Source organism: Oryzias latipes, chromosome 3 (genome assembly GCF_053564925.1).
Source record: "Oryzias latipes strain Hd-rR chromosome 3, Olatipes_Hd-rR_3.1".
Taxonomy (NCBI): domain Eukaryota; kingdom Metazoa; phylum Chordata; class Actinopteri; order Beloniformes; family Adrianichthyidae; genus Oryzias; species Oryzias latipes.
In genome coordinates, this window is record NC_136239.1 from 32,772,744 (window position 1) to 32,916,922 (window position 144,179).

The 144,179-nt window shown below is 39.2% G+C and overlaps 1 protein-coding gene and 1 long non-coding RNA gene across 5 annotated transcripts; one reads left to right on the forward strand and one right to left on the reverse strand.

Annotated features, from left to right (window-relative positions):
• Positions 1-13,647: 13,647 nt before the first annotated feature.
• irx6a (iroquois homeobox 6a) lies at positions 13,648-18,369 on the reverse strand. Of its 2 annotated transcripts, none has more exons than XM_011493322.4 (7): positions 17,968-18,369; positions 16,740-16,962; positions 16,128-16,237; positions 15,641-15,933; positions 14,865-15,545; positions 14,502-14,613; positions 13,648-14,187 (listed from the first exon to the last, which is right to left on the reverse strand). In XM_011493322.4, exons 1-6 carry the CDS (start codon positions 17,979-17,981, stop codon positions 14,507-14,509), a joined length of 1,428 nt encoding a protein of 475 aa, XP_011491624.1. In that variant the 5' UTR covers positions 17,982-18,369; the 3' UTR covers positions 13,648-14,187; positions 14,502-14,506. The 2 variants fall into 2 exon arrangements, with proteins under 2 accessions (XP_011491624.1, XP_011491618.1); XM_011493316.4 differs by having other exon boundaries at positions 16,740-17,012.
• A 3,616-nt stretch (positions 18,370-21,985) lies between these two features.
• Positions 21,986-116,832, forward strand: LOC110013778 (uncharacterized). Of its 3 annotated transcripts, XR_013655187.1 has the most exons (5): positions 22,573-23,368; positions 32,738-32,873; positions 33,896-33,978; positions 112,254-112,400; positions 116,133-116,832. It is a non-coding gene; the product is annotated as an uncharacterized LOC110013778 (long non-coding RNA). The 3 variants fall into 3 exon arrangements; XR_013655186.1 differs by having other exon boundaries at positions 21,986-23,368; positions 32,738-33,978; XR_013655188.1 differs by having other exon boundaries at positions 21,986-23,357; positions 32,738-33,978.
• The last annotated feature ends 27,347 nt before the right edge of the window (positions 116,833-144,179 follow it).

Genomic DNA, 144,179 nt, shown 5'->3' on the forward strand with positions numbered 1-144,179 from the left:
AGCAAATCTGAATTATTGCAGGGAGATTATTGTGACAGATTTGTTAAATAAATATAGAGATTGAGGCATCTGGAGAATCTGAGAGTGTCAGGCGAAGAAGTTGCACATAAACGGAGGCTGTAATAAAAACACAAATGAGAACAGTGAGGAGGGAGGAGTGAGCGCTGTGATTGGTTGTCTGTAGCAGTTTGACTGCTCTTTGACAACATGCTCCTGCTTTGACCATACGGCCTGTCTCTTTAGCTAACAGCCCAGCTGCACTGGGAATGTCCCCGGGCCTGACATTTTGACACGGGCGCCACGTTGACAAATAGCTGGAGTTTTCACCTCCTGCTACACTGTCTGCTCACTTGCTGTATAAAGTGAGGGGGCAGAGGGGGGGAAACCAACAGATCTGTTGTCAAATAAAATAAGAGGGGGGGGGGGGGGGGGGGTGTTTAGTTTATTGAGGTCTCTCTGGGTGGCAGACTCCTACCAACAGGGAGGGGCAGCTATAGTGACGGAGCGGGCCAGTTTTTGGAGCTTGTTGTACCCGAACCACCTCAGTTAACTCAGCCCTTCACCTCAGATTTATTTGTGTCTTCAAGTTGGGTGAGCTCATCAGTTTACAGTAGGACAGAGTCTGATCTTGTATTTGAGTATCATACTTAGATTTTACATAAAACACAAAACGGTCTTTGTATGACAGAAATTTAAAAAATAAAATAAAAAAACATTCCAATGGAAATTGTTTTATGTTTCTTTTTTAACCTTTTCCTTTAGCATTTTTTTCATGATGGAGGACACATATAAAGAAAATTAGGATTAAAAGTGTTTTTCTGAGTATTTCTTTATTCAGATTATTGTGAATCACAAGCAAATGCAAAAAAAATGCAGTTTAAAAAAGCTTAGTTGTTATGTAAAATCTACAATTGGCAAGCAACAAGCTCCATGCTCCGCTCTATTTTGATGCATCCACTTACAGTCAAGTACGTCTTTGTTTTCCTCGTCCGAGCTGCCATCTGGCTCAACACTGTACGACTGGATAGCTCCGATAATGCTCATGATTTTTTGTGGGAGTGTTAATGTTAGGCTGGGGTTGGGATGGGCTGTAAACTAGCGGGAGTGTAAACAAGGGGATGATGGGAAATGAGAGCAGGCTCACTCCGTGTCAACAGTCCCGCCCACAACTCAAATTTGTAAAGAACACCTGCAGCTCTGAAGAAACTGTCCTTGAAAACGACACAGGTTTTTTTGTTATTTTGGACCATTGGGGACACTTTTAAAATAGATCAAAAAATGTTTGGAGTGGGACTTTAAAATACTACATTTTACTAACATAACTTATGTTGTTTTCTTTTTTGTTTTTTTTGCAAGCAAGGACCCCACACTGACTTACTTCTCTCTGCCCATTTGGCTCTCTCAGAGCAGTTCAGTTTGCAAAAGCGAATTAAAAACAACAGTTTTGGTTCAGTAAACATCTTAAACTCATCTAAGTGCAAGTTGATCTAAGTCCAATCTGCCCCAAATGGTTCCCCACTGAATTTATGCAGGTGCAAAAGCTCAGTCAAAATTGTTGCAGAACAAATAATGAAACAAGGTAGAAGAAATTAAATAAGCATTCATTGCCCAATCAAACAGATGAATCAAATGGAAAATCCCTAAAATTCTAAATAAAATAAGCAAACCTTTTGTAGTCTTATAACGGCTAAAAGTGAAATTTCATTGCCTGAAAAGCTGTTTTTCTCTGTCCCTGCTTTTTGCATTTAGCGTTTGTATGTTCTTATCTTAGATTGTGAATGTAAAAGTGTTAAAGCTCCTGCAAATATCAGAAAGTGAAAGTCCTCAAAAGTGGGCTGCTGACTGTTGTTATACCTTTTTACCGCTGGGGCTTTAAGTGCTGGCGGATGGCTGTTATTATGGCTCTGTATTGATTAATCTCCTTGCTTCTATAACCTCCAGCTCACTTTGAGGCGTCCCCAGTGTACCCGTGTTCTCAGCCGAGCACACGCTGTGATTAATGCCCATCTCTTGAGTTTACCCGCTACAGAGCACCGTGTCAGGCCAGATTTGTCAGCTCACAACTATAGATTAGTCTACGTCTCTTCCTGAAATTTGGAGCCACCAGTGCCCTGTAGTGTAAATCTGTCCCTGCTCTCCCCTCTCACTTGAGACTCATCCCGGGTGATAGGATGGCACTTGCATTAAACAATTCACTTAACAGATAAGCTACAATATGCTTGACTGTCTTTTCTCACACCTCCCCTCTTTCCCCTACGTCTTTCCTCCTTCTCATCCCTCGTGTCTCCCGCAGCTGAAATGGAATTGGATCAAAGAAGGAAAGTAGGGGGTTAGAGAAGAAGGAGGGGTCCTCATTGGGTTTTGTTGAAATATTTATAGGTCAGGGTTGACTGGTTAAATTGAATATCTATGCTGATCTCACTTGGCTGTTTAACTTGTGCCTAAGCAAATATGTTTCCTTGGTGATAACCTTTTATGTACGAGCCAGACTTCATTGAAATGCATAGAGATAAAAATGTGTCACACTTCACAGTCTAGCTAGGCAGTCACTGATGCTCGATTATTCAAATGATAATTGACCCCCACCTGTAGCATGCTTATATTCAGTAGTCAATCACTCCATCCGCAGTTGAGATATGGAGAAAATACCTTCTGTCATTTACATTACAAACCAGCATTGAATGTCAAGTACCCCAGGCGAGCCATTTGTGTGGAGAAAAATAGGAAAAATATATGGCCAATTATGATTTCCAATCTTTTTAATAATTTAAATGCTGTTGATATGTGAATTACTGGCAGCACAGCTCTCAGTTCTCTGCTCTGTTTATTTCCAGCAGTATTACTTTCTGCCTAACAAATGACTCCATGTTAATCTTCATATATAATTTTCGTTTGTCTGATATAATGGCTTCTAGTGGCAGGCTGTCAAAGGCTGATAAATTGACAAGCAGTATCATAGCGCAAAAAATCAACAACACAGAAATGCTTGCTGGCCAAGACTGAGGCTTTCTATCTCAAGGCACTCATAGTAATGAATGAATGCATATTCATGTATGCCCAAACGCACATGCACACATGAATGGGAAGCGTTTTACCATCTGATACTTGCGCAGTGAATGCTTTGATCCTTATTGTGCCAAACATCCTACCTATGCCGGGTATTGCTTTCAAACTACCAGCAGCATGTCAGCTTCTTCCTAGCACAAATCTACATGCAACTGTCTGATCTTGGTGAGCAGGAACCATGTGTCCCAATGTTGCCAGTTTTATCTAAGAAAATGCACAATATCAGTTCAATTTGCATACATTTTCAAACGGAGTGCATGGAGTGCATGCAGGCATGCTCGGCAACTGTGCCTGTTTGTTTAAAGTCAGCCAAAGCTCTATAATTAGCAATGTTTAATTATGGAAATGGCTGCCGAGGAGAATTTCAATCGCACTTCTTCCCTAGATCATTAGTCACAGGGGCAAAAAAATGAAATGCTTTCAGCAATGAAGGGTTCATATTTCAAGCTTATAGCTGCTAAAAGGGTGTACTCAGAAAATCAATTTTATGAAAGTCCGTTCAGCACTAAAGGGAGTTCCATGCAACTAAGCAATTTTGAAATAATGTCAGCAGGGAACTGATTCATGGATGGTAACAGGACTTTGCTCTCCTTGCCTGGGACATTATCCTCTAAGCTAAGGTCAGAGTTCAACCCCTGGTTTAAATCAACCTTTGTTTAGCATAACTCGATTCTTAAAGGGCTGCCGCTAACTACACACTGAATAGATAAGTAGTTGTCTGCGTGCAGAAACCATGCAGTGCAGCAGATCAAAGCCTCTGAGAGTTGTCTGAAGACATCAGCCAAAGTTCAGGTAAACTCTGGCTCACAACCTTGACCCTCTGAAGAGCTGGCTGGCTTAAACCACTGCAATGACATCTCAATCTTTGCCACAACCCCACTTTCTGACAGTAAACACACTATTTACCTCACATCGCACAGACGATGTGCAATAAATCCATTCCCTGTTGCTACTTTGACAACCCCCCCACATCAAGCTGGGTGTCATTCTCTGGTAGGAAGGATATGGCCGACACATGTGCACAAGACAAATAGGAATGGTTGGTCTCTGAGCCTCTGCTTCACACAAACCACATCACCAGCCCTCAGCACCCACGTACTCTGTTGGAGCCAGCCACAGCAGCACTTGGGACGGTTTGGTGCCTCGTTTAAGCTGGGAGGTCACATATAAAAACTGCTACAGCTGCACTGGGATGGCTGGCCCACGCTCCTCATAGGGGATTCCCATTAGGCAGATTGATTGTTTCCTCTCCTCTCCTCCTTTGATTCATGTCTTCCATCTGAGCTCTAATGAGCCATCGGCCGTATGGCACCACTCAGGGCATCTGTGCATCAGCCCTATGCCGTAACTGTACATAGCTAATGGGATGCACAAGTTGAACTGTACTACAGAGATACCCACAATCACACCTGATATTTGTGCGATCTGCAGACATTATTTTTGTTTGGTTTAGATAAACCAATTTGCTCCGCTTAAAAAGGAACATGGCAACAAAGTGATGCTCTCTCAAAAAATATGTGAAGAAAATAAAAAATGTGAATGCAGAAGTAAAATTCTATGAAATAAGATTTTACACAGAAATGTAAAATTATGTAACAACTATTATTTTTTTAAGACTTCACTTATTACTGCACACATTGTGTCATTATAATATTACTAATCCTTTAGGTAAAAAACATTTCCATATGCTCTATTAGATTATCTGAGAGTTAAAACAAAAAAACAGAATTTTCCTCTGATATTGATTCATGGGTGCATTTCAGAACATTCTATTCTGAAATATGTCACCTGTTTTTCCTCCCATAGAAATTCTGTTTTATAAAGACACCTTAATATGTGAAAATAAGCTGTAAAATTATTACAAGTCCTCGCTGTTAAGGGCCAAATTAGTGTTACATGCTCGCGTATTAAACTGGAAAGCAGTTTGTATTTCTGTCTGTGCCAACCCCAAGAACAGAGTTTGCTTAGATGTAGCGTAAAAAATGCTTTTTGGCTTATTTTCTGCTGCAGGGGGAACAATCTGAGAAGATTTTACCTCACAGCTTCAGACAGGCATATTTGCTCTTAAAATGTGATTTAAAATAACAAATCCACCCCCAACTCACAGGAGAAAGATAAGTGATAAACCTGACACAGACTGAAGTGGGCTAGAGGCTAGAAGAGTTTCAGTGAGTGAACTGCAGATGAACTGGGTGAGTTAAGGCAGAGCCATAAACACATGCTGCTCTGTGTTATTAATTGGGGAGAATAAATGACTATTTACTAAACATATTAGATCATAGAGGACATGGCTCCCACACTGACCAGAGTGATCTGCAGGGTGGCCCGGGTCTCGTCTTTTTGTGTTTGTTTAACTGTGCGAGTGCACATAAGTGTCAGAATGCACCTTTTTTCATGATGCGAGCTAATGTTAGTGTTTGGGTGTGTAACTATTTGAAGTGCTGCTCTGAGAATCTCCATCTGTGCACAGGTTTCAAAAAGTGCTTGTCCCTCAAGTCATCTTCAGCTTCAACCATTAAGCAATTGATCTCTTTTCTACAAACAAGGTCACAAACACACACAAAGTTCACCTTTAATTTGTGCCAGAACACCTCAGATTGGCTGCACACTGTATGTGGAGAAAACTGTCTCTAGAGGTCACTGCAGTTCCATGGGTGGCAGGCCCAAGTAGGGCCACAGAGGCAGCAGAGACACATCATGAAGTGCAAAAAGAAACAGCTGGAGGAAACGCGCAGGTAACTATCGCAGATAGTTACCTGCGCTGCCAGAAAACTTAGGCTAAAATAGAAGCTTCAAACTGAAACGAGAAGCTGTATTTATTGCAATATAAATATAAATGCAACAATTCTGGTACAGCTGTTACTTAGTTGTCCCAAACCACACCACCATACACAGTTTAATTTTAACACACTTGGACTACGAGATTTTGCTTTCAAAATAAACTGACTCGAATGAGATCCTGTAGATTTTGCTTGCCAGGAGCGACTCAAAAAAAAAGTTTGAAAACACAAATACAGCTCCATTCTTTACATAGATCATGTTGTGTCCATAAAATGGTTATTCTAATCTGGTACATGAGTCTGTGAAAGGAAAAACATGCTGTCAGGCGCCTCTAACCCACTAATTCCATTACCCTGGGTTATTTTTGAAAGTTCCTTTTCTAAACATTTACTGTCAGAAGTACACTTAGAGCTACTGTTCCATGTGCTTTGTTTGTACCATGGTTGTGGTTTAACCCACATGCTTCCGGGGGGTAGTGGCAGCTTTGAACTCGACCCAAACAACAAAATAGTGTCCCTGTTAATAATATAATAATGGGGGAAATGATACATGGATTCTGTATTTTAGGATATTTTCCACATAACCCCTTAATTTGAAAAATATCAGTTTTGACTCTGAAGGACCTGCAGGAGCACATGTCAAAATACTGCAGAGAACATTCTAGCATCATTAATGAAAGTTTCAAACCACACAGCATAAAACCTACTGCAGCCTTTTAGACATCTTTGAACAGGATTTCACTTTTGACTGACTCGGATATGAACTCCAGGAGCATAAAGTGATTTTTTATTGATGTAGTTCATCATCAGATCTCTTTGTGATTTCTTTTGTCATCCATCACATCGTCAATCCAGCCCACACATTCTGTCTGCCTATACATATGATTTATAACACATTGTTAATTTAAGCTTATGACAAGTTGTCCTTAAAACATCATCTACTTTCTTCTTTATGCACATTATTTGTTTTTGTAGTTTCTGCACATTTAGGTAAATAATTTCGCTTCATAATGTATACATTTTCAAGGTTTTTCAACATTCCTCCAAAAGCAAAGTGTCAGGGCTGATCACTTCACCTACTGTAGTTTGGCCTTTGACCAGTAGAGGGAGGTCACTGGTGTATTTCTGCAACAGAAATCTGCATTTTCCTCCTCTGGAGTTCCTATGATGAGGGATTCTAAAGAAATGTGTCAGTTATTATTTTTAGACAACCACATAATGCAAGCACAGAGGGCCCTTTGAAGGCTCATTTATTACAGAGGAGATAAGCATGTTACAGCAGCAAGATTCCTCTGGAACAGGTCACCAGCTCTGATTAAAAGTGACTTCACGTCAGGGTCATAAATATTTGTCAAGCCTACCTTTGAGAAGCAGGCGAGCTGTGGCTTCTCTGCTCGTTCCCCACATGAAAGTGCAAATGGAAACACTTTAGGGTTGGGAGCTACATCAGTCATTGCTGAAATAAGATGGCCAATAAAATGGGTGTAATTATGATGCTTCATCATTTGACACAGCTCGAGGGGTTTGGGCTGTTTGCCTGTGTGCTGCAAGAAGGAGAAGGAGAAATCCCACCCGTGAATAATGGGACCTGTGCTTTTATGAGAGTGCTGTGTTTAAGGGTGAACTTTGAGAATGTGTGGTCTCTGGATCACCCTCCACCGATCTCTTGCTCGCTCCTTTACTCCCCTCCTTCATCCTTCTCTTGGTTTTGTTCTTTTACTTCAGTTGCCTTTGCTACCACATGTCTTTGTGCCGAAGCACTACAACAACATTTATACCAATTATGCTGTAAATCCTCATCTTTGAAGTGGCTTTTATTTTTAAAGGAGCTCACTTTGTGACACTCAAATAATTTTTCAACTTTTCAAGACTACCAACATGTTTGTATAGGAGAAGCCCAAGTGCCAATTTGCTACTGGAGTTGTCTGTTTGATGCAGCTCTCTGTAACATTTTTCTGCACTGGATGTATCCGTTTATAAGGTGGGAGTTGTCAGAGTAATGACACAATCTGCAATAACTGAGTTCCTGGAAATGTCTCTGCATTTCTTGCTGTGTTTGTTGGGTATGTTTGGATCCTGAGTATGAGCAGAGATGATGCAGACCATCAGCCAGGTGTGGGGTCTCCATTAGATAGAAAGCGTTTGACTCACAAAATCAGAGGCTAATCCTACACAGGAGCTTCACACAGAGAGGCAGACCCCCGAGTAGAGCTTGGAAGTAAAATGTGGTGTTGACACCATACTGTTACACAGTCCTGCTGGGAGTTTTCTTCCTGCCTGCGTGATGCCAATGAAACTAATGTGGTGGAAATACTCTGTGTTCGAAGCAGTTCATTATATGTGCTGTAGGTACTCAGTGTGCTGCATGTCTGAATAGTAAAGCAGGAAGGCTGGAGCAGACTCTCCCCGACAGACGAGCTACTGGTCTCACATTCTGAATTTTAGCTGTCAAACTCTCAGTGGTGATGTCACAGGCTGGATTCAGGAAACAGGAGACATAAATTGAAGAAAATTGACAGGACTGCTGCTGTTTTGCCCAAAAACTCTTGCTCAACACTGTTTCTGTCTGCAGTCCAAATGAACCGCCTTGCAGCTTGTCACCTGTGCATTTTGATGACAATGAATCTATGATGACTTGGTTTATTCACAGATGCTTCATACAAACGATCCAAATCCAAACGCTGTATGTTGTGAGTGATTTGTGTTCATGTCATGTGGTGCTGCAAATTTGTATTTTTTGCAGGTTATTGAAATAGCTTGTGACATTTTCAAAACCAAAAATACAATATTAACTGAATCTGTTCTATGTGTATCAAAAGTAACACAACTAATAGGATGCACCTTAAGGGAAATATTCTCATAAACAAATTTTCCAATCTTGGAATTCGAAGCACAAATGTTAAAAATGTTTATGCATCTCGAAAAATTGGGACTTTAAGACAAACCCAATCCCTTCCACTTTATTATCTGAAGAAAAACAGTGAATATAGAAATGACATCATCTTTTGTTTTCTGGCAATTGGAAATCAACTTAACAAGAGGAAGCTTAAAGCTCGGTTGGAGCTTCACTGCTTAGTCTTTAACCACGCGAATGTGGAAAAACAGGCAAACAAACTATCACAAACACAGCCACACCCCTAAATTCATACTGGTGAATTGTTACAGCATCATGCATCAAGATGGTTAGAGAAAAACTTTGCTATTGTGTCCAAAAATGTTTTTCATTTCACATAAATGTGCAAGAGGATATTGTTATTTTATTATTGATATTATAAAATCAACTGGCTCAGTTAAAACTAAAGGCCACTTCCACCCAAACATATTGTCAGAGCAAACTCTCCTTCAGGCTCCTGTTCTATTCCCATGTATCAATGTGTTACAGGCTTTACTATTATTTTTTCCTTAAAGCTTAATCAGAAATCAACATGTGCCTTTCATAAACAACAGTACTCTGTGTGCTCAAACTATACTCTGGGAGTCAGATGGAGACTCAGCAGCAGGCAGTAAAGGCCAACAGATGCCCAGCATAAAGAGCAAGAAAAACAGAAGGAAAGCACGAGATTAAAAGGAGATGCTGGGGATTATTAAATGGCATTAGAATGGCACAGAAGATTACTCTGATGTCGGCGACGCCAGCTCAAGGTCAGTAAGCAAAAACTGCTACGGCAGTAAACAAACGTTAAAAAACAACGACGAAAAATTGAACAAAAACAGAGAAAGATTAACACTGAAGAGATCCAACATTTCTTTTTGTTTTTATCTCACAAAAAGTTCACACCTGTTTGTGTCTCGTTGCCTTGTGAGTTCAACAGAGGCCTCATCCGAGCATTTGCTTAAACAGTCACAGGGTTTGTCTTGTTAGCAAAGGAACCCCAGTGGAGAATGACTTAATGCATTGTAAAGGTCAAGCAAACAAAGTGTACCATACTTTCCACACTATAAGGCGCACTTAAAGGCATTATTTTTGTATTCATTTTATCTGTAGCGCTTTATTTATGTTTCTGATGTTGCAGTGATTTTGAGAGCTAATCTATGTTGGATGTTATTTTGAATATGCTAATGCAGCTAACCTGTAGTGCTGTTGGACTGTATCCCCCCCCCCCCCCCCCCCAAGTGTTTCTGTCAGTCAAACACAACGGGAGGTAAAAAACAAAAATATTTGTCATTTATCAGTCAAAGGTCTTTATTCTCATATTCAAATGGGCTAAACCACAAAAGGAGCAGAGGCCTGGGAAACGGCAGCACCAATGCTACTCTGTGCAGCACTCTGATCTAGTTTGGTAAATTATGACTCCATCCGTAGGCACAGTTGAGGAGCAGATTACTCGGCCTCCAGCACTAATGGAACAGAAGCCTGGATTTTTGGACCTAATTCACAGGTCAGCCAGAGGTTAAAGTGAAAAGCTGGGGTCGCAGTGCAACATCTACCCAAACCACACAAAGCCAGGTTTTCATCCCCTCTCTGTTCATTCCACCAAGTCTGTAATTGTCTTTGACAAAACTCATTAGCAGAGACCTTGTAGCAACATCGGCAATCAGAAATTCCATGGAGGGAGACATGCACAGTAACAATGTCCCACACACATTTCATTGCGCCTTTTGACAAAATGTAATGAACTGTGTACATTGTCCCCCTCATTTCAACCCTCAGCAATCGGTACAAAGTCTTTGTTTTATGAGCTTTTGCTGCCCAGCGTGGGACACATCCAATGGCACCTCAATGCTGGCTCTTTTGTCAGGCTAGAGGGCAAATTATTGTTTGCAATGTTGTTGTTTTTGTTATGGCTCCTATTTACACAAAGACGCCATTGATCTAGTGTCAGAATAACTTCTCTTCTTTTACATAGCGGGCACATGCTCATTAAGTGGGGGCTTGAATGAACAGTGCACATGTGATGGACGTTGTCAGAAGTTAACCCCTCTGTGACCTTTAGCTCTATGATGCACAACATGCAAGCTTTGTTGGGGCTGATGTCAGCTTTTGTGTAACTATTGTTGGCAGAAAGCAACGTTTGCTGAGCAACACTAAAAAAAACAATATTTTAAAAGTTCAGTTTTTGTTTGGTTTTCTCTAAAATGAATATTTTTTTCTTGGTCAAATTGAATGAAGGGATAAAAAGTACAGTAAACAATTAAGGAGACACAGCTTGTGAAATTGTGTTTTCCTTTACTCTGAAATCTACTACAATTTGTTTTACACTCTTAAAAATGTAAATATTGGAGAGCTTTTTTTGTCTCCTAAATTTTCTCTAAATATTGTCTATAGCTCTCAACAGAACTGCATGACTAATTGGTGATTACAACCCTGACCTCTGATTGAGAGGCTGAAAAATAGCAAAGGATTACAACACAAAAAGAGATCAGTGGCATTAATCAAAATCTCTGTTTTGTCGTACTGCTGTTATGGATTAAATTTGCTTCAGATTACAAAATTGTGCCTTTGTTTTGAAAGTGAAGATCCAGATTTATGGGGTGGGTGTGGTGAGAGAGACAAGACTCACTGTTAGATGAACATAATCACAATTAATCACCAGTCTTCCCCTCTTCGAATGAGCTGCAAGCGCTGAATTAACAGACCACCTGTCATTTCTGACAGTCAGTTGGCCAAACGACTTGAAAAGAGCATCGAGTGCAAGCAACAACTTGGCCCAAAAAGACCAATGATGGACCCAATGATGCATGACACGGCAAGAGCGACAGGGGTGGGGGGGGGTTCATATATGCAATTGTGTGGGCATAGAGACGACCTCTGATTTCACACAAATGATGGTCACAGATTAAAGTTGTCAAACCAATTTAAGTATTCATGTTCATGGCTTGTTTTTCTCTTTTTTTTACATTCAGATTTGTCCCCCATTCACAGATTATCTAAAATCTGTTTTGGATTATGCAAACATGCTCTCATAAAAGTACCCCTTCCCCCCACACTGATGAAAAATGTAATTTACCAGAAGGAAGGCCAGTATTAGGGAGATTTTCTTGAGCACAAGCTACCTAAAGAACTTAGAGTTGTGTAAGATTTTGTCACAGATTTCATGTCTCGCCTCAGATTAAACAGTGCCTGAGAAATACAAAATCTTCTCCCTGCACCAAAGGAGAACAGTATGGCGAGATGCCATTTTTTAAAATATTTACATTTTATTTAGCGCCGATTCTACCAGAGTTGAGATTTGAAAGAATAATATCTATGGTGAAGAAATTCAAGATTTGGCATGTAATAACTGTTCTTTTCATAGAATGAGGATAGTTGTTTTTCTAATTGACCAGACTTCAGGCTTAAGGCACATCGTGCTCTATGTGCCCATCACAGCCATTATCCAGCCTGTGCTTTCCCTCAGGTACATCTCAGTGGTGGTAATCCCATCATGCATGCATCATTACCTTCAACAGCACAAAGCAGCTCTTCTTGCTGTTTAATTAAATTTGGTGTTAAATATTTGATTCACTAAAGATTTTACTGTAGAGAGAAAAAAGCCATCAGGCATCATGGGACACATTTTTTTGTGATTAAAAATTGCCCTGAAGTCCTTTGGTTTATGTGATTTGTCTATTGACATGTTTCTTCTCAGTTATGCAGTCTTGATTATAAGACAAAGTTACTGCTTGTTAAGACATGCATAAGCACTCAGGATGTCCTGTTATCTCCAGCAGACGGCTTTCATTTCTGGCTGTTCAGCTTTAAGTGTGTCATTTTGAATATCACCTCCGTAGCTGCTGGCAAGTAAATGTCAATCAGTGTGACATTCAGGTATTTGAATAGACTTGTCTGTATTTTAGGTAGCCAGTCTTTTTTTACCAAGAAATTTAGTGAGCTTTTGGTTTTGTCAGCTTTCACCTCATGCAGATCCTTTATTGGCTTCCAGATAAGCACAGAAGGGGGAAATTGAACTGGAAAAAAAAAATCTAAATAAGCCCAAGTTATTATTCCTGACCTTCCTCATCCTCGACATGTAGATTTTCGTGGATTTACTGGCGGCTCCGCCATTGGCCAAGGGCTCGCAAGATGACCAGAGCCTGAAAATAGAGCCTGAATTGCCCTAATACGACAAACACTTTTATTACATGCATAATCCCACAAATGCGAACTGAAATGACGTTTTTGGGGGGCTGTGGTGTATTTGCTGGTATTGTTTCTTGTTTAGGTCAGACTCTAAATCTTTTACTGCTCATGTAAAAATGATTCTGTGGTTGAAGTGATTAGTACAGAACATCCGAAGCCACATCTCTTTTTGTCAGAAATATGATTAAATCTTAATAACAAGATGCATATATTTTTGTTGTAAATTATGACAAATCAATATGTTTCATTTTCTGTTTAGGACTCAGGGAAAGTATTATAAAACTAGTACACATCTCAGTGCATGTCTATAGGAGGAGTTCATGCCAACAGAGTCTCCAGGAAAAACAGTTAAATCAAAAGTTATGTGGCAGACCATGTGAATCTCTGCAGGTTTTGATCCTACAAATGACCTTTTAATCAACACAATGTTAAGTTAGAGCAGCGGCTCACTGCACAGGGGACAAAGCAGCATTCATCCCACCTCTCTGCCTCATGTCTTTGCCTGAACAGTAACAAAGTGTTTGATGCTACTTTTGATTAGACGCTGACAACACAGAGATGGTGTCCCCTTTCTTCCGCAACTTGAGGATTTTCCTCATGTTCTTCCTCTGAGTTATGACCTTCCACCGGGGGCTGCAGCTTTTAGGGAACTAGGCCCTCTCAAACTTTGATCAAGCACACATCAGCAAATATGTCCTAATTGGCTGGTGAATTAAAAAATGACAAGACTCAAAAAAGAAATCTCCTATAGAAAAAAATGTATTAGAAAAATGTAGTCAGTGGCAAACACAGGAAGACTTCACAGTTTAACAAAATGACAAAAAAATATGAAGAAACAGAAATCCAACAGTGGATCCGGGTGTCTTTTTTTGTGAGTCAGACTAAACTTTTCTCCTTAAACATCTGGATAAAACAACACACAGTCACAAATAAACAAATTACTCAATTCAACAAATCAACACTTAAATAATAAAAAAAGAGACAGCAAAATAAATACACAAAGAAATAAATAGGTTTCAACACACGATTGCCATACACAAAAACAGCCGTCTCCTTTGGGCCATTGTTGTAAGTTTGCATTTTGAATATTTTTTTTTGCATAAAGTCTGTAACACCATAAAATCAATGTTGTGCAAAATGATAGTCAAGTCCACAGTTTGACAGTTTGCAGCAGCGCCAGGTTCTTCCAAGCGTCAGACTGAGGCCGCCTTTCGGTCAGCTGTTCCTTTAGTGCATAATAGATGTCCTGTTATTTTTCATAGCTGATCTCTCTCCAGTGATCTGTGGTACAAAGGAAACTTGAGGTTAAAATGAATTCACCAAATATGAAAAAAAAACAATTTTTATAATGGGAAATGTTCGCATCTCTTCATTTTCTTTTAAATTGATCTTTCAGAGAGATTTCTATCTCAAAGCTGAATGTTTTGACAATTTTTGTGACCTATTAATTCGTTTTTTATGTAAAAGTAGATTTGCACAGATGTCATTGATTACAATCAATGTGTGTAAATGCTTAGATTTTTTTTTTCCTTGACTCATGCAGCCTTTTATGTTTGCCACTCCTGTGCTCCTTCCAGGTCAGTGCAGCCTCTCACCTGCTTCACCTCTTCATGACTGGCCTGAATGCAGTGACCTTGTCAACCTGCGCAGTCCCGCAGGCTTCACTGAGGTCAGATGGCTGGATCTCTGCTTTGCCACCAGAGAATCCTGCACACCAATAAAAGCACATTTCAAAAAAGCTGTCTCGAGGGAAAGTCTGCAAAAAAAAACTATACGTCACTCACTTATTGACCTTGTATTGCCAGAGTTAAGAAAGCAAAAGCAAAAATATGGAGAAATACATCTATATTCGCTGCTGCTCTTTGCTCTGTTTTTAGTTGCAATTTTTCTAGATGTTTGCATTATTTTATACTTAGTAAAGTAAATGTCTCCTCTGCGGAATAAAAGGACAGACGCACCTTCAATGCTGGAGTACTGACATGTTTCTTGGAGTGCAGCATAGGATGAACAATTAAGCTGGAGGCCTTTATGACTGTAGCTGCCAGTTCCACAGACTTTTGAGTGCAAGGATGAGCCCTCAGAGAAGGGGCTCTCAGCATTATTGACACTGATAGACTCATGGAGGATCCTCATGGCCCCACACTGTATGGCAGGAGCCACAGAAATTCGGGAGCTTTGGAGCTGACAGTCCCCCGCTGAATTTCCGTTTCTCAGTTCGGAGCCGGGCTGCTGAGCACTAAGTATAACCCCTGAAGCCGCTGTCCGAGCCAAAGACCAAATCCGGGGTTTTTCGGATGCGTCAAAATGAGACAAGGACACCGCGCCTGCTGTCGAGCCAGTCGAAGAGGCTGCTTTGGACACCACGGGTTCCAGGAAATCAGAGGGGGGAGGAGGGAGGGTGGGCGCACTTTTGATGGTGCAGGGGAATGAGTGGAAGCTGTTGGTTAAACTCAGGTGCAGGTCAGAGCTGCAGTCTCTTTTGTGAAGAGTTCCAGAAACCGCCATGACCCTTTGGAGGTCTGGCTCGTCTGGCGTCGTCTTTTCACAGTCACTGTCCAGTTTGTCACAGTCTTCTTCCTCATCCATGTCCTCCAGATCACTCAGATGTAAATCCTTCTCCTCCTTGCAATCGCTAGAGTCTAAACAATCAAAAAAGTGTGAGAAATTTAATCTATCTTTAAGGTCATCAATATTATTATCATTTTTTTTTACTTTAAAGCAAATAAATGCTTACTTTTGGTTATGTCTTGATCACTTTTGCTGAGGTCGTCCTTCCTGTCATCACTGGTCTTGTTCTTTGGTGACCAGGTCATCTTATTCTCCTTTTTAAGCCTCCTCCTGGCATTGGCAAACCAGGTGGAGACCTGGGTGAGAGTCATTTTAGTGATGATGGCCAGCATGATCTTCTCTCCTTTGGTGGGGTAAGGGTTCTTCCGGTGCTCATACAACCATGTTTTCAGGGTGCTGGTGGTTTCACGAGTGGCATTCTTTCTCCGTGCTGTTCCGTTAAAATCTACCGTCCCATATCTGAAACAGGCAGGAAGTCACACATGCACTTCAGTTAGTGCGTTTTATTGTTTGACACGTATGGGGCTTGACCTCAAAAAAGATCAAGATCTCATTAACTTTGCTCTCCAGTTTAGCAAATCCTATGCAGGAAAAGTCTGCTGTGAAACACTCAAATGCATGCTGATGGAAATAAAAACAATTGAAAGGTTTACCTGTCATATTGATACTGTCCCAGTGAGTGATCGTATGGGTAGTATGCAGCCGTTTGAGTGATGCCAGAGTGTAAAGTGCTTGTGCCGTCCTTAATGTCATATTGAGGGTTCTGTACAAAAAAACAGAGAATTTGTTACCAGCTGGAGGCATTTCACTTCAAAGCTGCTCATCATGCAGGACTTCTAAACGTGTTTTCAAATACTGTCATAAAACGTGTAAAATTGTTAAATAAAAATCTTTGGAGCAAAGACAAAAGCATATGATTGTGTCACTGTTTTAACTGTTCCACAGTTTTTGTAGGGGGAATTCATCTGCATTTTGACAAAATATCAGTTTAACAAAAAAACAATCTTGTTTTCATCAAAACTTTACTTTTAATTTAACTTTAACTTTTTCTTTTTGTCCTACATATGCCACTTTATTTTTTTATGAGATAAACAGTGGTTGGAGTGAGCGTTTGGACCCACTAAATAATTTTACTGGGGGGAAATATGAATTGCCACTCATTTAAAATATTGGTTGCCCCTGCTATCTTTAACATAATTGATCAATCAAGCTGATCGATCATCTCCAACCCCCCATCCCCCTCATTGCGCATCAGGGAAGCCCACCAGAGAGGAGTAGAGCGCGGACGGGTCGGCGCCGTATTGGAAGTAGTTGGCGTAGTTCTGGCTGGCTGCAGCTGCCGCTGCGTAAGGAGAGCTGTACATCCCCAGCGCCGCGTTCAGCTCCGTCCGGCTGCTCGCCAAGAGCCGGTTCTCGTAGGGGGGGCAACAGAAGGAGGCGGCGGCGGCGGCGGCGGTCTGGGAGCTCCCTGTCCCGTCAGAGACCGACCTGGAAATCGAATCGCAGCAAGTCGTACTGGGGTTTGCCGACACGAAAAACTGCATAAAGAGAACCGTGGATAGATATGGTCATTGTTTTTTTCAGCGTTTATGTGGATGCATGTGCAACACTCCTATGTGGCTCACGCTGTAAATATTTATTAAAAGAGAGAAAAAATATTTTTCTTCAATACATTTTGGTTAATTTTAAAATATATAATTTATTCTGCGTAAGCTTTTGTTTCATTTCCTTGTAACCTTTCATGATTCAAGGTAAGTTTTTTCCAGGACAGCAGCACCATTAACATTATCTGTTTTTCTTTTTTTTTAATAACATAAAATAAATGACCGCATGGTCACAGATAAACTTTAAGAGATTGTGGAGTTTTGCAGAATGCATGCGCTAAATCCAACTGCTCCAGCATTTTTAAAAAATATTATTGAGATCAAAGTTTTGCAAAAAAAACCAAACATCTTTTAAAAAAGTAAAATGTGATGCAATCTGTTTAAAGCTGAAAAATCTCACTGCTAAAAAGTTGTCACCTAAGTTTTCCATGAGAACTTCTGTCTCGAGTTGAACTTACCCAAATAAGTTCTATAAAACAGCTAAAAACAATACATTTTGCCTGCTGATAAAGCTTTAGGAAAGTTCGTCACTGCTGCGTCTTCTTCAATTTCAATTAATAAAAAATAGTAATAATAATGATACAACTTTTTTAAGTGAAAGCCCAATTCCAGTTTGTACAGTGCGCAGTCGGTGACATTCATCTCTATTGTCATCGTAAAAACACGTGAGTTCATTCATAATTCAGTGTAATTGGACACGGATGCGCGCAGGTATGTGGATATTTACTCTAATTACAAAAGCTCCACGGAACGCACAAGTTCTACAAGAAGCAGCATATGGCTTATTACTGTTTGTTCAAAAACACATTCTTAAAGTGAATAAAATATATTCTATCGTTTCTATAGCCTCAAGCATAACATTGAAAACAATTTTTAGAAATGGTCTTACCTGTGAAGTTGCATTGTAAGGATATCCAAACTGCGAGAAAGACATAGCTGCTTCTTTTGTTACCATCAAGAATATTCTTCACCCTTGATCGATTGCAACCAATTCTACTTCAAATCCACAGTCTTCCACACATTTCCACGCACGGCCTTTCGCTCAATAATAGATGACTTGACTCAAAGGAGGAAGACTTTAGGCAGGCACCAGCTGCAGATTGTTTTATATGAATGAATAATCCCCCCCCTAGGACCCGATGATAAATTAAATTAAGCGTCATTAAGTGCAAAAATAAAACAATGAAAAAAATATATAGAAAAAGTGTTGTTGTGTTAGCTGTAGGAGGCTTAAAGGATAACGTAAGTCCTCTAAGATATGGACTCTGCTTGTGCTATTATTTGTGGCTCTATAGTTCTTTAGCATTCATCCATGCAAGGGTATCAGCGTGACGTCATTGTAATCCCGGAACGGCAGGGTACCAAGGAGAGAATAATGTCTTTGCCAATCACAACCAGCGCAGGCTTTTCTTGAGGTGCACTGTACACTTTCTTGTTCCCCCTCACCCTTTTTTCCACCAAAAGGAGAAGTATTTCCTTTTATAGCCTTTATATTTTTTGAAATATCGAACTACTGTTATTTATCACTTAAGAGTAAAAGCATCTGTGAGCCAGTAAAAAAATTATTATGAACAAACATAATAAAACAGGTTTTCAGAGTCATAAAGATTTTTTTTTTCTAAAAACAAGAAAAGTTTATTTTGAAGAAAAAAAAACGGATTATTTTCTTTTTCTTTATTATTATTTTTTATTCTTTAGACCTCAGTTCGCCTCTGCCTCCCGAGCACAGGTCCACCCTGGAGTTAATTACGGTGATGTTTCTATCTTTCTCTATTAGAAAGAGGGGCAGTCCCAACAGAAACGGTTAGAGCGCTTTTTGGCAGGTCAATAGACCCGTGATTGATGCGTGCCTGGAGACCTACGTGACCATCACGGGTAATGCGTAATTGTATCAATTAACAAATGGATACATGCCCTTGTTTAACCAACGAGTAACAGGGTGAGAATTTGCCTTTGAGCTGAAATCAGAAGAGCTGTGCGGGGGAAAAAATAGATATTAGCAGCCATGCTCCCAAGTCTAATTAAATATCCGTGCAAGGGGGCGACGAGAATTGCATTTTAATTGAATGATGCGCACATGAAAGATGGGGAAGGAATGATGCTGCCTCTCACTGAATGAAAGGAGAAATGATTTTAAGCCTTATTAGATCAGCAGCTCAGTCATCACTGCTGCCCTCACTCTTCCCCATAAACACAAACCAGCTGTGCTTTTCTACTGTGCTGAGCTGGGACAGCCTGTGAGGAGAGGGTCCATTCATTTCCCCCTGCAGCCTACACGTATTTATACTGTCACTGACAGCAATGATGATCTCTGCTGAGGAGGAGTCACGTGGTCCGCTCCTGCTGAGGCCGTGCGCCAAATTGCCCCTGACACTCCCCCAGGAGACCGTCTGCGATTACGGCCTTTCTCTCCAAGGGGCGCCAAAGGGCCACGAGCACGAGACGTGAATCGCCTGTGAAAGATTTTCCACAGAGATGAAGTGGACGGAGTGGTCAGTTTCTTTTCCCCAAGCTTTCACTGCAGCTCTCATCCACTCCAGGCCTTTGCTCAGGAAGAAATAACTTTGGTCCTGCAAGAAACTTTCTGGATCATACCAAACCAAACTTAATTCAACATTCTATATATGCCTTCCTATTTATATTTACTTTTTTTGTTAAACATACAACTTGAAGGTGAAATATTGAATGCGTTTTATGCTGATTATTGTATTCAATTTAAAGGTGAGTTCTACAAAAAAGTTACAAATTATCCTCAGCTAAAAATAATTGCAATTTCAAATGGTTACATTTTTTTGTGAGAGCATTTAAAAATGAAGCATGTGGAAGAGTGAGCAACATGTTAGTTGCAGAAAAAAACTACAAAAAAAACATATAGGCCACAGCGTTCACACCATTTGATCGAAAAGTTATAGTTTTTTTTAATTGGCTGACCAGAAAACATCCATAGCCCGTGTTAGAATACCATTTCTGTTAAAGGTTTTTCTTTACATAATGTAAAGTTTCTCAACAACCCCTTCATAAAAATATTTTATCGGAACAGTGGACTGCACTTATTTATCTTAAACCATTACTAAAGGCAAATGTGCTAATAAAAAGCCTGAAACAGATTTAATGTAATTGCTTGCCAAAGTTCGACACATTTCTACAAGGGCATGTATGATGGGCCAAGTGCATATAGACACACTCATGCATAATGTATGTAAATGGTCACTGCATATCTCACTGAAAAAGGCCAAAATAATGATAATTGTTATGGCAAAATGACCACAATGTCTTCTATTTTAGGTTTTTGACAAGCTTACATCAAACTTTGGAGTCTGTTTGAAAAAAGTTCATTTTAAAGGTTAAGTAAATGGCAGCTGACTCAATCACTGCAGAGTCAATTACATTTTCAAAACATTTTTATTTTACAATTTATCCTCTGTTATTTTAATAAATTAAGGTTAGCTAATGATAGATGCTGAACAAACTGTAACAAAAAAACCTGAAAAAACTCTTTGCAAATATGAACATACCTCTGCAGCTGAGACCCTGAGTAATCCAACATGCAAAACAGTCACGCTTAAAGTACCGTAACGTAAAAATGGCCTGATTGATCCAATTGGGTACTAATGAGACCAAGTGATGCACTCATTCTCCATTAGAAGCTTCAGTGGGAAGAGGGAAAAAAACTGGAAAGGTTAAGTCAACACTCAATAGCTCCTAGCCCTATTCTCCTATTTAATACATTTCCTATGCTGACTTAATGAACCACATAAAGCCTCTCTAGTTTTCATCAGATGGGGGTAGCAGTAGTGCTGAGGTAGAGAGAGGGGGTGTATAAAATGGTAATAAGGGCAGTCAGATGAAGAGATGGAGGGAGAACCCTGAGTGCGGCATGAGGATGAAGCAGTACCTACCTGGAGGTGTGTGATCTCATTAAAGCCAGATTGGTATATGCCAATAAATCCAAGGCACTTGTGATCTGGAAATATTACACACACACATACACACTGCATGCACACATATGTCCCTTCACAAGGAATATTATTAGTCCTACTAAATTATCCAAAATGGAAGGGAAGTAATAAATATCAGATTGAGAAGGAATGGAGGAGTAGACGGTCACATCAGGGACTGGTTACTGCAAAAAAAACAACATCTCCGGGGCTGAAGAGTAATTACGGGACATAGCAAGTCATTAAACTGTCATCAGACACACACACAATGAAGAGAATGGTAAAACTACATGACAAAGTCAATCAAATGTAAAGAAGAAAGCAATAATTGTACATAATGGTGCGACATAGAAGACTATAAAAGTTATGCCTGTGTGGCATTCTCTGATTGCTCAAGTTTAAAAGACAGTGTTTATTTTTCAAAGCACATAATTACACATTTTTCCATCTGATTTTGTTTTCCATGATTCAAACATGGATTTGTACATGAGAGGGCAGGCAGAATCAGTGTTTCGTTTGTTTCATTGTCACTCTGATTACTTGAAGTCAGATATTTAACTCAAACAAACCCTAGGCAGTTTTTGTCGGGAGCCTCCTCTCCCACAGGCCCCTGGGGCTCCTTGGAGAAGGTGAAACTGAAATAGCAGAGAGAGGCAAAGAACACAGCAAGCCATGCTTGTGTGCTTGTGTATGCTGGCTGGCAGAGTCCCCTTGAGGCTCAACTGTAAAGCTATCATCAGTACCGGTGTCAGGGATTTGTAGCTTGTCACTGACAGAGAAGGAGTTCTGCCAGTAACTCCTGGAAATAACTGCTTATGTTGAGAGAGAGAGAGTCTGGATTCCACAGCTTGTGAGAGTGAGAAAGGGAGAAAATGAGTGGTATGATGGTGTTTGTGTATCTATTCTCTTGGTGTATTTGTATGTGTGTACAGGTAGTAGATGTGTTGTCTTTGACAAAAGGTCTTCAGCTGTTCGTGTCTATGTGCATTTGTCAGTGAGAAATTTTAAAATATGCATGCTCTGGATGTGTCAGAAAGGCACTGCGTAGAACTATAAATCCAAATTCACCATAAAATTTCAAATTTGAAGAAAAAAAGTAAAGACTAAATGTTTTTTGTTTCAACACCACTAAGAAATTTCTGTCACCACCCATTCCGCTCACATGGACTTGCATTGGTTGGAATGGAATGGAATGGAAACAAGTTTATTTCGAATATATGTTAAAAAAACAAAACAAAACAAAAAGAAAGAACAGACATAAATAAAAAAAGAGAATATAAAGAAAACATTCACGCTCAAGAACCGTTATAAACACAAACAGAATTTTTTTCTTTTTCTTTTTTCTTCCATATATGAACACAAATACTACAAACAATTAAACAATTATACATATTCGAAAAGGAGTGAGAAGAAGTATAAACTTATATAAACTCACCCCCTATTCCTCATCAATATTAATTACATTAGTAAGCAGCTTCTTTATTTATACACAATGTTTCATAAGGTATAATAATTTTCACAGAGTACTGTCCTGAATACTTAGCATGAATTACTATTGAAGAATACTATGCGCATATTAAAGTGTGGATGCCATGCTTTGAACAACTTTGTCAAATAAAAAAGCCCTTTAAACGCTGATTCTATTGATACCAATAGTTCGCGTCGAAAAAAATCCGAAGCATATGAATAATAGACATCTTTCGAAGGAATCAGAGATTTGGATCTGCCGCTAGAGCGCAGGCTGGAAGTGAACCCGATATGACCTGTGACGTCATGAAAGGCGTTGACTTTCGCAGTTCCGCTTCGGACAGCATGTAAACAAAACAGGTAGTCTTCGTTTCTCTAGTGTTTAAATCTGTTAATCATCAACATGCCAAGTCGTTGTGTGGCAGCTGGATGTAGCAATACATCTAGTGAAAGTGTATCTGTGTATAAAATTCCCAAAACAAGAAACGCTGCTGAAAAGGGGAAAGTTCAAGAAGGTGGACGGCGAAGGATTTTTCCCTCCAGATCTGCAGGAGAGAAGTCTGCGTTTTCGAAGGGACAAAAACCGGGACACAAACGAAGAATTTTGAACGGAGAGTTGGGAGGAGGATCTTGGCTTCTGAGTCGAGGAAAGGCGGGTGAGCTGGAAGCGAGCGAGCCGTTTTCTGGGTCGGAGAGGACGGCGCTGGAGTCGGGAGCGGAGGCTGCTAAGCTAGTGTGCATCACGATGGATCACATTGAGGCGAAGTAGTCGTGTTTTCTGTTGTCCTTGGATCCAACTGGAGCATTTCAACGCACTCAATGTTTTGCAAGAGAAGCAACAGGCCTGCAACGTTTTTTTTCTTTTGCTTTTGAGGTGCCGGTACCGTGAGTAAACTGAACTGTGTGTGTGTGTGAGCGCGCGCGCACGAGAAAAGGTTTCAAACGGGTTCAAACGGGTAAAACTGTTAATGTTCCACAGTTGTTAATGGTATACAGTGACTTTGTTAACTAAAGAGTAGTACCATCTGGGAAACTTATGACATTTATTTTGTAAATTGGGTTGAAAACCAGTGTTTACCTTTGTTTAGATTAGGCCAAAAGGGGACATTTTGAGTATATTTTAGGGTAAGTGGAGTAATTTAATTTTATACATTTTTTAGACTTACTGGAGTCTAGCCGAATCTTCATGCTGGCTATGGTCATCGGCATGATCACTAGACCTACTACTTTCTGCTATATCCTCCTCACTTTCGCAAAAGGGTTCGAATCGATACGGTTGCAAAAGTGACTCATCATCATGATAATCTCCGCAACTTTCCTCTTCATCTTTCTGTTCATCTGATGATAAATCGCTAATAGAGACGGTAGCATCACTCTGTGCTTCGCTATCGGTGCTAGCCATGTTGTCTTCCTTGTCTTCCTTTCGTTACGTCACAAACAGGGCGGAGCGAATTCGGCGGAATGCGTGAAGCCGGCGGCCGTCCTCGTTGTTTATATTGCGTTTTTCGCTATTTATTCTTTTTCGAAAAATATTAAAAACAATCGCAACATGAAATAGAAACTATTTACTATATTTTGGCTTATTAAAATAGGCCATGTCACCCACACTTTAAGATAAGAATAATATACACATACATATTTTTACATATGTATACTTACATACATATATACATCTAATATCCATCCGATATATTTGAATATCGTTTTAAAATCATATATTTATATCTTATTTTAAAGAGTTTTATGTTGGGACATTGCTTTATTTCATCTTCTATACTGTTCCACAGTTTTGCTCCACAAATAGAAACACTGAAACATCTTCTATTTGTGCGTGCTTTGTGTATGTAAAAATTTTGTTTTCTTCTCAAACTGTACTCTCCCTCTCTTTTCATGAATAATTTTTGTATATTTGCTGGTAGTAAGCTGTATGTGGCTTTGAACATGATTAATGCTGTGCGCAGCTCCACCAGATCTGTAAGTTTCAATAATTTTGATTGTAAGAATAATGCATGTGTATGATCCAGATAACCCACGTTATGTATGATTTGTATCGCCCTCTTTTGAAGAATTAACAGTGAATGAAATGATGTTTTATAATTGTTTCCCCATACCTCCACACAGTAGTTTAGATACGGTAGCACCAGGGAACAGTATAGAATTTAAAGTGATTTATAATTTAGGACAAATTTTGCTTTATTTAGCACTGATATGCTTTTAGACAATTTTGATTGTATGTATTTGATATGTGGCTTCCAACTTAATTTATCATCAATTACAACACCAAGGAATTTACATTCATATATTCTTTGAAGTTGTACCCCATCAATTGTTACATTAATGTGCATGCATTTTTTACAGTTACCAAACAACATAATTTTTGCTTTGCTCAAATTCAATGATAACTTATTAATATTAAACCATATTTTCAACTTTTTCATCTCTTTAGTTACATCTTCCAACAGTTTAAGTCATCACCATCACAGAAAATATTTGTATCGTCTGCAAATAGAACTAATTTAAATATTTCAGATACTTTGCATATATCATTAATATACAGAATGAATAACTTGGGGCCCAACACTGACCCCTGTGGGACACCACAAGCAATGTCCAAACATGCTGAACAAACATCTCCCAACATCTCCCAAACATCTTGCACTTCTTCTCTGACACAGGCTTCCATCCATCCATCCATTCATCGTTATACTCACTTGATCCTGTTCCAGGTCACAGGGTTACTGGTGTCTATGCAGCTACTGTTCGGCAAAGGCGAGGTACACCTTTAGCCAGTCCATTGCAGGTGACGCAGGCTTAAAACCAAAAGTATCAGTCAGTTCACCAGGTCACTAATAGGTGATATAAGAAGTGCTTCTTCTCAAGCGAGTGCCATTTTATCTTTCTTTCACCGTGAGCAATTCAGCCTTTATTTCTCCAGAGTTCCTAGTGCTTTTGTTCCTGTTCTTATTCCTCTTTTTGGATGGCCTCCTGGACTTATATTAAAGACTCTGATTCTGTCACTCCCTGACTCTACCATTGTGTCCGCCTGAGCTGCACCTGATAGTACAATCTGGCCATAACATGGATACATTGGAGTCAGAAGATCTCCTTGCAGCGCTTGGAGCACAGGGTCAGAGAATAACCCAGCAAGACCAACAGCTCGCACAGCTCCGCTATGATTTTGCCACTGCCATGTCATCCCTCTCAACGCAGCTCTCTGACGTACCTACGGCGCTTCAGAATTGGAACATTTCGGAGTGTTCTTCCTCTGTGACTCCCTCTGCTCCCCCTGAGACAGCCACTACGCTCCCTGGACCTTCAGAGCCCCGCCCTGTCAGACTTTCCAGTCCAGAACGCTTTTCCGGGGATCAGGAGACTGTTGCTCCTTTCTCACGCAGTGTGAGCTCCATTTTGAGTTTCAATCACTGGGCCACATCGAAATGGAGCCGGCGCAGCGCAGTGTGCAACTCGCTGCCTTTATTCCTAGAGACTTTCAGACAGATTTACCATTCAGCAGTCCCTGGAAGAGAGACTGCCAAAGCCATTGTGAACATAAAACAAGGTAGAAGGTCAGTGATGGATTTGTTCAGAACTCCATCTGCTGATATTGGATGGAACCAGCTGGGGCTACTGGATGCCTTCTATACCGGTTTGTCAGAGTATTTGAAGGACCATCTCGCTCCTCTCGACCTCCCCCCAGAGTTGGATACTCTGGTCTTGCTGGCATCCAAAATAGATCAACGCTTACAAGAGCAACAACATGGGAGATTATCCGCTCCTCTCTCCAGACCTCCAAGTTTGCCCTACGCTCCTTCACTCCAACCATCATGCTCAGAGGCAGTTCCGTCTCCTGATGCTGTTGAACCCATGCAAGTGGGTCACACCCGCCTAACTCCAGCAGAATGCCAACGGCATTTCAGCGAGGGTCGCTGCCTCTACTGTGCTCAGCTGGGACACCTGATCACCAACTGCCCTATCAAGGGAGCTGCTTCCACCAACATTTCCTCCGTCAGGGCGATTGCAACCCAGTCCAGGATCTCTGTACCCAGACAATTAACGCAGATCACGCTCACCACAGACACCTCCACATCCGCTCAGGGTGCGCTGTTAGATTCTGGAGCAGACACCAACTTGATGAGCCATGCGTTGGCTTCCAAACTACAAATAAAGGAAGTTGAGATGTCAGAACCCCTCACAGCCACTGCGCTGGATGGCAGATTGCTTTGCTACATCACGTACAAGACCCCTCCCGTGACTCTGTCATTTCCTGACGGACATTCAGATCTTGTTTTTTCTCCCAGCCTGGACGAACACATCTCCACAGTGAAAGAAGTCCTCACGGGACTACTTAACAACAAACTCTATGTGAAGGCAGAGAAGTTTGAGTTCCATAAGGACCAGATCAGTTTCTTGGGTTGTGTTATTTCGCAGGGGTCTCTGGCCATGGACCCATCCAAGACAGTGTGCTGAAGTGGCCCACCCCCACCACCAGGAAAGATCTCCAATGGTTCTTGAGTTTTGCAAACTTATATAGGAAGTTCATCAAGGGTTTCAGCTCTGTGGCTGCTCCCGTTCATGCTCTAACCTCTTCTAAAACTACCTTACAGTGGTCTGCATTGGCTGATAACGCTTTCCAACGTCTAAAGTCGTCCTTCACCACAGCTCCCGACATCACCTTGCCAGACCCAGCTAAACAGTTCATTATTGGAAGTTGATGCATCCAATATTGGTGTTGGAGCTGTCCTCTCCAAGAGGTTGGGTGAGGACGGGAAAATTCACCCTTGTGCTTTCCTTTCTCGCAAGCTGTCTTCTGCAGAGAGAGAATATGCTGTGGGGGACAGCGAACTCTTGGCGGTCAAAGTCGCACTGGAAGAATGGAGGCACTGGCTGGAGGGCGCAGTCTATCTGGTTCTGATCTGGACCGATCATAAGAATTTGTAATTCATAAAGACAGCTAAACGACTGAATCCCCGGCAAGCAAGGTGGGCCTTCTTTTTCTCCAGATTTAATTATATAATTTCATACAGACCTGGATCCAAAAACGGAAAACCAGATTATCTGTCGTTGATGTATTCCTCCGCTGAGCTGCCTGTGGAGGAGTCTGTTATTGTGGCTCCTGAAAAAGTTCTGGGAGCATTCACATGGAGCATTGAGTCCAAAGTAAGGTCAGCCAACAGATCCGTTGCCAGTCCTGCAGCATTGCCCCCTAATCGGCTGTTTGTTCCTCCAGGGTTGAGAAGTGAAGAACTGCAGTTGGGGCACTCCTCCCTGCTATTGTGTCACCCGGGAGTGTAACGGACCTTGTTTCGTGTAACAGAGAGGTTCTGGTGGCCAAATATGAAAAACGATGTTTCCGGGTTTGTGTCTGCATGTTCTGTCTGTGCCCAACAGAAATCCTCAAATGCCCCTCCAGCTGGACTCTTTCATTCATTCATCATTCATTTTCTATTCCGTTTCTCCCTTTCGGGGTCTAAGGGCTGCCGGAGCCTATCCACTTCGCCACTTGTGGGCGAAGGCAGGGGATGCACTGGACAGGTCGCCAGTCTGTCCCAGGGTAGAATGTCCACAATCACACACCTATTCACTCTCACAATAACACCTATGGACAATTTAGAGTTGCCAATTAACCTATGAAGCATGTTTTTGGATGGTGGGAGGAAGCTGGAGATCCCGGAGAGAACCTTGACCTCAGGTTACCACCCCCAAAGCAATGGTCAGACAGAGCGAGTGAATCGGGATCTGCGATGCCTGTCTGGGCAAAATCCCTCATCCTGGTCCAGATCTCTTCCCTGGGTGGAATACACCCACAACACATTACCCTCTACCTCCACTGGCCTGATGCCCTTTCAGGTTGTTTTTGTTAGTAGCCCCCTCTGTTCCTTCAGCAGCAGCTATGGTGCGTCATTGTAAAGGCACGTGGATCAGATCGAGGGCGACCCTCGTGAAATCATCACTATCATACAGGAAGTCTGCAGACCGCCCCCGTTATCCTGCTCCTGTTCACTCGCCTCGGCAGAAGGTGTGGCTTTCATCCCGGGACCTCCCGCTGAAAGTGCAGTGTCGTAAGCTGGCCCCGAGATTTATTGGACCATTTTCAGTGTTAAAAATTACCAATTGCTCTGCTGTCAGACTGCGCTTACCCAGTTCTTCTCAGATTTATTTCATGTCAGCCACATCAAGCCTGTGCGGGAAACCCCCCTGGGTCTGTCCTCTGTACCACCTCCGACCCCCCGGATCCTTGATGGAGGCCCTGTTTATACTGTCCGTCGCCTGCTGGCGGAAAGGCGTCGGGGCCGGGGAGGGCTACGGGCCTGAGGAACAGTCCTGGGTTCCCCCTGCCATATCGTTGACCCCCAGCTCATCCAGGATTTCCACGCCACTCACGGGCCTAGGCTGCACGGGGTCAGCCGTGGGAAGGGGGTTCCTGTCAGAACTAGTTAGCTTTCTGGTTGTCTTCTTCTTCCTCTTTCGGCTTTTCCCATCAAGGGTCGCCACAGCGAAACAACCTCTCTTTCGAGGAGGAGTCGCATGGTTAACTTGGCAATGTTTTTACGCCAGATGCCCTTCCTGACGCAACCCTCTCAATTTAGCCAGGCTTGGGACCGGCACAGAAGCAGAGAAGGGAATAGGGAGCAGCCCGGATTCGAACCCTGGTTACACGGACGGAAGGCGCCGCAAACCAGCACGAGCTAAACTGGTTAGCTTTCTGGTTGTCACTTCCTGTTTTATTGTATAGTCCTGTCTTTCACCTGTCTTCATTTCCAGTTCCTGCTGTGTGATCTGCTTCCTCCCTAATGTGCTCGACCTGTGTCTCATTGTCTTCCCTATATAAGCAGTGCTTCTTCTCAAGCGAGTGTCTCATTGTCTTTCTTTCACTGTGAGCAATCCAGTCTTAATTTCTCAAGAGTTCCTGGTGCTTTTGTTCCTGTTCTTATTCCTCTTTTTGGATGGCCTCATGGACTTATGTCAAAGACTCTGATTCAGCCACTCCCTGACTCCACTATTGTGTCTGCCTGAGCTGCACCTGCCAAAGTTCCACTCCAATCATCTTTTGATTATAAAAATAATTTCCAGTGCTATTTTAATTATGATTATACCTTTTTAAGTTTAAAAAAGGGTCATTTTCTAGGACATTGTTTCTGCAGAGCAGCAGTAATTCACCTCCGAATTGTGGCAGAGTGAGCCTGACCCTGACTTCCCATCATCCCCTTTTTTACACTCTCGGCCGATAACTTCCAGCCCCTCACACCCCAAACCTAACATTACTCAGTGAAATAAAAATGCCGAGCAGTTTTGAGCAATTCAGCCATACAGTTTTGAACCAGATGGCAGCTCAGACAAGGAAAATAGACTTACATGGATCTATTTGTCTGCAAGTGGATTCATCGGAATGGAGCGGAAGGGAGCCTATGGCCTGCTGTTGAAGGTACATCACACAATCACGTGTCACATTTTTCCCTCTGCTCAGGATTCACAATGATTTGAATAAAGTAATACACAATTTTATGCTTAGTTTTCTTTATTTGTGTTCTCCACTATAAGTAAATGACAAGAACCAAAAGCACAATTTTCATCGGAGTCTGTCTTTTCTGAGCAGTTTTGAAAAACTACAGAGCTTTTGTTTTATGTTCAGCCAAGATGACAACTACCACGGAACAGCAAAAACTGGGCCTTAAATGAGACAATGGATCACTTGACCACATAGTCCACCCATCGTCAATTATGATCAAGTTTCCCAACTGGGAATTTTTGCAACCAAAGTTTCAACTTTTCATCAGGCTTCAAACAATAATTGACCCTCTAAATGTTGAAAGTGTGAAGGAAAAAGCAAGAAGAGGAAAATTACAGTTAAGTGGTTTGCCTTTGACTGAAGCAGCTGAACTCCCAACAGCATCGTGGCCCATCTCTAAGCTCACTGCACAAAGACAGTTCCAGTAACTGTCAGTCTAATTACAGTACAGCCACTGCTTTTAGTCATGGAACGTATCTGTATTATTTTTCTCAAGTACCACCAGAGGTTATAGGCTGGTGGTTTGTATGCAAAGTACAGCTATGAACCGAAGGCAAAATATTACCATTTCCCTGTGCTGTTAAAACCTATTATTTAAGGTCCGGTAGGTAACAAACAAGTAAACTTCACACAGTCATGACGGACAGCCAAAGGACAATGTTTCCAGAAAATGGTTTACTTTTAGGAAGATGTGCTCAAAACAAGGGAAAACACAAAAAAAATAAAAAGGTATCATGAGATATTAAAACAGTATTAAAATAGTTTTTATTGTTTCCTGGATTTTTTTGTTTATTGCTTATAACAATAATTTACATAAGGAAACATGCAAACTTAAAGTGATGTAAATGGTTGTAATACTAAACTCCTTTGGAGTGTTCCGTGTTTAGCATGTCAATGTCACACCGTATGGAGACAAAAACAGTCCAGCTCCATCTGATTGAGGTTCAGTTTGGTTTTACTGCTAAATGGTGCCAATACAAATAGGTGTGCTTGATGTTTGTCTGCGTAAATTGTTTTGAAAGGCCTCACCAAGACTTTTTTGGGTGGATTATGGGAGGGAAGCTATAGAGCCAAGTGTGTTGAAATAATCCTCCCTGAGCTGACAGTCAGATTTGTTCCTCTTAAGGACACAAAAGAAAGAAAAAAAGATTTTCTATTTTCTCCATCCCAGGCATTGAGTTCAGACCATGAACTCTTAAAGGAAGTGAGTGAGTTGAACTTCAACAAAATTTCTACTAAAAGGTTAAGATGAAAGCTTAGAAGACCAGTTATGTAGTTAAAAAAACATACATCTTACACATATAAACCCACTGTCCATTCTGACTATACATTCACAAGTCAGGTAAAGCAAAATAACATAACAAGGTAAATTAGTGTAATTGTATTACACGTGATGCAGACAACCCTTTCTTCTTTTGTCCTTGAAATCAAAGGCATGCCAAATAAATTGGTAGTCATTACCACTTTGCTTTTATTTTCCAACCTATGTAAGAAAATTGAAATGACGGATTTCATGTCCTGGTAAGTGAGCCAACCCAGCAATAAGTGATCCCAGATCTTTGTGCAAACTGTATTGATAATCAAATATCATCCAGGATGGGAACCTCTGCTCTGTTGCTTATTTGCTACAAGGTCACTGTTGTCCCCCCCCCCCATTATAAACCAGACCCAGATGCAGAATATGAATAGGAAGTGCAGATGTTACATGGTTGCCAACATCAAAACATCTTGCTAACTGTATAGGCAGTGAAACTCAATACTTTGGATTTCATTTTAAGGATCTTTGTACGCAAGTGAACTCTGACCTTTGCCTCACAGTTAATAAGTCAGATTTGGGAATAAAAAAAACTACCTTGGTTTAGCTTTTTCTTACTAAGGCTAAACATGAATCTACCGACTTCTGACCAAAATGTAGTACATTTTTAAACCTGACAAATGATAGAAAGTCTAAAAAAAATTAAAACCTGTACTAAAGACAGAGCATGGTGCTTTGAGGAATACATTTGCTCTGTACTGTAAGTGAATGTTCAGCAAATTGTGTTTGTGGAAAATAAATTGCCGATGAGAGCATAGCATGGAAGGGGACTAAAAAAACTTCGATGTTGAACACAACTTCACCTTAGGGTGCTATGACGGAACGTAGCATTACCTTAAGGTGAATTTTGTAAAATAACACCCTGAGTTTAAGTACAAATTACTGTAAAAGAAAAAGCTTGAGAAGGAAAACAAAACCATTGTTTTATCATGTTTAAAATTCAATAAATAGTTTTAAAATTATACATTTTATGAAACAAGACTTTATCCACATCAAATTGATTTTCTTAGAAAAACCTTTTTTCGGCCCCCACCTTTTTACAAAACATGCAATTCTGATTGCAGGTTCATCTGATCTTTTCATCTTAACTGTTTTTTTTTATTTCCTCACTGATTGGTCCTGGTCTTTTTGTACTTTGTGGTTTGCAACATGAGCCTTTGTATTCCCTTTCATTGCACCTGTCAACAATTATTAACCATTGTCAAAATTTAATTCTTGTGGATTCATATTTATAAAAACTTTTTTCCACTTTGTGAGAGACTGAAGTTGTTCTGCATCCTGGTGTTACTGAGGTTGTCATCTACATTAATAGATTAAAAAGATGAAATTGGAAACAAATCAAAAAGTATATAATGTGACTCCTAAAGTTTTTCTTTTCTCACGATTGTTTTCACTCCTTATCTAGTCCTCCCTTTTCTCACTCTCTACTCAGTCACCACTCAAGCCATCAGCACGCTGGTTCGGAGTGTTCCCTTCAGGAAGGAGAGTCCATGTTCCAACTGCAGTCTGATACTGGGAGCCAGATAACCCCTGCAACATGTGCTACTCTGCAATCTCATCCAGCAGAAGTTGAGCCTTTTTTTCTTTTCTTTTTTCAGTAAAAACACTTATTAACAGCAAACAAAAAATAAAACATCTAATTTGCTTTAGGTGTTCAAACATGTTTGCAGGCAGTAAGTAACCTTGTACACTAGACTCTTCCCTCCTCTTTATTAATATTAAATACAAAAGACAAAATGTATATTAGTAGACAATTCTTAACTTCTATAACTATTATATAAAACGGTTTGTTAGCACCTCAATCAAAGTAAACCAGACACTTAATGATACCTGTGCTACATTTAGGAAACATGTGTGTCTAACCTTAGGTTATCTTGCAAAAAAAACTGGTCAGTTTTTACAGGAGTACCATGTTGGAAGTGAGCTCCCATAGACCTTACACTTCTGACCTCATTACTATTCAGAACTAACAGTGAGAAGACAAGTAATACTACGTTCCCAGTGCAGTTCATCCCTGCCGTTCATAAATGATGTGCACGACCGGCGTTGGTGTGTGTGTTTAACAGCAGCAGTTTCCTTGAACTCCGCTCTCCTGCCACTTCTACACACACATGCGTTTACTTCCTCCAGGGAGATAGAGGGCCTCTGCTTTCTGTCAGAGCGTCTTCAGCAGCAGAACTCCGGGGCCTCTCCCTTGGTGGGAAACTGGCCCTTTCGCTTCACAACCGCCCTGCAGATGAGAAGAAAAACAAGAGCAGAGGAAGGCACTGCAGCTCCCCCTCTGCTGCCGCCGTACACATTTTCTTTATCATCTTAATCCTTTACCCACGTCCTCTTCCTTTCTCCTCTATTGTCTGCGGAGGCGATCAATAGCGTTAATTGGCTCACTGAGTCACTGTTACATTGATTGCGGTCTCTAATAAAGAGGTTATTGATTGGCACTTTGTTTAACACAGGCCCATACACTGAGAGCTGCCCTCTAATGCTACCAAGACAGTAACCTTTTCCTGTTTGCCAGTTTTTTTAATGCCATAAATTATGTCAGTCAATTAAGTAGATTTTTCTTCTCTCACACTTTTTGCTCCACCAGGGTATGAATAATTCACAGATTCCACCAAGCTGAAAGCACCAGCTGGACTTCTTGAGTGTTTAGTTTCTTTCTTATCTATTCAGGTAAGGAGAATTTCACTGTGTACAAATACAAACATTATATTTGCAGCAAACTAGATTCTTAAAACTGAATTTGTTTTAATCAACAAAGCAAAAAGTTGAAAAAAGTGAGTGTAGTTTTAATGAAAGAATCTATACTCTAGGTTTGTATTATTTACAAAGAACAGATCACACCAGAGAACAAACTTTTAGCCGTGCACTTCTATAGACAATGTTTACTGCTGCAAATAATACATGTGGATGTGCCTTTACGGAATTGCCTTTGGGGAAGTTAGAAACACTTATTTTTCAACATTAATGAAACAAAAACAAATCTCAAGTTTATTTGAAGCACTCTAGCCATAAACATAAACATAAACATAAATAGAATAAAATAGAATAGAATATAAACATAAAAATAAATAAAATAAAATTCATTACTACATGGTGCTTTGTTGTGATTTTAAACTTTAGGTTTTTTTGGTTGTTTGGGAACCAGCTTGCAGATTTCAGAACTTGACTGCGCCTCACATTTTGCTTTAGTTCTTTACTAAATACCCCAGAATAAATAATTTATTAATATTTAGAGGTGGAGCTACAGGGTGACAAGGGGGGAAGCTGCCCCACCAGATAAAAGCATTTTTTTAGTCAATATTAGTAGCATTATTAACAAAGATTAAGTAGCACCAATACAAGCTTCTTTAAGCATTTGTAATAGCACATCAGCTAAAAGAACCTCTGTTAATATTAATAACAGTAAAACCAAGTTTAAAATGTCATCATTTCATTTGTAATAGCTTTCCAGTCTCATTTGCCACCCTTCCAAAGTCTTTTAACCCCCCCCCCCCCCCCCCCCCTCCCCATATAAAATATTTTAGCTCCAGCAATGGTAATACTAAATAAACAAATTCAACATTTTTTAATTTCTAAAAATTGAAATGTAAAACAGTAATGTAAATGTTGCTTGCATTTGTTAAAGGCATCTTTTTTCCTTGCTGGATAACTGGAAACATGTTGCACAGCATCTTATGAGTGCAATGAAAATATGATTTCTTTCTAATTATATAATTGCGAGCAATTTTTCAGAGACTTAAGTCAGTCAAAGACAGGTCTCCTGAGTAACAGGATGGAAACTGGAAATGGGGTGTTAGTACCTTCATGTGAGATTTAATTAGTGCTATTAAGTATTCAATGATCAATGGAATTTGTTTTAGCCGATCAATAGGTGGCCAGCCCTGAGAAGGACAATGTGCATAAGTTACTTATTTGCATTTCAAAGCATCTCATGTCACGTGGCCCCATTGGAAATCCATACCTTTTTGTTAGGCTGTAATTCATATTTAGCTGCTTTATCCCCTTATCACTGACTGCTATTGATTCCCTTCCCTTTATTTACTGCCTGCAAACTGCCTTCGGTTTAAAATGTCAAAATGTTTTTAGGGAATCCGATATTTCTCCGTCTGCCTTCCTCTTCTCATATCTAGGTCTCTATATTTCTCCCTGTGTGTCTCTCACTTTAATTCCCCTGTCTCTCCACCCCCTTTCTTTCTCCTTCACTCTCAGTTCTCCTCGGTGGAGTTGGAAATTAAACCCTGTCATCTTCCCACCCTCCGCACACATCTTTGCTCACTCGGGTGTGAATCTGCACATCATTCAAATACATAACTCATTGGTACCTGGGGAATACTCAGAGCCACTTCAAAGTAAACCCCCCACCCCCCAATCCTTCAATTTTGCGTGTTCCCACTGGAGTTCTATTTTGTTTACCTGAGTTAACTCTAATGGCTTGTTTTTCCCGGCACATATCAGATGTTCAAGAGCAACGTTTAGCCAAGTTCAAGTGTGCGCCGGCCTCACCGGGATTTTTAACGTGATTTCATTTTATTTGGGCTCAACCCCTCCGAACATCTCTGATTGAAAATTTCCTTTCTGATTTTATTTGAAAATCTTGTTTGGCTTTTTATTTGTATTTTCTTGTCTTGCTTGTCCTTTACTTTGTTATATACTTAATTGGTGTAAACAGCTGTATTTTTTTCTGAGTGAAGTTCTCTAGATGTGTGGACAGCGAAAAAGAATAAAAGACTGTTCTTCCACAAAATAGATCAAACACTTCAATTAAAAAAACATTTTTTCTGTACTATAAGCAAATATGTTTGATGCATATTTATAACATTTTATAAAAAATTTTATTGTTTATGCATCCTCTGTTCAGCTGGAAATCCTTTTTTATTGAAAACATTTTAATTACAATATTTAAAAAAAGTGATTTATGTCAAATGTAATAAATCACATGCAATCAAAAAGTATTTGAATTATATGATAAAAATATTTTAAATTGTACAGTTAATTCCAAATAATGAACTGGGATTACAAGCTACATATTAATCTTCTGGAACAGCTAAAATACCAATAAAATTCACCTGACCATACCAGTGTTATGAGTAAGCATGTATGAACTATGTTAATTGAGATTCATTTATTATTGGATGTGCAATCATTAGCAAATTAAAGTACTGTGCCCTTTTTCAGTTAAAGTGATAAAGCTTCGGTGAGCAAGCTCGTGCATCTCAGTCTTCAATGACAGAGGTCAAGGAGTTAACCTTCAGAGACCTGAGGTCTGCATGAAGCACCATCAGTGCCATCAGGATACATGGCCTCTGCGCTGCCGCACAGCTGGGGAACAGAGGATCAGGCTGAAGTGCATGTGTGTATGTGGGTTTATGATTGCACATCTGTAGGAGCTTGTGAGAGACTACCTTCATAGTAATATGTGAGGGTCATGTAATGCAGCCAGACATGAGTGATGGTTGAGATATTGCTGCTGGAGCACTCAAATGCATAGGAAGTTTTTGGCTATTTAAAGTTAAATGGATGAATGGCTACACAGATTCTTTGTGGATAAATAAATGTATACATAAAAATAAAAAAACGCATAGGTCTGTATGTTCAAAGTAATAAACGTTGCTAGACTAATACCAGATTCCAAATTTAGTTTGTGGTGGAAAAAATGTGACAATTAAAAAAACTGAGTTTGATTTGCTTGTGACTGCAGAAACAAAACTCTGCATTAAAGAAAGCACTTTTACAAACTATTTACATTGTAAAGTGGCTCCATAAAAAAATTAAAGTGCTTTAAACAAATTTCTTCTCTACCTTTCAAACCTTTTTAAAATTCTTTGTTAATCTGTAAAAGTGTATGCCAATATGCATCAGGGACAACGTAAATTAAGATTTACGTCAGATCACCTCAGTTTGTAAGGCCAGGAATAGACAGTCGACTAAACAAATTACAAATTTCTTTATTCCATCCAATCTGATTTTGTTTATTGCTGAAATTGCTGTTTTATTGTTTTGCATAAAAATCAAGACATCAATGTGATTACGCACATTGAAGGACATCCGTCATGTTGGGGCGAAGACATTTCAGCTTGAACTTTTATATTGCTCCCTGTAGCGCCCTTAATCTAGGAGGAAATCAATACAGCTTTTACTGACACATTGAAAGGGTGGAGTATTGATGCTCAGATGTCATTTTGAGGAGGATTTGATGTTTCTGTTTTCTCTCTAGAAGCGGAGCTCAGTGATTGAAAGCTTGGGGCAGTTTTTGGGAAAAATCAGTATAAAAATGTCATTGTCTCTAATGATTACGAAAGACGCAAGAAACTGTGACAATCAGTGTTTTAACAGACTACAATTTTTCAATAGCAAATAAATCAATATTGGGGAGGATTGAAAACTCAAAGCACAGGTCAAAAGACAAATTAAAGTAGGACCACCCGCGCTTCCACATTTTTATCAATTCTTATACTTTCTATGTCTTATTACATCATATCAATGGATTATTTCATAAACATTCATTCATTCATTCATTTTCTTTACCGTTTATTCCCTTTCGGGGTCACAGGGTTGCCGGAGCCTATCCCGGCCACTTGGGCGAAGGCAAGGGATGCCCTGGACAGGTCGCCAGTCTGTCGCAGGGTAGAATATCCTCAATCACACACCCATTCGCTCTCACACCTATGGACAATTTAGAGTTGCCAATCAACCTATGAAGCATGTTTTTGGATGGTGGGAGGAAGCATGAGATCCCGGAGAAAACCCACGCATACAACGGGGAGAACATGCAAACTCCACACAGAAAGGTCCCCCATATTTCATAAACATATCTAGATCAATTTCTATGGCCTTTCTCTGTTCATCAAGATTGTTTTGTCTGTTTCTCAAAGTCCCACAAGGTATTGGGACAGTCATTTCTGAATAGGTTTGGAGGTTTGCACTCTAAATTCATTTCTGTCAGTCTAAGGGTTAGTGTCATTCAATGTAGCCTTTTAAACTTTGTTTAAATGCTATTGTTCTGCTTCACTGGCCTATCAGGACCTGTGTTAACCTTTGGAAGCATTGAAATGTGAGCTTATCCCCTTTTGATTTTCATTTGTAGCTGTCCACGACATCTGCTCTGCTATTAGACCAATCCTGTCACTTTTGACAACTTTTTTTGTTCCTTCACTGCTGCAATTTGTTTCAACCCCGGTAAAATTCTGTTGTCTGTGCTGCAAGTCCATTGGCAAACAATAGAGATGCAGTTTCTCTCATTTCTAGCTTGTGATGTTATGCTGTATTGGTGGTATTTGACCGTACCACAATTGGTATCCACCTCCCGTCTTTGTAATTGTCTGGCTCAGGCTTTGGCAGTACAGTAGAAAAAGGACGAGGACTGTTGATAGTGACTTTGTTAAAATGGTTTTGAAGAATTCTGCAGAGTTGCAAATTGCTTAATTTTGTTCTTCCTGCAAGGTTCTCGAGGGTTTGTGTTTTATGAGTGTTTTATTTTAACAATTTAGAGCCTTTTAATGACAATATGGCCATATGGTGGATTGCCTTTGCCCAAGAGTAGCTGGAACTTGCTCCAACATACCTGTGACTCTGCACAGGACATAGCAGGTAAAAAAGACAAAAAATCTGATTTAACCTCCCCCCACCCAAAAAAAAGTATATGGTAAAAGTACACCAAAATTACTGAATATACTGTGCTAAAAGAATTATTTAGTTTTGTAAACATGCATCTCGCATGTTAGTTATTTTTTCTTGTAATATTTTATCATCAATCTATCTTTGTTTCAAACTATAGCTTTAGATTTGCATGTGTTTAATGTATGTTGTATCTGTAAATACCCATGTCACCCTCCGTTCTCCTTTAACCCAATAGTCAAATTCATATTTGTACATTTGAATTTCCGCATGTCAGTGTTTTCATGTCCGTCTTTCTGTTTCTTCATAGAACGTCTTCTGCTTCTCTGACAGTCGGTTAACTCCAGAGTCACATTTCAGGCCTGGCTGCTGCTTAAAGGCCCATAATCTACTTGGCAAATGACTACAATGTTGCGGTTTGAATGGAAGCAAATTATTCGCTTTAAGGACTCCTGCTGCTGTGGGACCCGAGGCTAGTGACTAGTGCTGTTAACACACACACACACACCCAGCGTGCAAGTCATCATTATTTATTTAGCCCCTTAAGTGTTTAAAGTAGAGAGGGTCCACAGGGGCAGAGCATAGTTGATCAAATTATTCCACGTTTATGGTTAAAAGAAAGTAAAGCAAAAGAACATAGAAAAGTGCAGGCATTTAAATGCTAAATCTGATTACATGAGCACTGGGTCCTAAATGCTTGGCCTCCTATGTAGAATGGACACTTCAGTCTGGAATGAATGTTGAGGTTTCCAGTCAGAAATCTAACATTGAAGGCACAAAGAATCGATAATAAATTCAGCATTTACAATGTCGCAAAGTCACTGACATCTCACTAACCTTCAAGGTATGCATGTTATACATTCTTAAAGTTTCAAATTCCACATTGACACAATAATTGACAGAGGGGAAAGCATATTTACTTTTCATACTTGTGCTGAGTAAAGAGTTGCAGGATGTTGGTCCGACCATCACAGGATGGGCCAGTAGGACTTACTTCTAGAATTCACGGCATGACCTTACTGTAGTAATTTAATTTTAGTAATTTTCCTTTTCTGATACTACCTTTTGATACTGGATAGATGAGACTGTCTGTTACCTCTACTTTAAGTAGTTATGGGCCATCAAAGCCAGCCAGGCTTTCTGTGCTGGCCAAACCCTGCTCAAATAAATGTATTTATAAACTCCCCAGATTGAACTGCTGACAGTAGCCTGTTGAACATTAGCTTCTATGAAACAGAGCAGGCTCCTGTATGCTGTAGTCAAATGAAGTCAGCTGCATTATACTGTGACTATCCCTGTGTTTAATGCTTTACCATTTATTCTTAATATTACAATGACTTGCATGGCATGCAGAGGGGAAGATGACACATCAACAATATTTCTTCCAGTCTCCGTGATTATTTTAGCTGTGGCTGTCAAATCAGAACCTCCTCATGTCCTAAAGCGTGTTGCAACTCCTCTCTAAAAGCCAAACAGCATTCTTTGGTCATGGCGCAGAGGTAGGGCCATGGACTTCTGATCGGAAGATTGCAGGGTTGAAGTGTCCTTGAGCAAGACACTGAACCCAACTTTGCCACTGGCAGGAGGTTGCACCAGTGATAGGCAGCAGAGCCACCATCAGTGTGTGAATGTGAGTGAGCGTGTGGGGGAATAGGTCTGTGACTGTAAAGCGCTTTGGGGAAGGTAGAAAGTTACAAGTACGCCATTTAACATTTCAGCCTTCATCCCTTGGTCCTCTGCTTTGCCGTTGTCTTCTTCATCTTCCTCACCACCAGTCATCCTACACCCCCATCCTATGCTGTCTGGGGGCACTTTCCCCCGGTCCCAATTTTGGAGTTACTGATCCCTGAGATTACAAGGTATGTCTAAGGTATATTCAACTTATGAGCTCCTCCCTTCCCTCTTCAATGTCACCCTGTGCTCCTCTCTGTATTTGAAAAACCTGTTCATCACAGATACATATCTTCACCTTTTTTTGCTCTCTAAGTAAGCATGCAAATCATATTACTGGAAATCATCAACAGGAGTGTTTATCGCAATCTGTATGCTATTTTATTATGTTCTAATCATGTTTAAGTATGAGTTTGTCTTGTGGTGCAATACTGGTATTATGAGGTGTATTAATAAAGGTAGGATCAGGTATGGCATCAATAAAGCCGAGAGAACTTTTCTGATCAGAGGCTTAACAAATTCATCACTTTTTAACCATTTACCGGTACTTGGTTTGATGTAACATTGGTATGTTGTGATTACGAGGTGCTATATATGTGTGTAGCACAGATAATAAAACACAACATTTTTTGTAATTATTAAGTTAATTATTGTATTATTATTAAGACAACTCACAGATTAAAAGCACAATTCCACTATTGAATAATGAAGTGTATGTTGATAGAAAAACAGACAGTTGAAAGTGCGGGATTTAACAGATTGAACAGCCAATGAAATGGCTACTTTTAGGCCTGAATAAATCCTTAGGGCTGGTGATCCCCCAGGATGCTGGCCTCCCAAGGAAATTAATGACAACTGGGCCTTAGTATAATGAAGTAGTTTGCCTCAGAAATGTGCTCATGGATTCATTAGTTTCCACAAGTGGGCTGCAAGAGCACAACATCTTTATAAATCCTCTTCACACTCTTCGCTCCCACTGCTTCTGATTAATGGTACCTGAAACCCCCACAACTGGTTTGGCCCATCTTGGCAAATATTTTGGCACACCTCACTAAACATAGGTTGACCATGATTATCCGGCACAATCCAGGTCAGTGAACGGACTGAAAACTGGGTATAAAAAGGCTTGTAAACAAAAAAAGATAGTTTGTTGATTGAGGCAAAATAATAATAATAATTTTTATCTCATTAGAAATTAGCTTGTAATTCAACCTTTTTGTTGTGGAAATAAGAATTGGAAAAATTTAACTAAACAAATTAAGTAATGCTGTAACTTCAGCAAAAATCTGCTTTTATTCACTTCTACAACAGCTTTGGTTTGTGATCTTTACATTTAAAGATTAATTTATTATAAAAAAAAATGTGAAAGTGTGTTGTATGACAACAGAAAAGTGATGGAAAATCTCAAACATCTGCCTCTAACATCTATAATGATTAATTATCTTAGCAATGACAAAAGTAGAAGACTCCCTCTGGTCTTAATAAAGTAAACCGTACAGTGATCTTCAAATTAAAACTTTAGACAACCACATAATTATCAGAGCGGTGTCAAGGTTTTATACCTCCACGAAATTTCCGAGTTGTTCAAAAAGGCTGACATTTGTTATAGACTGTCTACCGAATTGTGGAGAAAATTGCAGCATTGTTGAGGACTGATAAGCCACAATGTGGCATGACACCATTAGACTCATAAAAACCTGTCTACTTGATAACTGGTGCTCCATATGGAATACCAGCAAGAAAATTAAAGAACAATAAAGTAAATTGAGGTATATTTAGATTAAAATGTATTTAAAATGCATTTAATTCTCTCATAGCACAGTTGAGATGTGTTTTCACATGACAAATCATTCAGTAGGTGCCCTTTGCTACAACAAAATAACGCGGCTGTCACAGAGTGTGTAACATAACCTGGTAAAGATTATTAATGAGTGCAATAAATTCAAACTGCTTAATATGAAGTTATGAAAAGAGGGATGTGCGAGTTAGATCTAATGACGATTTAGTTTGTTTACCAAGAGCAATCCTTAACCTCTACAAATGTGCTTATTAATCGTCAAAGGTTCTAAATTTTCCATCTGTCACGGAACAGTTCATCCTTATCAGTGGATTCATATTTTCTGCATGATAGTATTTTCAAAGGTGTAGGCTATGCACAAGAGTCTGTCGGTAAAAGGATTTTTGAAAACAAGAATCTACTGTACGCTATATTGAAGTGTCTGTCTGCTCTGAACAAACAACTTCTAATGTGTTTTTGTTCCATCAAACATTGAGGCAAATGGCAACCAAGAGTGAAAAATGGGCAAAGGTTCATTGCTAATGCTTAAAGATCCACTTCAGTCATCTTTTGAGTGATTTTAAAAGCATGCTCTGTGGTCTTTTTATTAGGATTATGCCATTTTTAGCCAAAAAGAAAATAAAAGCTGGTGTTTTCTAAGACATAGTTTCTGTAGAACGGTGGAAGTTAATTCAAAATTGAGTTCTGGGCAGGACTGTTGGTGCAGAGTAAGCCTGCCCTCATCTCCCATCATGTTTTTGTTTACGCTCACTTCTGCTAGCTCACAGCCTCTCACAACCCTAACCTAACATTACCAGATGCCAGCTCCTCAGAATGGAGCAGAGCAGAGAGCTTGTGGCCTGCCCAATGTTTTTGTATGCCACAAATAAGCTTTTGCAAACTGCATTTTTTTTTGTCTACTCCTGATTCACAACAATTTCATTTATATTTTTCAGTGCCTTTAGTGTAATGCCTGGTAAAAAGTAAACATGGAGATTCAGCAGCGTCAAGCATGGAAGAGATGCTCACAGTCACAAATCCTTGTCAAGTATCAAGTAATTCGCTGCAAAGCCTGAAGTACTGTAACCTAATGTTAACATGAGTACTTTATTGTCACCGTTTTTTATTGAACTACCTTTAAACAACTTTTAGACAGTGTCTGCATTCCTAGTAGATAAGAACTACATGCTTGACTTTTAGACCTGTAGTAGAGAATAAACAAATGAACATTGTTCACAAATCCCAACGTTTAAGTCTCAAGTCAAGTCTCGGGTCTTTTATATATGAGACTTAAGTATTTATTTTTATTTTTTTTTATTTTTACATAAACAGTTAAATCTAGAGGAGCATTGGCCCCTTGAGACGAAAATTTTCAAGTCTGAATTTCAAACCTTTATCTTTGTGATTTAAGACTGTTAACTCTGGGACTTAATATAAGGGCAAGACAAAATTAAAAGAACACCAGAAAAAATATTTCAAAATGATCCAAAGGAGTAGAACTAGGCCCAGTCCACCTGCAATGGAGAATGTAGAGGGAGGAAAAGAGAAGTGTTGGTACATGGACTCCAATGTCTCCACAATCTAACAAAGTCAACTACAAACATGAAATATTTACATCAAACTCCTAGTGTCAAGTTCTATCCACAAGCTATTGATAATGCAACCCAAATTGTTGGCAATAAAGTCTGTCGACTTCGTACTACAGATGTACGAAATGTGTATTATCCTGATATATGAGGGATGAAATGGGGTTTAATCTAGTGGTAAAGGTCAAAGCCTGCAACTGCCATGAGAAGGTTAATCACTTGAAGTCTTTTTTTTTTCTTTGCTCTCTTTGACTGTACAGCTGGTCAAGACCAGGTTATACCCTTGATTTAAAGCATAGTTCATTGTGTTTGTGCATCATCATGTGTGCATTTAATATGGATAATAAGGGAGTAAAAAATAAAGATGCCCAGTTATTGTTGGGCATACATGCACACACATAAGTGTAATTTATGGAGGAGGTAATGACCCCAGATTCTCATTGTCCAACCGTCCTCTCTTTGCAGTGGCAGACAGCTCTGGAAAGCCTCTTGGGGGCTCTCAGGCAGCTTGCTCTCAGGCACTACTTGCCTGTGGAAAACCACGCTTTTTTCTTGTGTGTTTATATGCCTATGTGTGGTATTGATCCCCACCTCCATTCTTATAATGAAGTGGAACTACAGCTCCATTACGAACTGCCTTGCTATTGGCTGGAGGTAATATAAAATTAGCTAGCATGGGCTGAGCCTGTCAGTATTGATTTCACTACCCAGATCACTTGTTACAGAAGAATAGAGCCGTCTGTGGCATAATTGAACAAGTTAACTCCTTGTTCCATAAAGTGTAGGTCTGTATTGATTGTTACAGCTGTGGGTTTTGTGACACACCTGAGGAAAGTTGCATTTATGTTAGCTGTAAAGAGTTGCTGATGTTTTCTTTTCTTTGTGTGTGACAATTTTCTGCTGAACTAAAAGGCAAACCATAAAGGAGCTTTGTCGGAAAACAAAAGTATTTCTATTACACCACACATCTTGTTTTCTATTCTGTCTTTTTTTTTCTTGTGCACATTTCGATTTTGAACCAAAGTTCTATTTTTAATATATATATATATATATATATATATATATATATATATATATATATATAATTACTGTTATTATTATTATTATTTTAAGTCACTTTTGATCAACCTAAGCATGCTGAGCCTTTCAAACCACACTTGGCATGTCTATGATGAATGAAAGGTACTGCGTTTGTCCACTAATAAACGTTAAAAGAGAGTACTGTTAAATAATTTAGTTGATCTGAAAAGCAGTTAGATCAACTCACATTATTGCTCATAGCAATAACGTGAGTTGAGAGAGGCGTCGCTTATGTGGGTGAAGTGAAACAGGATAGATAAATGTTCATTGCATGCATGAAAAGCCACACACTTCTCCCCAGCTGGAGTGTAATGAGCTTTTAGTCTGTTAACCTCAGCCAGCTTACTTTGAAGCAGTGCTTTATGAAGCCCCTATTGAGGGGGATTGACGACATACTTATGGTGTGTAATTAGAAAATAGGGCCCAGTCAACAATAAAAAGTGATGCTGTAAAGAGAGAAATCTCTCTTCATTGTTAATTCATGGGCTCCTGTAAGACCGAGGTCTTTTGATCAGGTAAAGCCCAAAGTAGGGTATAATAAATTATTTGACGGGCAAATTATAGTGTTGTTCCTGAAACAGATGTGGTAGGTACATTGTTTTCATCCTCCATCGGGGTGAGGGGTTAATGAAATGCTCCTCTACGTGCAGATTTTTTGCTCTCCACCGCTGCGTGATAAGTAGCTAACCAACGAAGCCTGTAATTACAATCTAACCAAAACCAGTCTGATCTGTATATAAATCTCACCATCCAATTACAAGATGTAATAATTCTGCGCTCAAGCTGGTAATGAGGTCTAATACTACTGCATGTGATAATCCCCTCTGGATGTGGGCTTGATCAGATGTTGGCTTTGTAATTAGACTGGCAGAAAATCATTATTTTGAGTTCAGAAAAAGATGAGGTTGGTGAGAAGTTAATTTTCTCTCTCAATTCTCTGAAGCGTAGACAAGAATTTAATGATTTAATCATGATTGTTAGCTATTTTGCAATCGATTTGTAATGATTGTGTCAAAACAGAAGCTTTCAAGGAGAGGGCCTAGAAAGACTAAAGGTGTCATTAACACGGCAGCACTGTCAATAGACAGTGCAATGCTGACACCTCTAAGTATTGAGAAATAGATGCATTGTTATGCAAGTACATCTCTGCTACACGAGTTAGACATGAACAGGATTTATTTACATCATGTCTTTATCTTTTATAATAACTTGCACTGCATTCGAGCAACTTAATATTTACAGTTTAGGGCAATTCAGGGTTAAGTGTCTTGCTCAAGGACACATTGATTGTGTGTGAAGTGTGTATAATGAATATGTTTCCCTTAAATGTTTTTGTTACAAAAGTAATTTAAAAATAAAAGACTGTCAAACAAAAATATTAAACTCCAAGTTTTGAAATAGACTTTTGATGATTTTGTGCTGCCAGAAATGTCTAAACTGCAAACATATGTAAATTCCATAACAATTTACAGGATGTAATGTTATAATAACTTGCATAGAAAAGTTTATCAACTCTTCAAGTCATGTGAGGATAACTTGATATTTTGTGTATTTGTTTGATTTTTCTTTTTATTGTTATTGCAAATCAGGAAGGAATTGTCCTGTTGCTGTGGTTATCTTTACCAAAATAGTTTGTATTGCACAGTTATATCCCTTTGAAAATGTTAAAAAGAAAACAAGAAAACAAGAAAAAAAAAAAAAACTAAGCCATGGCATCGAGGAAAAGCAGTCATACCTCATGGAGCATCTCTTAGTGGCCTGGCTAGCACTGATTCATGGCAGCTCCATTGCCATCAGTGTTTGAATGTCCTAATAGGATGCCTTAAGAGTTCTTACAAATATAAACTTCTTTTCCTTTAAGTCTGACTTACATATTTGGTTTGACAAAGATTTTACATCGGACTCCCTTCCTGACACAATCCTCTGTAATTATGCAAGACTTGGGACCAGCACAATGACACCCTGGCCTGGGCCCTATAGTGGCTTTCATACATCTACACAGTACTTTGAATTGGTCATTTCACATTTTAAAAGCCCAAGTCCATGACATTTTATTTGTAGTTAATTGTAAATGCCATCTATTTATATACTAATATATAAATACTTCATGGTGGAATAACTAAAAGTTGGAACATTTTTGGTTGAATTCTCAGTTTCGTAATTTTATTCATACATGAGCTATTTGTGTCTCTTGTTCATGTTAAAAAAGTATAGGAAGTTGATAAATTGCAATTTTGGTAATTAGTTTTGAACTTTTCTACAAGACTTAATATGGACATTTTCCAAGTAGATTTGTTTCCTCTACAGCTGATTAGAAAATACCTCTAGAGTTTTGCCGGTGTGGAAAGAGGAGATGTATCTTCTGTTTATTACTGCAAGTATTTATTCCTCAAATCCCAATCTCTAAACTGATTTGTATTTGTTTATTGAGAAGGTGTTTTTCTGTTACCCTTTTTCTTTTTTTAATATTCATCATTCCCTCTCAGTCTGAAGTTGCTCTGTCATACTGACAAGATAAAAAGTCAAAAGTATTCTTTTTCCCACAGCCACAAACTTCATAGTTCTACATTGTTTTTCTGTGTTGACTCCAGATGCTTGAAGCAATGAAAAAAATTGCTTAGCCTCTCTGTAGCAAATCACGTCCTTCAGTGTGGCACAATTTCAGTTTTAGAGTGGAATTTGTTTTTCATTTAGGGCTTTTTGGACAATTCTGATTTGTCTCCAGGAATGACTTCATTAATTATTCAAGAAAACAGTTCTTTAAAGTTAATATGTGCATTACCAGCCTCTGGAGTGCTGCATTTTGACTGGCTGGAAAAGTTCCTGTTTCAATCATCTGAAGCTGCAGAGTTTAAAGCAGAATTCTCGTGCATTAGGTTTAGGGTTTGTTCTTGGCTCATCTCTCTCTTGATCTCCAGGCAACCGTAACTGAATGCTTTATTGAAAGGCAATTGACTTTACTCTGCTGAGTCGATTTCTATAATTGATACTGTTTGAAGTTGCTCCCAAAGGACCAAACGTTCAAAGGCTGGTTACTGTTTTGATCAATTATATTAAAGTGAAAACCTACATGTAAAAATAATAAATGGACTGAATCAGTGCTGCTATCTGTGGAAACCTAATTGGGATAAGTGTTGTTTTGGCAGCCTTTATGAGAATGTAAATGGCATAATCCCTTCTAAGAAACCTCATTTACATAGATTTAAGAATAGCTTTATTTTTAAACTTACTTTTTTGACAATTTGCCATTGTCTCCGTTGAGTGTTTTACAGATGCTTCAAACTCAGGAGATGGGGTTACCTACTGCATACAAGATATAGAGGTTGACATTTCAAAGGGAACCATTTGAAAAAATATAGATTATTACAAGGCTCTTTGAAGACTAGCAACCTTAGATAATTTTAGTTTAGGCCAATAAATATAAATGCCAAGGTGCTATTCCTTAAAATATGTATCAGTGTTTTGCTTTTTCTGACTCTGGTTAGTTTTTGGCTGCTTTTATGGTTGCCTTTCATTATAAGTGCTCAGCCTCATGCCCTCAGTTTCCACTCCTTCCAGATTTCTCAGAGGTGCTTGGATGGAGCTTTGTGCCAGTGGGCCTTTGGACCTCTGAATTATCAACTTCTGTGCATTTGATAGGAAGAGAAGCTAGCCGCTTTATGCAGTCGGGCCCGTACTCTGTAAAAATACAGCTCAGCACACCCCCACCCACCCCTGCCCATCTGCTAGGTACTGCAGAACAGCTTTCAAGTGCACTTTGAAAGGGAAGAAAGCAACAAGAGAGAGGGGGAAAAAAAGACTGTTCTTCTAGGTGTTTGGTAGCATGATGGTACTAGCCTTTCGTCTTTCCCATGATACCATTCTCCTGGCGTCAGCCAGAGTTTTTCCACGCCATTTAGGGTTCTTTTCATCAGGTTTTCTATGTGGTACAGCTTCTATTTGTGTGAGGGTTTGTAGTTTGGCTGTATTTGTGTGCTTGTGTGTGTAAATTAGGTCAGGGTTAGTGTGGTAAGTCATTTGTGATGGTCTTAGTCTTAGAAATGTAGTGTAAATGAGAGAAACAATTATTAAAGTTATCTCTGCCAAGTTCGTATGCTGTAAATCAAAACTGTACATATACAGCCTAACTTAGCAGCAGATGCTGACAATATCAACAAGGTCAGGGGTCTGCAACCTTAGGCACTGAAGCATCGTGTAGCTCTATCCCTCAATTATGGCATTTTGGCTTTAAATAAATTGCTTTGGAAAAAATATTTGACAAACGATGCACTTTATTTTGAAAGGAACTTGTATGTGCAGCTGTCTAAAGTCAATTAAAATAGCTTTAAATTGAGAAGTTTAAATCGCCTTCTTTAACTCACTATTTCTGATTCTCATAATTGCAATGCTTATACAAGTAAAAAACAAAACATAAAAAACCCCTGAATTTATTTTACCATGAAAGCAGAAAGGCCTTACTTGGATTGTATGAGTGCAGACATCAACTTTTCCCTTCAAAACACTGCTAATTTACATATGAGCTGCCAATTTGGTCTTTCACTAAGGCTTGGTATACATCTGGTGATAAATGCTCATGGAACATTTATGAACAGGTTATCTTTTTCTAAAGGAAGAGTGGCATGAACTACTAAGGGTACGTGTTTTGAGATCAGGCTTGGCAGCAGAATCTAAAATGTTTAATGTCAAAATATGACAAAACCATAGGAGCACCAAAAGAATGACAAAGCAAATGGTCTTAACAAAACAAACTGAAAAACCACACACTTATCTAGTCTGAGAACAATTAACAGAAATGAAAACAGCTGTGGATGATTACCAACATGATCCGGAAGTGTCTGACAGAAGACAACTTGAAACATGACCAAATTTTCCATTTTTTCAGACATATTAATTACTAATGGACTATCTTTATTAATTGTAGTCTTTGCCCACATTGAGTTTTAAAAAACAAACATTCACACACGACATAAAAGACAAATTTGTGCATCCCAGAGGCCTGGGAGCTTGAGGGTCCTGCAGTATCTTAGCTGTTCCTAGCACTGCACTTTTGTGGACTGAGAGGTCTGAGGTCTTTCCAGGTATCTGTTGTAGCCACTCCTCCAGCTTGGGGGTTACTGCCCCGAGTGCTCCAATTACCACAGGCACCACTGTCACCTTCACTTTCCATGCTTTCTCCAGTTCTTCTCTGAGTCCCTGGTATTTCTCCAGTTTCTCATGTTCCTTCTTCCTGATGTTCCCATCGCTTGGCACTGCCACGTCCAGCACAACAACTTCCTCTGTTCTTTATCCACCACTACAATGTCTGGTTGGTTCGCCATTACCATCCTGTCAGTCTGGATCTGGAAGTCCCCCAGGATCTTTGCTCTCTCATTCTCTACCACCTTCAGAGGTGTTTTCTATTTTGACCTTGGGGTTTCCAGTTCATATTCTGCACACATGTTCCTGTATATTATTCCAGTCACTTGATTGTGGCACTCCATGTATGCTTTCCCTGCCAGCATCTTACACCCTGCAGTTATGTGCTGGATTGTTTCAGGCGCCTCTTTGCACAGCCTACACCTTGGGTCTTGTCTGGTGTGGTAGATCTGAGCCTCTATCGCTCTGGTGCTCAGGGCTTGTTCCTGAGCTGCCAGGATGAGTGCTTCAGTGCTGTCCTGTAGGCCAGCCCTTTCTAGCCATTGGTAGGACTTCTTGATATCAGCCACTTCAGTTATGGTCCGGTGGTACATCCCATGCAGGGGTTTGTCCTCCCATGAGGATCTGTCCTCCAGCACTGTATCCTCTGCTCTCCATTGCCTGAGATATTCACTGAGCACACTGTCAGTTGGGGCCTTGAGCTTGATGTACTCATGGATCTTGGATGTTTCATCCTGGATAGTGGCTTCTACGCTCACTAGTCCTCGGCCTCCTTCCTTGCGGCTAGCATACAGTCTCAGGGTGCTCGATTTGGGATGGAACCCTCTATGCATGGTAAGGAGCTTTCGTGTCTTAACATCCGTGGTCTGTATCTCTTCCTTTGGCCATCTTATTATTCCTATATATTATTCCTAATATATATATATATATATATATATATATATATATATATATATATATATATATATATATATATATATATATATATATATATATATATATTTATATATATATATATATAGATATATAGATATATCTATATATCTATATATATATAGTACAGATTAAAACTTTGTACACACCTTCTCATTCAAGTAGTTTTCTTTATTTTCATGACTATGAAAATTGTGGAGTTACACTGAAGGCATCAAAACTAGGAATTAACACGTGTGGAATTATATACATAACAAAAAAGTATGAAACAACTGAAAATATGTCATATTGTAGGTTCTTCATAGTAGCCACCTTTTGCTTTGATAACTGCTTTGCCCACTTTTGGCATTCACTTGATGAGCTTCAAGAGGTAGTACCTGAAATGTTTTTCACTACACAGGTGTGCCCTGTCAGGTTTAATAAGTGTGATTTGTTGCCTTATAAATGGGGTTGGGACCATCAGTTGTGTTGTGCAGAAGTCAGGTGGATACACAGCTGATAGTCCTACTGAATAGACTGTTAGAATTTGTATTATGGCAAGAAAAAAGCAGCCAAGTACAGAAAAACGAGTGGCCATCATTACTTTTAGAAATTAAGGTCAGTCAGTCTGAAAAATTGGGAAAACTTTGAAAGTGTCCCCAAGTGCAGTCACGAAAACCATCAAGCGCTACCAAGAAACTAGCTCTCATGCCGACCTCCCCAGGAAAGGAAGACCAAGAGTCAGCTCTGCTGCAGAGGATAAGTTCATCCGAGTCACCAGCCTCAAAAATGGCAGGTTAACAGCAGCTCAGATTAGAGAGCAGGTCAATGGCACACAGAGTTCTAGCAGCAGACACATCTCTACAACAACTGTTAAAAGGAGACTGTGTGAATCAGGCCTTCGTGGTAGAATATCTGCTAGAAAACCACTGCTAACGGATGGACTCCACATACCTGGTTCCCACCGTGAAGCATGGAGGATGAGGTGTGATGGTGTGGGGGTGCTTTGCTGGTGACACTGTTGGGGATTTATTCAAAATTAGGCATACTGAACCAGCATGGCTACCACAGCATCTTTCAGCGGCATGCTATTCCATCCAGTTTGCGTTTAGTTGGACCATAGTTTATTTTTCAACAGGACAATGACCCCAAACACACCTGAACTGGGCCGCAGAGTGAAGGCAAAAGGGCCAACAAGTGCTAAGCATCTCTTGGAACTCCTTCAAAACTGTTGGAAGACAGGTGACTACCTATTGAAGCTCATCAAGAGAATGCCAAGAGTGTGCAAAGCAGGAATCAAAGCAAAAGGTGGCTACTTTGAAGAATCTACAATATATTTTCAGTTGTTTCATACATCTTTGTTGTGTATATAATTCCACACGTTAATTCATAGTTTTGATGCCTTCAGTGTGAATCTACAATTTTCATACTAGTCATGAAAATAAAGAAAAGGTGTGTCCAAAGTTTTCGTCTGTACTGTGTACATATATACATATACTGTATGTGTGCATATGTATGTTTCTTTTTTATCTTCTGGAATGGAAGCTGAGCTAGCAGAGGTTGTTTTTAGCTTACAATTTTACTAAGTAGGACTGTGACCACAGAGTAAATGAGTCCCTCATTAAAAATCTGACAGCTGTAGAGATAGGAGCACTTTTGACAGCTCATTGGACATGCAGGGAAGAATTCAGAGAGACATGCTGCCATGCAACAGCCCTGATGTTTTCCAGAACTAAAAATGGAAGATGTTAAATATCTGGTATATAGTTTGTCAATGTATTGTACAGGCATGTGTTTGACCTAAAAATATGACATACATTACAGAAAATTAAGCTCCTTTTCTTAGCTTAGATTTGAGTCTTCTGTTGGTGCTGTAGTGATGTGTTGAAGATACTTTTGTTTGTAAATGAAAAACTTATTTTTGGGAAATTCATTTTTCTCTCGATCCCATTTTAAATGTGTTTGTGAGCTGTAGGACAGTGGTGGTGACTGAAATATGTCTTTTCGTCACTTATAAAATTTAAGTATGTCTTTTTATTAATAAATAAGTTTGAATTGATTTAATTCAATTTTGTTTTGCATAACTTCTGTATTTATATATATAACTGTTTTATTAATCTGTCTCAGTCTGCAACCCTCCCCTATGACAAAGTTTTAGGGCCATGGTGAGAAAAAAAATTCTGTAGGATAATGTTGAGATTAATGTCGAAATGTCGAGATTGAAATGTCAAAATTTAAGTGGAAATGTCTAGAATAGATTTGAAATAAATTTTCGAGAAAAAGTCGAAATGTCCAGAATTAACCTGAAATAGAAAACCCGCCACAGCAAAGTTGTCTGTTTATCTGAGTCTTATTTTAAGATGAAAGATGTGTAGCATTTTGTAAAGCTTTGTTTAAAACTTGTCTTCCCTTACTTTCCTCTTTGAATAGTTTTATGGTTGTGACTTGATAAATGGTTTATCTATTTATGTTTTTATCCTCTAAATACTTAACTTGCATTGCCCTTAACTTAACTTAAGTTACTGCCTCCTCTGGAAAAGGTGTTTCATGACTTTTTTGTTGTTAGTGTGGCTGGCTTTCCGGGTTCGGTGCCGGTAAAGCGGGATGTAAAATGAGGAGCTCAGACACACGTTTGGGTGTAGATGGCCGCTGCTTTATTTTTCCTTTTCATTCACATACCCAGAAGTCCATTTGTCACCTTACGTCATAAAATTGTCATGCGCAGAAAGAATCACCAATGTGGAAGGTACAAAGTTACATATGCCCCCTCCTCCAGATGAAATGTCCCGTTTCAACATAAAACAACAAAGATGAAAATAGTCTGCTATATTAGCAAAAGAACGTTGAAAATGGCAAAAAAAAACAGGTGCGTTTCCTCAGACAGAAGCGTCAAACAGATGTAGAGATCTTGTCTTTGGTGGAGGAAGAAAGGATTGAAGCAACAGCTGCAGGAACACCGGTGGCTTCATCTTTGGGCTGCAGAGATCCTGCTAACCGCCAATCAATAAATGCGTTGTAAAGTACCATACAGTACAGGCAATTGCTCTAAATAAAATAAAATAAAATCTCTTTATGTTGAGCAATATTCCAATGTTCTTTAATAAATGTTTCACAAAGCATAAGAAAGGTTTCAGAAGGGTTTTTGTAGGGATTGGTAACAGACATTCTTCACTCGCTGGGGGTGAGGGACTCTTGCGTATTTGCAGGTGTATCCAAATAAGTCTTTTCAAAATAAGGGTGGTGGGCATGTGCTAATATCGGGTAGTGACAGTCCAGTGTAAACGGGCATTCAAGAACCACCTTTTAGCAAGATCTTGAATGTGCGTTACACGCCTGCCTTTGTAGCTTTATGGCTTACGCCTCCATGGCATTCCTGCAGTTTTACAGCAATTGGGTCCTCCAAACATGTTCAAACCTGACTGTACCAATAACTTGAGCAGTATTTGTCAAGTATTAATTATGTAATGTTTTATTTTTGTCTGACTTGTTTTTAGATGAAAGTGGCTCTTTAATAGGAGGAAGGGGTAAGTGCATGGGAAAAAAAGGGGGAAAGCAACTCTGATTCTTTATGTTTTAGCCTCATAACTCTCAAAAGTCACATGTTTCTTCAAGAGCTGGTTAATAAAATCTATGTGTGACTAGCACACAATATTTTTGCGAAATGTACATTGTCAAATCGTTTTCCTCATTCTGTTGATTCTCTCTTACAACTCAAAGACCTGACTCAAAGTCCTTGGCAATCATGAGATTTCAGGATATAAGCTCCAGGCTCATCATTCCACTCTGCCTCTGAACGTCCCATTCTGTGATAGATAGGCACATTATAAAGTTGCTTCTTGTAGCCTGCTTTTATCTCAACTTGCTGTGGAACTATCTCAGAGCAAAAGGACAAAGTTAGGTTTGGAAGTAATCTTCTTTCCATTCTTCCATGAAGCAGATGCCCACTTTGTAACAAGGGCAAACCTAATTATAGACTTGTACAGGAACGATAATACACTTGTAGTGATTGCTTTGCACCCATGCGTCTAGTGTGCACAATAATGATGACTTAATCTAGCCACAGCACTACAAAGGCCCCTCAAATCCTGCAGAACTGCATTGGGGCACAATAAAAGAGAAGTCTCAATTTCTGGAGTTGAACAATTTCTCATCCCCACACCAGATATTCACAGCAAACAGCTGCTTTCACGATCTAATTGTTTCCATTCAATAATGCTGAAAGGATTCATAAAGGTGGAGTATTTTTACATGGAATTGCCAAACCAATCTGTTTGCTCATTCAACCCATGATGTTCACAGTTAACCGGTTCGAGCTTCAGAGAGGGGCTTCTTCTTTTTCTTTTGCTACTCTTCACTAGTGCATGTCCACTATACAGTTGGAAGAGGCTTGATACCAAATTTCGAATGAGTGCAAATCTTGCTCCAGGCTTCTTATTTCATAGGTCTTTTCTGATAAATGAAAGAATTGGTGTCAAAAAATTCTGGCCAGGCAAAAAAATACTAATTATTAAGCTATCCTTCGTGAGCACTTTTCAACCAGTTGGCACTTGTGTGTTTTGAAAAGGACACCATCCATATGTCACTATAAATACCAAGTCCCTGATTAGCCAAAATTCAGCTGTTTGACATGTGGTTTTAGTACATTTAAAAGTACAAATATGTACTAATATGTACGTAGAGCCCTAGAACGGACTTTAAAAACATACAAAGTGGCGCATGAATGTGAGAGTTTTGAACGAGGAAGCCCGAAATGCGGGTTTACGGGCGTTTACATAGACTTTTCATTGAAAGTGGCCGCTTGAGCATGAGTTGCCTCAGCCAGTGTGAATATAGCTTGAGAAGTTTCCAACCAGCAGGCTTTGGTGGGGCTTGGGCATCACCTAAGGCAGCTCTTTTCAGACAAAGAGAGACCTGATTAAAGAAAAAGAAAACACTTATGTTAAATATGAGCCTTTGCATAAACACAAAGAAAAATACAGGTGTATAGTTTAAAAACATGCCCCATAACAGCATTATATTTACTCTTTAAATGCCTCTAGTTAGTCACTTTTAATAAAAAGCACAGAGCAAAATCACAGAGTTTTCATACCAAGCTGTTTCTCTTATGTCCTCTTTATTGAGAGTCAGGCAGTCATGGATCATCTAGTCAGAAGCCATTGGGTGGTGAATAGTTGCACTGAAAACAGCAGAACGTCAGTCTGGGGCATGGACATGCAGAACTTATATGTGCAAAGTACAGTTCCTGCATTAGGAGAACCTTGGTTTATCCTGGAAGTCACACCAGGGATTTGGTGGCATATGCTGTAGCCTCTGGCAGCCGGTTGAAAAAGCACTTACCATAAAGACAGGAGGCCAAGGCTTAGTTTGGGGCCAGCCAGAGGGTGTCTCACGAGACAGCTCTCCTGGATTGAGATGGACTGTAGTCGGTGATTGGTTCCTCGACTACTGTTTCTTGACTAACCCCAAAGTGTTTGACCCAGAATGTGGGGACGTCACAATAGGCAAACAGTTCTAAATTAGTTAAAATTATAGTTCTACTTTTTTATTCATAACAGATGTGGGAAAAGTTAATTAAAACATTACCATAATTCTATGTATTATTCTATGTCATTAATTTTTGACTGGCAGGTGGATGGACTCAAAACGTTCCTTTGTTTTTTTCAATTGCTAATTGTTAGCATATGTTTGGTTAGGCAAAGCACTCTCCAGTCAACGAGTCCATCTCACTTTTGGGTGGATTTCCACAGTCCAGAATCCTATGGGTGACTTTAGAGTATGGTGTAGCAATTAATTTATTTAATTGATTAATTAATTTATATTCCTACGATCCAACCAGATTGATCTGTCTGAAAATTACATAATCTCATAGATGTGGATATATTCTACTCTGAAAGGCTCAAGGAAAGCATGATTTAGGCCCTTTAAGACTTGATTTTCTTGCAAGAGATACAAGGAATCTGGGAAATGTCACCTGCACTGTTCAGTACCCAGGTATATCTCTGAGTCACACTGGTTGAATTTTTGGCTAAAAATGTCTTGGATCAATCTTAGGTCTGTAAATCAGATTGTTCATAATGAACCAATATCAACTATAAATTGTATCAGCAAACACAAATTTTGATACGACTCGAATCATTGTTAAATTAATTGTTACACCCCTTATTTCAAGATTCACTGTACATGTATATTGTATTCACTGTATATGTGTCTCTGCACCACACAAAAGCAGCAGAAATGACAACCATACATCATCTGGAAACTTTGAATTTAGATTACTGTAAATTTTAATATGTGAAATCCTAGTTTATAACCGGTCATCTTACTTCATAGGATGTCTTATTAATGAATTTTTATGTCTATTTGAAAGTCAGTCAGTGACGTGTAGTCAGGGGGTGGCTGTGCCTCCCCTGCAAAATACACCTTAAATAAAATAAAATTAATAGACGTATTGAAAATTAAAAATACATATGAAATATTGATTTTTAAACATGTCTATTCCAGGATTACTTTGTCCTGATAGGGTTTTCAACGTTTCTTTGGTAAAAAAAAAAGTAGCAAATTTTCAAATTTCCTGTTCAAATACACAACAGAAGGTTGAGCTTCACCTGCACCGCACACACTGACTGGAGCTGCAACGGACGCATGTGCTTTAATGTTTTGGTCTTTATATCATCATAAAACATGCTTTATATTTTAATTACTTCATTGCTTATTTACTACCAACTGTCTGATTACAGTGGTGCCAGTTTGTGACCCATTTAGTCCTTTTTTTCCATTAGGTGAGGCCCACAGTATGCCTGCCTCAAGGCAGAAGGCGCTGGTGATAGAGAATGTGACGCAGTGGATAAAAAAATAATAGAATTAGTGATAGCAAGTCAAGTGCAACAGTCATTCTTTATTTTTGTTTAACATTGTTTTCTATATGGAGGATTGCGTGTCTAAACTCAGGAATTTGTGGAGACACGTCACAGTGATCTCCATTGAGACAGAGAGACTTTTAAAACTGAAGAAAGAAAAGGAATACTTCTACAAACAGGCTATCCATAAGAAGGAGCAGTGCACAGACTTCATTTATAAGTAAAAGTAAGTCAATAATTACAATTTTGATGCTTCTTTTTTCTATGTCATAGTTTGTAAAACAGAAAAATGTTTAAGTGAAATTATATACATATATGGTCTGCACAGTGGCCCGCTTTTATCTCCACTTGCTGTTGAACTATCTCAGTTCCACAGTTTGCGCTCTTGCCTCACAACAAGAAGACCCCCAGTTCAAGTCACGGCTGGAGGACCTTTCTGTGTGGAGTTTGCATGTTTTCCCTGTGCATGCGTGGGTCTTCTCCAGGGACTCCGGCTTCCTCCCACCATCCAAAAACATGCTTCATTGGTTAATTGGTTACTTTAAATTGTCCATAGGTGTTAATGTGAGTGTACATATATGTGTGATTGTGGCCCTGCGACAGATTGGCATCCTGTCCAGGGCGTCCCCAGCCTTCACACACGAGTGGCCGGGATAAGCTCCGGCAGCCCTTTGACCCCGAAAGGAAATGAATGGTATATAAGATGAATGAATAAATGTATATATATCTATATATCTATATCTATATATCTATATAGATATAGATATATATCTATATATAGATCTACATCTATATCTATATATAGATATAGATCTATATATAGATCTATATATAGATATATATCACCCCTCTCACCCATCTGTCGGTGGTTTCTCACCCAAGCTCGGGTCCTGTACCAGAGGCCTGGGATTTTTTTCAGTCAAAAAATCTTGGTTAGTTTTTATGTTTTTGTCTTCTTGTTCAGTCCTGCCACTTGCTTATTTTAGCCCCTGACCTGTGCTAATTATGACACCTGCTACTCATTTTTTATCACTCCCTCAGTGGCTATTTAAAACCATGGTATATTGAATTGTTAAGCAATTTCTGCCATCTTGTTGCCATGTTTAGATTGTCCACTAAGTTTCTGTTTTTGTCAGTTTTCTTCAGTTTGGTTACCTCAGCTAAATTTGCACTGGCTAAATGCAACCAAACCCTACAGACCAAAGTTGCACTAAAAAAGAACAGATACATTTTAAACCTGGGACCACTTTTTAAATTAAACCAGACTAGATTATTGTAAAAAAATGTATATATATAATAATGAAATGTGACATTGCCCTGCTGTGTGAATGCATCCCAATTTACTCTCCTGTCTTAGTCTTTTTAAATCCTCTGCAGACTTGGTCTTTTCTAACATACAGTATGATAATGCGTTTGGATGGGACAGCATTACAAGAGGTTTTTACTGAATTTACAAACGTCTGTTAAGTTTGCTACATGTGGAAAAACTGTCATTAATAATCACCTTAAACATGTTTCTGCCAAGTCTTCGACTGGTTTTATGTATGTGGAAAAGGAAAGGAAAAAATAAATCAATAAATAAATAAAGTCAATACTATGTGTTATTAGATCCTCAGTATTTAGTTAGAAGCATCCAAGACTATTCAGGGCTGCATTCTGCTCAGCTTCTCCTCAGTTCTGTTCACTCAAGAAACAATCTGTTAACTTTCTTGCATTGAAAGTCCAACCCTCCAATCTTGCTGGTGACACTGCGTGGGCAATATACAGGAGTATGGAAGGTGGACAGTAAGAAGTATCTTTTTTTTTTCTTTTTTTCCTATTAACTGGCCATCTCAAGACATCTTGATGTGAAGCTGTCTTCATTAGGACCCAGTTAGACCTTGTTTCACCTGCCTGCCTGACAGACTGGCTGTGAGAGGCTCCATTAGACTGCAGCATGGTTCTCTGTGGACTACATATTTACCAGAAGGCCAGTTCTGTTTCTCACTCTCCTCCTTACCTGCTCTATCTGTCTGACCAGGCTAACCCCAAGAGCCCCCTTAACCCCTCAGTGTTGATAGCCCAGTTTATCAGACGCAATGATGGTAAACTCCTCTCCAATGAATAGCCTTCACTTCACATATGATAGACTGCGTCTGGTGGCTGATTAAGGTCTAAACTCTTAATTTACAGTGTCTCTTTAAAAAAAAAAAGCCTTTCAGCTCTCTCCAGCATCTTGGAACAACAACCACCACTTTTACAAAAAAGGATATAAAACTATCTAAGACTTTAGTATGGCACACGTTAGTGGTAGCCTGGTATTTGTATTAAGACGTTCTATTTATAGAGCTTTAGTAATCTTTAATCCAAAGGAATGTGATCACAACATTAAAACATGAAAACAAAACAAAAATACCACTACCACAAACGTATAATTTATTTCAATCTTATCTTGCACCTGGGAGAGGTAAAGGTAAAGTAGGGTAACACTGTAAGTGCAAAATTTGTTCACAGCTGTTAACTCTGCATGACAACCAGATAAGTGATGTCTTTTCCTGATTGGGACTGTTGGCATGGAGTAAGCCTCCCCTCATTTCCCACCGTCCCTTTGTTTACACTCTCTCCCACTAGTTTACAACCCCAACCTAACATTACTGGTGCAACAAAAATGGCGAGCAATATTGGAGCCATCCAGCTGTACAGTTTTGAGCCAGATCCCAGGTCAGACGAGGAAAACAAAGACGTACATGGATCTATTTGTCTCCATTTGATGCATCAGAATGGTGCAGAGCAGGGAGCTTGTGGCCTGCCGAGTGTAGCAGCTTTGTCACTGCAACACACTTTTTCAAAGCCATCTTGTTTTTTTCTGCTCCTGATTCACCAATTTAAATAAAGAAAAACTCAGAAATGCTATTTTAAGCTTAATTTTCTTTTATACATGTCCTCCAGCATGAGGAAAATGCCACAAGAACATGTTAAAAAAAAAAAACATGATTGATGATAAAGTTTGGATGCAGTCAAAGGTGACCTAAAAACTCACTGATGCACACTGCAAGTCAAAAAATCAAGCTGGACGAAATTTAGCTTTTCAACTATGGTATTACTTTGGATAAATAAGAATGATAAGTTTTAGCATTGCACTGTTGTTTGTTTCTCCTTTTTTTTAAGGAATTGTCTCCCTTTTTTTATTTAGTCAATTATAAAACTCAGATTTTATTTAAATAAGATAATGTTATTGTTTTTTTTAAAGAATGTAGAGGTAAAATAAAATTTAATTTAAACACCATATTATGCAGACTCAGGATGCTGCACCTAAATGGAGATGGATAACTGTCAAAATTGACCCTTTTAATCAACAGTTTACAGTTTTTTTCTCAAAGTAAGCCAACATCAGTTTCATTGTATGTGGGAGTGAGATTAGGAAAGGAGAAGTGAACGTCACATTGTGTTTCTGGCTTGTGACATCCCTGCCCTTAGACCCTCCTTATGGGTATGGTTCTGCAGCTCCATCACTGGCTGGTGGATCTCTTGAATACACCCCATCTGGTGGTGAAGGACTCAACTGCATTTAGCTTCATATTTTATAGTGTCTCATTTCTTACAAATTGCCCAATAAGCCTTAATCAGTGTCTTACTTTTTTCATCAAATGTGATCAAATAGCAAAAATCTTACTGTTGTTTCTGAGTCCTCATTTTTATGTAAGATTAGTTTCAAATTTCACACTCCTTATATTTTAATACTTTTGTTGACACGTTATTCATTTTTATTTAGAAAATCCCGATTTAAAAGGCGATGTGGCATAGATTGATTATCGAATACCATCAAAAAAGACTTTGAAATTATCTGCGTTTTTGTTTTCCCGGTTGTAAAATAATCTTACAGCCATGAACATTTATGCCTCCTATAACTTAAGTTTGTTCTTAAAATGTTTTACTGTACTCCACATGTTACATCATCATTCTTATTGCACATTAAACATTTTACACACTAAAATAATTTATCATTTATTCAGGTGTTTACAGGAAGTATCAGCCATACACAGTAGATACACAGTAGATCCTGTACTATACTGTAAACAGATACATCGTGATTTATTACACAGATATACTAATGTTTTTTGGGAATAGATATAAAGTGTTGTAGGACCAAACTCTGATCAAAACAAGGCAAATATGTTATGTACATTAAAAAATGCCTTTGCAGAAACTACTATGTAGTTGCAATATGATAAAATGTTTAGCAATTCAACCATTATGTCTTGCTATGCATAGCTATTAAACTACAACACCAAAATCAAGTTTTGTTTAAAGTTAAAGTCCTTCTGGTTAAAATCTTTAGACCATACATGTCTCTATAGCTTTTCCCTTCTGGCCACATTCTCTATTTAGCTTTATAAAAGTGTTACATTAATCTCAGGGTGAGTGCCTCCTTTTTTGTGGCACATTTCAAAAACCTTCCTTTCTAGCACCTTTACCTGCTAGTAGGGTCAAAAGCTGTGTTGTTGTATATTAGAGCACTTGCGCTGTTGGTTTTGAATCCACCATGTCACAGGTTAAATGGCACGTTCAGGCACTTGCAGCATGAGGTCCAGGGCAGTAACCCAGTGGCATTTTAGTACCCCTGCCTCCATTGGGATTTCTGTCCACATTAGTATTCAGATCCACCACCTCAGCTCCATCGCTTTCCATTCACCCCTGGATTTATTTTCATACTATGGGGGTATGATAGCCACTTAATTATTCATATTTTGAGTGTATACCCATGCACTGAGAAATTCTGATTCATCCTGAGTAGCCCACCCTCCTGCATCTTTTAAGCCCCTAAGTTTTATCTGTGGCATATTCACTCAGTCTGCTCTTTGGTGTAAAACTTTAACAATTTTAAGCACAAGAAAGGTTTGTGGGGCCACACATAAACTTTTTTTTTTTTAGAACAGCATTTAAAGTATAAGAAAAAGTCTGCAAGTAACAGAGTGGCACTGTATAATAAACCGATCACATTGGTAAAGTATAGGGTAAGCTTTTTAGAACCTATGGGACCATAAATTTTCGCTGCTGCTAACTTTGTCCCGTGTTTTCCAGATTAAAACATCACAATTCCAGTTATGTCTAAATTTAGAGGTTTCTAGGAGAGTATTTTCATTAGGCTATGTGTTTCCTTAAACTCTTTTTTTTTAGGATATTTTCATCTTTTGGCATACATACATACCATTCATTGCTTTTCTTTGCTACCCCTTCGATCTGGCCTTTCTTTAAATCTTTTAACATCATTTGTAGATGTTTTCTTTTTGCAGGTCAGTGGTAATTCTCAACATATGCAGAGATGACAAGTGTACAGGCATAACTTGTTTCATATTGTGTCCCTTTAGAATTGTTCGTGTCAATAAAGAAAAGATAAATATAGTTTAAGGCAAGCCAATATAAATGGGTGGGTTCAGAAATGTACTGAACAACAAGCCGCAGAGGACGATGTGGTCGATGCTGACCACATGCAAACACTCTACTAGTGGGTTAAAGTGTATATTTTTAAAGTTTGTTTTTGCAACTTTTACAACTCAAATTTGGTTGCTAAGATCCCAACGTCTAATTTAAGTGCAGCAGACATATATGATAAAATTTATGCTAAATATTTGTTCTTATTTAGTTTAACATTTTAATGTTGTAGCTACTAAAATACTGTTATCAAGCAATAAATCATAACACTTTTGTCAAGCTAAATCTGAGTCTTTACAGCTCTAGGTTGAACCTTAAAGGTCTAGAAAATAAGTGTCACTTCCCGTTATTCATTAGTGCTTTCATGACATGAATCTATGAGCTGAGATATTATGACTAGAAGATGTTTAAATGGTCAATACATTTTAAACTTTGCTTTGAGTGCTTTTACAATATTGTTTTCCTCTGAGGGATCCTACACATCGGTGACTGACCCTTCTCAGTGAACGGGGTCGCTGCAGTGGGATCTCCTGGGTCTGACTCTTTTGATCGGATCTGGGGGGTTCTGTGGTAGTGTTCTCCGTGAACTTGGGTTGGGGGGTCGCTGACGTGGACATGTCCCCAAAATATCGTTTCCCCACTTCAGGACAAAGCCAGGTCTCTACATTCTATCATTTTATCACTTATTTATTTATTTTTTGATGTGTGTGGGTGTGTGTGTGTGTGTTTTTGTGGGGGGGCGGGGGGGGGGGGGGGGGTTGTCGCACGGTTTGTCTTGTCATCTTGTTTTTAAATTTTATTGTATTTTATGCACAGCACTTTGAGTGACATATGTTGTTGAAAAAGTGCTATATAAATAAAGGTTGATTTGATTTGATTTGATTGCATTGTCCTGCTGCAAACCGAGCAGATGTAATCATAAAGACCATCGGTAAAACTAAAGTGAATTTCTAATGCAATTATAACTAAAGTGCTTAAAGTTAAGTTGATGTTTTCTTCAGGATTTTAATTTTAAATCATTCTAAACAACAATTATCTTAAGTGTCTTGATTTATATTATCTAACTCCTGTGGTGACAAATCAATTATCAGAATGGGTTTAGAATCAGTCATTTTTTGTCATTACAATAGCAAATTGCAACAAAAATATAGCAGCTCAAGTGAGCACAAACTGAAGGTAGTCAACGTGCAAGATGCAATTTATAAAAAAAAAAAGGAGTTCAAGTAAATATATACAAATATGAGTAGGGAGAAGCAACAAGTAGAAACAAGAAACTTGGCATTTGATTTGCTTTTACAAATACTTTGGAAAAACGTTTTAGTCTACATTTCCAAGTAAACAGTTGCATGACAACTCTGCATTTTGCAGAATGCTTCAATGACAAAACAATTGACTGAATACCAAGAAGATTTAAATTTTCGAGCAGAAAATTGCTTATATGTTATGATCAGCAACAATTTGTTGACAGAATTTATTTTAACCACCTACTGATTACTTTTGTATTACCATGGCACTAAATAAAAAACAAATCCAGCCTAGAACTTTTATCAGAGATGCATGAAATTAAGAAGTTGGTCTGAAAATTAAACCACATTAAGTCTCTCTCTGATCATCTTCTGATCTATTGTAAAGGGTTCCTTGTGGTCTTTTAACCCTTGTGCTATCTTAGATGACCCCACCCTTACATTGACGTGTTCTCCCATGACAAAGGTGGATAAAGGTGGAAAGATTTCATGTAATCCATGGACACCAGTGAAGATCACAAATCATTGTAGAAAAGAGGTTCAGAGCACTGTCTAGTGGGTCTAGATGACCCAACTCCCAACGTTAAAATGCCTAGGATAGCACAAGGGTTAATTATGATTATGCAGATTTTAGCCAAATTAAAAAAAACATGTAATTTCATAGGACACAGACGTTGTGGGTGGGGCTGTTGGTGCTGAGTAAGCCTGCCCCCTTCTTCCGTCATTTGGATGCATCCTAATGGAATGTAGCAGGGATCTAGTGACTTGCCATTATAGATCTTCTGTCACAACTGCCAGTTTTTTCCCAAGCTTTTTTGTATGTTTACTTAATTCACAACTATTTGAATAAAGAAATAATCAGAAAATCAATTTTAAGCTTAATGTTCTTTTAATGTGTCCTCCATCATGAGAAACATGCCACAATAACATTTAAAAAAACAACAAAACATGGTTTTCATCTGAGTGGGTCTCAAAGAATTTCAAGAAGATAACCCCCGACACCAATACACAGCTACCAGCCAAATCTATTGATAAAAAACTAAATGGACCAATGCTTTCATGTTGTTTACATTCAGTACAGACCATGCCATCCAAATGTTGAAGCAAAAATTGATTGCCGTGCATTCAAAGATGGTCTTCATATCATGTTGCTAACAGCTTTCCTTCGTCAACTCATTCCAGCTTTATAGTCTACCTGCATAGACAAGTAGTTAGGCACAACCAGACTGATATGCACAGAGAAAAAAAAAGTATTTACTTTTTTCTGCAGGTTTTTCAGCTGTAGATGGGAAAAATAGATAAAAAAGGGGGCATCTTTAGTCCTCAGATCTTTTTTAAACTGATAGATTTGTTAACAATTTTACATGATGTTTGGTCATGCATTTCTATTTTTTTAAATGTTTTTCCCTAAACTATTCCATTTTAAAATTTACTTTCCAGATATTTCCTTTATTAAAGATAAATTCAGAATCAAAAAGAAAAGTCATATACTTTAGATTGTTAGAACACAGACAGCATCCTGAAGAACAGCAGGGATGGAAACATTCAGTGGTTGAGACTAGTTCCCCATTTTGTAAGCTTCCTCCATCCATAGTTGTTTGTCTGCTCTGTGTAAGAAAAGACAGACTGTGAGAGAGGCGAGCAGGAAGAGGTTGAGAGGTCTCCCAGGAGAGCACTGCCCGGAGGAGGCACGATTAGGAGGTGAAGCAGTCAAACGCTCGCACCAAATGTGCTGGCACGTCATGATAACCCCAGGCTGTTCCACAGTACGGGGACTGACAGCCAGCTCTCCTTATGGCTGACTTCAGCTGGATTATTTATCATCTCCTATAGCCAGGCTTGTGATGGACCCTCATGCTGCTCATATGAACCATGCTCAAGTGCAAAGGCCTCTATGCTGACAAACAGCCATGTGCTGAAAGCGGAAAAAAAAAGAGAATCAACTTTTTAAGTAACTTTGTCTTTTCTTTTTTTCCTCTAATCAGTTTGCATCTGACAGTGATAATTTTATAAATTCTAAGAAGTAAAAAGTCTTATTCGTGAATTATTAATTTATATGAAATAATTAATCCAGTCATTATTTGCAGAGTGCACTGATTTTTTTTTTTTTTTTTTACTCCATGCAAGTAAAAGGTACACCTGGATGCCTGAGGTAATTTTACTTTATTTACTGCATGTGTCTACCAACAAGATAACCATCAAAATTAAGACTCCACAGGTGTCTCTGCCTCGAACCTGTATTTTGTCAATGTTGTTTTGGTTTCCTTGGTTTGTAATTACTAAAACGTTGTATGGGTGGGGTCTGGCACATCAGGAAATATCCCAGGTGCAGGCTGAGCAAAAATGCGCTACAGACAACTTGGAACATCACAATGCAGGCGGTGTGGCCGAAAATACAGCACCATAACTGAAGCTCTGGAGTTACATCTGGCCTTTTCATCTTTTCATGTGGCTCATTTGCTTTGAAGACAAAAAAATATATAATTAATAAATAAAATAAATAAAGTGCATTTACTTTTTATTATTTAAAATTTGACTTGGTTGTCATTTATTAAAAATATACATTATGATCACATCGTTAAACAACTTCATTTCATTGATTTACATTAGTTATTTTAAAGTACATATTGGTGTCCACAAGGAAAGTACTACAATGATATAACTGCATACATTTTTGTATTCGATCCTAAAAAATGTAGTCTTGTTATTTTCAGGTTAACCGCAGTATCATGAAGGAAAAAAAGATCTTTCAAAAAAGCAGACTGAAATCAAAACAACAAGGCTTTTCTTGTTCAACGGTTTTATTCAAGTTCATTTGGGTTACTTGGGGGTTGCATGCTGGTGCAGTGTTACACCAAGAAGACCCCGGTTCAAATCCAGGACCTTTCTGCTTGGAGTTTGCGTGTCTCCCAGTGCACGCATGTGTTTTCTCCAGGAACTCTGGCTTCCTCCCACAGTCCACTCTTCTTAACTGTCGTCTTTGTGTTTTCAACCGGAATGAAAGGCGCTATACAAATAAATTAAGTTTGAAGTCTGTAAATTGCCCTTGAATGTTTGGCCCTGCAACGGACTGTTGAGGGTTTACCCCGTTTTGTATTTTCTTTTTGTATTTTACTATTGAGTGACATAAGGCTTCATGGATTTGACTTAGTTTTGCTGAGAGAGAAAATGACCCAAATGGCTCTTTTAGGGTCGATGGTTACATACCTTTTATCTAAACAAGGAACATTCATTGCAAATTATTAGTTAGAACACCTTCAAAGCAATAACATGACATGCTGTATCTGCTAGGGTTTTAGTTATGAGGGGTAAAACAAATGTCCTTGCCAAAATGGAATGGTTTCAAATTATCTCGGGGAAAACAGACCCTCCCTCTTTAGTCATAAATGTGAGAATCATGCTATGATTGCCAGGTAAATTGAATAAGGTTTGTGGACCAGGAGCTGCCTTTGTTTTTCCAGAATCAGTGGCTACAAGCACTTGATGGATGTTAATTGAACACATATTTATTGGGCTGAGTTCAACTCAGTGTGACAGGTGTGATGATGCCTTAATTAGGACTAATAATTTGATAATTATGCTTACCTTTCGGGAGTGGGCTATTAAATTAACAAGTGCCAGGACTACAATCCTGTTTTCAGAGCACAAGTGCCTCGCATCCATATGGGAGATCCGGCAAATGTTTTGACGAAAGGATGATGGAGGTTTGATTCGTCAGTTGTGAAAACACAAAACAATCCTTTTAGACTCTTAAAGTGAAATGGAAGGATGTCCGAAACATCCAGAAGAGTGAGGAAATTGCCCTTTGAGATATCTGTCCAAGAGCTAGTGACTTAGAGTTATCTTCACTCATGTCTTCGGGGCAAAATGGGAGCAGTCACAGGAAGCATGCTGGACTGTCAGAGCCAGTGGAACTTATCGCTTGTTTGAGGCTTATGAGAGTGTTGTGACCGTAGAGGCCTGTGTAGCAGCTGATAGGTTTGAGTGTGTCTAACCCTGTGATCTGTGTGCTAACATTGGCCTACTGGGGTAAGATCAGCTCTTCAACTCTCTGCCTTTGTCCACTGTGAGGGGAGGCTTACCCAAGGACCCCCTGTTTACTCTGGCCTGCACAAAGGCAAACTCTAAACTCCTTTTGTAGGGTGGATTTACATCAATTTGATCTAGAAGGACCCCTTTTCATCGGCCTGGAGGTCTAATACCCTTAACTGGCTTAACCTGGCTTCCCCATGAGCAATAGGCTCTCATGTCCACAAGCTCTCTTCTCTCTGCCACTCCTTACCTCCCCACCTGCTTCATTCTCAAGTGCACTATACAGGTTTTTAATACAACTAATATCTGACTACAACAAAGCTTGTAAGGACATCGCTTGTGACACCCAAAGCTCCGGTTTCAATAACTGTAATTACTATCGGAATACAAAAGCAAAGTTACACATTGTATTCCTAAACATTGAATGACAGACTATAAAAAAACACAAGAATGAACTTGTACATATAGGTTCTTCCTAGAGATAAAAAAAATACATAAAATAAACAAGCTTCTCAATCGGTGATGTTTTGATGGATTTTCTTTTTTTTATCAAATACCAAAAAAAATTCCTTTCCATTAATGAAAATAAAATATTGTTAGTTCCTTGTATTGAGCTCTTCTAGACATGACATTCCTCTCAGTTGGAGGAGGCTGCTCTTTCCGAGGAAGTGTTTATTCAGGACATTTTATCACTGCATCCTTCATTTGAAAGGTGCTAAAGCCTCAGTTTGTTGTAGAGCAGATGTGTTGTTGCACCACACAGCACATTGACTAGGGGTGTGTTTTATCACGGGACAAATCAAACATTACTCATGAGTAAAAGTACCATGTCATTGTCATTTTCCAGATATACTGCTCTTTAATTTTGAACATTTGTCTGATTCAGGGGTAGCTAAAATACAAATGGTATGCTGTTGTTGCTATGCGCAATTTAAACCCTGCCTACCAAATTCCGTATTCATGAGAGGAAAAAAAATATTCTTTTCAAAAAGTTGTTTTGAATTGCAAATGTTCCAAATCAGCACCTAGCAGAGCACAGTAGTGTGGAGTAAATGCAGGGACAGTGTGGTGCTTATCCCTACCTCTGTAAGCTTTGGCACACTGACATGCTTACAGACTCTACTCTGACATATGTGCCCAAATTGTCATGGATAAATTATGTAACCCAGACCATCCAGATTATTCAAATACAGTCTGAATGTGTCATCTTTAGTGCCGGTGAGGCTCTTGAGACCTGTCACCTACTGAATTTGAAATGGTTAAATTTTGGGATGGGTTCCTCTCTCCCGCACATTCCACCCGCCTTTCTCTGCCCCCCCATGCTTGGCCTAATCCAGAGGCACAGCATCACTGCAGCATCAGTGTTACCTTTGATGGGCCCGGATTAAAGCAAATCTCTATTCCTTTGGTGGATTTCAAACGCTGCTTTAACAATGATGCCAGCCAGGGGCAAGCTAATGAGGCTTGCAGTGGACCGGCAACGAGCGACTTTAAAATCATCCTGATTAGTCAGTGATATATCTCTGCAGCTCCCACCCTCACTGTCTGTCCTTTCCATCTTTCCAGGTTTTGCCACATCCGTATGTTTAATTTCAAAGTCGTCATTTTTTTTTTTGCTCTTTTTTTTTTTTTTTTTAACTCTGCTCATCTTTCTCTCCCCTTACTTTCTTTTGCCTCTCTTTTCAACTCCCCAGTGGGTGAGGCCTGACTTAATTAGGGGGCTGGAGTGTGAATGTGCCTTTCACATGGTGTTAATGAAAAGCTTTGCCTTTTTCTATTCAGTGTATTAGTAGCTGACACCCCCCACACCCACCCCACCCCTCTTTACGAGTCTCCTCCTCCTCCCCCTTCATCTCCCTGCACATCTCCTCAGCCCGTCTGACCGGAGGGAGGTGTTATTACAGGGGCTGTTGACTCTGCGGCTTTAGGTTTTGGGTCTCTGTTGTACAGAGCTGATAGCTTAATTAAACATGCAAATCGGATCTATCGAACATGTCTTAACAACTATTCTCCATGTAGCTGTTACGTCTTGTCACACAGTCACTTTTTGTGCTGAAGAGGTTTTTTTTTCTCTCCCCTCTTTTCTTTTACTAATTCCAATTATATAAATCCAGCTCAATTGTAACACGCTGGTTGTCTCAAGGCAAATTAATTTCAACGTATACCTGATGGATTCTGGTGAGGCAGTATGTCTGCAGGTTTAGTTATGAAAGTACACAAACTAATTTATTACAGTTTCCCTTTCAGAACTACAAATTTGTTCTTTTTTAAATTTCTTGTTTGAGAAACTGCAAAGATTCATCAGCACAGGCAGGTTCCTGCTTTATTGTAGAACAATTTACTAGCACAGAAACAAGGGTAACATTTCTATCCCAGTCAGTAACTGGTCAAGAAGCTGATTTGTTGTTGCATTGGTCACTTTCAATTACATTTTTATTTCAAGTGCATTATAGATATACATGTATGCAGGTGAAACCAGAAGTTTACATACACCATATAAACACACGTATCCTTTTTTTTTTTACTGTAAGACATGAAATAAAAGTGAACTTTTCCTGTTGTAGGTCAATTACAATTAACAAAATTATTTCTATTTGCTAAATTTAGCTCGTGCTGGTTTACGGCGCCTTTCATCCGTGAAACCAGGGTTCGACGCCGGGCTGCTCCCTGTTCCCTTCTCTACTTCTGTGCCGGTCCCAAGCCCGGTTGCTTTGAGAGGGTTGCGTCAGGAAGGGCATCCGGCGTAAAACATTGCCAAGTTTACCATGCGACTCGTTCGCTGTGGCGACCCCTGATGGGAAAAGCTGAAAGAGAAACAAACATTTCTATATGCTAAATGTTAGAATAAGGAGACTATGTTTTTTTTTAGACAAGTTTTTATTACTTTTATCAGTGTCAGAAGTTTACACACACTAAGATTGCTATGCTTTTAAACCATTTAGGAAACCCCAGATGATGATGTCATCTCTTTGGAAGCTTCTGATATATTTATTGACAGCATTTGAGTTAACTAGAAAGACACCTGTGGATATATATTACTGCACATTTGAAACACACTTGCTTGTTTGTAAAACATCGGGACAGTCAAATGAAATCAGTCAAGACATTAGGAATGGTAAATGACGTATACCTATATAGCGCTTTCTACCCTCTTTGCGAAGGCCCAAAGCACTTTACAGTCACAGTCCCATTCACCCATGCACACACACATTCACACACTGATGGCGGCTCCGCTGCCAAACACTGGCGCCAACCTCCCACCAGAGGCAAAGTGGGGTTCAGTGTCTTGCCCAAAGACACTTTGACACATGGGCGAGCATCGAACCTGCAATTTTACGATCAAGGGTCGACCGCCCTACCGCTGCACCACGGCCGCCCAAGACAACTGTGCATTTGCACAAGTCTGGCTCATCCTTGGGTCCAATTTCCAGATGCCTGAATGGGCCACGTTCATCTTTTCAGATAATTGTATAAACATCACGGGAACATCCAGCCATTGTATCGCTCAGTAAGGAGATGGGTTCTGTGTCCCAGAGATAAACGTACACTGCCATGTAACAATTGAATTTTTTTTTTTTTTTTTTTTTTTAACTTGTCCTGTCCAACAGCTAGGCAAACAGATGAGAGCTGAGGGCCTCTTGTGTTGTACATATTTTATTTTAACAAGAGGGGTTATTCATCTTCAGACAAACCAAAGGTATGTCTGAATAAACCCCTTTTGTAATTGAGGCCAAACTTTATTAATTTCAATCATGTTTGAAAATCTTTGGTGTTGGACCGGACGGAAAAGGAAAGAGGGGAAGAAGAGAGAGGGATGTTAGAGAGAGGGGGGGGGTAGGAGGGTGATAATCGGAGGGGAAAGGGGGTAAGACCATGAAGCAGCATAGAGCAGACAGGCTTACTGGTTGTTTATCGTTACGGTACGGTTCAAATGTAGTACAAAAAGGGCGGGGCCTGTTCACACACACTCAAATATTATCAACACACCTGCTAGCCGCAAAAATGTCCACATGTCAACATGCACACAAAACAGATAGTGTTCACGAACGCATACCTATGCCTTTAAACCAACTAGTGTGAAATCTTTCATTCATTCAATCATGCAAACTATTAGTGCAAAGGTGAGCTAACACCTGTGCTCAGGTGAGTGTTTATGTTCTTCTAAAATGGATGGTGGAATGTGAAAAGAAGGAGGAGGAGCGCCCAGCCACCCCCACACCCATACCCCCGCCGCAGCAGCAGCGGCAGCCGGAATTCCCCCAACGCCACACGGGAACAGGCAGGGAACAACCGCCCCCCGGGCGACCAAGACCGCCACCCAGGCCAGGGCCAGCAGGACCGCCGCGAGGCCCCCCGAGCCATAGAGCAGGGAGGCGCAGAGGGAAAGAGAGCGCCGCCCCAGCCCAGCCAGGAAAGCAGCCCCCCGCCGCGCCGGAAGAGCCCAACGCAGGGCCCCACCGGAGAGGGACGCCCACAGCCCCAGACGAGCACCCCACCACCACCCAGGAGTTCCGGGCATCCCCCCGCCCCGACCCCAGATACGAGCCAGGACCCCCCAAGGGAGACCCGCTCCGCACTCCAGGCAGCCACCCACCCGGCCCACGGTTGGTCCTGGTAGGAGCAAGGCAGGGGCCCGCCGCCCCCGCCCAGGAGGGGGGAACCCCGGGGAAAAAAGGGCGGCCCACAAGGGGTGTTATAAATAACAATTAATAATAACATAATAATAATAATAACAATTGAATTTTTATTCATGAAATTTGTAGATTTTTGGTCAAGAAAAAATATTTTTTTATTGTTTTAATATTGTTAGAGAATTATGCACAATTTTAAATAATATCCACATTTCTAAGTTAGGAAACACAAGTCTTGGGTTAGTAATATGCATCACTATTTAACAGTAATATTTTATGTTGATCAGAAATGGGAGTTTATAGCAACTCCTATTTCTGGTCTATTCACATGTGGGTTTTTTTGTATTTGTTTTGGTATGCAGCTTTAACATTTCCTCATCACTGAATTTTCCCTGCTTTTTGGGTTGGAAGTCTAAGGATCCAGACAGAATATTCCCCCTCTGTTGATAAACTTTGGCTTTAAAGCTTTTTATTACTCAAATCAAATTATTTCAGTGCACCTGCAATAAACAGTTCATAAACAATTTTTTTTTTATTTTGATGATGAAACATTTAACATTTTCTAGTAATGTTTTTAAGGCAATGAACACAGTATTTTGCTCCTTTACATCATTATAGGAAGAGTAAAAATATTCAAGTGGTGTTGGAAGCACTGATGCTGCGTTGTCTTTGAATCCCAAACATTGACAATAACAACCTTTTCTTTTTGCATAACAGCCATCTAAAACGCATTAATAATTAGATTATGTTCACAGTTTAGATATATTACAGTGGGGTGTTACATCAATGTTCAAGCTGTCAGAAGACAGTCAGTTTTGATGAAGCTGTCTTTCCCATAGACTATCTGGGAGCTCCCAGCCAGGGAGCAAGCTAATCCTCTGTTGCATGGATGTATAATGATATCCCAGGGCGCTATAGGATGTTCCTCTCGGTATGGTGCCAACTTCCCGGACCGCTGGCTCTTCCGTTTAAGGGCTCTGGCTCAAGTCCAGCACCCAAATGCCAGTCATAGAATGGATGAGGACAGGTTTTGTAAGGCTTTGCCTTGTTCCTTCCCACCAACGAAATTGCAAAACAATGACACAAAGCACAATATTTTCGCTTCCATCACTTGTCATTAAACTAATTGAGAAACAAGGGTGTGTTTGAGATCTGGGAGGAGGTGCAGACAAGTACATGTGGCAGAGGGCATAGTCCTTGATTGGCAGTAGCCATGTGGGAGATATAGAGTACTGCAGTATGTGTTTGTGTGAAAGCACTCCCATGTGTGGTTTTGTGTGCAAGATAATCCTGGAGAATCTCTCTCTTTGAAGGGGAACAGATGTAGATTTACATATGTGGAGGGTCCCCAGCCTGTGATGAGATTAGCTGGTTGGGATCTTTCTTCACAATGTCTGAAAGGTGCATATTTAATAAATGCCTAGAGCTAGGTTGGGAAGTGCAGGGCTTGGCCCTTAGAGAGCCACAGGACAAAGGCAAACGAGGCCTACGAAAGGCTGGCACATATGGGAACAGGGTTGCTTACAGATTGCAGTGGCCTTTCATTGGGTGTGGGACAAGGCTTTAAGGGTTTATGTACAGAAAGGGGAGCACTTGGTGGGCCACTTCTGCCTCCTCATCCACAACAAGAGGTAATAAAGGGATTTTCAGCTTGTAGAGCCTCATCTGTGTGCTTGTTTGCTTACTGGATACTTGCGTGTGTGTCTGTGTGTGAGAAATCGAGGCCTCTGCATGTGTGAGAAGGTGGACGTTTGAGTGTTTGTCTATATCATCCATTTGAAAGTAAGTCTGTTTGCAGTCATTTGTATACCTCAAACATATTATGGGAACATTTAAATTAAAATGAAAGCATCATACAAAAATATATTTAACAAAACATGTCATGTTCTTATTTCAGAAAACTATATGGATCTCAGATCTGAGGGAATAATTGCATCACATCTCTCATGAATAAAAAAAACAAAACACTGCAGCTGACTTTACAAGGTGCTTTTCTAGTGGCTTAAACTGCTTGCAAGGAACACAAAGATTTATTTATTTTTTCATTTTTTGTATATTAAACTGTTGCACAGTAAACCATATAGCTATGCAAACTGTTATCCAGATAAAATCCCCATATATCTTTTACTTAGAGTTTCAATTTATTTGCACGCAGCTGTTTTCTGCAAATGTGGCTTTTAGTCCTGCGCTGGCATTTGAGCCACCAGTGAAGTACAATTTGCATCAAGTTTTGGCTGTGCGGGACAACAAAACAAATTGTGCCACAAATTTGGCAGAGCGGAAAAATCTGAATTTTGGTGAAAATTCCCTTCACGTCAACCAACCAAGAACTTAGCTTTGCTAGTGACAGGTTGGTGATGTAATCGGTGGGTGAGGTCCAAAACCCTCATGAAGGAGAAGCTCATCATTGCTGTTTGTGCTTGTCCCTGGCTTTATAATTATTATTCATATCGAGGCAAGAATAAAATTGGGCTGTCTTTGCAAGGCGTTTTTCCAGATCTTTTAAAAGAACATACGTGTATTTGCACAAAGTGAAATTCATTAAGATAGCACTAACAATGGTTGCATTGTAAAATGTTCCGAAGAATCTTGTGTAAGAGTCCTCTTGGACGAAAACCAAAGTTAACAAGTTTTAATCTCAATAAACATGGTCACAAGTGAATTACTTTTCACAACAAGCATTGGCTTGTCTGTGAGAACTTTGCTTTATCTAGGCTCATCGTTATCTTTGTCTTTTATCCTCATGTTTTTCTATTGATTTAATTTTCAATGAGAGCATAACAAAGATAAAACACATCCCAGACTCCTAAGTCTTGTTTTCAGGCTATCCCAATGAGCAGTTCCCTATTCACTGGGGAAGCAATGTTTCATAGTGGAAAAAGGGAGTTCTTTTGAGGAGTGTATAATCCCCCCCCCCCCCCCCCCCCCTCTCTCTATTCCTCACTCTAGGTTTTTGCCTTCCATTTTGAGGAGGGACTGTGTCCAGTCTGTATGTTTTTGATCATATCTGTCTCACAGGGAAAAAGGAAAGTGAGCTTGAGTAAAAGATGAGAGAAGAGAGTACAGAGAGATCCTGTAAAAAGCATTGATTCTCCCTGTGGCACATGTCTACCCTGTGTAATTCAATTGTGTTTATGAATACATTGCATTTTTGCTTCTCAAAAGCAGCCACTGAGGATAAAGTGTACCACCAGATCCAAGAACTTTGGTCTCTGGGATGTTTTCTGTGTGATCTAGTATGAAGTAGCTGAATTGGGTTAGAAAACAACCCCCCCCCCCCCCCCCCACACACACACACACACACACACACACACCACACCACCACCACCATCTTGTCTACAGTGTCCACATCTGAGCACACTTCAGAGAGAAAAACAAGCCTACTGAGCATTTGGGTTGGGATCAGGTGAATGGAACCTTTTCTCCACGGATAGATACATGAAAAGATAGATACATGAAAAGTATTAAAAAGACAGTAAAGTGAGTTTTTGAAGGAGTTTTGGTGAATTACAGAGAGAATAAGAAGATGAGGGATAACGATGGAGAGAATAGAGAAGGAGGAGGAGAAATACAGAGTGCATGGGAGGGCTTGATTTGAAGGGAGTATGGTTGGGGGGTAGCCTACCCACCATTCTCAGTGGATGTGGCAGCCCTCTGTGGACCTCCTTACACAGACACCCCAGCTAATGAATCAGACCTGGTTTCTATCAGTCAGAAGAACTCCATCTCAACGTCTCTGTGCTCTTCAGAACAAAGCACACCTCCATTAATATTTTAACATTCTTTTTATCTCAATGCTAACACCGCTCAACATGATATTTGTTAGTGAGATGGTAAAAGAGAAATATTGGGGAAGACGGTGAGGGAAAAAGTGAAAGATGAAGAGACAGACAAAAAGAGAAGAAGAAAGACTTCGTCTTCTTGGGATTTCAGCTTGTCTGCTGTAATTGTCCCAGTCGGCAGAAGAGTAGCTTTCTCTGTGCTACCCAGCAGGACATGGAAGAAAAAGCGGATATCCCAGTAAATGTACACACTCAAACAAGCAAAAAAAACAGACAAACCACCATCAGTATGAGTGCTTGCCAGTTGCAATTCGTGTTTGATGCTCAAACCACAGTTCTTGTCAATGCTGGTAGAAATATAATTCTTTTTGTGGACCTGTCACCCTAAACTGTTTATGTTCAGGATTTCAAGAACTTAGAATTAGTTGAAAGTGTGGTCAAAAACAGAAATAAAATGTTATATTGCAACTTATAGGAACTCTACTTTCTTATCATTTTTAGCTCAACTTTTTGCATCATAGAGAATTTGGTAAAAAAGAAAAAAAAAAACAGAGGAGTCAACATTTCTTTCCTCTGCCTTCCTCTGGAATGTCACATAATGCTGATGTTCTAAAGTGCAAACCGGCAATCCTCAAGGAAACTGCCATGCATTTCAGAGCTATGACTCTATCAATCGTGTACGGTTTAGTTTAGGGAGTGGGGAAAATATTTGAAGCAAGACAAAAACACGTCCAAAAAAAAATTCATTGCAATTCATACATCGTATCAACATACATGATCGTAATTACCGGGCAACAAAGGAGCCAGGCTGTTTGAGTTGGCTCGACAGGGAGGCATCCACAAACACAAAGGGAAGGTCTTCCTAGACACTCTGTCTCAGACACGTAGATTAATTGCTTCTTTGTATCCAGAAATGGAGGAGCAGTACCTTCACCTGCTTTTTCTTACCAGGGCTGGTCAGCCCAGGGGACTTGTGCCAGAGAGGAAGTATTGGCGATTGCGGATGGTGTTTTAGCAGAGAGAAAAACATCAGGGGTGAGGTTTACTGGCCTGTTTTGGGGTACGGCATTGAGCCTGAGGTGGAATAGCTACTGGGGTGATTGCGAAGGAGGGGTTGAGGCTGCTGTCAGGAGATCCCAGGGCAAGCGGCCGTGGGCATTCGGCTGTGAAAAGTCATTCAGAAGGAAAACGTCGGGCATCCTTTATTTATTTGCGCCTTAAATATTTATTTGTCACGTGGGCCATTTTATAATGGGGCTGTCAGTCTCCTCTGCCCACTCAAGGGTGCGGACATGTTGCCCTGAGCACCTGCTGTGGATCCCCCGTGAATAATTGCTGGAATTTCACTTTTGGGAATGTTGCACTCTGACCTCGAAGGTTGTTGTTTTTCTGCATCAAGAGGAAGGTGGAATGGTTTAAGTATTTACCTCGGCTCGGCTTTTTCATCCATCCTGAACGAATATAGGCACGCAAACACACACACGCATGCACACTAAATTTCATGTACTCTCCCACACCCATAGTCAAGTTGCAAAATAAATAATTCATCTTTTTTTACTCCAGGATGAAAACCCAATCAAGCTGAAAATCCCTGTCTTGCCGCACCTCTGAGCTGCCTGTACTACTGGTTAATGCGACGCTCAGTGTTCTAATGCAGCAATGTTTCCACATTCAAAGTGGAGGCCTCTCCTGAAGCATTGTGCACTCAATAACGTTAATAGGAATTCTAATCTCGTGTAATCGCCTAAACAAAACTCTGCTTGTGTCTTTCACTCTGAGTTGTAATGCTGAGTGAACGACAACAGCCGCTCGCTACCTTTCAAATTGTTTCATCAGTGTTGTCTCTTCAGGGAGACATTTGCAAGTTTGAAGTCTTGTCAAGCGGATAAAGAGACTAAGCAAACAACAACATTACAAATATGTTTTGTTGAGGGTTTGCAGCTGAAGTTGACTGTGATGAGGGGCGGGTCAGGTGGGAGTGCTTTATGACACCCCGCATCTCATCTTTTCAGACTGAAACAGCTTAGCTAATGTAGGCTGTCTCCAGCTATTTATACATTCATATTTTTCCACCGGAGTGACTGCTCCAAACTAGTTATAAACACATATGTAAGCTGATATGGGACTTACTAGCACATTTACACTATGCATGCATACACTTAAGTACAAGAGGCCACTGTGTGAGAAGTGCCACTGATATTAAACACTTTCAAACCAAAGCAAAGAGTAACCCTAAAGGTTTTGAATTTGTTAACTGGCATGCATCCGTGGGTCCAAGATATGAATACTTAGAACTGGGACAAATAAACAGAAAAAAAAAAAAAGTCTGCAGACAGGCACATACACACATAAGCACACACGCTCACACATAAGCACACCATAATGCGATGCCTGTAGTCTGAGCATGCATAATTAAGGTGTACCTTGTTTGGGGAAAGTGCATGTCACCTCTCAATGTGCTCACCACATCCCCAGAAAGATGCTTTGAATAATGAAAAGTGTCACCTATGCAAAATGCAGGAGATGAGTATGCCAAACAGCTCCTGTGAATATGCATTGTGTAAGATTTGAGGGCAGACTTGTTTATATATGCATAACTGTATACATTTTTATGTCTGTTTGTAAATTATCCCACCCTATAGATGTTTTCCAAAAGGTGTCTTTTCTGATCACAGAGTGGGAGGGCTCTTTGTCATTTAACATGGTACCTCTAGGACAGCGAGTCATATGTGAATACACAAAGCTGACAGCTGAGACCCAGAGTTCCAATGTCCACCCTCCCACAACCCCCAGCTCCCTCATCAGCCCTCCCACTCCCTGCCTCTCCTGATGAGGCAGACATACGAATGCAGACATGATCCAGCTTGCTTGTTGGCAGCATATCTTCATCACGGAGCTGATGACAAACACAGCAGAGAGGATCAACTTTGAAGCATTGCAAATATTTCTGTACAGTTTCAATTTTTTCACAATACAAAAATAAAGCAAATGTTTGTCTTTTAATAAACATGCTTAAAGTCAAATATTTCTTTATGGAAAGATCTTTTAGCCACGCAGTGTTCAATAATTACACACACATGAACATCAAACTGACTGTCAAGATGCATTATTGTGGTAAAAGAGTGAAACATAAAAATCAATCTTGCATTAGATTTTATTAACAGCACCAAGTATTTTGTAAGTAATCATTTTTGCTGTTGCTAGAATTATCTGTTACCTACCCAGTTCATCTGTCCTTTATTCTGTAATTTTCTTTTATGCTGCAACATATTCTTTTTCTCCAAAAATGTGCTCAGTTAGTTGACATTTGCTTAGAATAAATAGTTCTCCATTTATTTTAGACACTCTTGCCCTACTTGTAATCCATATGTTGTGGGGCTCTTTTGAGAAGAATTCAGAAATTAATCAAAATTACCAACAAAATTTCTATATAGATCAGATTTCTTGCTTATAAATATTTTTAGACATATTCAGTGTATCAAAGCCATTTTGAAAAACAAAAAATTGATTTCTAAAATGTTTTTTTTGTTATGTTTTCTTTATCATTGCAAAGATTGTTTTCCATATCAGTGTCAAGCCAGAGTTCAATAAAGACCCCCTGAAGCTGTTTTAATAACAACAACAAAACACAATCAGTTATACAGAACTTTACTGTTTTTTAGAAGTTGGTATAGTTTTGCTTTTCAGAGCTGGTCATTCTCACAAATATGTGAGCAGACAAAGCAAAACAAAATAAAAATCTTAGCTGTTGAACTGCTGTTGGGTTTGGAGTCACTGTGAATTTTAAATATGCACTTTAGGATGGCAAAAGCCTGCAGATACCCCAACTCTCTGAAGTAAATTATTGATTCTTTTGTAAGTGAGGAAAGCAATAAGATAGTAGAGGTCTGGAGAAAGAAACAGACTTCTCTCTGGTCAAATATTGACAAAAATGAAGTAAAACTAGTTGTTTTTTTTTAAGTACAATACATTTTCTATGAAGCAAATCAGTGCCTTTTTTCATACATTACTGTAATTTAACTATTAGGAGCACCACCATAGATATTGATCACTTGTTTAAGATGCAACAAAAATATCTTCAAATTGCTTGATCTTTTCTGGTGCATCAAAGCGCAGTCCTCCTCCACTTAAAACCGATATCTTCAAACCTCCTCCACTTGGCACGAACAACACATAATATCTAATTAAGTTTCAGAGCTGCATTTTCATTTGTTAATCACTTAAGTGCTTCGAGGATAACCTGATATCCAAAGGTCTGCTCCCAGAAGCCCAAAATGTCAAAATGCAATTATATGCATGATTAGCCTGACCTGTTTCTATGGCACCCTCCCTTCCTGCGCCTCGGTGTCGGAGAAGCTGACAACTCCTGGCATGTTTATTTTGATGAGATTAGGTGAGGAGGAGACTCCAACTGTGTGCAGCAGGCATGGCACCCCCATCTGGTCATCGGCAGAACAAGCAACAATCCCAGTGAAGGGGGAGAAGGGATTTAAGACCAGGACAGAGAGAGCCAGGTAAGGTAGAGATGATAATCTTTCAATCTACATTTAGCCCTTAGGGGTGGATACAAATAGAAAATAAATACATAGAAATAAAACCGTTTTTGCTCTTAACGGATAATATGATGGCAAGTTATTAATCAAGTCATCTTGATCCAAGAGGTGGGGCGCTCTACTTTTCTTTGCATAGCAGCAATCCCCTCTAATCTGATTGTGTGGAGATAAGGCAGCTTTAGCCCCTCTTTTGTGCTACTCTGATTAAAAGTGTCAGGAGACACACGACTTTCCATAGTGGTCATGGTGAATGGAGAAGCACTCACACCCTATAACACAGTTACAGATTTGCATGAAAATCAAAAATGAGAAATCAAACATACAACATTAAAAAACAAGTATTCTACTTTTAAATATTTTTTAATGGAACTAAAGTTCTATTGATCTATGAATGAAATATCACCATTTTATTCAGTGTTGCAAACAATTTTTTTAGGTTTAGCAGCATCAAACATTAAACCATCAAGATTTTGTTTTCAAGTGTGGTTTTAGCTTTTATAGGCTATTGATAGATCTGGTATGGAATATCTGAGGCAGTATTCATTTTGACAAAATTTAGAAGCTTGGGACATGCCAGGGCTGTGTAATACTTCCAGAGATTGGTGCCGGTCCTACTGTGGCCCCAAAAACCCCAACCTCCCTGCTTCAATCTACAGAGCCCCTCATTTCTGATGAGACCCCAGACATCTACTCAAAACTAAACATATGCCTATATATACAGTAAATGAGTTAAAGTTCCATTAGTTATCACACACCTGGGTTTGCACAATGTGTTCTTTGCATTTGACCCATTCCCAGAAGGAGCAATGAGCTGCAGCCGGTGGTTTTACTCCCCCAACTCAACCCCTTAATGCTGAGTGTCACACAGAGAGGCACTTGGTTCCATTTTTAGTTTTTGGTATGACTCGACAGTAGATTTAAACCCTCTTGAACCAGCCAATGGAGGACCCTCTACTCATGGGCCTCTGGGGCAGGTCTATGTGTTTTAGCACCCAAGGCAAACATAACCATTTACTTTGACAGACTGTAATGCATGGCCACACACATTTTAAAATTTAAAGTCCCATTGATGGTCGTTGCATTTTGACCCCACCCCTAAAGGGAGCGATAAGCTGCAGTCACAGCTGTGCTTGGGAGTCATTTGGTGAATTAACCCCCCAATCTAGGCCTCAAGCAGGGACACTGAATGACACAATGAATATGTTTTTGGAGTTTTTGGTGGTCTGAATTTAAACTCACATCTCACAGTTTCATGGTGGACACTCTTCCACTAGGCCGTTGAGCTGGTTGTAAATAATGGCAACATCTAGTGAATCTTCTACAGGAAATGAGGTTTTACTTTAACTCTTAGTAAATTTAGCAACATTATAGTCTGTTTTTTTTCTAAATTTGTCTTAACTGTTTTTTTTTAAGGCAGCTGGGTAAAGCATGTAAGATTATGACTAGTGTGGGAAGACTTGACATAACAGAAAAAGCGTTTAGGGATGTCTGAACGTCAACTGGCTCTTTACAGCTTGACATAAAAAAGAAAAAGAAAAAAAATCTAAATAGACCCATTACCTCAAGGGTTTTCGCTTAAGCACAGCCCACCTGGAAAAGCAATGAGTTAATGTTGACCACCACTTATGGAACTTCTCCACCTGTAAACTTAGGAGCAATTTTACTGCCACTCAACTCTCAAGCACACCTTAGTGTCTGGGGAAAGTTTGTCACACGGGATATTACCAATAATTTATGAGTAATGCACCAAAAAAATGCTCTCCTTAACGCTGCAACTACATTTCAAACAAATGTGAATTTATATTTAGTTAAAGAATAAAAACAGAAAACTTTGCCCAATGTGCTGCTGTAACCTTTTTGCTAAATAATGATATTCTATTGCTTTACTTTGTATATTGCAATAAGAAACGTTGCTATTTATCTGTATTAGCCATAATACAGCCCTGTACCATACCTTGAATTGACTGATGTTTGCTCAAAGGCTGCTGCGAGTGCCAGGGGTTTGAGGTGCTCTGGGCAGCGACACTTTGAATGTGACCTCATGTTCCATTCTGTTTCTATGCCGCTGTGCCTCAGCTCCTTGTCCTTCTGGGTCGACACTTCTCTGTAGCTTCAACAACTGCAGTGGGATGCTGAACATCTGTAAACCACAGCTCCCACTCACACACTCGGCTGCTTTTGCATTGAGCACATTCTCTTTGTGAACTTGCCACTGCTGTGTGTGCATTTCCAGCAGAGCTTACATGACTGCATGCAGCACACTTTGACACTGCCCCATATCTAGTTCAAGTTGTCATGTGGATGTTTATTTGTGCAGCAAGTTCTTGCAACAGGAACTTTTTTATATGCATCATTGATGTCAAGGAATCAAATTAGCAGTCTAAAATGCTAACTTTACCCGAACAAGGAAGATTTAAGTTGCCTGTGATCACTGATGTTTAGCAAAAGAAAGTCTGGCTTATACATTGTTGAACCGGGTAATAAAAGGTGCCATACTGGTTTTGCATCTCCACACTGATACGAGGCCAGACCTGCAAGATAAACGCTGGATTGTTGCCTCTGTATTTTATCATGTGACTAAATAGTTCTTTTCATTTTGTCGTCTGAGAGAGAAAGAGTGCAAACCTTTTGTAGTGAGTACAGCGGAAAAAATGTTTTATTAAACGGCTTATGTTTATTGACTTCTCTTTCATGTCAGTTCTTTTGTTCTGCCTTTGTTGTGGCAAAAGATCTCTGTGCATCATCATGTGAGAGCGATCTGAGATGTCAGAGGTGTCCTTTTGATGTGGAGTGCAGACCTCATGTGAGGCACCACCTGTGCAGCTCTTGTTGTGTGCCTCTGGATGTTTCAGCTTACATATGTATGAATAATTGCATGTGGGTGTAGATCTTTGTTAGTTAAGGCAAATTAGTATTGTAGGTGTGTAATACAGCTTCCCAAAACAACTTTCTATTCTTAATATATTGGCTTTAGAGCTACCGCCTTTGATAATGAGATATTAGACATGAATGTATTTAAAGTCCTGCAGTTTCACAATATGAAATGAATTTTAGTCATTATTTTATTGACTTATTATTTTGACTGGTCCAACAGCTGAGTGTCATTTCCCATAGCAGCCATAACTGTTCAAAAATGCAATGAAAACTTTCAAAAGTCTTTGAATTACAATTTATTTGCATATGTTTTTACCCATAGCAATATGAGGTATACATCTAAAACTTTTACATTTAAAAATCTGATATTATCTCTAAAAAACATGCACTAGTTTGTTCCTCATAGTGGTTTGTAATTTATATAAATAACCAATATACTTTTCTATTTTTTAAGCCGTAGTAAACAGAGTGCAGCAGATTTTCTTTCACTAATTAATGCTTGATACTAATTATTTTTAACTATGTCAGAAAATCACATATTAATAGGAATGTTTATATATTTATGTCATGTTTACACCACTGTGTTTCCTCAAGCGCAAACAAGGCCTCCAAATAGACACACATGTCATACCATTTTAAATGAGGATAGTTTGTTTGTCTTGAATATCTACAAATAATCTTTTTAAAGATGCCATTGGTGTCTCTAAAGTCACTCCAGAAAACCACAAAAAACCAAGGGACAGTTCCTCGAGAGCTGCTTACTAATACAAGAAGAGGGACTGTACAAAGATGTTTTCTTTCTTAATTCTCTTTGGCTTTAGCTGTTTGACATGGGAAGTATGCCGAGACCCTTTGAGCATTGGAGGAACACAAAGGGGAAAACCGTAAAAAGAGAAAAAAAATGCTTTGCATTTCATTTTTGTCTTAAGGATACACAAAGAAGTTGCACAAAATCCACAACATGTGGTTTTCTTGATATGAATGACTGTGAGAGTTTTATTTTTGCTTTTAAGGAAAATAGTCAGAAATAAATCAATAAATAAACCAATTTATATCTAGAAACTGAAATACAAACACAGGTATTTCAAATTAAAATAACTTACCAAGTATACCTAGCATCTTTATTTTACAGGGTTTTATTATGTCATGGCCTATAAAATGATGCCTTTGTTGTCTTTGGTACAGATCACATAAAAGATCTAATAAATCCCAAAAACACACAGAGTGCTTTCCTGTCGGTCATCTTTATACACGCCCTCTGCTGCCACCTCCTCAGCACCAGATTCTGCTACATAAAACAGGTCCCTCACTTGGTCCCATCTATTATCATCAGCATCCGTCCCCTGCTTCTTTTGCTGATTACTCACTCTCTGTAACATGCACGCACACAAATACAGAGGCAAGATCACACATAGAGTGACACACGCACATGCAACATCTTAACAGTTTGGACTGATTCCATTAGGATTAATAGACTATGATGTAATCATTGGAGGTAAACAAGGCTGCATGTCAGTGGAGGTATTTGATGAACATAACTGAAAATGAGGATAGCAGGTATGTTTATCAGATGCCAACACTAAGTGTCATGGTGCTGCATAATAAAATACAGAATCTGTTCCAACTTAACTGTCAGAAAAAGAGTCCTGTATATAAGAGGCCTGTATACTTGTAAAACACACTGACAGCTTTGTTCACAACTACAAGCAAATCAGAAAAATTATTTTATTTCAAAGCGTGATGATGTTTTGGGTAGACATCTTTTAATTACCTGTAGATTTTTTACTTCCAACCTTTTTTATATACGGTCAATTTACTCGCAAGAAAGCAGGAGGCTTCAAAACTATCATAGTTTTGAATAGTCTTTTCCTTCAAATAAAATAAAATCATTAAGTATTAAAACTGTGTTTTATTAAATTACTAATGTTGAACTTTTTTCTCTGCTTTCAAAGAACATAACAAACGGATCAAGTACTGGTTTAGATAAAAAAAATAAGATCTAAATATTGCCACAATTTTAATAGAGCGGACTGGACTTTGCAGATCACATTCCATTCCTGGTATATAAAGTCTGATATGATTTTAATATCAAAATGTAAAATGAACAATTAATGTTTATATTATCTTTTTGTCACCGTATTTGTGGAATGACATTCAATATAAGACCAAAATGCTATTTTCCAAAAAGTATTAAAAAGACAATTTATGATAACAATCATTTCAATTAGAGAGCTTCAGAAGTAGTATGTCCATGTTTGACATTTTGCTTCATACCAGTACATGCTTGTAGGATGTGCTCATAGCGTCCTAACACAATACAGCACAAAGCTAATTATGTTGCTGTCAATTATTCAGTGGTGACTCAGGTTTGCAAGCTCACAGACACCTACAGTTTCCTCTTTTCTTGGTGTGTCTTAAAGGCTTGCCCGCGGGAACCACAGTAGAAGTTATAGACATCAATATTTCATTGTTAATTATAACAGCAAAGCCGCTGACTTTAATATTCCTGGAGAGAAGCTTGTGGTGGCTTTATTCACAGCTCATTGTTGTTTCTGACAAACCAGGCTGGAGGAATGCCAAATGAATTAATGGGAATGGAGGGTGCATGGATAGGCACAGTAATCCTCAAGTCTGGCCAAATCTAAACGTGAAAGACGACTCACCTAATGAGAAAACAAAAAAATATAATTATTTTGATCAATATAGAGTAAGCACCTATATTTGTATCACACTTTAGCTGTCACCTCCTAAAGATTTAACATGTGTATGTAAATGGTAAATGGCGTATACTTATATAGCGCCTTTCTTCCTACAAGGAAAAAGCGCTTTACAGTCACAGACCCATTCACCCAGTCACACACACATTCACACACACAGTCACACACTGGTGGTCGCTCCGCTGCCAAACACAGGCGCCCGCCTACCACCAGAGGCAAGGTGGGGTTCAGTGTCTTGCCCAAGGACACTTCGACTCATGGGCGTGCAAGGCGGGAATCGAACCTGCAACCTTACGATCATGGGACGACCGCCCTACCGCTGCACCACGGCCGCCACCACTATCATGGAAAACAGTTAAAAGTGTTTTATAAATAATTGCAAGAAAAAAGGTGATGATTTATATACAATAATTTTATAAAGATAAGGTAATTTGTTTAACCATTTTAATGCAAATTATTTGTTGCAATGCTTGGTTGCTACTATTGCTGGAGCAGAGCAGTTTTCTAACAGCACACATCCAAGACTAAAATACGGTTGGTCGAAGTTAATGTTCTTCAGTAAAAAAAAAGAAAACAATTAGGTAATGTAAACATTTTTAGAGGCTTAGGAAAACATACAAATGCCATTTGTGTATGCCACCACCTCAACCTCCACACTAACCCTGGGGGCAAAGCTAGATATTTGGTAGTGTGCATTGTTGGTTTAGTCCCGCCTTTGGGACTAATCACCTAATGAGGGCATTAGAGTAGTGTATGGGTCACACCGATTTGTATCAGAGTGTGTGTGTATGTGTGTGTCTGGTGCAGGTGGTGTCCTCTGACACAGAGGGACCCCTGGGAGATATTCATGGGACCAGAGCAGGCTCAAGGGCCTACGCTGTGCCCAGTCAAAAGCTACTTGGACGGTGATGGATACCTTGCCCCAGGGAGAATAGCCACAAGAGCGGTTAACCGTAAACACACACAAGCGATCACAAATGCTTCGCACACTGAGCAAGATCCAAGCCCCAGACACAGAGCAGACACAACACACAGTGAGGTGGAAATGAGATGTTTAGCCTGATGATGCGTGACATCTGTAATGCATTCTAATTCTCCCCATCGGAGCACTAGTCTTTAGGAATGATTGATGATGTTGCTTCATTGTCTCTGTAAACACATCTGAACAAATGATGGCTATGTCTGATCACCCACAGTTTCAGTAATTTAAACTGATTTGTTCAAAAAAAGAAAATAACAGGGTCTAAAACAACAAATCTTTCTTTTTCTCTGTTTATGGAAAAGTCTCCCAGTGTTAAAGTGTGGGAATTAAATGTGTCTCTGTTTGTGTGATTTGTGTCACTTTGTGATCAGGTAGCTTTACAGTAAAATTGCTTGTTTGACTGTTCAGTAAATGGCACAAAAGCAGCAATTTCACAATCATCCCATCATACTCTGCAGACAGCATCAATACACGTGTGGTGAGTTTAACTCTCCCGTTATCATGATTCTACTCCCATGAAGCTGCCCCAAAAATGAGTCCACCATTTTCACAGAATGCCACAGCTAGGTGTCTGGGTAAATTGCAGTAATTCGTTTTACAGTATTTGGAATAAAATGGACAGCTCATTAGCTGTAGGAAATCAGTTGAGAACGGGAAGACGTTTATAAAAATTCTTGGTGGAAAACAAAATAGATAATCAACACAAACTTTTGTTTCTGCATGATAAAAAAAATAAATATAGCAGTTTTGACAAAAGAACAACTTCTTTATGTGAACTGCACTGAAAATTACCCTCTTAGTCTTCTTTCATAAATATATATGGTTTTAAATTGAACTAAATTGCCTTTGTCATTGCAACAATTACAAATATAAGTACAATTATACTGCTTATTTTTTAGACGGGGAGAAAAGCTAGGTACTATTTTAAGTGTTGCTAAGTAAGCCTAGATTTTTATTGTAGCCCCTACTGACCAATCAAAAGGCAACAGTAGAGAGGAACACTCACTCTAAATTGAAGATTTAGAAAGAAACCTCCAGTAGATATAGTCTTAGTAAGGGCAATCATCTGTTGTGACAGTCTGAGGGGACAGGAACAAGATAACACAAAAAATACTGTAACATTTGGTGTAAGATGAACAGGCAGGTCAATAACTTCAGGAATGAGATAAAAGAAAGCAGATGGACCAACACAAAATCCCCGGAACATCTGTGTGGTACCGTAGCAGTAAAGGACCATGAAGCACGTGAGCACAAAGTCCTCACACATCTGTTGTAAGTCAAAAGAGATATTTTTGCAACGTACATGGTGAAAGAACATGATGATGATGGACAAACTCAAAGTCCATAGAACATCTGTTGAAAAACCAAAAAAAAGAAAAAGTTATTGCAGCAGTAAACAAACAGGAAGCAGGCAAGGATATGGGAAACCCTGTTATAAGACACAAGAGATATGCTTGTAACTACAACAACAAGAAAAACAGGATGAAGATGGACAGAGAAAAAAAGTTACAAAAATCTCCTATGCAATTCAGAACTTTATTTAAAAAGTTTCACAACAGTGTTTTAATGTGTATTTGCAAAGTAATTACAAGAAAGGTTGGTAAGTTTTTACTTGCAAAGACTAGACTAAGAATTGGAGATTTTTGGGGGGGCTTGTCAAGAGAAACCATGTAAAACATTCAGTTTAAAAAATTAATTACTTTTTCAGGAATTATACAATTTGTCACATACTTACTAATCAGAGGTGATACTGAAACACAACAGTTACAACCATGGGGTCTAGAAAGAAGCTGTGTAACTTTTCCTAGTCAAGACATTAAGAGGTGACAAAGAGAGCTAGTTCCTGACATTTACATTAAAAAAGGCATAGCAATAAAACTAAAATTAATGTAAAAAAATATATATTTTGATGCTAGCTATTATTCTCCTACCACTAATACACAAGCTAAAATACTATTTTAGCATTTTGTATTGCTTTGGATCATAGTAGATTGAACAACCTGATAGTAAAACATAAGACTTCTTCATGTCTTAAAAGTACACCACTCCTTCTCTTAAACTGGTTATGGTTGTTTTTTTATGATGCCAGGATTTTAAAAGTTTTCCATATATTTTCCGTTTTTCTTTTTCTTGCTGAAAAGTTTTGCTTCACTATACTACTTAAATGTCTAGATTTGTAGATTGTAAAGACGGAAAAAACACTAAAGCACCAATACACAACCATATCTTTATATACAGTGAAAATGACATTCCTGCCATCTACAGGGACATTTGTGACATTCTGTGCAACAAAGATTACAGACTAACAAATTAAAGGAGTAAAGAAATGGTAGTGTGATTACATGTGCTTGCCTTTAGTGTCAGTTTCTTGGCCCAAAGCCTGAATTGAAGAAACCAAGGAAAATGCATGACATGAAAGTTCAGGTTTCATAGAACAGTAGGTAGCTTATTAAATCCTCTTTGATCCCAATGTCTTTGATATCTGCACTCTCATAAAGAATTCACTTTCAGTGGTAAATATATGTAGTTCAGAGAGACATGATGACACACACTCCTCATACCGTTACAGTCTCCTTAAATTATACAAAACAACCTGGGAAAATATGCAGGTCCAAAAAAAGAGAGAAAAAGTAAGCAGATTCAGATCTTTGGTGTAGTTACATTTGCCATTCAGAGGATTTCCAGGCTAAAATGATACTTTTGCCATTGAATACGTTTAAAATAAAAATATATATACAAGATTCTGGGATGTTTGTTCCTTGTCACTAACAAAAAACTTTGTAATGTGATACAAATTTTCTTTTTTGCTTGCTTTATTTTTTGTTGAAACAACACATTTCTTGATGTTTTATTGGCTGTATGTGTTCAAGAGTTGAAGGTTTTATGGACAACATCAAAAAAAAGTTTGACTCAATAGTGTGATCAAAATTGTGTGCAAGGGGTGATCTATGACCCATTAGAAACATGACATTTGTACCTCAAAATGTGTGTTTCTTTGTGGCAAGTTTGACAAATGTGATTGTGTTAAGCAGGACGGAAAAACTTGGTGTCTTTGACCCCATACCCCAGTTGCCATGGTATCTCTCTGTTTGTAGATGTCCCAGTTTTCAGGGGAAAATAATGAGCAACATCTATCAGAGCCCTGCCATCAAATTGTGTCCTGTCCCAGGCTTTACCCCGACCTGGCGATGCCATCCTGCTGAGCCCGCATAGCCCAGGGGCCAGACATGTTTGTTTGCTTCACACAAAGGATGACACAGTGCCAGGAGATGAAAAGGTCATGGCTGCCCCTGACCTGACCTCTCACCCCTCCTTCTGTTTAATGCCAAGACACTTGGGCTATGATGACTGGAAAGCACACCTTTACTCATAGTTGGGTAAAGCACACATTGTTTAGCACATGAACTAAAACACACATGCAAAAATTACATCAACTCAACCTTTGTTACTCTTTAGTAAAAAGTAGGCATGCTATTTGTTTTTGTCTTTTTTGCAATCCAGAAAAACGGTGACAGAAGTTCATTTACTTGATGAGTCTATAAAAGTTTGATAATTAAAGTTATACTTTCCATTTTAAAAAGTAAACACAAAATTTGAATATGGCTGAGCACAAAAAGTGATGGAAATTCATGTTGGTCACACGTAATACATGCAGCCACGATGCACACTGCTGCATTGCCCACACGCGTTTTAAGTACGTCCAAGGGTGAATGTTGTAATTAGCCGCACATATTTAAAGTTGAACTATAAAGTTAAAGTTCGATTAGCTGTCACGCACCTAGGTGAGTGAAATGTGTTCTCCACATTTGATCCTTCCCCTGGAGGAGCGGTGAGCAGCCGAAACAGCCACAATCATGAACCAACCCTAACCGTACCTGTAATCCTTACATCGACCATTCCTCTGGGTCTGTGTTGCCAAGGAAAAAAACTCAGCAATGGCCGTAAGTATTTCGAAAATTTTATGCGAAATGACGAATAGAAACTTTCCTTGATTATTTACGGATTGAAAAGCTTTTTTTTTTTTTTTCAAAATTCCCTTTTTCCAAATTCCATGTGAAGATGAAGTAGAGTGTAAAAAAATAACATCCTATCAGCACGGAGACAATTCCTAAATCAACAAGAGTGTCTGTCTTTCTGTCTGTTTGTCTATCTATCTCATCTATCTTATCTATCTAATCTATCTATCTATCTGCTCTTTTTTATTTAGAGGCAAGTCATGAACAATTCAGTCTCTGGCTTCTGATGGTGTTTCATGGAGCTCAGTGGGATATATTTTATACATCAATAAGGGCAATTATCAGCTTAAACTGAAAAAGCAGTGTAGCCAGCTTTGCCATTCCCAATTCTGCCAGGCTATGCAGTGGTGTACACTTTTTTGCCAAAAAAAAGAACTAATGATAAAAGAAAAACAGAAGAAAAGAAAAAGAAATGCAACTCTCAGAGACTTATCCATTTGTTTTAGAGCTAAAAAAAAATCAGAAGTTACTGCAATACAAGTAGACTTTAAACACATATTAAAAGTAAAATACATGACAGACTCCATAAGCCAGACCAGTTATTTAGGGATTCTTATTTACAGTTTTTCTCAGTCGCTTTATTACAATTCTCTGAACAAATAGTTTTGGAAATTTCATTCTGATCTATCTTCACATCATGATGTCACTTGTGCACATCATATAAGCAGTTTCTCACTTTTTTCTGAGAAATGCACACACGTATTTGCAAACTTCAATTCTGATCTGAGAATTGTACTAAAGCGACTGAGAAAAACTGTAAGTAAAATTTTTTACAATTCAAAAGTTGGATCATTACTCTAATGGTTCACATACTTCGCACCAGGGGGCGCTGCATTCTTATGTGTCTCCTGGGAATGCCACCCACATCCCAACTGTTGAGCCCTCCACATCATCCCATTGTTTTGAAGATATTGGCCTAGTGTGTGCAGCCGCACACAGCTGGTGGCATTCTTGGCTTTACTCTTAATACCAATACTAATATAGGATTGGGCATGGATCAGCCATTTTAAACCTTACAGACAGTGATATTTATAGATGGCAAATTGTTTCAGTTGTTGATTATGTTTAAAAAGGGCAAATCTATTTCCATAATTGGCCCTGGGTTGAGTTTTAACTATATGGTAGTGTGAGGAAGCTTGATATATATAACACGTTGTAAAGGGGTTATGTTCAAACACACTTTAACTAACACGACTTCAGGCTTTGATTCATTCTTTTGAAACTGTTACCTTTGGGTCTTGTATGTATCCTTGTTTCAAAATTTCTTTTTGCCAACCTCACTCCCAATGCCAACTGCTCCTTTGATTGTTCTTGTTTCCAGTCCCTCCAGTCATTGCCCAGCTGTCCACAACTGGTGTAACAACAGCTGGTGTGACCAACCTGAGATAATACAGTAGCTGCAGAGATAAGTTACTCCCAGAAGCCTTTGTGCTTTGTTCCCACAGCAGATCTGAACCTGTGGTTAAGAACAAGAGGGTCACACCAGAGCTCGTATTTATAACCACACCACCATGACCACTACTGCACCATTACAGGAATCACCAATGTGCAATGAGCCTGAGGGGAGTAGACACTTGGCTTGCTCCAGATGGGTACCATCCAGCTTGGCCCCACACCCCGACAGCTCCGAAATGAAATCATAGACGAGTTTGGCCCCTGCCAGCTCTAAACTGGCAAACCAGTTGTTCAGAAAAAAACAGAGAACATGATGATAATGTTTCAGCTTAATCATTTGAAAGGTCAGCCCTGCTTTGTTCCCTCTTTTGCTTTGTACAGTGATTTGTGGGTGCATGGTTTCAAATTACTGGACTAATGTTCTTATGGGACGATTGTGTAATATCCTTTGGCAGTGTGTGTTATTTTAATTTAGACTGATGTATTTAATTTACTGCCAAAAATGCTATATACATATTCCCAAACTAAAAAGATTAAAAAGATTAGTGCTCATGAGCTGTTTTTATATTCATCCCTTGAAACCACTGACCTTCTTCTTTGTCTTCTCATTATGGCAATCATTGTCCATCTAAGAGGTATTAGTTTAGGCTTTACAGAGTAAATATTTATTACTGTTATATTTTATTTTTGTAATGTCCTTTCTTACAATGACCCCTGTACTCGACTGATGTTATGTCAGTGAGACGTGCATCTGCAGAATTAGACTTTTTACTAATCTTACTGTTGATAAATAAAGATGGGGCAATTTTTCTAAATGAAGGTTTCAGGTAAATATGTAAAACTCTAAATATAATGTATTCAAGTGTCAAACCACCAGGTGCAGTAAACAATGCTAATATTTAAGCTAATTCTAAGAAATGCAGTTATTTCCAAAAAATTAAATGTATTATGCTTGTTCTTCCTAATGTAACCCATCAAGCAAAAAGGTTAACAATACTTTTGTTGCTTCTTAAAATTCAAGTGGAATATATATATTTATTTTGAAAAGTAGATGATATTTGGGTAAGAAAGACAGGAGGTAATGTGTGGAAGAAAATGACTACCTCAATTAATTAACTAAAATGTTTGACTTAAGAAGCATCACTCATTTCCAGGTGGTGATTTACATTTCTTTTGAAGGTTTGAAATTGAGACCAAAAACTTATTTTGATCAATTTATATCAATTCTGTTAAATTCCAGTTTAGAGCTTGAATGTTCACAGAGGAAACAACATTTACTGGTAAGTGGAACCCACCCCCCATCAGTAGCTGGTATGTTACCTCTCAGTAATGACACAAGTGATTGTTGATTGTATTATTGAGCGTTGAAATGAAGCTTTAAAAGGCATCGTTGTGGGTTAGTGTTCAATAATTCCTTGGATCGAACCATGTATTTAGCTTTTAGTGTATGTTTTGTGTCATTCATTCATTTTTAACATACTTTGAGTCTAGAACATACTGACAATGAATAGGAGACCAGAGTCTAGACTATGAACCTGTTTGTCAATGCAGGTAAACTTTTTCTGATTGGTTGGTTGAAGATGTAAAGTACAGTTGGATAACTCCTTAATACAGTAAATTTGGACTATTTTCCACTGATATTTAACTGGTAACAATGTATGTCATGATGTCTATTTGAATGCTGCTAAATTTCACAATAATTACAGGTGTCTCTGTGTTTGTCCTATTGAACTAAACTTCCGCTTTTACTAATCTTAAATGTTTTCTACTCTCACTCATGTTTCATGAATTAAAAAAAAAAGAACAAAATACCAGAGTTTTGTTTGTCATATTTTAGTGTACACTTTTCTATGGTCAACAAAAACAAAAAAAAAGATAACTATATCAGGATCTTTTTTAAAGATCTTTTTTTTTTTTAAATAAACACATCCCAAATTGTCTATCAGTTGTTTCAGAAGTGTCTGACATATATTTATTACTTATGTGATTATTTGTAAATGAAGTTAATTTTGAGAGTGGGTTTTGGTCATTTGGGATTGTCGTTGATTATTGTTTTGAGGGCATTGAGGCCACACTGGACATTTAAGTGATTTTGCAGTTTATCTTTGTGGCGTTTTACATTGAGATCCAGCACAAGTCTACTTTTAGTGGTCGTGAGCCAAAATCATTGTTTGGATTTGATTAAAAAAAATTGAAAATAACTTTTTGAAATGTAGTTTAATTCTCAATACTAATATTTTGTTAAAAATCTTTTATTGAGGATAAGGTCCTGATGGTTTTATTTATGAAATCAGATATATTAGAGGTCAAGTAACAATTTCCAAGAATTTGTTTGTAAATGACCTTAACTTTTTGAATTTACGCCACTTTGCATTTGACAAGAGGAGTTTTGTATGTAGCTTGGGTCTTGAGTCAAATTTTTTTCAGACTCAACTCAACTACAAATGCCTGAAAGTCTGTGTGCTTCATTTTTGTCTGTCTGAGAATAGCAAAGTAATGAACATGGGCACAGCACAAGGCCCAGTTGTCCTGTCATCTGTTCAGTGTCTTTGTGTGTGCACGTGTGCGAGGTTTTGTAAACCCTGCAGCTCTTCACTGTGAGCATGGAATGGAATTGAGGAGTTGAGATCAGGTTACACAGTGGATAATCCTACCAAAGCCATTTTTCGGGCCTAAATCACTGGATATGATCTGGCCCACAAGTGATTTTAATTGGTTGTCTCATGTAACACACGCTCCTGCCTAACAGTAATGCTGCTTTAATGGCTGCTGCCTGTTAAGTTCATGGAACAGTAATGGTCTAGGTGGAAAAGATGCTCTGGATCAAAAGATTAAGCTTTAGGCCACTTTACTGCCAATGTCTGACTTTGTTCTTGGTCAGTTGTGTATTTGTGTATTTGTGTATGTGTGCGTGTGTAGATATGTAGTGTGCAGTATACAAGGGATAAACGCCTTTACCTGAAAATGTTGGAAATAAAACTTGTGTATGTAAACTAATTATATCTTCTCTTTTTCTGGAAATGACAGAATGTTAAAAATGTAACCTCCAAGCAACAGAAACTGAAGACTGTCTAGATTTCTGTCACATGACCATGGTGGCTTTGATGGAAGCCATGTTGACTGCAACAGTCTTGGCTACAACAACAGCCTATCCATCCTAGTTCTATTCAAGTGAAGAGAACTTTGGAGCTTGTTGGTTGAAAGAATGGAAAGCCTCCTACCTACATCTCAGTTTTTTTTATTTGATACAGAGAGTGTAGCGTAGTCAGTCAGTGTATGTGACATTGTTAAAAAAAAGTCTAAAATGACTACTGAAAAAATACCTTCGTCTTCGATTCCCATCAGTTATAAAAGAGTCGGAAAATGCAGGTTTATGGAAAATACATTTTTGAAAGCTCAAACCCCATCTAAAATACCTAATTATTTTGATTTTTAATCAGCTTTAGAACAAGGAAAACCCAACAAATAATCTTTGTGATTTATTATAAAATATGCCCGATATTGAACCCAAGAAGAAAGCCTGTGCTTTAAACACTGTGTACCAAGAATGTGATGCATAATGAAACAGCTGGTGTATCAATGAGCAGCAGATGCGTCGCTCATGTGTTCATCTTGCATTTTTTTTAGTTTTATCTTTTTTATTTTTTCAGCTTGAATGTTTTTGCCGTTCATGTTGCAAATTGTCTTGACATCCAATATGCTATATGAAGTCTTACAGGTCAGGCATGTTACTATAGTTTTATCATGAACATGTATTTTCTTTACCTTGGACATCTTGTTTCCCTATTTAGTCACAGTCAGATTACATACAGGGCCTATATAAGTTCATATATAAAAAATATGTTTTTGAGCTTACATTATAAATATGGAAGTTGTCAGTAACAAATATTTGTGTTTGTGGCCTTGTACACCAGTAGATCAGTTTCTTTAGTTGATCAGTTGATCAATCTACTGTAAATCAGTTTAGTGTCAATCATTCAATTGCACATGTCTTATTTTTGATACGGTTGTGTATTTATTGGATATTTGTTTGTTTCCCCAAAACCATAATTTGTTTTTTAACACAGAAATCAAAGATAGCTAATTATGTAGGTGTTTTTCAACCAGTGTGCCGTGGGAGATGGTCAGGTGTGCCTTGGGAAATTGCCCTCATTCACTGATGTAAAAACATTTACCATCTCCAGGAAATCAGCTCTGTGTTCATCCAAACCTGCCCTGATAAAAACACTGAGTAGTTAGGAATATGAAAGATCGTGTTTATTTGATTCTATTAAAGATATTTTGATAAAAATGACTGTACCACAATCTAACCGTAGCTTCAGCTGTTTTAGGAAAAGTCCCTTTAACCCCTTTAACCGTCTCCGCCAATCATTCTTGGAGGCTTAATCACATGTCATCAGTCTGACCAATCAGAAGTGGCTAAAGTCTTCACTTCCTTGTTAAGATTCTGCTCATAAAGTTGCTTTGTTCCAACAAAAATACCAGCTAAAGCTCGTCTTTAGCGGTGTAGCATTCCACAGAATCCAGTATCAGACTGTGGAACATGTGTGAACAAAACAATAAAGCTCAGAAACGCTAGTCTGTCTGCGTTCGGCAGCTGTTTGCACTACATCTCCCATGATGCATTGGGTTAAAGTGACATCCTCTCAGCGCACAATAAGTCTTCGTTGTTAAACAACTTGAAACCACAACGAACACAACTCAAACAGTTTTTAAATCTTCTAATTTAACTTTTATTACATCTTTTAGAAAAAAAAAACAGCTGCAACTTCCAGCTTTTTCTGCCACAATTATCACAAAAATGCATTTGAGATTGCAGAGGGGCTGTAGATCAATACAGACTATGAGTGTCTCTTTTTTTTTTTTTTGGATGCTGGTGTGCCACAGGATTTTTGTCAAGGTTAAAGTGTGCCGTGGCTCAAAAAAGGTTGAAAAACACTGCTGTAGACAACTCACCAGTCCGTCATAGGAGTTAATTGGACCATATGCATTGCCAAAACAAAGTCATTTTTGACAAAAAAAAAGATGTCCTGTTGTGGGTTTTTTAAATTTATTTTTTCCCTTTTTTGCATTAATGTAAGTGACTTTTGGCTCACTTTACAGAATAACTCTATAAACACTGGTGCTTTTGCAAAAAATGTTGACGTTTTTTGAACTACCGGAAGTCTTCAACTGTTTACGCAATTAACCAAATTCCAATGGATTCTGAACCAGAGAAAAGCAGCTTTGCACTCATATGCAGCTCATTACAGTAGTGAAATGCCTATGTTAGCCAACTGATTCTGACTTAGTTAAAAGTAGTTTTGATCTGCTTCACAATTTGTTGGAATTACTTCAATTGCGTAAACGATTGAAGATTATAATAGTTCGAAGGGTGTGTGGTATTTTGTGTGATTTGTGACATATCCGCCATTACAGGTAAAGGGATAACTTGTCTCTGCACATAAATGTGTTGTTTGATACTCAATCTAAATACACTTCATACTTTTTACTACCACATATGCAACATTTAACCAAAATGAATTACAGTGTAGGAGTCTTAAAAAATTGTTCTTTTTTGTAATTGGTAGGGTAAAATTATGAGAACAGAAAACAATTTACTACAACACCTTCTATGATAAAAAAGGTGGACAGTTTGTGTGTCATATACTGAACCACTCACACATGCCTCCCCATCCACCCACCCACTCCCCAAACTACCACCGCTGTCAGACAGGTGCATGTGTGCATGCCCTGACCTTGGGTGCAATGCAGAGCTTGTCTTTATGAGGCCTTGAGACATGGCATTTGTGGCATTTAACCCCCTCATCACTCCATGACCCCAAGTCACCCCCTCCCTCTGCTCCGTACTGTCATTCTCTTCCGGCCCTTATCTTCTTATTCTAGTTTCCCTGCATATTCATCCCCTCCCACCTACCTTGGTTCTTTTTAAAAATTCTTTCTGTCACAAAATTTAGCCCTTTAACCTCCAAAGCAAACAGTTTGCATGTGTGTGTGCATGTGGGGTAACCAAAGAGCTTAATGTGCCCCCACCTTTGAAGCACTTGCTGTAGCTTTAAACTAGCAGAAAGATCTTGACAAGGTCAGTGAGCTTTGTAGCTCATAATTACAGGGGCTGGATCTACAGTAGATGTGTCAAAGCAGCTGGAGCATGGAGAGTTCAATACATGAAATGAACCTTTAAGCCAAAAGTGGATAAAATAGATTTGCTTTGTTTGGGTCTTTCCCTAAAAACACAATGCCTGCAGGTATGCATACATTTCACATGCCTATATTGCACATACTGATAGTCTCTAAGAGCATACATATTTTAAGTGTTTTTAATAACTTGTACTCTTTCAGCAATTGCACATATATAACTTAGGTCTGACTTTGTTATTTATAGTCTTAATGGTTTATTTCTACTTCCATGCTAGAGCAAATTAACAAAATGTGCAAATATATGAAAAACAGTGAAAGGCCTTTAATAATCCTGACTGACAAAGAAAGTCCAAGCCAGCAAATTTAGATTGCACATATCGGACAGTTTGGGAGCGGAGCTGTCTGAGCCTCTTAGAGAAGGAGCTCCGGGGTTTGTCCAGAACAAGGTAGAGAGGATGGTCTGGGTTGTCCATAATCAAAGGTATCACACAAAAACCCAATAATTAATGGCACAAAACAAAAAAAATCTATACATTCTATATCTATAAAATGGGACACAGCTGCCAAATTGGCGAATTGGTTTACTAATCACAAGAATGCAACACTTTGCACAAAGTGATTTATTTAACATTAAGAAAGAAAACTGATTTTTTAATCTGCCTTCCAGGTGCATTTAGAAAGAAAGGGAAAACCATTTTTTCCTACCACTTTTGCATTGAACTTGCACATCTTATCTTACATTTTAACCCAAATTACCCTTATAGTTGTGAAGACGTACTCAATTTAAAATGTCTAAAACCTTTGAGCTGCATCTGCCCTTTGACCTATTTCCCACACTGACACTTATGACTCTCACAGACTGATGACAGCAGACCTGTGGCCATTTAAAAGATCTGTCGTGGCCCAGCTATGGCAGCGGTTTTGTGCACACCAGGTTCAGTGTACAGTCTGTCCTAAATGTATGTACTTATGTGTCCCTTTTGTTGTGAGTCTTGATTGAGCAAAAAGTTTGAGTTTATCTTCTCTTACGAACTCTGATATTGTGTCATTTCGTTTTGTGTTGTCATTTTTTCCCAGCCTTCTCCACTTTTGCTGCCATACCAGTGCCTTCAGCTGTTTGCAGTATAGTTTGTTTATATCCACCTAGATCACTTGATTGTTTATTTGTATGAATGTTGATTCCTTTTTTTTCTTTTCTTTTTTTTTGTCAAAACTACTGCCCTCTAAACAGCCCCTCTGGTTCAGGATGTTGTTGCTTTTTTCCTTCAATTATCTTCCATTCACCTGGATCAGGGACATAAGTTTTATTTTATTATTATTATTTTTATTTTCCTGTGATGAAAGTTAGAGAAATGTAAAAATGCCATCAGTCACTGATCCACTGATGGTGTCTTGGCCACAAATATTTTCTAGAAAGATGAACATGCACGCAGACAGTCTTGTCTTTCTGAAATCCAAACCTGTTGTAGAAAATTGGTTGGCATCTTTGAAAAACATATTTTGATAACAGCATAGCATAATTACTTGACTGAGATCAAAAGGTTTTTGCTGGGGGCAGACAGGGGAGTGGCAAAAGGATGCTTTTTATTTTGTTTTGTTTTTTGAATAAAGTTTTTAGGAGTTCAAAAGTTAAAGACAATGTTAAGTCTTATTTTATTTTAAGAAAAAAAAAGGATAAACAAAATAAAATACTGAATTAGTATGCTGAAAATAGACTCTGTTGTATGTTTTCTACCTCTACATGCAGGGCAATTTTGACACTGCCCAGTAACAGTTACAATAATCCAATAAATATTTTATCACAGGTTGAAATTTTACTTTTTCACCCAAATTATGTAATTTCTAGTGTACAACATTGATTTGTCAAATGTGACTTCATGCAGGTGTTTCTTTGAAGCGAGTTGGACAACAAATTCCCCCAGAGAAGATGCTGTGGTTTTCTGCACTCCGGTACGGGTAGACATCTTTGTCGAGGTGTTGCTGCTTTTAGGAGCTGCTCATCTGATTGTTTTGTGCAAAATCAGAAGCTGAAGCCCTTTGTGGATACCCAGCTCTCACCTGATGATTAGCTGGGTTTTAGATGGATGAAACCACTTGGGGCCTCATTACCTGAATAAATACATATTCCATTGCCCTCCATCCCCCATCCGTTGTAAACACAGCACCCTAAATTTTCAAAAAAAATGTAGTTAATGGGAGGAGAGAGGGTGAGGGAGAAACACAAGAAGATTGTAGGAGATGGATTTAGTGTTTTGGGAAAGAAGGCACACCTTTCCTCCTCTCTTTGGAAATGTAAACTGAAGACGCGATCTTTCTCAATTTGGTTACGTCTTCTAGGTTAATGGTGACCAGTTGGTCCCTGATTTCCCAGCTCCTAAACCAGCTCTCCATATATGTTCGAAACAGCATCATCGTGAATAAAGAACTATTTTAAAGCGGAAAAAGCTCAAATTTTGAATTACTGGAATAGAGCTAGAAATAGAGAGACCTTAAGGTACTCATAAATCCTTTTCTTTTTTTACTTTATCAGTTTGTGGTTTCCACTTTTTTTTGTGAACATAGCAACTTTAAACAATCAAATGACACATAGGTTGAATGATGACTAATGCTGCCACCCCCGCCATCTTCTGATCACATGCCACTGTCTTGTAAATATAACAGCACAACAGGGAAGGGTTTGAATAGCTGCCATGAAAAAGTCTGCCAGCAGATGGCTGAAACAATGGAAATTTAACAATGTGAGATGCATAGTCTCTTGACTTCTCCTGTGATTTCACCAAATGTCACTTCTTTGCTTTTCAAAGGGAATACTCAAAACTGTTATATCAGGATGAATCAAGACAAAGCTACGACATGACTCCTGTATCCAGTATATCACTTGCATAGACATCCCCTGTGTTTTTGATCTCTGCTTCCATCAAAGTGTGAAAAATGGTAAATGATTCATTTTAGTGTAGCTGATGGGTTCGACAGACAACAGTCATTAAACTAGACCTCTGAGTTGCAGGTCTCACTAAAGTCATGCATCATTCCTACATTAGAAAACTTTTTGGGTATTTTTAAACTTTTTTGCAGCTTAATTTTTCCTGAACTGTTTTTATAATGCTTTACAATCTTTGGCGTAGCCATGCTGTCATCTTCCAAGTTTAAACACTTGGAAGATGAACAAGTGTTTTTTAACATGCTTTTAGCATGTGGTGTTTACACTGGACTGTTCCTACCCGATAACAGCGCATGTTCTCACGGTTGGAAGGGACTTGGTGCCAAATGTCGAAGCAGTGCAAATCTTGTGAATCTTGCTCCAGGCTTTTTCTTTTACAACTCTTTTATGATATACGAAATAGGCTGTGTCATATTATTCTGATATAATTTCAACAATTGTTCATTTCTACTCAATGATCAGTTTTCACTTGTTCATGGATCACGGTTGGAACTTCCGTGAATTCAAAAGGATTTTACCCATATGTCACTACCAAATCCTAATCTCTGATTGGCCAAAGGTAAAATTTTGGCTGAGCATTTTGTACAAAGAGCTTGACAAAGAAACTTAAAAACGTGAGAGCCTAGAAGCGCATATACACATGTTTGAAAGTGGTCACTTGAACGTGTGTTTCCGAGCCCAATGTGAGCGCAGCATTACACTGGCACTTATTACAACCAAGTGTACATTTTCTTAAATTGTTAAATAAACAAATTTTTTAGGAACATGTTTTTTAATGTCAATGTCTCAGTTTTTGTCATTTTAACCTCCGTGTACTTTAGTGAAAGACAGTAACAAATAATAAAATGCTCTCTTTTGCTCATACCGGTACAAAGCAAACACTCCCACTGGGGGATGGGGAGCCTCTGCGTCTTGTTTTGGCAGATGTAAAGATCTTCTGTGGCCCTGCTGGCACCTAGCCTTCTGGGGAAAGGCAAGGTGGGGGGAAGCTAGGGGACAGGTGGGGACCGAATGGCCCATGCCATCTGACCTGTCATCTTCAGACCCTTTGTGTGGGGAACTAGCAAAAAGAAAGGGGGAGGAATTTTGGTGAGGGTATGGGCTGGGTATGCATGCAGCGTCTGTTATAAGTTTGTGTATGCATGTGTGCAGGAGAGAAAGAGCGAGCAGAAAAGAGATGGAGGAACAGAGGATGACAAGTGGGAGACAGAACAGGATGGTACTGCTGATGGAGATGGGATGTGACAGTTTTCCCTGGGATTGTGTGATTAATTGGGATCAGGTCACCTCTTCAATGTCTGGACAGTAATGCTATGCAGTCTCATATGGCTATTTACATACAGTGGGGTCCCTGGGCTCTCCACAGACACACACACACACACACACACACACGTGCACTGGGGAAAACAAAACTCACACCGTCTATGTGGAATACTGTCATTATTTTTAGCTCAGATACAAGTCCAAGTTGTTGTAGTAGCAGCAGTGGAGCTTGTTGGGTTCCATGTTGTATTCAGATACAACTTTTTTTCTTGTTCTTTTTTTCATATTTTCCTTGTGCTGGAACAAATATATGTACTTGACAAGAGCTCCTGCTAAGAAAGTGGTTGTCGATGCTGAAGTTCTTGTGTTACCTTTTGCAAACTCTGTCTCAAAGCACCAGCCCCTCTTTCAGAAGAAGGGATAAGATAGCAACCCAATGGAAAGCACAGATAGTAAGAAGACACATGGCACTGAATAATTTATGGCCCAGCAAAATAGAGACAGCCACTTGAAGTCCTTAGTAAGTAGGAGACATAGACAGTGGTGACATATCAAGCCACAATAAAGACACAGGGAACAGTGGGGAAGGCACAGGGAAAACGCTCTGTGAATTTCCAGAGTTAAGAGTTTGTTTTGGTTTCCCTGAAAAAGCTGCCTCTTTCTGTTTGAAAGTTGCATTGCTCTGCCTTGTTTACCAAGTCCTCTTGCTGCTTGCTCTGTCACACCAGGGATATTACCCAGGTGAGCACTGCCGAACACAAGGAAAAGAGAAGCCAGTGGCCCTTTGATTCCAGCCTGCTGGTTCACTCAGATTAGTCATTCTCTATATACCCTGATGAACACACTGGCAGAAAAGCAAGTGCAAAGAATGGAGACAGCTCCATCCCAAATGGGTTGCTTGGGAATGAAGGCTTGCCGGCTGGCTGACTAGCAATCTTGCAGGCTGGTGGACCGGCTGCCAGGTTTGGTGCTGGCAACCTGCTGGGAAGGTGGATGTGACATGTAAGACCAGCTCCCTGCTGGACACTAAGGCAGACACCCAAGGCGGTCGTCAAAGCCTCTAAGCTCATCCAGTCTCTTCTCATTGCACCTCAGCGGCACTGATGATGGCAGGTCATGGCGGAGAAACTATCCTCATGCCGCCCGTCACATCTCCGCCACTTTCATCCCCTTGCTCACTTCAAAAGTGACATCTGTCATCACTAAGAAGCTCGGAAGCGCTGTGTTCCGGCAATGTGGTGCTTTGATGGTGATTTGGCCCCAGGCATTTGTCATACATAACTTAGGTGGAGAACAATGTGAAATCAAACTTGGATTTTAAAGTAGAAAAAGAATACGTATAATACAGTCGGGCAAAATCAAACCCAATTTAACCACTGGAGGGAGCGGATCAAAGCACAGTGCGAGCTGGAAGAGGCATCATTTTTCGTTCATATCACAGTCTTGTCGGATTTCTTCTTGTTCGCTTGGTTACTGTGTCCCCATCTGCAGAGAGAAGCAGTTGCAATTCATCCAGCGGATAGCGTAACTACTTCGAGAACTTTTTGATTGAAGTCTTGGTGTGCTGCCAATCCAGTTATTCAGCACGATAATTCATTCAACAACAGCAAAATAATAATAACAAAGGCAACAGTTTATGTTTTCCATGAGTTTATTTTGAATGAAGTGTGCATTGGTTGTTTGACAAAGAAAAATTGGGCATTTCTGCAAGCCTTTGCTCAGTTTGGTGTGCTTGGTGCTTATGAAAAGCTCTGCAAATTGTTGTGTTATTTTGTGGATGTGCATGGCTGTTTGTGTAGATGTTCAGCAGAGGGAGTTTCATGGTTATTTGTAAAGCTGAGATGTGATACCTCTGACAATTGTCTTCACCCAGGCTGTCAGAAACAGGCTCCTGTAACTGACATTGTGTCAGTGTCAGGAATACTTGACCCCACCATCTTTAGCAGTGTCCTGATCAACTCTGTAGTCTTCATACCTGTCTTTATAACCCTTGGACCTTTCCTCTGTTGTTGTTTTCGTTAACCTCTAGCTCACATTGTCTTCTTGTTTCTTGTCTCTCTTTTTGCTTCATGCTGTCTTTTTTTTTACCTCTTTTCCCAGTCTGGGGTTAACTTAGGATTCAGCTATCCCTCTCTTTTTACCTCTCTGACTGACAGGCACATCTTCCAGATGGTTGCCAGATTGCTGGGCTCCTTGTCAGTTTGTATCAACCTTTGTTTGATTACTGCATAACTTAAAGGTCTGTTGGGTTCTTCTGCACAAATATATATGTATGCAATTAGTTATTTTAGTCTGCATGAAATGACTGCATTTGTTATTTTATTAGTATTTGTATTAATGACTTTTTTTTTTTCTTCAGGCTTTGCAGGATTGGATTTTTGTCCATCTGAGTTAGCCCTTAGGGCTATTCTACATAACACATATACACATGAGATAGACATTCATAAGACATACACACCACTCATGGGATAGACATTATGTAAACTTTATTACCTTATTGTCTTTTGCCAGCAACAAAATCCCTCATGTAGTGTAGACATTATGTAGAAAAATTAAAAGAAGAGTTGTCCAAAATACTTAATTTTCTTTATAAACTATTGGATAGTGCATTAGTTATTAGTCAGTTTGAGACACCTGTCACATCGGGTGCTCAACTATGGAAATTCATAAAATGACCAGTGGTCTCCAAAATTAAAGAAATGCAGTTCGAAATTATAAATAATTACTACCCATCGGCAGAGACATTGAGGAGTAGATTTGGCTTTGAGGTTGATCCGTGTGATTTCTGTCATACAGCCCCACCTGTTTTTTTTTTTTCATGTCCAGTAGGGTGGTCCTTAAAAGTGGAAGTTGGATATTCTAAGCTCCAACCCATGAAGTTGGTTGGATCAGCTGAGAAAACTCTCCTTGTGAATTTTTGTCTCAATTGGACAATATTTACCCCTCCCTCAGTGACCTTAAAGTTTTCCCCTTCGGCCCCTATGGGTGCGCATTGTCAAGGAATAAAAACAATGTAACAATTAAATTAGAATGAAATTTTTAACATCAGAACTGATCTCAAACAATTTAATCTACAATTCTACATGTATGAAAAAGAACAAATATCAATGATGATGAAAATTGTAAACATTCAAAACATCCATTATAGAACTAAGTATTCCTGTTTGTTGTCTAAATGTGAAAAAAAAAAATCTTAAAAAAGGCGATATTCATATTCCATATCCAATCTACAGTCTCTGTCCCAAATATTTGTTAGTGTTCACTTTGAGACTGCTAAGCCCATCTATTGGCAGCCAGCTTAGTTGTCCTTAGTCTTCTGCTGAGGCACCATACCAGTCTCATTGAGGGAGGGGTAAATGTAATTGGAATTGGAAAGAAATTTACAAGGAAAGTTTTTTCAGCTATTCCAACAAATTTCAGGGGTTGTAGCTGAAAAAGTATCAATTTGAAAATGTAGCCCTCTGGAAGGACCACCTTAATGTCCAGTGATCCAAAGATTCTGGCAAGGTTTTCATAACTGGCTAAGTCAAAGAATTAACCTCATACAATTCACAGAAAAATATACTTTGTTTTATAACAGTAAGTTGCCAAAGAGACAACAAAATTAGTGAACATCCTCTTGATTTTGGGAAAATACCATATTCATAAAAAAAAGTGGAAAAAAGATCGGCCGAATTTCCTGTGTTTAAAGAACGAAGTCAAACTGTATTTATCCTCATTGAAATGTATTCAGAACTCAAGTCCTTTCATTGATGACATTTGTAAATCTGCTACAAAATGGTTACTGATATAGGGTCTAGATTGTTGATTGCCTTGAATTTTATTTATGCTGAAAGTTTTTTAGATATGTACAGTGATCCCTCGTTTATCGCAGGAGTTGAGTTCCAAAAATAAAACGCGAAAAGTGAAATCCGTGAGGTAGTCAGCTTTATTTGTTTATTTTATTTTACAATGCAATACCAAACTATAGAATGAAACCAAAAATCAAAACCTGTTTTAAAGCCCAAAATTTGTTTAAAAGATTAATTTTAAAATAGTAATACAAGGTTGGAAACATTGTCACTTGCGTATTTCACAGTCCCAGCTGTTCTTCTTCGTCCTGACTCCGCTCCCCTGTAGCGTCTGTTTTTACTGAAGGCGCAGGAGTCTTTCTCCTAGAGAAGAACATTGTGATGGGTAGTTGTTGGCGCTCTTTCTTTTTCTTTTTCTGAGCAAGAAGATTTTTATAAACGGATATGCCACCTTTGATTATATTTGAGAACTGCAATGAACGACTCATCAAAGGGTCACATTCTTGTGCCGTGCGATGAAGTTCAGTGGCCATTCTCACCACACTGTAAAAAAAATCTGTGAAGCATAAGCCGTGAAAGATGAAACGCGATATTGCGAGGGATCCCTGTATACATTTTTGTTTTTTTTGTTCTTTGTTCTTGTGAAGAGTTTTGCCTTGTATCATTGTGTGGTTGTCTCTGCGAGAGTTTTGTGATGATTATATTTCAATTAAAAAAAAGTTATTCGTCAGTTAAACATATTTTACGTAGCTTTCAGATTTCTCTTCCTAGCAAAGCAAGTCAACATTTTCTTTACACAAAAAGGCATTTCTGACTGCACTTGATGAATTCATTCAAGTTTGTTCATGATCTGCCCGTTGAACTGAATCACTAACAATTTCAGAGCAGATGATAGCTTCCTCTGTTTATCTTCTTTGATTAATACCTATAGGTTTTTCAGACATTTGTAGGTTTTTGTATTTAGAAGGTATATGAGATTGTTTCATAGCCCTATCTCTGGATCAAGTTTCCATCTCATTTGCTTTAGATTCTGTACTCATTGACACCACTGTGTTAAGTATGGTTTCTTTACAAGGCGAATAAAAGTCAAATACTGAAAAAGAGTTGCTGTAAGTTGGCCTTACATTTGTAATGTTTTATTTCTCACACAAGATATTTGTCTTTATAAAAGATGCAAAATTAAGTATAAAGTGTACTCAAGCTTAGCTACTGCAAAATAGCATGATTTCACAAAGTCGAAGTCGAGGTATTTGTGATTCATTTGCAATGACATGTTTATACAGTTTTTCTTTTAACTTGGATAAAAAAAACATATTGGGAAAAAAAATATTTGAAAGGCATGTTCAAACAAATTTTTGTATTGTTTAAAAAAAGCTTTCAGGAATTTGATTATAAGGGGTTTGTGGTTAAATGCTAACAAAATCCAGATTTTTGTCCTAATGTTTCACATATCTATAGTTAGGTATTGTTACTTAGTCGGCCACTAAAAAAAAAAAAGTGATTTCTGGTGGTCCCAACTGTGGTCTGACATCTGATTTACATTTTTTTTTTTTTTTTTAGATTAACAGAGATGGAGAACTTGAATGGAAAATATCTTATAATTACAGCTCACAGAAACTGCTTACATTAATATTTGCTGTTGAAAATCTACAACCACAGTTTATTGTGGCTGAATGTAAACATCGCATTCACAATTGCCAACTCAATTGGATCTGAGCTGGCATGCAAAGTGAGATGAGGCCTAACTTCAAACCTAGATTTGAAAGTCTTGTAATGCTGGATGTGCGACTTTCATTTGTTTAATAAGGGCAGTTCTGTCAGTCATAAATATTCTAAAGAAAGTCCTAAAAGAAAAAAGGAACAGGCAAGACATAAAAGAGAGAGCATGAAAAGCAAACCAAGACCTACAGATAATTATAGGAATGTCTGTGGACTTTTACTCATCAAAACACTTTTACTCGTCATTGCTGGAACGTGTCAGTGTAACATTGAATCTTGGTTTAGCTGTAGCTGTCATTGTGACGAGTGAGCTTATGTGTTTTTGTGTAACTTGCAGCAAAGGGCAGATGGTAATTGCTATAGGATGATAATAGGAAGCACAAAGCAACATCTTTTTTGCACTAATCACAAGCATCATTTTGATCTGTTCTGTGCTTTTATCTTGGACAGAACAATGTCTGTAGTTGAGCATGCAGAGCATTGTTGTAGGTGCATCCCAGCCCTCTTAGTTGCAGACAAGTTTACACTGATTGTTTCATGTATCTAGGCTTGGACTCCTGATGCCTGCAATGCTTTTGAACCTGGCCTTTTGTGTCATCCATCGGAGCTTTTGTTCTAGATGAAACAGACTATGTATGGTCAGCACTGAGCTCCTGCACAAGCAAGTGTCAGCCCCGACTTCACACACTTGTGCATTTGTGGAGATGAAGGCGTGCAGGCAAACAAAAACATTCCACATATATTGTGGGTACAGTGGAATATAGAACTGCAAAAGTGTGCAGCGACATGTAAACCATGCACACACAGTTTTATACAAAGGGTGAGTGTGTAGGAGATGGGGGCACGTTTTTTTGTTTTTTTTTTCTTTCTTTCTTAGCTATATCACATCCTGCAAAAGCATGCGTCTGCTGCAAGGGGGACTTGAGAATTAAAGTTTCATCTCCCTGTAAAACCAAGACTTCTGCAGGCAGATGGGAGCACCACTTTCTTTTTAACCCTGCCACTGCTTTGGCCCTCTATAAGGAAATGACTTCATCTATAGTAGCATTGAACTTGCTGAAGGATGAGCATAATACTGGCAAAATATGCAAATACAAAGGCAGCTGCATGCAAGCAGGAGCCGATTTAGCTCGTGCTGGTTTGCAGCACCTTCCATCCGTGAAACCAGGGTTCAACTCCAGGTTGCTCCCTGTTCCCTTCTCTACTTCTGTGCTGGTCCCAAGCCCAGTTGCTTTGAGAGGGTTGCGTCAGGAAGGGCATCTGGCATAAAACATTGCCAAGTTGACCATGCGACTAGTTCGCTGTAATGACCCATGATGGGAAAAGCCGAAAGAGCAACAACAACAAAGGCAGCTGCATGCAGGCAAAAAGTCCTCTAAATGATGAGCATGGTCTTTTTATGTCAAAGATGGTGGTGTGCTCTCAATGCAACTTTATATAAATGCAAAGGTAGACAGACTTCCAATTGGCAAATAGGAGATGAGTTTCTTTTTAACTGGTATCCCGTCAAAGTTTTCAAATATTAGATAGATGCAAGATTTATAGGAATCCTTGTTACGGCTTGAGAGAAGAAGGAATACGCACTCGAATCCAAATGTTTGAAGAACCGAAATGTTTAAGAACAAAAAGTCACCACAAGAGTGGGTCAAAAAAACTCAATATCATCAAGACTTCAGGACTAGACAGGACGCTGCGCCATCGAGAAACCAAAAGATCATTCCTTAAATACCCAAAAGCTTTATTGTAAAATGTACGCAGCTGTGGGCCCAGGGGAAAGCACAGGATGGGGAGCGGGCACTGATCATCATCATCCTCATTCCTTTTACAAGACAGTACAGTTTCATTTTAATAATATTAGAATTTTAGCATACTCACATACATACTCACCAACTTAATGAAGATTTCTTACATGTGTTATGCAGGGTAGAATTTTTCTGTTCTTATATTTTTTTAAATATATATTTCTAGTGAACAATTGAAAAACTCTTCAAGAAATACTGCTATTTGGTTTAAAAGTTATGTATACAAAAAATCTTGAAGAAAACACAATCACAGTGGTGTTGTCCTGTTGCTAAAAAGTAAACCGTGCAAAAGAAAATCCCAGTGGAGTCGCTGCAGCTCCATTGCAAACCTTTGGCCGTTTTCTTTTTAGATATAACAAAATCAAATTTGCACTTGTTGCGATGTAACAAAAGCCTATATCAGAAATCTTTGTGCCAGCATGTGTTGCTAAAAAATGTAAAAAAAAAAAAAGGAAAGACTAAAATTCAGGGGGTGGCGCATGAAAAAGTAAATGAGCATCATAATATTGAGGTCTTTTAATTTTTCAGCAGATGTGATGAATTGAGCTTCGACTGATGTTTCCTGAAAGTGGCAACACGTGTCCCTCTTATTTGGCTGGTGCTGCCGCCTCGTCTACAGATGTGTCGCTTGATGTACCCTTCGAATGGCACACTGCCACTTAATAAAATATCACTCCTGCTTTGACAGGGAAGCTTTAATTGAGTCCCTTGTCAGTTTTATCAAACTGTGTGTTATCATCATTTGAAACTTTTTTTCCCTTCTTCGCTCTTGCTCTGACGGAATAACCAATAACATCCTGTGAAAAAAAGGAGGACAAACTTAAGGAAATGAAATACAGCGAAGTACGACGAGAGAAATATGAACCAAAGAACACGAGTAAAAGTACTAGGGAGGCCAAAGGAGAGCAGGAGCGAGAAGGGAAAATAGCTAAGAGAGAAACAGTCTTCAGAAACCCTCTTGTCATTGAATTCATAATTCAGCTTTGTGATTTTAATTTCTCTCTGTTCTTATCAAAGGCCGGTGGAGCAGAAAAGGGAATGCTGGTAGTTTGTGGGATCACTGCATAGAAGATGAGCTGCAAGCACAACGCCTGAAGATGGAAATGTTGCATGAGCCCCCCCACTCAGTGACACCAACGCCTTAAAGAGGAAACTGCCAGAAATGTGAGTTGTGTACACAAACTCTTTTCGGGGATCACATAGCTTTGTTTTCTAAAATACAAATGTTCAGCCACTTAAAGGAACAGAGTCTGCCTGTTTCAAAGAATACACAAAAATCCACTCTGCTTTCACCAAATGTTTTTTGAGTTAAAATTTAAAAACAGAAAACATGTATATGTATTCTTCTTTGGCCAATATTACATACAAACATTTTAACAATTATTTTTTATGTTTTACATTTTGATCCAAAATGTTTGTATGTGGTGTTCCTACATTTGGCCATCTTGATCTATCTATCTGTCCGTCCGTCCGTCTATATCTACATAAAAACGCCCCTCTCACCCTTCCGCAGGTGGTTCCTCACCCAAGCTCGGGTCCTCTACCAGAGGCCTGCGAGCTTGAGGGTCCTGCGCAGTATCTTAGCTGTTTCTAGCACTGCGCTTTTCTGATCATCATCGACTTCTTTGTATGAGTCATTGGTTCACAAAAGTTTCTGACATTAAGTACAATTTATACTCAGTGCTGAATTTTTAACAAATTTTGTATAAAATAAAATAGAATTTATTAGGACAGATTGGACTTCCAAAGATCTAAATTAAGAAAAAGTGTGTTAAGTCTAATGTCCTTCCGGCCTTTTTTTTTGTCTCTCAGAGCTCACTTTAAGTAAGCTAGCATTAAACCATTTTGGATTTAGGGGGTAAGTAGCCTAGAATGACATGTTACAAATACTATTGCTTTACCTTCAAAGCAGGAAGAACTTTGTCTTTTGACAATCTTTCCCCTGAACTCTTGTGTACTGCACTGCCCCCTGTGGCCTGCTCTAGCTATCACACTCTGACAGCTTTCAATATCAAGAAGAGATGTGCCAAACTGAAACAAGGTGATTGGAGGCTATGGGATGGCAACTGTTTGCAAAGTCTCACAGAACCATGGAATTCAGATTTTTATGTTTAGATTTTTAGCTCAAGTAACAAAATTTATATGTCACCATTTTGGTTGGTTAATATATCTAACATATCTAAATCTTTAAATCCGGATGAAAAATATCTGCAGCTACTGCCATTGCCTACAAGTCATACTCATAGCCTTTAGGACATGTAGATTGTGGTTAGACACATTTTTTTTAAGATATGTCTTAATCATATTCCCATAGAATCAGTACCTATATTGCATTTTTGTCATCTTCACACTCACACATGTACCTAAAATCTTAGGCTTTATCAGGCAAATGCATATTTCAGAGCTTTGTTGAAACAATAACTAATATGGGGGGGGGGGGTCCCACGACATGTATTTCTTGGGAATGTGAAACAAGTGTCACGGTAGCTGAACCAGCAATGTATTTGCACACCAAAAAGCCTTTGCAGACAATTTGACCCTCTGAGGTTTCATTTTTTTAAACTGTTGCAGACTCTCTCTGTAACCAGAACTTCTTGTTTTTGACCATTACATAACACTTGTGTATGAATGCATACGAATGTCCTGGTGATGGTCAGAAGGGCCATAGGTGTGAACTGGCAGCCACGCCTCTGTCAGTCTGCCCCAGGGCAGCTGTGGGTACATCAGTAGCTTACCATCACCAAGTATGAATGAGGAGTAAACTGGAAAAAAAAAAAAAAGAATTAAGGACTAAAAACTGGTTACTATTTGTTTCTTTTGTAAGTGACCATGGTATAAGCGGGTTAAAGGCCTTCAAAGTGGGCATTATCACTTTTTAACGGACACTGTGGAAGCCTTAACCGTCCGACGCGAAGCGAAGGAGGGTTGCATACTTCATCAGCTATTAACCCTTATTTATACCATGGTCCGGTTGAATACTCGATTCTGATTGGCTGCTGGGTATGCGTTAAAACCTGATAACCGCACGGTGAAAAAAGAAGTTCCGGTCGGCTAGCTTAAATGATTTGTATCACTGCGCCGGCTTCTGTAAAACAACCTTTTGCTTCATCATCTGGGCAAAAACAAGCGGTAAGCGATTAACTTTACCTCTGAATTGATGCTTTATTCAACCCATCGGGACGATCAGCATAGATATATCGCAGAATCTTGACTGCAGCGGTGGTGCTGCGCGACGCGGACTATATGTTACGTGATGCGGCGCATAGTACGCTGTTTATGAGAAAAGTGATCCAAATCGGAAAAAAAAACAAGAATTAAGGACTAAAACCTGGTTAATATGTATTGCTTTTGTAAGTGACCATGGTATAAGCGGGTTAATGGCCTTCGAAGTGTGCGGTTACTACTTTTTAACGCACTTCGCGGAAGCAACCGTCCTCCGCTTCGCGTCGGACGGTTCAGGCTTCCACGGCGTGCGTTAAAAAGTAGTAACCGCACACTTCGTCGGCCATTAACCCTTACATAACGCACTGTGATAATCGCACGCCTAAAAAAGAAGTTCTGGTCACATGGCTTAAATGTCCTATATCACTGCACTGGCTTAAAACAAACTTTAGCTTCATCATCTGGACACAAACAAGGGGTAAGAGGTGAACTTTCTCTCTGAACTGATGCTTTTATTTAATACATCGGAATGACCAGCTTAAATATCCCTTTCCTTTGCCTGCTGCAGTCGAGATCGGAGGTCGGAGTTATCATGACGTCGCGTTCCAAACCGAAAAAATAACAAGAATAGAATCCTAAAAACTGGTTGAACATTTATTTCTTATGTACGTGATTATGGTATAAGTGGGTTAATGACCTTCAAAGTGTGCATCAGAATTAACGCACACCGTGGAAGCCTGAACCATTCGACGCGAAGCGGAGTGGGTTAATTTCTGATAATGCACACTTCGTCGCCCATTCACCCTCACTTACTTTACAGCTAACATCCAGATGCCTCTACTTCAGTCTCAACATTATTTTTATTGTATAATGTGGCTATGGTTTACCAGTCAGATACCTCCTCTTGTTCATTTCAAAGTAGGGCTTATCTTGTGATGCCTGAAACAGATACATTTAACTAACATCATTTAATTTTTATGAAAGAATTTACCGTTTATTTGTTTTGCAGAGAAAAAACACCACCCTAAGTTGTTTTGTTTTTTTCGTATTTGTCTGCTCTCATGTTCACACAAACCCTGTCAAACTGACTGATATCAAAATCCCTGCATCTCTCAGACTCAACTGCAGTCACAAATGACTCAGAGATCACAACTTAGAACAAACTCAATTACATGTTCAATTAAATGACCTGAGCTGGTAAAGTGCTTCTGTGCAAAAGAAAAGTGGACAACCCTGATTAAACTTAGGCTTTCTGACTTCAAGACGGCCGCTGCTCCTTCTGATTTGTCATTTTATTGATTGTAATCAGCAGTAGATCAGTAAATACAAAGACTCGTGTTTGCTATTTACATACATTTCTACAGTTTTTCAGGGGTCCATAATTAAATCAAGCTTTAGATTTAATTGATAGAAGCACTCTTTTTAAATTCATATTCATATACAAAGTGTATAGGTGATGTTCTGAAACTCTTACAAGTAAAAGTACCCGAATAAACTCCTGTTCTGATGTAATGTTCCTTTTCATCTGTTCACCAAATGTTAGATGTGCCTAGATTCTGAATTTAAGAATTAATCCTTTTTCTTTTTTTTTTTAAGAAAGGTATAACTGCTGTGTTAAACAATAAAACTGAAAAAAATCTATATATTCTTCCCCTAGTAACACTCGTGCTTCACTGGGCTTTCTCTCCTTCCAACTACTTTCGTTTTTCTCCTCCCTCTATCCCTGAAATCAAGGTCTGCTGGGCATTTTTAAGACAGAGGCTTCCTGGACTATTTCGGTATCAAAGCTTTGAAGCAGCAAGAGGAATGCTGTCTGAAGTTGACATGTAAGAAGAGGAGGGCGATCCACTCTGACTGGTTTATGTGGGCAAAGAAGGCAGGAGGTGCAGTCAGTAGCCCTTCCAGGAGCAACCTCCACTGGGGATAGGAGCCCTCAAATGCTCCTCTTCAAACCCAGACCCTCCCCAGCCATTGGGGGAGGCCTTTATGTTTCATATGTTTGGTGTCCGCTTCACTAGATTTATAGATGTATGGAACATGCATGTATATGCCTGTGAACTGTCACTGCTTCATGGAATATGGTGTGAAAGCTGTAAGAAAATGTGTTCATTTTAACATATATTTTGTTGAGATAAAGAACTTTTACAGACGAGTAGAGTCCCTAAGATGTTGTTAAAGCTTTATTAACAGAAATGAATAATATCCTTTTTGAGCAGAAGCCACAGTGCTCGTATATCTTTATAATTAATTTATTCGTTGGTTAAATATGTAGCTCATAAAGCTAATGCTACTGCTGGCTTTCAGATCTTGTGTGATTTCTCATGAAAGAAGGCAAATTTGCTTTTGTTTTAAATCCCAGATTTACAATTTTTACATGTGGACCTAACGTGACTTGACACTAGTTTGGTAAAATAAAAAGAACAAAGTGAAAATATCTCTTTTTGATTGGTGAATGTGGTTAGTTCTATTTTCACCGTGAAGAAAAGTTGTCATATGACAAAATCGTGCCTGCAGCTTTGATGTGAATCAACTCCAGCCCTACATAGCTCTGTGGACTGTTGTCCAGATGACCTCTTTTTTTCCCCTCTTTCCATGCTGAGGAAGTGCAGTTTATGGTGGATCTAACTGACCTGGCTAGTCTCCCTGCAGATACTGCTCCCTGATTCATCTGCTGCCAACCCCTTCAAGTTATTCATCTGGAAGAAATATGCATTCATCATTGTATTTTTAATCACACCAAATAGATAGACAAAGAGAAAGCCTAAGGGAAAGGGGGAGCAATCCACAACTCCCAAAGCTCAGATGGTATTCCTCCCCTGCATCACCAAACATTCCCAAATTGACTTTGAATGGATTTATTTTTAATGTGTGGAAGATGCTCCACCACAGAGAATTGGTATGATGTGTGTACATGTTTGTGTGTGTTTGTTTTTTTGTCTATCTCCTCTGCTAAAACATCTTTCAGTGTGTGTTTGCCTATGAATTTGCATACTTGTACTGTGCATCACTTCCAAACGTTTTTCTACATTGATATAACTAACACGCTCTGTTGCATAACCCCAGTATGAGAGGTCTCCCTTCACATGAATGCATGCTATTGTAGTAAAACCATTTTGGCCCATCCAGCCTAGTACAAATGAGCTAGCTTATCCCTTCATTTCCCATTCAAGTGTATTCATTAATACATTAATTTATCAGCTTGTCTTGGTTCCAGCTTAATTGAGTCCCATTGCAACTTTCTAAGTAGGCCACATAGAGATCTGACAAATCAAATGTATCTGGCTTTTGTTCCTTTGGGCTAGACTTGTAACCTTTAAATCAGTATTTGTATGTCTTGTATATATATGTAATAGATATATAGATTATAATATTTTGCCTTCATGCCGTTTCCTGTTTGTCATTTACTGTGATGTAGTGTGGTTGTAATCTGTGTTTTACTGGGAAAAGCAAGTGTCTTCCTGTGGCTCTGAATGTGCTTTTGCACCAACGCATGAGTTTGTGCACGGACACACACACACGCTTGCAAACAGATGTGGGCACAGAGATGGGAGTGGGGGTGTTCTATATCTTAATGCCATTACATTAAATTTTAAATAATGTTATGCAAATCAGAAATGACAGAAGATTATCTCCTTGGGACCCTGAAAGGGATTCGTCAGTTCTTGTTCCAATAGCACTGGAAAATAGCCCAGACGTATGGCAGGGCGTGACAAAGCCTGCTGGTGGTGAAAGAAGAGACCGTGAGAAAAGGCCCATAGTGTTGGCTATTAAAATCAATTTGCCCAAGAAGTGACTGACAAGAAATTTCTTAGCATATTCACCTCTTTTAGAGAGGGGAAGCACCATCATAGAAGACTGGACCATCACACACCAAGTACAAAAGTGAAATAAAAAAAATGTGTGTTCATGTGTTCATATGATAGATGCATAGTTTTTATGTGTGTGTTTGTCTTGCTTTTTTTTTTTTTTTAACTTGACAGCTTAGTGCCAAACTTGTTGAACAGAGCTTGGTGTGTGTGCTACCTGGCTTAAAAAAGCCAATAATTTCCTTTCTTTGAAAGTCAAACTTGGAGGGGACAGTGGAAGTCCTGTGGTTTTTTGCCCTTTCCCCAACACATTACAATGGGAAGTGTAATGGATTTTTAGTGTTTATGACATGGCTTCACCGTTTACCTCCCTCCCTCTTCCACTCTCACTGCAGGCAACGAGTGCGGCAGCCATGCACAAAAGCCAGTCTCAATATTGTGTAAGGGACATAGCCATCCATTACTGAGCAAACAATGTTTTCTCTGTCTTCAGTGCTTTGGGCCAGCAATTAAAGACATCACGCCAGCACAGAGGCACTAAAGGGGGGGAGCTACCAGACCTTATCAGAGCCATTCCATCAAATATTGATGAACCTAATTGAGGTTTTTAGGCACTACAAAGCTTCTGGAGGATCAGATCTGTTTTTATGGGATAGCACACTTAATGGTATTTAGAATACATGAAGCAAAAACTTTAGTTTTGTGTGTAAATTGTGTGTTATAAACTAACAGCAACCAAATGTCTGTTATTAAGAAACCTAGCTCAGATCCTTCTCCCACAGATTAACTGTCTCAGTATGATTTTAAGGTAGACATCAATAACAATATATGATAAACATTTCTCCTCTTTTATTTTATGTTTTGTGTACTGTAAGAGAAGAAAACAGGCATTTCTGTTACATTGTTTTCCTCTTTCTCGAGTGTTATTTTCAGTAAAATCAGCATCACATTTTAAACTTTTTTTGCTCAAAGTTTTTAAACTGCTGCTTCAGTTTCCGGACCTTTCAACATTGGTCCTCTGGGACATCAGTCTCACAGTAACAGCTTTAATTTGCAGAAAAACAAGTTGAAAATATTGATTTCAAAAGTATTCTTTCTTTTTCTTTCAAAAAAAGCTTTTCTGTTGGTTGAAAAGCAGTGGCCTTTAATTAAATTGAGCTCGTAGGTGTGTGTGTTTTCATTTGGCCACTGTGTTCACGTAAAATGATACATTAAAGGCTGTGCTTTACTTCAGTCAGACTGTAAAAATATACACACAGACCTAAGTGTCTCTTTCAGAGCTTTAGTGCTGGCATGCAGAAATCAACACCAAGCAGTGCCAGGAGGATGGAAGTTATTTGTTTTTAGGGCAAAAAAAAAAAAACCTGTTCCTTCTCAAAACAGCAAAACACTGCTCTTTAAAGATGACACATTCTAGAATTTAGGTTCATTTATGTTCTCAAATCCCAAACCCCACTTCTCTTTGGGAATTTCTTCTAAAGCTGAGGCCTACACAACCTGTTTTCAACATATAATAGAACCCTGGACTTGGACTTTTATTTTTGGCTTCACCAATATGCTGGACTGTCATACTGTTGCACTGCATTTTATTTTGACTCACAATAAACCTAAATTGATTAATTTGATCTTATTTGGTGAGCAGCGCCTGTGGCAGGATTTATCCCCTCTAAAGCAAGGCCTGATCCGGAGCTCAGGGCTATGTAGAGTATGGGCATCAACGGCGGGACTAACTGAAAATAGTGGTTGTAACACCCCATCCCAGAGGCTTTAGAAGTCATCCTGCTAATGCAGACATGACTAAAGCTCCCTATCATCCCCCACAGAATGACACGGCAAGGCTCCCAGACTTAACTCATACAAAAAGCTTAAATATCTTAGAAGTGTAATGCATAATGGAGGTGTGTTCTCTACTTTGGAGTACAGAGTATTCCCATTGCAATACCAGGTTTTATAACAATAGCATTCTGTTTCTTCCATCAACCAACAAAGCTGTGTCGGCTATGAGAGCGAATTGTGAATGAATGAGTACTGGTGTTTTCACTATGACAAAGAGGGAGCAAACAAATCACAGTATATCCAGTAATAGGACAAAAGTTTAGCCAAACTAATATTGCATTTTTTTTTTTATCAGCGCTGGTTCTTTCTCTGTCTCCATCTCTAAATTTCCGTATGCTTAAAATGTCTTTAAAAACTCTTTGGAGCCAATGTTGCTCCAAAGGAGGTTGGAAGCACCACTTGTGGTTCCTCCAGAGAATTACTACAGAGAGTTCTGGCCTGCTCAGCAGCAAAACTTATTAGTGCCAAGAAAAAATAGCAGGCACATTTTTTTTCTTTCCGTGTCAGCAGTCCAAGTGTGCTTTCTATTTTTGTTTGCTTACATATGTATATGAGGAGAAAAGCTTGTTTGTGAAACAGTGTTAAGTGTTAAAAGTGTGTTTGTATTTAGTATTCACAATTCAAGAACTATGTTTTCATCATACTACTAAATAAAATACAAGTGTTAAGGGAGAATTATTTACTGTAATACATGGATCCCATCTTGCAAGATGGATTTCACCTCAAGTATGCGGCAATACAGCATGAAAGTGTTTTTTTTTTTTTTTACATGTTGCAGGAATTTGAATGTTCAGGCCTCTGAAGGCACTTTAAATGTTATTTCAGAAAGTACCACCTAATAAAGTATTTTTGAAAACTATTTGACAATAAAACTGCAATCCTTTCTAAACAAATGGGGAGCTGGAAAAAAAGATTGAAGAACTACAACAAATTATGAAATCTTACAGGTTACATTTTATATATATAAAAACTAGAACAGAAAATCTCAGATATTCAGTCATCATAAAAGTACTCAAGAACCAATGTTAAGTCTGAAATCTACTAAAAGAAGAGGCAAACAATCAATAGCTGTATAAATCCAGATAAAACATATTATCATGTAACTGAAACTGAAATCATAATTCCAGTACATTTTAACTCAGATTATGTCAGACGTCAGAAAATCTTTGCATTTTGGAAAATCTAATAACCACAAGGAAGCAGACACTTTTTCAGGAAGCGGAGCTTGAGGTGATGACGATGCTGATGTTCTCTGTGGGAGTGACCAGGATGGATAGGATCAGGAATGAGTACATCAGAGGGACAGGACATGTTAGAGGTTCTGGAAATAAAGTCAGAGTATGTATTTAAAATTTTTAACATACACTTAATGTATGTGGACACTAGATTATGTTATGTTGTTTTATGTATGTATGTATGTATGTCTGTATATGTGTGTGTGGGTGTGTGTGTGGGTGTGTGTGTGTGTGTGTACAAACACAAGTAATAGTGCTAGATGCTATCAAAAGGCCTGGGTTCAGCAGGAACACTGTACACTCGCCTTCAAATAAGGCAGTGAATGGTTATTTATTTTGGGGTATTCTTTATTTTGCATACCATGTTTTACATTTAAAATTAAAATCTAAAAATACAGTGACGCGTCTGTGTCTGCAAATGCACACATGTCTTTGTTCGGATGTGCATGTGTGTAAATGTGCTGTGAGTAGACCTAATATATTGTTTGAGTAAGAAGACAGGAATATAACTGTGAACTGAATGTGATCCTCATAAGTCTATTTTGAACAAATTGCTTGCTTAGTTCCTTTGTGTCCTTTCGGTCTTTCTCATTGCATGATCTGTGCTGCTGTCTGACTGATTGTATCAGGAAGCAGTCAGCAGGCCAAATTATTTCAGTTTCATTGGATTTAAGGAGGACTTGCAGGAGGTGTGCACATTAGCGGCTCAACACAATTGCATTTGTCAGCGTGATCCTTTTTAACTGCAATTCAATTAGGCTGTGATTTTTTTTTTTTTTATTTTATTATGCCCTAGCCATGCAGTTAAAATGTTCACTGCTGGTTGAACAAGACTGTCTAATGTACACAATTTAATTTTCTTAATGAGTTAACAAGCTTTTCATAGTCTAATTTCTAGAATAATCTTTGAATTTGGTACCTGCAGGGTTTTAGTGAAAGAGGGTACATTAAAAAAAAACATTTGTTTGACCAGAAATTAAATCAACATTTGCATGTATCATATAGATAGATACGTTTTGTTTTTTGCAATTACTCTGTGGTAAAGCAGTATTAAAGACGTGGCCGTGGCCTCTTCTCTACTAACTGTTGTTGCTTTGCTTTGTTTCAGCAGAAAACTCTGGATTTGTAGACACTACGTACAAAAAATGTTGTGACAAACTAAAGTGTGAAATGCTTCATTCTTTTAACATTTAAAATCAGATGTTTGTGCAGACTTCATGAAAAGTGGAATACTGTAGAGAGGATCTTTTTTTCTTAGCATTTAGTGTGAAGTAATACATTCAGTTGTTAACCCCATCAGCAGAGTTCCACACAACCACAGTGTCACTGGAGTGGCAGCAGAGCCTTTAAAATGTAGGAAAAGATTCACATCTACATTAAGATGTTGAATCCCACGGAATGCAGTCTCCCTCACTTTTGCATCCTCTTGGAGTTCTGGTCATCTGTCCGTCTGTCAGTACAACAGGCCTTGGTCAAATGTCCGGATTTACTTTCAACCTGCTTTTATTTTCGACACTAAAAACAGATTCAAATGATAAGTAATGCCTTAGTCCCACGCACCCTTAGAAGGGTTGACCCTTAGAGGGTCGTAGACAGGTGTGACTGCATCTTAAGGGGAGCGCAGGAGTGTCTTTTAGTTCCCTGGAGGTTCATACGGCCGCCTCTAGGGACGTCATGAAATGGTAAGGTGTCAAACGAACAGGCAGACGGCTATTTTGTGGTTGACTGAGTAAATGAGAGTCAGGTGTGCGGCATCCAGGAAGTGAGCGCTGGGGTTGCTGGGAGAGTGCCTTCAGTACTCTGGAGACTGCTCCTGCCGGTGACCAGAGGGGGAGACAGAGCTTTGACTTCTGACTTAAGGTATGATTGTCGAGCATTTGGTAAATGTACTGTGAAGTATTTGAAAGGATAGTGGAAGTTACAAGTTACTTATGATGCACAGAGGATAGTGTCACTTTACACAGCACTCCAGTTGTTAGAAAGGTGCGTATACTGGCTCCTAACTGACTGCAGTAAACCGTGAAGGTACAGGGTGCGCACATAATACCCAAATGGTTGTAGGACCTCCGCAGGATGCCCACACAAACTACACTCTGTCTAATTTTCTGATTTCTATAACCAGGCTGGACGAAAGGAGCACACAGTTATCACTTGGACAGTACGATGGGCTCCTTGTACAGTGTACAGGGTTTGGGGGCTTGAAAAATGAAAAATCTGTACAACATTCCTGCTTCTCACCTACTTCCCCCTCACTTCCCTTTGTGTGTTGTTTAAGTGTTGTTCACTACCACCTGTCGCCCACAGTTTGCCCATGGAAAATAAATTGCATGAGCATTTTTGCCTTATATAAGCACCAGGAAGACCGTATCCACCAGTTAGGATAGTTGTGACTAAGAAATTAATATCGTATGTCAGTGTAAAAGCTGTGCAAATGACAATAAAAGCCTATCTATCCTATCTATCTTAATTATTTAAATGTTTGTTAAAAAAGTCCCAGGTCAGTCATTGTGGACTCAGATTTGCTAAATTCGATTTTATAAAGTTGACAAGGGAGGGGCAAGGAGGTTGGTTCAGGCTGTAAATAAAAATACAGTTTTTGGTCCGCTTACATTAACCTGTTGAAGTAGTTAATGTAAGCAGGCTGTGATATATGACATAGGTGGTGCTCTTATTTGGTCATGTCATTAAATATGAATGGGTTTACTTGCGTTTTTTTGTTTACCTTTGTGTTTTGTGAAAGAAGAGTGTGCTGAGGTTCTTAGAAGAGAACAAAGTCATCCTTTGTGTGTTGTAATCTGAGCCCCTTTGGTGCTTGCTTAAGAAGCAAGCTGATGTTAGCTACATACAAGTCCTTAAACATCTTGATTTTCCTTCTACAAAGAAACCAAAGAATTTGAATTAAAACATCAGAGAAAGAATGATGAAACAAAAAGCAGCACAGATATTTACTGTGGGATTTTGCAGCTTTGGTTCCATAGTTTTTACAAAAAAACAATTTGTTTTATATTTGATGGAGGTGCTGAGTCCAAACAAGTCCAATTATGTCTCATCCAGTCACAAAAGCTTACAGCTGAAGTCATATTTGTTAAGAAAGAGTTTACAGCATCTCAGTTGGAGTTTCATGAATGTTTTAGACAAGAATGCTTTATCCTTGTAACGCTCCAAAACAAGACAACTTTTTTAGTTTTTGGAGTGTAAAAATATATTTTTTTTTCAATTTTGTGTTTATGAACAAATAAGTGTTTCCCCCACTTCATCCAAAGAAAATGGGACATGTGGCTGATTTCAGTTATTTTGTGGCTGTTGTGTGGTCTACTTGTGATTGGTACTTGGTGGGTTTGTTTCTATAGAAGCCGTGGTTATCCATGATCAGTGTTGGATCCCATGTTTTAGTGTTAAATATACACATTTCATCATTATGCCATTTAAAGAATCTTTTAGAAAATGATTTTACTGTTGATAATTTTCTTTTCAAATAAGTCATCTTCTCGGCCCTCAGCGCTGGTTAATGCTGTCTTACCCATGACCTTACATTCTATCATGACCCATGAAAACTTTATACCTTATTTTATAACAAAAAAAATAGTGTGGAGTTCTTCTTCCAGTGCTAATATTTCATCTTTCTTTCCAAGCTCTCCCCATAGACAAATCTGAGCCAATTTGTGCAGAAAGATTGCAAATCCTTGACCTGCCCTTTTCCTGTGACCTTTCCTGTGGGACGGAGTGCCGTAATCTGACCGGTTTGCTCCTCACAGACAGTGTCAGGTCCCCTCTGTTGTGCCATTATCAACTGAGTGTTATTACCCCTCTTTGCACAAGAAAATATGCCTTGATTTCCATCGACCGGTTACTGAATCAATGCTTTTAAAAATCTTAGACACCTTTTACTTAAGAGCAAAAGCATGCATTTTATGTTTTGACATGGTCATATTGATTGGGGAGATGGGTGGAGTGTGGCGTAAACGGGGTGTTTTGGTGGCGGGGGATGTGTGTTGACCTCTTCTTAACGTTCTCCGCCTTGCTACTTCTCTTTTTCTGTCTTTGCACTTCTTTCTTTTGCACTCTCGGTTGCTGCCGGTATCTGGTAACAGAGCCATCCTTAATGGCTTTTCTGTGCTCAATGTACACCCCTTCCTCTTCTTCCATAACCCCCATTCCTGCCTTTTTTCTAGGATTCCCTCCACCTCCATCCCTTGTCTTTTTTTCTGAAGCATATTCTATGCACCCCTCCACTAATCAATACTCTGTGCTCCCCCCATCCACACTCCACGTCACTCACATTTGGCTCACTGATAAATTATGGATGTAGGTCTCTCACATCGCATCTAAAATTTCTATTGTGTTTGTCAATGGATGATCGATACTTCACATTGAAAAATCCTCAAAGCTTCCCGTGTCTCTGCTATCCGTCCACTTTCATTGCCTGGTTGGTCTGCCATTTTTGTTTGTTTATGATTCTGGGTTGCCTGAAGTGCAGCCGGTGCTTTGGTCTCTAGGGCCTCTAGGATGACAAAGAGGTAATCATCAAATAAATGCATCCACCCCCTCTCTTTCATCACCTTCCCACTCTGTCACTTTTCATCCCCGACTGTGCCCTTTCTGCCACTTTTTTCTTCCCAAAATGTCGTTAACATGTGTCAACAGTGGGAACAGAAGCAAAACCAGGATTTGAAATCTGCAGTTTGATGCCATTTTGTGGATGAGCCCTTGATATGGAGAAAACCACATAGGATTTTACTCTATGTTTCCATTGGCAGCTTTTATCCACCCCCACATCCTGAGGTTTTGTGAATGACTAAAGTGAAAGCAATTTCTGGAAGGAAGAGGAATATAAAAGATACTGGACTGTATTGTTATGCGCTTCACTTACACAAACACATAAAAACACTCGTATCAACTTCATGTCTCAAAAAAAGGAAGCCCTACATGTGTTTACTTGCATGGACTCCTCTCAGTTTTTATTTCTCACACTTGTACTCCCAACTCTCACTTTCCCTCATCCCAGCATACAAACCATAGAGGATCAATGGGGCATTCAGGGTGTAATTTAAGTGGCGTTAGGCTTATCACAGCCTTACTTTCAGCTGGGATCTTTAGCCCTAAGCAGCACCTGCTCGTCACACCAGATCTCACCTCTCACCTGCTGACGAGAGAAACTATGCTGCTTAATAACTTCAGCAGCAGCTCCTTGGCTCCTTTTCCATGACCACTTAACCCTTGACACAGTCTTTTAAGTGAAGGTTTGGTATGTGTCTGCCAGCCACAGCTTGGCAGCCTCGCCTTTGTACCATTACCTTAGGTGACATGCAGTCTCATGTCAGCAACAAGGCAATGAAAGTGCCCTTTAGAAGCCTAGTAGGACATTTTTTACATTTTTATCCTCATGCAAGTTTGTTGAAGTTGCTGTCTTTGTTCTGCTCGGTCATCATGTTTTTTGTTTTTATTCTTGAACGGTAACAAAATGAGAAGGGGAACTACCTATTATATGAAATTAAAAAAAGATTATACCATGGTCCGGTTGAATACTCGATTCTGATTGGCTGCTGGGTATGCGTTAAAACCTGATAACCGCACGGTGAAAAAAGAAGTTCCGGTCGGCTAGCTTAAATGATTTGTATCACTGCGCCGGCTTCTGTAAAACAACCTTTTGCTTCATCATCTGGGCAAAAACAAGCGGTAAGCGATTAACTTTCCCTCTGAATTGATGCTTTATTCAACCCATCGGGACGATCAGCATATATATATATGCTGATCGTAATCAGCATATATATATTATATATATATATATATTATATATATTATATATATGCAACCGTTAGCAACCGTCCTCCGCTTCGCGTCGGACGGTTCAGGCTTCCACGGCGTGCGTTAAAAAGTAGTAACCGCACACTTCGTCGGCCATTAACCCTTACATAAGTGATGTAAAATTATTTAAGAAAATAGTCTCTGGTTTGTTTAAAGGTTGTAAAGAGAGTTTATTTTGTACTCGCAGCCAGAGAGAGACCAGTCTGGCTTTTGCCTCTCAGAAAGTGATCTGCTTCCTGTCTTTCTGCACTTCAGCAACCTCTGCATCAGCTGCAATGCAACACCCCCACTCTGGCTGCTTCCAAATGTCCACCCACCCAGTCCCAAGGTGAAAATCTTTACATCGCCAGACTGTCTCATGGAGATTCTACAGGCTTACACCCAGAACACGAGTGACCCTTGCTACATAGATAGACCTTTGCAGACACATTAGATATCCTCCTTAGACCAGTAAGCACACACACACACACACACACACACACACACACACACAAGCAATCCTACTGACAGACAAATCACAGAGCACTGAAACATACAAGGAAGGAGTAAAGTAATCTTTTAAGCAGTTGTTTCATCTTTAGTACATTTGACCTAAACACAAGTCATTTTCATTTTAGGATCTCATGTGAGAAGTTGTGAGTAATGTTGAGTCATGGATCTCTATTCTTGGCTATGTGAAAATTGCTCTTGCACGTATGTGGATGTTCTTGTTGTAACATGATAAAAAGGCGTTAGGGTGAGCGTAAATTAAAAGTATCACTGCATAACAAGTATATTTAGGGTGTTTGACCTACCTAATCTGACAGGTCATTTGTCGACACAATATCTGTGTTAATGTGAGTTTGAATATGAGACTGAACCTCTGCTGCTTACCGATGTAAGTCCATCTATTCATTTGACACCACTTGCTGTGGAAGCCAAAGGAGAAGACTCCTCTTCTTTCATAAACAATCCAGTTCTTCTGTACTCTCCTCAATGCAAACTTTAATTGTTAAATGCATTTCACCTAGAAAGCTTTCAGATGCCATCCTGACCAGATGTTGTTCAAATTAGAAAAAATGGATACTTAAAGACCCACTCCAAGGAAAATTGTGTTTTTGGTGTTTTTAACGTGTTCTTGTAGTATTTTTCTCATGATGGAGGAAATACATCTGAAAATTAAGATTAAAACTGTGTTACTGAATATCTCTTTATTCTAAACGCTGTGAATCAGGAGCAGACAAAAAATACAGCTGGAAAAAGATGTTACTTACAAACTACAATCGGCAGGCCACAAGCTCCCAGCTCCGCTCCATTCCAACGAATCCACTTGAAGACAAATAGATCTAATACATCTTTGTTTTTCTCATTCAATCTGGCTTAATCCTGGATGGCTGGATAGCTTCAATGTTGCTCATCATGTTTGTTGCCCCGCTAATGTTAGGTTGGGGTTGTGAGGGGCTGTAAGCTAGCTGGAGATATTGTAAACAAAGGGATCACAGGAATAAGGGGAGGCGTTTCCGTACCAACAGTTTAGTCCACAACCTGGAGGTGAATTTCTGATGAACTGCTGCTGCTCTGCAGAAACTACTGTATATTCTAGCAAATGATATATTTTTGTTTGTTTGTTTTGGCAAAATAAATAAATAAACCAGCATAATGATAACTAAAAGAACACTGGAAACAATTTTATAATAGATCAAAAGATGTTTGGAGTGAGACTTTAAATTCTAATATCTCATACTCCTATTTGAGCTTCATTATTTTAAGAAGCTGTTGAGTTTATTTACTATTCTGTTGAAAAAAAAAAAGACATCCAGAAATTAAATTCATTTTATGCTTGACCTTTTCTTTGGAGCTACTATGAAAAGTCAGTTCCCAAACTAATCCAAGATCTGTGTTTTTGTTTTTTTTCTGAGGTACAGTTTGAGGTCAAATGTGATTCATCTGATGCTTCCAAAACAGAAAGATGGGGCTTGTCTGAAAGCCAAAGAAAATTCTGATCTTTGTGCAACAAAGGCTGCAGTTAGAACCTTAAATCACTGATGAGCCTCAGCATCACTCTGTGATAAGCTGAGATACTTCAGTTTAAGATTAAAAATAAATTAATGAATTTTCCCAAATCAGATTGTGTTCAAATGTATATTTTCCTTTTTTTTTATTTAAAAAATAATAAAATCTAAAAAACTCCACTGTTTTTTTGTTTCTTTGTTTTTCAAATTATTTGTTGTTTCAAATCAGCCCACATGCTCCTTTTCATCTGCTTTTCCAGGCCTGAACTCAGTGGAAAGGTGTTGTCATCCTCCCTTCTCCACCTTCGGTTCACATCTGCCTCAAGGTGCATTAAGACTTCCTGATTTGTGTGACAAACACAAATGTCTTTAAATTCCCAGAGCTCTGTCTCCTTACCAGCCTCGTACCTTGTAATATATTATTCACATCTTCACTTCCCTTCCCCACACACACACAAACCAGCCTGCACCAGGAGATGGACACTCACATGTGACTGCTCTGGCAGAAAATCCATAAGGCCTTGACATTTTTGCTTCAAGTGGGCAATTAGCAGAAATCTAATCCCGGTCTATTTTCTTTCATATTTGTATTTACAGGTGATGACACTCCGCAGTGATGATGTTATTTTGTTCTGTTGTCATGCATTTATTTATTATGTTAAAAGTGTGGCAGTGAATGTAAATGTAGGTGTTGCTGTGCTGAGTCATTCAGGAGAGAGATTGCCTTGCTTTAGTTCTGTCTTTTCAAATAATATTGCACAGCCTCATGAAGGCAGAACAGACATAAAACAATGTCTTATTCCCTGTTTTCGTGGGTGAGGTGATGTGAGCTTGAGTTCCTTCAGAATTCCTAGAAGAAGTTGTAGTTCCAAAAAAATGAACTTGGATATCCTTGAGAAGGGAGGATGTATATTTAAACTGCAGAAGCCAATAATAAATCCAAAAGAGTGATCACGGTCCAAAACAACAATCTAGATATCTGACGAGGAAGGTTGAGAGCTGAGAAAGTTAGCATGGCTACATTTTAGTCTGATATCAACAAAGTCAGTAACTTGGACTTGGCTTGCTGATGGTGATGGACAGGCAAGGCTGGCCACTTGGGCTTAACCTGACATGATAAAAGTAGAATCTGTTAAAGACAAGTAAAAAAAGAAAGTCCCATGTCATTTAAACATTTAATCTATAAGTCTTTATGTCATTTATAAATACCTTCACAACGGAGCTGTTTACTAAAATAATTGTGCATTTTGTGATACAAGCACCAAATTTGGCATGGATGTCCCTTAGGATGCCTTCTTTCTGAAAAGCACGTAAGCCACAAGATAATCCAAGATTTTAAAACATATATAATATATACTCTATAAACATATAAGGTTGCATTTTGTGCATGAACAACCAATATTATTGAGACTGGGGCAAAGATATTGAATAATTTTGTAACAGTTGATTGTATGTCTGCCATCTTTACAAATGGCTGCTATTTGTTTGTTTGTTTGTTTTTTCATGGCTAACGTGCTTTTCTGAAAGAGAGGATTCTAAGTTACATCCATGCCAAATTTGGTTCTACTAACACAAAATCCAAAATTTGTCTGAAATATACTAACCAGCTCCGCTATTAGGATGCAGGAGAAACACATCAGATGTGAGTACAGAAAGTCCAAAACAGGTAATCAAATTGATGACAAGCACAGGTGCAGGACACGGAAAGAAAACCAGCTCAGTTGATCAAATTACTCCCAAGTGGCTGGTGACACAAGCCAATCAGCCCCTATGCATTTCAATGTAACAGCCCAAATTCAAAATCTGGTCCACACCTTGTTTTGAATGTTTAGATGTACTTGTGGAAGCAATATCTTATAAATGTTACCTAGATATGACCAAAATTACACTCAAACAGGAGCATAGCTTTTATACTGGCAGATGTGGAAAAACCTAACTGGGAACATTTCAGCATATGTCCTAGGCTATTTTTTTTTAATGCGGATAGTCTGGAATTAGGTGACATCATATCCAGCCAAGGTGGTGACTGGCACAAAAACCACCCACTGAAAAACTGTGTTCAGATTGGTCCAGAACAAACTAGTGGGTAACGTCATCTATGCTCCTAAGTATGGTTTATGTTTTTTATGCTACAACACCTGACTGTGATTGTCCCTTCAAGGTGCTCAGTCCTGGTTTCCTTTGTACCGTTGTCTCATATTCTCCTTTATCGTTTTTTCAGTTTTAGTTTAATTCACAGTTTAGTTTTGAGTATCTGGTCTATTTTTTTTTTAATCCAGGTCTAAGAACACTTTGCGGATTCAGAGTCCATTTGTTTTTGCAACTTTGATGGTAGTATACCTTCGAGTCACAAAGTCACTATTATTTATTTACATAAGGCTGGTATGAGCACTTTTAAATCATTTCAAGATGGGAGTTTTCATACCACCCTGTGCCATGGCAACACTTGAGCAAAGCTAAGCCCCCCATGCTGTGGCCACAGCCTTCACAGTATGACTTGTCTTCGTAACGACTCGCTTCCCTGTGCTGACACTCTGCTGCAGCTGAGCATGGCCTGTCTGCCTCTTAATGGTGAAAAACGAGAGCTGTCATGTCGTAATCGTGTAATAACCATGCATGGTGTCACTTTCAGCAATTAATGGAGACGCTGTGACTAGGTTGTGTAAATCCTGACTAAGTCAGTTGCAGCAGTGGAGAAGTGTTGTGGAGACATAGTGTGTTGGTTTGTTTGCCCATGCAAGTTTAAGTTACATTTTACATACGTCTGTGTAGTTAATAGTTTTCTTTTACAAGCAAAAGTCTAGAATAAAAAGTTGATTTTTTTCTGGTCGACAAGTTAAAGTTATCAGTTTACTAACATCAGTCTCTTTTTACACTGACATGTGAGTGTCTAAAGAAAAGTAAATGATAGCTTATTTATGATGTCAGCAAGTTGATTTATCATTTTATATAAATATATATATACATATATTATATATATTATATATATATATATATATATATATATATATATATATATATGATGTTTTTAAAGAAAAACTATTTTATTTTTCCTTGTTTTTTAATAGCTCTGCAACTTCAAACATGTTCTTTATCTTCAATATTTTTTGAAAAAAAAAAAAAAAATATATATATATATATATATATATATATATATATAAGGACAAAAACATTTTACTTGAACTTTTTTAAAGACTTTATGCCATCCATCCATCCATCTTCCTCCGCTTATCCGGGACCGGGTCGCTGGGGCGGCAGTCTAAGCAGAGATGCCCAGACTTCCCTCGCCCCAGCCACTTCCTCCAGCTCCTCTGGGGGAACCCCGAAGCGTTCCCAGGCCAGCCGAGAGACGTAGTCTCTTCAGCGTGTCCTGGGTCTTCCCCGGGGCCTCTGCCCAGTGGGACATGCCCGGAATACCTCTCCAGAGAGGCGTCCAGGAGGCATCCGGACTAGATGCCCGAGCCACCTCAACTGGCTCCTTTCGATGTGGAGGAGAAGCGGTTCTTCTCCGAGCTCCCCGCGGGTGGCCGAGCTTCTCACCCTATCTCTAAGGGAGCGCCCCGCCACCCTACGGAGGAAGCTCATTTCAGCCGCTTGTATTCGGGACCTCGTTCTTTCGGTCATGACCCATAGCTCATGACCATAGGTGAGTATTGGAACGAAGATCGACCGGTAAATTGAGAGCTTTGCTTTTCGGCTCAGCTCTCTCTTCACCACAACGGACCGATACAGTGACCGCATAACTACGGACGCCGCTCCGATCCGCCTGTCAATCTCACGCTTCGGTCTTTCCTCACTCGTGCACAAGACCCCCAGATATTTAAACTCCTCCACCTGGGGTAAGGATGCTCCACCCACAGAGAGATGGCAAGCTACCTTTCTCCGGTCAATAACCATGGCCTCGGATTTAGCGGTGCTGACCCTTATCCCAGCCGCTTCACACTCGGCCGCAAACCGCCCCAATGCACGCTGGAGGTCCTGGCTCGATGAAGCCAACAGGACAACATCATCTGCAAAAAGCAGAGAGGAAATCGTGTGGTCCCCCAAACCAGATCCCCTCCGGCCCCTGGCTGCGCCTAGAAATTCTGTCCATAAAAACTATGAACAGAACCGGTGATAAAGGGCAGCCCTGCTGGAGTCCAACGTGGACCGGGAACAGGTCTGACTTACTGCCGGCTATGCGAACCAAGCTCCTACTCTGGTCATACAGAGACCGGACAGCCCTTAACAAGGCTCCCCGGACCCCATACTCCCAGGGCAAGCCCCACAGTCGGTCGAACGCCTTCTCCAAATCCACAAAACACATATGGACTGGATGAGCGAACTCCCACAATCCCTCCAGCACCCTAGATAGGGTGTAGAGCTGGTCCACTGTTCCACGACCAGGAGGGAAACCGCACTGTTGTTCCTGAATCCGGGGTTCCACTATCGGACAGACTCTCCTCTCCAGTACCCTGGCATAAACTTTCCCAGGGAGGCCGAGGAGTGTATTTCCCCTGTAGTTGGAATATACCCTCCGGTCCCCCTTCTTAAAGAGGGGAACCACCACCCCTGTCTGCCAGTCCAGTGGTACAGTTCCCAACTGCCACGCGATGCTGCAGAGACGTGTCAGCCAAGACACTCCCACAGCATCCAGAGACTTGAGGTACTCAGGGCGGACCTCATCCACTCCCGGGGCCCTGCCACCAAGGAGCTTGTTGACTACCTCGGTGACTTCAGCCCGGGTAATAGACAGGCTCACCCCAAAGTCCTCATTCCCTGCTTCTTCACAAGAAGGCGTGTCAGTGGGATTGAGGAGATCTTCAAAGTATTCCTTCCACCGCCCGACAATGTCCCCAGTCGAGGTCAACAGCCCCCCACCTGCACTTAAAAATGTGCCTGTGGAGAACTGCTTTCCCCTCCTGAGGCGCCGGACGGTTTGCCAGAATTTCTTCGAGGCCAACTGATAGTCCTTCTCCATGGCCTCTCCGAACTCCTCCCAGACCCGGGTTTTTGCCTCCGCAACGGTCCGGGCCACAGCTCGCTTAGACTGCCGATACCTGTCAGCTGCCTCTGGAGTCCCACAAGCCATCCAGACCTGGTAGGACACTTTCTTCAGCTTGACGGCATCCCTTACTTCCGGTGTTAGACATGTTTCGGGGGTTACCGCCGCGACAGGCGGTAACCCCCGAAACATGTCTAACATGTTTTAGACATGTTTTTCTTTTTTTTTTTTTTACTTAAAGATATAAAGATAATAAAAAATCATAAAGACTTTATGATTTTTTATTATCTTTATATCTTTAAGTAAAAACATGTCTAAAACATGTTATTGCCACTTGTTTGGATGGACTTCCACAGCTATTCTACAAAAAATAAAACAATTTGAGTGGGATTTGAACTAAACTGTTCTTTGAAGTGAAGTGTTGTATTTGTTCAAGAAAAAAAGTAAAAGAACCAAAAAACCTTACCACAAAAAAGTTGTTTCTATAAATTACAGAGAGCAGGATGTTTAGTTAGTAGATTTTGCTCAAATTAGTTTCAATGGTTTGTGGGCACAGACATGTATGGAGGTTTTTAAAAAAAAAAAAAATCAGTGACTTAAAGGTTGGGGAGGGGCTTTTAGTCTGCCCATGAGGCTGGTCCTTATGGAGATTAGATGTATGAGGTGAACAGAACAAGCTGTCATTATGACCTGAGTATTACTACAGCAGACTGGTCTTGCCAAACCTTCTTTTTGTTTTAAATTTGTAGGGTATGTGTGATCTCTGACTTTATGAGGTGTTGGAATAGCATGGAGTATGTGTGTGCAAAGCAGGGTATTTATGTGTGTCTTTCACCCTTTTTCTTTCAAAGGCAGTTCAAAGGTTGGTTCGAAGCCAGTGATTTATCTCAAAACAGTCCTTTGCATCTTAAAAGTAAAAAAAAAAGAAAAACAGCTCTGAGGCATGAAAAACAACTTCTTGGGAGGAGGAGGGGGAGATTACTATGATCAGCAAGGACAGGTAAAATCTTGTGACTGCCATGTTGGTGAAATAAAAAAAGAAAAGGAAAATGATGAAAAACATGCAGCTTCACTAATCTGATGAAGAAGTAAAACATTTTGTTGGTGTGATGTCATAATAGCAACGCAAAGCCAATTATTACATTTTAATTTACAATTATTTTTTTATGTATATTTTTTTTACTACAGAAAGCCAATCCAAAAAAGACTGGATAAAAAAAAAGAAAACTTTGATGTTTTTATGCAAATTTCCTACTATCCTCTTCTTAGCCCACTAAATCACTTTCGGGTTAAAGTTGTGGTTTTATGTAAACTGGTAATAATTATTTTTTATTTCTAAAAAATGAAGTTGTACACGTCGGAAAAATGTAAAAATACACATAATTTGTGTCACTAATTAAAACATCAAAAGGTATAAACAATCATGGACTGGTCTGAGAATTTTGTAACTGACTTGCAAAGCTCAAACCATAAAAGTTTGTATTAAAATAGAATAATGTATTTCCCCTTCTGTTTGTGCAACAGACATCTGTCATATCTCTCCATGGCTTATGTTATACCCCTTCTTGAAACTCATCACAATTTCTCTTTCTTCTTTCTATTCATCAGTTTACTAACAAAATAGATTTTGTCAGTACTATTGATGTATAATTCATTGTCATCCATTCACTATAATAATACCCAAAACTTTTTTCAACATTAAGTAATTTTACATTGATCATTGTGACAGAATGAAAGTGGTACAGCAACGATCACAAAGCGTCTTGTTTTAGGTCACATCTCCTCTGTCTCTCTGTCAAAGCCATTCCAGAGAGGGTTAAAGAATGACTGAATACTTGACTGGAGGGAATTGTTCCAAAACAAATCCAAATCACTCAGTTTTTCTGCTCCACCCATCAGCCGTGTAGATGTGTCACTTTATCCCAAGGCAGCCTCAAGATCCAACATTGAACTGCATTTTTTCAACATTGAACCCTGATATTTTGTCACCTGCTATCTATACCGTGTCTGGAGTTCTCCACTGCGTCTTTCACAGTTCTCTTTTAAAATACATATTAGATTCTCAAAATGAAATGTGACATAAATATAGTACTAGTAATTTTATCAGGGACGTAATTCTATCACAAAATGCATTTTGGTGATGCACAAACTCATCAATCAAACTTTACTTATGGTCATTTCCCAGGTTTTCTCATTCATTTTCTCCTTAGAAACCATAGACTGTGTATGAGAACCGGACTGAGCAAGTGTGACATAACCCATGTAAAAATCCCTTACTTCCGCTTCCAGCTAAATCAAGCCAATTCAGTCACAATTTTTCAGAGATACAGACATTGCCATGTTGGAATCAGACGGGGTGACTGGTCTGAGTCAATATGAGTCAGCGTTTCTGTAGCAAAATACTGCTTGAGTCTGGATGAAGGGTCATCAAGTAGGCCTACCAGTGAATTGTAAATGTAAACAAAATACATTTAATATGTGCATGATTTTAATAAAGTTTTGCTAGCCAATGAAAACGACCCCTTCTGTTACATATCATTTTGAAAGATATGGAGCACTGATTTGATCAAATTAACTATAATATTGAAATAAGCCTCTTCTTCAAAATCAATGTCCCATACCTCTTTACAGAATATATCCCATTACAATAGGATATGTTTGATGTTATCTGATTAGCATGGAACCTTCTCTACTTTTAGAGAACTGTGTAAACATGAAAGCATTACAACCACCATGAATAAGTCAGTATCAGTAAGATTTAATATTAAGAAAATCAAAATGGTTTTTGGGGTAGGGGCAAACATGCTTAAAATGTCTTGTTTTGAGTACAAAAAAGAACCTGGTTGAAAACTTGATATATACATTAAATTTGTGAAGGCCTACTGCAAAAACAACTGTGAACTTTTTGATGTTCAGAAACTTTTTGAAAATTCTTTAATCTATAAGAACCTTATACTTGAAGTTTTCCACAAATGTTCAAGCATGGTTACAAAAATATGGCAGTCATTAAAAGAATTTACTCCAAAATAGAGACTACTTTAAGTATTTTGTCGATGACTACCCTGTGTGTTTCCCCTTTTTGGCATCTTTTCTGACAGGCAGATTAGCCCCTAAAAAAATCATTACAGGTACAAGCATCAGTATGTACTTTGGATTAAGGGGGAGTGATATATGTGTAAAGAGCAGTGTACTCTCTAAACCCTCAGAAGGCCTGTGGTGAAACGCTCACTGTAGGGATTAGTAGACATCTGTGACAACACAAAATCTCCTACAGGTGTTCTGTCATTGAGTTCTGTGTGGCTTTCTGACATTTAAGCATTATAAATTGCTGTAAGCAAGAATAATCAGGATATGATGTGCTATTCAAACTATTTACTGAGTTCACAGTCTGTGTTCTTTATATATATATTTATTTAAACTTAGTAAATAGTTTGAATAGCACATCATATCCTGATTATATCCCATATATATATATATATATATATATATATATATATATATATATATATATATATATATATATATATATATATATATATATATATATATATATAAACAACACAGAAATTCACAGAGATATAAAGTGACAATTATTATTTTGAGCTTGGGTATCGTAAATACTTGCTCTGAGATATTACATATCTCTAAAGAATGAAAATAAAATGTCTGCGTGACATGATGGTTTCTTTGTTTGCGTCTTTGTCTTCTTTGTTTTTCTTCCTTGCTTGCTTTTCTTTATTTCCCATTTCCTTTTGTCAGTTTTCCTGCAGATTCCCCTGCTGTCAGCTCTCGTCACATTCCCCAGTCTGTTAGGCCTCTGATACCGGGGCCAGACTTGAAAGAAAGTCTTAGGGACGAGAGCTTATACACAGTGCCAGATTTTGTTAAATAACTATGAGATGTTGGTGCCAATTCATTGGTAATTGTCCCTTCTGGCGCAGTCTGTTGAAAGTCCTGGAGAAGCCTAAGCTCAAGATCACTGCAAGTGTTAATCTTCTTATACTTAAGGTATCAGGTTTTCTTTTGATGTTTCTAAACATGTTGACTCCTATCTCAGCCCAGAAGGCAATCCAGACACAGCTATGAGCAAGATGGGGGTTTGTCTGCCTTCGTCTTCCAAGAATCTCGTGGTTTGTGTTCTTCTCTTATGGTTTGTATCTATTATGCTGCTAAAATAAATCAGCAACAAAAAGAGACCAGGAGGAATGAACTCATGTGAGCTTATTGTCCTTTCTTGAACCCAGTTTGACTTGCTGTAAGACGGCCAGATTTAATTTTAATGAAGCAAATTCCTTTTGCTCAGACTGGTTGGAATAATAGCCCAAGGTTAGGCTCATAAGAAAGCTCTGTTTAAGATCAACAGAAATGTCACTTGTCTCAAAGCATAAATGATTTAATGTGTAATTAATTTATACAACTGCCAGGTGCACTTTGTCTCAGTCTGGTGTGATGATGCACTTCTGAAGCTGAGTGTGTCAACACATGACTGTGGTGATGACCACACAGATCCTCATGCTGGAGAATCCGCCCGAGGAAGACAGTTGGACATGCCCTGAAAAAGTTCCTTCCCCAGGGACTCGCACTCTTTGGCACACTGGCCACCCCCCTAAGGTACTCAGGTGAGCCTCAGTGATCAGTCACTGATGTTTTTTGTCAGATGAGATTCTCCCATCAGTCAGTCAGTTACTCATTCAGGCAGGGCCTCAGGTGGTGGCTGATGGTGCAGAGGCTGTGGGATCAGGGCGAGCTCCCACATGCACAGCTACACTGATCCCACACACAGGTGGAGATTTGTCATGGGCTGGTAAAGGCTCATCTGTGATTGAAAACCGTCTTTGAATGTGACAGCACAAAGTGGATATTCCAAGTTTGTGTGAGTCTCAAAGCCTGTTGAATTTTTTGCAAATAATTTCAACTAATTTCCTTGTGTGCCTCTGGGTGTTTTTACATCGGTTCACCATATATCCTTTAATGTGTGTAAAACATCTAGAACTCCAAACTAGACACAAAGTTCTCTCTTTATCCCTCATGTAAAAACATCCAGGTTTTCCAGGGGGCATTATTTGACAGGAGTTGATTTATGGCAGTGTTAAGACTTAATTGTGCAAATTTGTTATTGGAAAAGGGTGGAAACGTGAGCCAAGACACGCAAGCTGTTTGCTTGTGTGTCTCCAAGCACATCTTAAGTTATAGATGTAGTACAACCAGCTTTTAGCTGTAATTGAAGTTTTGATTTAGAGGTGTCTGGCTCTGGTATGCTGCGCAGTGTCTATTGAGGAGAATGAGGCTGGCAGGGTTTGAGCGTTCATCTGTACTCTTGTGAATCTTCTGTTGGAGCAGACACGTCACCAAATAGTCAACAAGTTCATCAAGTAGAGTTTAATGTGGATTCTTCAAGCTTGGACAACTGTTGTTCCGTCCCAAACTGTTGTTTGGATGATAAATAGAATAGGTTATACACTATGACAGAGAGTTCAGTAGATGCTTTTAATCATTAGGACTTAGAATTTTCTTAAAATTGAGAGTAACATGGGGTGATGTGTCTTCCCAATAGGTACAATAACTTTCAAGCGTAGAAGTTGACAAACCCGTTTGTAGATGTTGTTGTTCACATTTCGGTACATCCCGTCAGGGGTCACCACAGGTGAAAGCTTGGCACATAATTATTTAAAACCATACTATCCATCATACCGGCTGTGGGGCAGTGGTAAACCTCTAATCGGAACATAGCAGGTTTGATTCCCGCCTTGCTAGCCCATATTTTGAAGTGTCCTTGTGCTAGACACTGAACCCCACCTTGTGTCTGGTGGAAGGTTACCCATGGTGGAGTGGTAGGGCGGTCGACCTCCGATCGGAATAGTGCGGGTCCGATTCCGGCCTTGCCCGCCCATGTGTCAAAGTGTCCTTGGGCAAGACAATGAACCCCACCTTGCCTCTGGTGGAAGGTTAGCGCCAATGTTCGGCAGCGGAGCTGGCACCAGTGTGTGAATGTGTGTGTGAATGGGTCTGTGACTGTAAAGCGCTTTGGGCCTTCAAAGAAGGTAGAAAAGCGCTATATAAATATTCGCCATTTACCATTTACCAAGGTTGGTGCCAGTGTTCAGTAGAGGAGCCGCCATCAGTGTGTGAAAGTGTGTGTGAATGAGACAGTGACAGTAAAGTGCTTTGGCCCTTCGACGTAACAAATACAGTACATTTACCTTCTTTTAGGCTACATGTAAAACATTAATTCCTTTGAGACGAGTGACATATAATCAAAGTTTACCTGGTTGACCTTGGTCCATTCCTTTATTTTCGCTCCAAAAATAGTTTTCTTGGAGGCACTAGGTGGCACTGTATGGCTTTTCGCTTTCTGCTCTTTTTTATCTTTCATCAAGATATGTTATTCTAATTAATAGAATGGATTTTGCTTTTTGCTTTACATAAGATGTTTCATCTATTGTGTGTTTGTATTTGAGGAAGTCACCTAAAATGCACAGTCAGGGGGGCCAAGGTTTTTTTTATATCATCCACTGGTTCTTTGCATAGACCAAGATTAAAAAGAAATGTTTTATAAAATGTAACCTAATTTGAAAGGCTTCTCTTGTGTTCTCTTTGTTGTTAATTTGTGTTTTTTTAATAAACCAAATAAATTCCCAAACTTACTAAATTAAAATGTCAACTTCTAGAAGTTTAGATATTTTCATGGTTTTAGATGTATATGTGGTCGATACAGGGAGCTTTTTAGTGAAAATGTGTACAAAAACCCCTACCTGTGATCAAATTACACCTGACAGGCAGACTGGCATCAGTGAAACCCACAAACTGCCCCAGGGTCAAAGCAAAGCTAGCATTTAGAGTTTAACACACAGACAGCACACACATTATCTAGCTAATGACAGAATTACAGCCCTGACTCACAGTGTAGCTACATCTAAGAGATGGGAGGACGGCAATACATTAGCATCTTAGAGAAGAAGCCCTTTCTACAAAGAGAGGCAGCCAGTGAAAAAGATAAAGGGATAAAGAAGAAAGGTGAGCATGGACATAAACTCCCAAGAATGGACGTGTAGATGATTGTAATTATGGCTCCATAAATCACATAATGCTGTCATTATCATAGAGTCATGCGTCCATGCAAGAGAAAGGGGTGTTTAAATGGATGTGTCATGGTTTTCTAGGGGTTGAGAGGAGTAAAGACCAGTTTACATTGGGCAGGGAAAAAATACACAGACATTTTTTTTTTTTCAAATTGGCACACTAAGTGAACTAGTATTGTGCATCCAAAAAGACTCACTAGATTATGGTAACTGTTTGTGCATTTTTGCACATGTTCATGTTTTCCTAGAGCACAGTTACTTCAGTCTCCAGTCTCACTGTCTTTCACAGAATCTGCTATGAGTCTTTTTCAATGTTTACATGCTTGTAATATTGTGCATGGAGCTGAGGGTGGATGTGTATATGGGTGTGGATGTTTTAAGTGTCCAGTCTTTAATGCCTAGAAGCTGTAAGTGCAAGCACAGGGACTACAGGCCTCGGTGTTGTGGCATATCTAAATAAACTCTGTGGTCGCCCAGTTTTCTTACTTTGGTCTTGAAGGGAATGTTTGAAAAGTTCATATTTATAATGGCAACTCTGTTAGAACTGTAAGTTCACAGTTTGCTATATTTTTATCCCCTTCACGTAATGAAAGTTCCAGAGAACAAAATAGACCCTGTGAGGGTGGGGCAGGTTGTGAGAAAGCGGTGTAAAGGACACGGGGCATATTGTGGTTTTAGGGGGTAGAAGAAGTTTAGTTCCTCAGCCTTTGCTCCCTGTTCAAAAGCATGAGCCTTTGAGCAAACAGTGTGCAGGATGTCCAATTGAAATCCTATCAAGCTGGGTCGGAACATTCTCAAGCAAAATGGCTCCAAGTTCAATTACACATTACAAGTCACATGACAGTTTCCATTGTGCAATGCTCGGTCTAACAAGACTGTGCTAAATCGTCCAGGCATCCTCGTTCACACTGGAGTCAGTGTGCTGAGACAGGAGGGAAGGGCCCTCAACAAGAGGCCCTCTTAACTGCTCTATTATGGTAACACATATCTGTAGAGAAGCAGACACCTGAAACCAAGAGCCAAGAAGCTAGAGGCGAATAACTTAGACTACTTTCTTCTGGTTGCACCCTCTTGTACTTGACCGCTGTCAAACTGTTGTGGTTTTAAGGCTTTTGTGTTTATTGTGGGACTCGTCAGTCACTGGTTCATCAGGTGACCATGTAAGCTTGAGATGCATTGTAGTAGTAAACACAAAAGAGTCTTTTTGATGTTTTTTTTTTTTTTTTCCAAAGTTCACTGTACAATATTAAGATGTGAAAGTAATACAATGGTTGCTCTGATAACACAGTTCAATTACCAGCGACACTTCATAGGTTCCAGGGTTTCAAGCTGCTTCACAGGGATTTCCCTGCCTGTAATTTTGCTTACTTAACCTCATTTCCCATTCACGGCAAAAGCAAGAATAGAGACAATCCACCTTCATAATTTCATCACTGGGGTGGGAAGACTGGAACCGACCCTGTTAAAACTCCAAAGATTGTCTTTTTAAACCACCATGACCAAGTAGATTAGGTTCCTATCCTTTGGAAAACAGTCTTATTTCCTGAACACATTTGAAGCGTTTAATTCAAATACAATGTGGAATGGTACAATAAGCCACTGTATGGTAACCAAAACAAACATTATAAAAAGTAAAGAAAGAAGTAAAGAGGTGACTAAGTGAAACATTTGCAATCCAACTAAACATTTTGGTGTCAGGCTTAATTAATTCCCAAAAGAGATTTATTTATTTTTATGGTCTTTATTCGCCGAGATCAGGGGAATTGAGGCATAGAAACAGGTTTCTTTGTTGAACCCATGTCATTGATGACACACTGTTATATACATATTTCATTGGGGACATGCATATTTTACAGTGTAATCCTTGGCACAGCACAGCTTTGTTTGCAGCATGTGCAAAAGGTCTGAGGAGCAGGTTTTCTATGACAGAAGCGTGTTGTATCGGTTACAAACAAGAAACAAAAGTCCAAATGTATTCTGACAGCCAGTCTTTTACTTTTAAAACTCTGTTGGTGAGAAAAGGTCTTAGAAAACAATAAATGCATTGTTTGTCACCCTTTATATGCATTTGCTTTTTTTTTTTAAATAATTGAATGCTAAATCTAAGGTGAGATGGTCAGTTTTCTCAGTTGTGTAATGAAACTTAAAGTCATCACATTCACAATTAAGAAAATTGGGGTCCAAAGGAGTACTTACAGCTGACACAACTTGACTCAAAGCTGCGTGGTGGCTGCAGCCGGCTACACAGAAGCCAAACAAAGCCAAATGTGCTCGTGCAGCAAACATGACTGCTTGTGGTAATTTCCTGTGCTCTCTCTGCATGCCGTTGTGGTTGAAGAAGTGATTATACTGTGCCAGAGAAATGCTAATGTATGTGTTCACAGGAGACATAACATCCAGACACAATTAAAAGCACAAACAAGTGTCAGCCAGTGTTTGTGTTAATAAGCAGGTTCACTGGAGAGGGAGTAAGATGGAGTAAAGACAGACGGGGAGAGAAAGGAGGGAGTGTGGTCACAAACACGTGTTGCCTGCGCTCACAGAAAGAAAGAATGGCAGCACTTAAAAGTGGAATCTTGTGGAAACAAAGACTGGAGTTGTGTGGCCATTGGGATCTTAACTGTTTGACCAAATATCCTCCCCCAAAGCACATCCAAACTCAAGTGGTCCAATGCATGGACAATAACCCCCCCACATCACAGCCCTCATTGAAACCGCCCCAACAGTACCATGCATCAAGTCACAGCAAAGTTCACGGGAGTAACTTCAACCGTATCACTCACAACTAATAGCCCAGTGTATGGTGGCTACTCATGCTTGCAGCACTTGGTAATTGTGTAGTGTTCCTTCTCTGGAGCTCGGCCCTATTGTATTTACCCACAAAGACATTTAAAACTGAATCCAGTGAAGGGTTTCTCCGGTTTTTGGTAAAATAACTCCTTCATCAGATTTGGTTTAGAAGAAAGCCTGAGATCCTGACACGATTAAAGTCTTTTAACAGACTGAAAACCAATGTTAAACTGCATTTTTTACACAGCTTTGTAT

What these genes read in the sequence shown, in the direction of transcription:
- irx6a (XM_011493316.4), bottom strand. Translation starts at nt 18,033, where the DNA reads ATGGTAACAAAAGAAGCAGCTATGTCTTTCTCGCAGTTTGGATATCCT. An exon ending in CCGCGCTCTACTCCTCTCTG is followed by an intron (nt 16,238 to 16,739) that starts GTGGGCTTCCCT and finishes TTTTTTGTACAG; the next exon opens with AACCCTCAATATGACATTAA. An exon ending in TCAGTACTCCAGCATTGAAG is followed by an intron (nt 14,614 to 14,864) that starts GTGCGTCTGTCC and finishes ATTGGTGTGCAG; the next exon opens with GATTCTCTGGTGGCAAAGCA.